At 34.5% G+C, this 144179-nt stretch overlaps 3 protein-coding genes across 7 annotated transcripts; 2 read left to right on the top strand and 1 right to left on the bottom strand.

Annotated features, from left to right (window-relative positions):
* Positions 1-51882: 51882 nt before the first annotated feature.
* Positions 51883-98173, top strand: LOC132565246 (collagen alpha-1(I) chain-like). Of its 5 annotated transcripts, none has more exons than XM_060229881.1 (28): positions 51883-52007; positions 53277-53339; positions 54130-54201; positions 55270-55453; positions 56018-56169; positions 56768-57016; positions 58238-58529; positions 59063-59148; positions 60595-60657; positions 61804-61995; positions 62710-62892; positions 63455-63571; positions 63715-63918; positions 64734-64859; positions 65601-65834; positions 66395-66520; positions 66894-67013; positions 67863-67903; positions 69380-69446; positions 69656-69859; positions 70406-70537; positions 76734-76772; positions 78335-78352; positions 79201-79218; positions 86893-86967; positions 89162-89368; positions 90204-90319; positions 91640-98173. In XM_060229881.1, exons 1-28 carry the CDS (start codon positions 51966-51968, stop codon positions 91848-91850), a joined length of 3633 nt encoding a protein of 1210 aa, XP_060085864.1. In that variant the 5' UTR covers positions 51883-51965; the 3' UTR covers positions 91851-98173. The 5 variants fall into 5 exon arrangements, with proteins under 5 accessions (XP_060085864.1, XP_060085865.1, XP_060085866.1 ...); XM_060229882.1 differs by lacking the exon at positions 78335-78352 and adding an exon at positions 72894-72908; XM_060229883.1 differs by lacking the exon at positions 78335-78352.
* A 6724-nt stretch (positions 98174-104897) lies between these two features.
* On the bottom strand, positions 104898-113208 carry LOC132565242 (tRNA wybutosine-synthesizing protein 5-like). Its single transcript, XM_060229878.1, has 7 exons — positions 113069-113208; positions 111103-111260; positions 109855-109882; positions 107540-107722; positions 107150-107237; positions 105759-105875; positions 104898-105221 (listed from the first exon to the last, which is right to left on the bottom strand). The coding sequence occupies exons 1-7, from the start codon at positions 113135-113137 to the stop codon at positions 104962-104964; spliced, it is 903 nt and encodes a 300-aa protein (XP_060085861.1). The 5' UTR covers positions 113138-113208; the 3' UTR covers positions 104898-104961.
* A 151-nt stretch (positions 113209-113359) lies between these two features.
* LOC132565251 (uncharacterized) lies at positions 113360-140265 on the top strand. Its single transcript, XM_060229890.1, has 12 exons — positions 113360-113487; positions 114598-115071; positions 116766-117001; positions 118907-119116; positions 119577-119891; positions 127686-127868; positions 128126-128206; positions 128639-128806; positions 130512-130610; positions 131709-132008; positions 133390-133603; positions 136396-140265. Exons 2-12 carry the CDS (start codon positions 114695-114697, stop codon positions 136526-136528), a joined length of 2316 nt encoding a protein of 771 aa, XP_060085873.1. The 5' UTR covers positions 113360-113487; positions 114598-114694; the 3' UTR covers positions 136529-140265.
* Positions 140266-144179: the final 3914 nt, after the last annotated feature.

Genomic DNA, 144179 nt, shown 5'->3' with positions numbered 1-144179 from the left:
AACAAGTTGTAAAGTTTGTAGTAAAGGTTTCAAGTCTCAAGATATTTACTGGCAAAAAATTCCAAAATAATTGTTAAAGAACAGAATTTGTCTGAGAACAGATGATAACAACGGGCATAAAATTTCAGCCCTCTTGTTTGGTTTGATGATTCAGACTCAAAAAAACCTTTGCCAATTTTGTTTTAAGTCATTCATTGTTCTTTTACAATAAAGTCTTGAAAATGTATAGACAAATTCCAAAGTCCTTTGTTTGAGAATTTCGTTCTACATTTACATTTGTACATCAAATTGAATTGAAATATAGTCTTCATTTAGGTTGCAGTAAAATTATTTGTAAGTAAGTGAAACACACATGGAGATAAAAAACATTTTTGTCTGCATTTCAATTTTATGTCATGATAGTATGTGTTAGCTGTGAAAATTAGATTTATTTATCAAGGAAGCAAACCCTTTCTGAAAATGTGCTTATCTAATAAACTTTAAACAGTAATAAATTTCATTGATAAATTGGCATCTTTGGGGAAAAAATTGAATTAAAAAAAAAAAATTTAAAAACAGTTGAATTGGCACAGCCATCTAGATCTTCAGGCAGTATAACATGCACTACATATATCTGAAAGTTTAGATTTAACAACTCTATTTGACTTACTGGCTCATTAGTAAAGTGCATTCTTTGCGAAAATTTTCACAAAATGCCAGAAGATTTGGGAAAGAAAATAAACATTTCTATAGAAGGAAGGAAGTTAGAGGTATAATTGCAAATACAGAAGGTAGGCTGTGTAAAGTGCAGAGGCAGTGTTAGTGTTGTGTAAATAGAACTCTCTGACATGCTCATCTCAATAAACCTTATATTCTAACTGGCTATGTTAGCTTAAGTAGCTGAGATTTACAAAAATGTTATCAAAATCTTCTCAAAGTAGGACCAGATGTTGAAATTAATAAATAAATAGAAAAAAAATTAAGGACAGTGATTCTGAATAAATGATCCAAGAAAGATAAATTAAATAAAAATCAATGCAGTATACATTTAATATATGTTATTTTTGAATATAAAAAGCTAAATTTTCAAGCTAACAAAGGTACCACACCTGCATTATCAGTGGATATGGATGTACTGCAGTGTTGATGTGGGGCCTATATATGCAGCATAAACAATAGCTTCATCAAAAGTGATGTGTAGTACTGTAGGCCTGATTTATGACAGTACTGATATATAGTAGCTGTACTAATGGGCTGGTACACTGTAGATAATACAGCGACACTCCCACTTCTAGTGGTAAGTGTATAAACTGTAAAATAATAATCAATACCCAAGTAAAAGATTATAGAGATACAATGTCATAGATCCCTTCTAGTTTGTTGTAATTAAAAGCAAATCTGTTACTGAGGTCTTTTTATATAGTTATCTCCCTTTGATATCTTAAATTAGTTTTAGCTTATATTACATCATTCTTTCTCTGTTTACAGTGTGCACTCCTTTTTGCAAATAGATTGTTTGAAGATACCTTAAGTAATCATTTCAATTTGATTTTTTTATTTATTTTATGTTGTCTTATTTGCTTTTTGCAAGAGACTCTTGAAGTCTTTTTATATAGTTATCTCCCTTTAATTTCTTTAATTAGTTTTATCTAATATTGCAACATTCTTTAACAAGATGTCTTTTTTGCAAGTAATGGTGTCGTGTTTCCATAAGTAGGCTTTTAATTGTGATTGTGTTATTTATATATTTGTGTGTTCAGTCATGGTCATTTTGTTAATTTCTCTATGCTAAACTCATAAATTCTCCTTCAAAAGCAGATCTTGAGAAAGATCTTAAATCAATTGGAGAAAAAAAAGAGAAAGGAAATTGAAAAAGAGACTATTAATAGATACCACAATCTTAAATCATAGCTTGACTTTTTTTAAAAAGAAAATGGATGGACTGGCAGTTCTAAACTATGGGGAAGAGCACTGCCAAGTTGGTGAATGTTTGTATGGTACATGGATCTATATTGTTGTACAATGATCTGTTAGTTGTTGTAAAAACATCTGTACCAGGTAGTGAAGATGCTGCATCAGCAACAAGTCTACAACATACCTAAATGTGTTCAGCATGTAGTGGGATGATTTATGACTATCCGTAGTATATGTCTAGTGGATGTACTAAGGGACTGAAGCAACATAGGTTTTACATAGTATGCATACTGTACATGTATTTACACATGATACTTAACAGCATCAACTGAAAATAAATATCATAGTTATATGATACGTACCATAATTGTTTAGCACAAAGTCGAGGGGGGTCCATACATTACTCAAAGTTAGAGGTGGACTTATTATAGGAGTCCTGGTGTCAACTCATTGATTTGGGACGTGGCAACTTCATAACTACAAAATATATATTGATGGGCTTATACACTAAAAGACACAAAAGTAGAAAACATGATTCAGGTAATATCATTATACATTCTGAAGATGTAAAGACTACATATGCCTACCTTACCTATTATCCTACACCTACCTTACCTATCATCGTACACCTACCTTACCTATTATCCTACACCTACCTTTTCTATCATCCTACACCTACCTTACCTATTATCCTACACCTACCTTACCTATTATCCTACACCTACCTTACCTATTATCCTACACCTACCTTACCTATCATCCTACACCTACCTTTTCTATCATCCTACACCTACCTTACCTATTATCCTATACCTACCTTACCTATCATCCTACACCTACCTTACCTATTATCCTACACCTACCTTACCTATTATCCTACATCTACCTTACCTATTATCCTACACCTACCTTACCTATTATCCTACGCCTACCTTACCTATTATCCTACGCCTACCTTACCTATCATCCTACACCTACCTTACCTATCATCCTACACCTACCTTACCTATTATCCTACACCTACCTTACCTATTATCCTACACCTACCTTACCTATTATCCTACGCCTACCTTACCTATCATCCTACACCTACCTTACCTATCATCCTACACCTACCTTACCTATTATCCTACATCTACCTTACCTATCATCCTACACCTACCTTACCTATTACCCTACACCTACCTTAACTATCATCCTACACCTACCTTACCTATTACCCTACACCTACCTTACCTATCATCCTACACCTACCTTACCTATTATCCTCCACCTACCTTACCTATTATCCTCCACCTATTTTACCTATTATCCTACACCTACCTTACCTATCATCCTACACCTACCTTACCTATCATCCTACACCTACCTTACCTATTATCCTACACCTACGTTAACTGTTATCCTACACCTACCTTATCTATTATCCTATGCCTACCTTACCTATTAACCTACACCTACCTTACCTATTATCCTATGCCTACCTTACCTATTATTCTACAATGAACATAGACATAAACTTTGAAACAGACTCACAACTAGTATATGGCCTTATTGCTGGACAACATATCAATTTCTGTCAGATGTTTCATCACTCAAGAAGGATAACTCTGAAATCCCATATACCAGATCTTGCCAGATGCAATTTTGATGTAGGTGTAGATAGGAATGAGTTGAGGATGCAGGTGGTAGACACACCCTTGTCATGGGCCAGTGGGCAAAGCCGTGGTCGATTCACCCAACCTGGGAAGAAATCAGAATAGTGTAGCTGATAATGCTCCATTTTTGTGACGATATGTATGCAGCTGCTTACTTGTTGCTATGTCCTGGATTTCCAGTTGGCTTTACGTCTATATTACATAGATTTAGGTTAGGGATAGGATTGATAACATTCCATTTCTTTTGGTGAAAAATGACATTGTTGGTAATTGTAAAATCCATGTGCTGGTGATGCAATAATTCAGTTTTTATCTCACGATGACCTTGACCTGGTAAACCTACATTTTATAAGGCATTTTCTTCATTTTAGTTCACATAGAGTTATTAATGTCAGTTATATCCCAGATTTGACCTCAAATGCATCTTAACAATTCTTCTGTAACCTATGCTGTCCCCATGGCATTCTGACACATGGAGGAGTCAGATAAGGTCCATATTATGTGGGTTAAAGATTTTGGTGGAGATTCATGTGTAATCTCCCTTGTTGCACAGAGTGATGTAATACAATTGCTGTCACAGTCAATATATCTCAGAGTACCACATCATAGTGGCTGTACAAATGTTTGGGTGTATCGAGGCAAGGAAATATAGGTTTACATGTACTTCAGAGCCACAGACATTTCCACAGAGTCCCCAAGGTTTATAGACAAATACTAAGTATTAAGAAAGTAACGAAAAATGTTGAGACTTTTGTGGGATCAAAAGGTTTAGAGGGAATCTAGAGGTTTTGGGATAGTCTAAAAGTTTTTTTGAGATTTTCATTTGAGATGGTCACAAATATCTGAAGGGCATCACATAGGTCTTGTCAGGGAGTCCGAGACAAATGAATGGTAGAAAATACAAGAAGACTTTAGTTATTAGCGTTCAGGATACAGTGTATAACATTCATTTAATAACCTTTCAATTCTGCTGTTTATCTCAATATCTTACAAAATTCATAGAGAATATGATCACTGTAATTCTATAAAACCACAAATCATTGAATGAATAGTCGAAGTACGGAACATGTGTTTAGGGAGATATCAAATTGGACAGAAAGGGTGTTACTTCCATTTAATGGGACTTGAGATAAATCTGTCCATGAAAGTTGTTTTATAAGTCAAAAACTTGAGAGAATCTTTAAAACAAACTGATAGAAGGATTACTTTTTTGATAAACTGATTTCTTTAGCATTAAGAAATAATTAGTACCTCATGGATTACTTAAAACAATACACATAGTATTCAAATACTTTCAGAATTATTCTCCAAACCATGCAGTGGCATCCTGTAACTTTGTTCTGAATGTAATAGATTTTAACTTTATTATACGCCTGACCTGGATACGTAGAAAAATCTGCACATTCTGTTTCAATATGTTTTATCTGATTTAAGTTATTTCCTCATTGTTTCACAGAACACTTAGGCATTGATCAAACAGAAACTATCATAAAAAAGAAAAAAAAAGATTCTGTGATCTTTATTTTCTGATGTCAATATTATCGAGATAATGAGTTTTCTGTTGGATTATTCAGAGTGCAGAAATTAAACAAAATTTGTTACACCATTTTAGTTTTGCATGTCAAAAACTGTTAAAGAAACTTTCTCTATTATCCCTTTTTACAGGATGGCAGATACTGGTATCACAAAATGACTTTGCAAAGAGGATATATTCATAATGAAATGTATTGAAACTGTTACTAAATGGTCATTATAAGTGTATTATTTAGTAACATGATACCTATTAGTTTGCAATGTTGTTACCTCCCCTACTGTTACATTATGTCATATTGTTACAAAGCCATTTAAACAACGTCAGAAGATGGCTGGTAGGCCTGAAAACCTTAGCGAACTTACTTATCTAACAATGCACAAACATAAAGATATAAAAGTTCAGGTTTTGTCAGTAAAATGATTACATGATCTGCACATTATATTCAAGAAACAATTTGGAGATGAGTTTATTTCTGAAATTTTGAATACATGTATACAAAACCAGACTTGCACCATGAAACTTATGGTTGCATTTTGTTTGGAAATAGAATTCTAAATATGAATTGATTTTGCACAAGTTGTCACAAAATGGATCACGTGTCGGATTAATTATTGTGCAACAAAGCTTTGTTACTGGAAAGAAAGGTTGCTTTGACACCACTAAGTCATCTAGCCTTAGCCTGACCTCATCAATGCCTATATAAGGAAGTGTGGCAGATTTTACCCCTCCCCATGTACAGGAAACAAGTGGTGTGTTATATTGACCCTGGGAAAGTGAACTGGGGCGTGCTTCAAGGTTGATTAAAACCATGAGTCTATACAGTTATAGCCAATAGTCTTTTGTTCCCATCCTTTTGGCACATACCACACAAGAATGTCTGCTTCGTCATCACAATCAGGGTCAGATGATTATGTCATACTTTAACTCAAACTGTCATAGGAAGCAAACATCTTGAAGACCTAGACTAATGGCAGGCAGATGGCATGGAAACCAAATTAAGCATAAAGTACCATGTGAAAATTGGTGTCCCTGGTGAATTGTTTCTTTGTGACATCACATGTGATGATTCAGTTGTTGTAGAGCAGATGAGGTTACATCATCTTGTTGCCCTGTTGTAAAAAATAATAACTTTTTATTAACTTTATTGATAGAACATTTGATATTTCTTGGTTAGAATAATTAAGATGAAAATTTCAGAAAAAATCAGACTTTTTTTTCACAAATTCAACCTGAAGGTTTTTTGCTTGCTGATGAGTTAGTAGACATATTGGGACAGTGCTTCACTCCTTCAATAGAAACCCTTTAGGGACAAAGGATATCACTAAAACGGATGTAATTATAGAAACTTGCAATTGAAGCACCAAGTGCTGGTACTACTTAGGCTTATAAATTACACTGTTGAGGCAAATTAGTACTACATTGTGTAATTAAGACTCTTTACAGAAGACTCTCACACAGTGAACAGTACCTTACAACTATAGGTTTCTAATAGGTCGAAATAAAGAATGAAGCAAGCATCGTTAATGAATTAACAGCTAAGTAGGTCATAAAAGTAATTTCTGAAGCTTGAAATCTCAAACATTCCAGAACAAGAGCATAATTCTCCCTGACACCTCCCTCTCACTGGATGAACCTTGTGGATATTCAGATTGTGAAGTGTAAAACAGAAGAAGCACTTATAGGATGGTCTATAGTTTACAAATGACCAGTAAGAATTTAAATTTAAACTCTACAGGAAACTTGATGTTATTTTCATGGCTTATTGTACGGGGACATTCTATCGATGAAGTTAACTAGACTAGGTTCCCAGGACGTGATATCACCTGACAGTTCAGTATTAACCTAGGTAGACTTTCACTATTCTTGTCTGGCGTTAATCTCTATAATATAGGTCACCTGAATCTAAACACGAGTACACACCTGTTTTTTTTATTAGTTATTTATTGGTCTTGATTCAACAGCTTTTCTGATGTATACACACTTGGCTGGGTCATCTGTCACCACTGTAAGGTTAGGTGACCCATTTGTTGAACATGAACAAATTATTTAACTATTATAATCACTTATCAATCAAGTCAGCAATTATCAAATATAGACATTTTCATTTCTAAATTATTTTTCACCTTGGGAATTCAAAAGCAACAATTGTAATTGCCTTTTTGTAGCAATGCTATACTGGAGAATTTAGTTTGACTATAGGGACACAGTCGAAACACAATCAGATAATGAGAGAGAGAGAAAGAGAGAGAGAGGGGGGGGAGGGGTTTACAGGTAGATAGGAAAAGCCATGACCTAGATAATGTTCATATAACCACAATGTTTATTAATAAGTTTGTTCACCTGAGGTTGAAGTCAAATTTTTTTACTTCATAAATGAAAATATCTTTTTTTGATCTCAGTATAAGGCATTGTGTTCTCCTTATAGTTAGAAAAATTACCATATTCATGGGCTAGCAGTGTTGAAATTTTTCGTGGCTTAGCGAACATAGAAACTGACAGACACTGGAACAGAAAATCCAGATGTTTCACATGATACTCTTGACTAACTCGTCAATCTGTACAATGGCAGCCTGTCTCCTAAAAAAGTTCAAAACTCATTCATGGTAGGCTGATGACCCTCTTTGTCCTCCATGTCAGAAAGAGAAAGGTCAGGCTACTGTAAAGGGATATCAAGCTGATCTTAGGGGAACATTCTTTGTTGTTAAACATTCTTTTTGTCCACTAAGTATAACCTTCATAAACCAAATTTTGTGCTTTGTCAAACACATTTGATTGTAGATGTTTAGTACAAACCTTATGTGTGTTTGACCGCTGATAGCCAACAACTTAGGTGTGGATTTGCGTGATAATTTATTTCATTCTTCTGCCATGTATTGATCAGTACATTATACTGAAAATATTTTTGTTTGCTACATCATTTTTAAGATCTTTACTTTCCCTTTTTTAAATATAGTTTGATTCAAACATGCAGGTAACATTGTTTGGAATTTCTACGATGTAACCTGATGCACTTCATTAAATTTGCCTTTATCTTTTTGGCATTCATATGCCCGTGAATGCAAGCTAAAAGCAGTTCAGTACTTACATAGAAAGTTTGTATAATGATATTCATATTTATAACATGAATGAACTGCATACCAAGTTAAAGTGACCTTTTTGAACTTTAAAAAAGAACTAGAGATTGCAATCTTACAATGTTGCACATTGATTTAAACCTCTTACTACCTGCAGATCCAATTCTTTAAAGCAACATATTTTGGAAATGCTGTTCTTAGTGAAATAATTAATTTTTAGAAAGTGATTTGTTGTAATTGAAAACTAAAAATCTATGTGTTTTAATGGTTATCTAACTTTAGCACTTTTCATGCTGAAAGGATTTCACTAAAATACGATTCTACTATTTTAGTTTCTATGTAGTAATTATTGGGAATGCGTGAATTTGTCAATTCGCTAATTAGCCAAAAATAGCTTAGATTTGAAAATAAGCATGTTTACAGTATCCTGAAAAAGGCCCTTGCACAATTTTGATAAGCCTATTCACATCTGTCATCTGTCCTGTAATAAGCCCCTCACCCACACCCGATTTAAATAAGCTATAAAGGTTGGCCCTCTGTATTTATTTGAGAATAAAACATTAGTATGTTGTTATAAAGTTTTACTAAATAAAAGTCCCTGATTATAAGGTTTATAAATGTAGTGATACCTTTTATTAAATTGCCATGCTTGCATTCACTAATAGAATGTTAAGATAAAAAGGATTGATTCAAAAAGACTGAACTACACCAGGGTACCTGTATTTTATTATACATAAAGTTACTAAAACTACAGTATGGATTTGAACACTAAGTGCATCAAATTATGTAACTACTGTACCTTGCATGTAAAATGAAAGTAAAAAGAAACAAAATACACAACATTACTGGGTTAAAATGTCTGGAACAATTACCTGTATACTTGATGTATTACATGTTTATAGAGATTACAGGTAATTCCATTGTAGATCAAAGCCAGCCAACAATGTCCTTTTAGCTGCATTGTGGTACTGTTTTAATTAGTTTTATGCACTCTTAAAGTTTGCACTGATTGACTTGTTATGGTAATGTGTAACATTGTGGTGCATGGTGCAATGCTGATACCAGGTAATTTAAACAGACATGAATGTAACCATTTCTCATTGAGTGTAAAGCTTGGAAAAAAATGAAAAAGCAGCCAGTTTTACATATTTTATGGAAATTTGACTTTGAAAATACGAAATATAGATGTTTCTTAGTTATATAGTATAAAAAAAACATGGAATATTTACAGCTTATATGGTAAGTAGAATTTGTTTTGATTAAAATCTTTACGATACAGCTACGTAGTGGTACCATTATTAAGTCCTATCCTTAGGGAACACACAGCCCAAAATTAAATCTATCCTGATCATTTGATACTGGCAGGAAGCACAGACATAGGAAATGACATATAATACAGATATGAATCTCTGATTTCACTTCCTTGATTATCTCCCCTGATTGTATATCTATAAACCATATGAGTACAGAACTGAAATGGGTTTGTTAAGTTTTTGATTATCTCCCCTGATTGTATATATATATATGTATAAACAATATGAGTACAGAACTGAAATGGACTTGTTAAGTTTTCGATTATCTCCCTTGAATATAAAGGTAATTTCATTTCAATAATAATTGCCATTACTTCAGTATGCAAATGCAGTACTTGCACCAATGAAGTAAGATACTTCCCCTGATATAAGTGTTTTTGGCTATTTATTACCTGCTTTTCTAGTAACATACCCAAAATCTAATCCCAGGTGAAAGGTAGGTGAAAAGAGTACAGATACGATTATTGTACTTTACCTACAATCTTCAGTAGTGGTATTGAGATGTAGTATGTGTTAAGTATTTGATTATAAAAAATACCCATCCATTGATAAACAGGTTCATTCCCAATATCTCACAGATTGAACTCAAACTAACAAGATTCATTGAGGATAGCTGTCCCTGGAGGCTTCTACCTGAAGTATTGCATTAACCAGCTATAAATCATTGTGCTTAAGTGTTGAGTTTTATTCTGTAGTATTTTTTTTAAGTCAAATGGATTGCAGTAAGCTTTTCTGGCTTTTAACAAGTTAGTTGAGATGTTTTCAGATTTGTCTTGAATATTACACTTCTAATGTGACATAAAATCTGTACAAAATCATACATGTGCTTACAAAACCTTTTTTCGTACCTGTCAAAATTTGCATAACATTAAACTAAGCATGACACTTTTATTGATGTTCTGCGTGGATCTTATTTGGTGTTATCAGTGTGAGTTTTTGTTGATATTTTAAACCTTTATCATTTGTTTATATAAATCCTGGTAGATTTAAATTTTAGCCAAGTTTATCTTAAATGTTTGTGAATGTAATGCTTTTAATACAAAACAATGAAAATGATACATTTTTAAAATGGTGTTAGATCATGTTTGACTTTTATACTCATACTAGGTGGGTTGGCTCATTGCAGAACAAAGAAATATTTGTTATTTTTCACTGAACAGATATAAATAAGTGTTCTTTCCCATTGAACTATTGCCTCATTGATATGATACTGTCATAATTATTCAATGAAAGAAGCCAGGTCCTGGTCATATGGTCAACATTTTGGCATCACCGGAAAGGTCTTACAAGGAACACACATCCCAAATATGAAAGCTCAACCTGTTATGGTGCAATAGTAATGAGCAAAGATAACAACAGACAAACAGCACAAAGACAATATCACCTAGGTGATCTAATTTGGTCAAAATGGCATTGAAACATAACATAGAACATCATCTAAATACATACAGATGTGATAACTATACAATACCTACAGATGTGATAACTATAAAATACATACAGATGTGATAACTATACAATACATACAGATGTGATAACTATACAATACATACAGATGTGATAACTATACAATACATACAGATGTGATAACTATACAATACATACAGATGTGATAACTATACGATACATACAGATGTGATAACTATAAAATACATACAGATGTGATAACTATACAATACATACAGATGTGATAACTATACAATACATACAGATGTGATAACTATACAATACATACAGATGTGATAACTATACAATACATACAGATGTGATAACTATACAATACCTACAGATGTGATAACTATACAATACATACAGATGTGATAACTATAAAATACATACAGATGTGATAACTATACAATACATACAGATGTGATAGCTATACAATACATACAGATGTGATAACTATACAATACATACAGATGTGATAACTATACAATACCTACAGATGTGATAACTATACAATACATACAGATGTGATAACTATACAATACATCCAGATGTGATAACTATACAATACATACAGATGTGATAACTATAAAATACCTACAGATGTGATAACTATATCATACATACAGATGTGATAATTATACAATACATACAGATGTGATAACTATATAATACAAACATAACATAGAACATCATCTAAATACATACAGATGTGATAATTATATGGCAAATTAATGATAAGGTCTTTTTCCTCGATGACCCTTTGAAATACCATGTCACCCTTGACGTTGAAGAGATATGACTATGGCTAGAGGTTGGGGACACCGTTTTATATTGTAATAATGATTACAAAACACATAGATGATGACATTCATAGGTGATATGAATATTCTTCAGATTTATTAGGCTTTCTTCATAACTGATATTCCAAGCAGTAGCAAATATCAAAATTTAAAGATAGTTAACTGAAATTTTGTATATTTTATTGTTTGAGTGATAAAATCAAAGCTTTTTGTCATAAATGAATATGGTTACACTCAACATCATACAAAACAAATGACACTTGTTTTTTTCACTAACATGCATTATATTTAGGTTTGAACGATGTTTATAAGAGTTTCCTGTTTTGAAATGATGTAAAGAAATCTATGATTAGTTAGACATCCGTTTTTCTCCCGTTTCTGTTTGTTATGAGCTATTTGTAGAAGTAAAATATATATTCGAGGTTACTACAAGGAAGTTTTACAGGAAGTTATTGTGGGTGTCTGCTGTGGACAGGATGTTAGACACCCAATTAACTCAATTTAAAAGCACCCAATTACCTTGATTTTTGAAATACATGGGGGTAATCTTTCAGACATTTATTTCAGTGTTTGATATATCTATCTTATTACAAGTTTATATGATATCAATTTTTTGTAAATATACTCAATTAAGGCTGATAGAGTTACTTTGTCCTGACTGTGACAAAGGATAAAGTCCATGTTGAACAGTAGGATCAAACCAATTTTCTGTTATAACAACCTTTTTCAGTAATATCATTATAAAGGTCAAATATTCAAATCTATAAACAATGAAATACGACAGCATTCCATACACTTTTTGTATATTAGAAAATTTTTGTGCCCTCAATTTCTGTGTAAGGTTAAACAAACTAAATACCAAATCAGAGCCACAACTCTGTTCTCCATGTTCCATTGAGACATTGTGACTAGAAATCCTTCATCCCAACAATCACACTGGATAAACTTAAGGGTCTACGATCTGTTCATCAGTTCTAAACAACAATCAATGACAAGATTTTAAGATACACAAGCATTGATGACAACTTTATCTTCAAAAGGATGCACATAAATTGATGACATGTTTTAAAGATACACAAGCATTGATGACAACTTTATCTTCAAAAGGATGCACATAAATTGATGACATGCTTTAAAGATACACAAGCAATGATGACAACTTTATCTTCAAAAGGATGCACATAAATTGATGACATGCTTTAAAGATACACAAGCATTGATGACAACTTTATCTTCAAAAGGATGCACATAAATTGATGACATGTTTTAAAGATACACAAGCATTGATGACATCATTAAAAGGATGTACAAAAAATGATGACATGTTTTAAAGATACACAATAATTACATACCACATGATAAAGGAAGAATTTCAAGGGATGTAACTCTAATATTGATAATCCATGTTGGATTATATAGAGTAACATAACAACACTTAAAGTAGATTTTTAAAATGTGGTAAACTGATTGTAACCCTGGTAAGAACATTTTTTTTGTTAATGAGTGTTTATAATTAGTGTTTTTGCCTGGATTAATGTAATGATAAAGCCTCTCTGTTGGACCATCTATCATACAACAATTACAAGCTAAAACTCTTGAATCAGTAACATCCTATTATAAAAACTGAAGATTGGTGAAACTTAATTACTTACATGCTCTCGACTCTGGACCTAACACAGCTTTGAAGCTAAAGGAAATGAAATATAAAAATACTTCTTTGGCAAAGACTTGTTGAGGCTCTTCAGAAATTTGTTGTTTTTTGCCGTTCTCTCTAATGGAAAACACTTTAAGACGAAACGAAATGTCGGAAGAGATCGTTTTTATCAATGGATTTATCTGTTATAGAAGTTATGTCAAAACATATCAAAGGGTTTTCGATTTAATGACATTTTTCAACTTTCTCTTCCGTTGTAGGACAGTTAAGACTGAATTAGCAAATATTTTTTACTAATCATAGAATTTCATTTCCATAGAACTCAAATCACAATATTTTAAGGAAACATGAAGACAGCTGCACTAATATGAGATCAAATTGTCCATTGAAATGAACATCAGTTTGAAGATTCTGTAGACCAGAGAAAAGGAAGAGATTTTTGGTCAACCTTCAGATGGGTCAGATTGCTATATCGATAAAGATAACGCAAGATAAAAAAGACCATTGAACATTTCTACTGTAAATGATAATCTCTGTAATTATGTGTTAATCTTGTGTACATGGATACCAGTTTATAGATATTCATGATGTTTAAATTCTGTAAGCTAGTACATAATGGAACAACCAAGAAATATCAGCCCCTCAAAATGAAACAGCTATACATTATAAAGTCTCCCAGTTAAAGGCCAGATAATTGGTGATCTTTTACATCTGTCAGAAACCTCTAATTTGGCCAAATAACACAGAAGCTTCTGATCAAGCGAGGCATTCCAGTTTGCAAATGTTTTAAAACTGGTCAGACTCGGTCATCTCATATGCGGTCCTGTACATAAGATGTGCTTTAAATTTTATAATTGTGTTACACATTTGGTTAAATAATGTAAACAAAAACTAGTTCAGATAGGTTCATTACATCTTTTTCTCAATGGTGTAAGGGTGTTCTTTTCTGCAATGATCTAAGGGACTTATCATATTTCAGTTATGCCCGTCAGTGGTAAAATGGTAGCTGTTGTAACTCCTTAACACAATTAAGAACCATTATTTGTTGTTTGAATGGATTAAGTCACAATAGATATTATTCAGCTGCAATATAAGAGAAATAGCCTTTGGATTTGATTCATAAAAGTACCTTTTGATCAGCAAGGCAAGAAGTGGAGAATATCGCACGATATTAAAGGGCGATTTAATCTTCCCATGTATTTAGGAGAGCAGATTGTCATATCAGATGTCCTTATCGACACTATTTAGATGGTTCAGTTGTATTCTTGAATAATGGAAGGAAATTGTACATCAGAAATAGATTTTATTATTCACAGAATGATAAATTAATCATCATGCAAATTGAAGTCAAAAAAGCATAGTTCTGAAATATAAATCTTTGTCATTTCAGGTTTTCCTAAACTTTTGTTTTAATCTTTTTTTTTTCGAAAAAGTTTCATTCTATTTTTGAAATATCTTTCCAGTAATTAAGAACTGTGGGTTGATAAGACCCTTGCAATGAACATTTCTACTGATCAATCTATTTTTGTAAATTGTAGTTCAAGAGAGCATTTCAAAATTTAAAAGACATTTGAAAAGACAAATTTTCCATATGTTTGAATCTGTTATATAATACTAGAAACTATCCACTGATAGCGTGTTTGTAAAAGGACCTTGCCAATGGTATGGTTTGCACATATTTAAAATGTTTTAGGAGATCAAACAACCTGTTGTTAAAAACTATGGAAGTAATGGCTAACATTATTTGACAGATGGCTCCAACCAAATTTCCCGTAGACAAATGTACAACTGAACAATTGAAGTAGGTCAATAGATTTCTGTGTGATCTTTTGATTGTAGAGCATATCCTATTATTTAGATAATGCACGCAAAAAATGGGAACAAGTTAACATTGCGTATTTAGTTCTCATTCAATACCTTGATAGGGGAAAATTTGTCATTGATAACTGCGTAATATATACTGGATAGAAATAGCATTAAATTGATTTATTATTTATCATGAATATTGAAAGGTAAAATAATTTGTTGTTTACAGTTTTATTTTGTGATTGCAATTTAATTGAAAAAATGCACTTTTATTTAAGTCTATAGTTAAGAAATGTACCTTTTATTAGCTTTGCTATTACATGCATGATAAAAGTTGTAGCTTATAATGTAACTTTAAAACCAGTTCTGGAAGGTGTCTTATATACATGGATGATACCATTATTATTAAAATCAGGAAGTTTTAAACTCAACATAATTTAAGGGACGGCTTCTTCATATTATAAAAATCTCTTATTTCATTGGGTACAAACTTTGTTTTCGGTTTTGAATTTATAACTTTTTTAATGTTTTGTCATATTGATTGATTTTTTTTTGTGACACTGTAAAAACTTGTGTTACTTTTTAACAGTTTATCATTCTATTGGACATGCCCATATTTGGATTTGCAGATTAGATATACACCTGTCATCAACAAAAAGACAATTTCAGTGAAATAATACAAATAATTTGTAGAATATTTTGATTGCATTTGAAATACCAAATTTACTTTATGTTTATTTCATTATCAAAGGCTTGTATATGCAGATTATATTTTGTTATAGAAACATGGCAGAGATCATTTGCACATGATAGATCCTTGCCTGGAATTGATCGTAGAATGTTCATTGAAGATATTCAGTTAGTATACATAATTTTATTAGTAATATTTTTAGATACAGTGCTAACATATGATTGCGTTTTTTCCTATAACAATTATAGTGGATGTGCTAATTTGTTAAAAAGTAAGAATGCTCTGAAATTGATTTGAACCATGTTATGTATGTTTATAGTAAATAAATAAAAACATTTTAGCATGTGATCTTACTTAAGCACATTTCATGCTGAAAATATTCCATTAAAATTTGGGTTTGTTAATTGCAGTTTATATTAGCTGCTTAAAGAGTAATCATTGTGGCTGGGCAAATTTATCATTGTGTTAATTTGTTAAAATGATATGCTTAAATTTGATTTTGTCAGATTATTTTTTTTTATAGTAGTTTTGATTGTCGAAGGCGTTTTCAATGAAAAGACGTTGAAGGTGAATTGATAACACACAATAAAGCTGCGTATGTTAGATCTAAACTTAATCTGAAGAAAAACATGGGAGTGTCCACATTGACATGGAAGTCCCTGTTTCATGTCACCCTCAGTGCTGTATCATACTTTAACTTAAAGCTAAGCCTGACAAAAATATTAATCCTGTCTACATAATCTATAGGCTTTAAAACATTTGACCGCGGTTCATGAATAACATATAGGTCAGGCGATGTTTAAACCGATCTTCAAAAAAAGATTTTGTCTGCTGTTAAAAGAGCTTTAAAAATCAAACCAAATTTCTTATGAATGAGAGAAAAAATATTTGCATTTATATGTTTCTATATTTGTATGAGTACATCCTACAGTTTAGGTAAGTTCTCTTAGTGATCTAAGGTCAGGATATATAATTTTGATTATATATTTTCATTTTAATTAACTTGCAAAATAAAATGTGGCTTTTGGACAATGTGGAATAATTGTTAGGGTCAAGTAGTATCGAGAATGAACTTTGAATATGGATATTTCTTTCAGATACTGGGGTATGTTCTGTGTACAGGACAAAGAATATAGCATTCGATTTGAAATTATAACATTAAATATGAGACTTGACGAGGTCTTATTGCCAGGTATAATCAGTTTTTTAGAGACACAGAAACCTTTTAATGAAATCCTAAGTCTTGTTTGTTCATCTGTCTAGTATAATAATTTCAAAAGAAGCAAAATTTTATGACCTGTGCAGAAACTTCCTTGTTTCTTGACAAGCCAGTGGTGTAAATTTAGGTGAAAGCAGGCTAGAAAAAATATAGGTAACTGTTCTCAAGAAATGAGAAGATTTTGAGTATCAATATATAAAGTCTTTTTTCTGTTAGTAGATATAGTAAAACTCTGCATATCACATTCGATATACATCTGTTACTTAAAGTGATGGTTTTCTGACTCCTGCGTCACCAAGTGATAAACAATTGTTTGTTCTTTAATTGACTTATCCTCTTTGTTTAGGCATAATGTTTGAAATTGTGGAACAAAAGAAAAGTCTTAGAGGATTTAGAATACATATACCTTGGCTAAAGGTGATTGGTCCCTCTTAGTAATTGTATGTATCCTTCCATTTTTGGCCTTATTTGAGGGAGACGAGAATATTCTGTTCATTGAAATTTTGAAGTACTGTTAAAGACATGGTCATTGTGTCAATGCAAATGTACACCTATAAATTCTTTAAATTTAGGAGATCAACAATTTAAAACAGTTACCACATATTCTTCCCAGACTTTTGAGACAGATATAGACAATTTGACTGTCAGTTTGATTTACTGCACAGATGTATTATGCGAGCTAGAATTTAAAGGACAGGAAAATCAAAGAATTCAAATTGATGTCCTCAATATCTGCAGACATAGCCATTTAAATAGCACACAGCAGTGTTACAACAACCTTCGTCTGCGACACAGAAATAATTTAAGGCCAAGAAATAGTTCGCATATCAAAGAATTTAAGGAAAAGGTTAAAACCCTAAGGATGGGAAATCTTTCTCAGTCAAGTCTCTACCTAATCTCAACTTAAACAGTGTAGATATTCTTGTGAAAGTTTTTTTTTTAAATGTTTTTAAAGAAAGTTTAGAATTTTTGGCAAGTTTGATATTCAAGTAAGTATATCTCCTTTACACATAAATAAAGTGTCCACACTAACAAGGTTCTACTGTACACACAAACGAAAGTGTACATAGTAACAAGGTTCTACTGTACACACAAACAAAAGCACACATAGTAACAAGGTTCTACTGTACACACAACCCAAAGTGTCCAGACTAACAAGGTTCTACTGTACACACATACCAAAGTGTCCGGACTAACAAGGTTCTACTGTACACACAACCCAAAGTGTCCGGACTAACAAGGTTCTACTGTACACACCACCCAAAGTGTCCAGACTAACAAGGTTCTACTGTACACACAACCCAAAGTGTCCAGACTAACAAGGTTCTACTGTACACACAACCCAAAGTGTCCAGACTAACAAGGTTCTACTGTACACACAACCCAAAGTGTCTGGACTAACAAGGTTCAACTGTACACACAACCCAAAGTGTCCAGACTAACAAGGTTCTACTGTACACACAACCCAAAGTGTCCGGACTAACAAGGTTCTACTGTACACACATACCAAAGTGTCTGGACTAACAAGGTTCTACTGTACACATAACCCAAAGTGTCCGGACTAACAAGGTTCTACTGTACACACAAACCAAAGTGTCCGGACTAACAAGGTTCTACTGTACACACAACCCAAAGTGTCCGGACTAACAAGGTTCTACTGTACACACAACCCAAAGTGTCCGGACTAACAAGGTTCTACTGTACACACAACCCAAAGTGTCCGGACTAACAAGGTTCTACTGTACACACAACCCAAAGTGTCCGGACTAACAAGGTTCTACTGTACACACAACCCAAAGTGTCCGGACTAACAAGGTTCTACTGTACACACAAACCAAAGTGTCCAGACTAACAAGGTTCTACTGTACACACAATCCAAAGTGTCCGGACTAACAAGGTTCTACTATACACACAACCCTAAGTGTCCGGATTAACAAGGTTCTACTGTACACACAATTAAACTACCCATACTAACAGAGTTCTTCTGTTAACAAAGGACAGTATGCAGCCAAATTTCAACCATCATAACATGTAGACATTTACTACAGGAAAACACTGACGTGTACTGCAGGAGAAAGTTAATGCCAATGTCACCTTGTATGCCTAAGATTTAAACTATCATAACACACTGACATTTACTACAAGAGAAAGGGAATGACAGTGTCACCTTGGGTGCCAAGATTTCAACCATTGTAACATGCAGACATTTTCAACAGGAGAAAGGGAGTGACAGTGTCACCTTGGGTGCTAACATTTAAAATATCATAACACACTGACATTTACTACAGGAGAAAGGGAATGTCAGTGTCACCTTGATTGCTACTGTACCAATAACCAGACAGTTGACAAACACACAGTACATGTCTTAAGTAGCTGTCTGGCTGGATACATGCTTTTTTCCACACTATATGACAGGAATTCATAAGTGTATAAATATATTTACCTTGATTTAAGCTATGACCAGGTTGTAAAGAATGTGGTAAAGATACTGCAATTTTGATGGCTTCTTCGGTGAATTTTGATGTTTGTTTCAATTTGTATCAATTAGTTAATGAAAAAGTGTTTTCATTTTTCAAAAAAATAATGCTGATGATACTAAATATTTATTTGAAAACATTTTAATGGTCTACATTTGCAGATTATGGGATAAAAAGCAAATGATTTTGATGATGCTTTGTTTTATTCGTACGTTATGGAGATGAATTTGTACAGATATATGGACAACATCATACTGATTGTTGACCTTGTGCAAATAGAATAAGCTGAAGTTTGACTTAAAGTAGGGGGTGGGCTAACATAGAAGTGCAAACACTAACTTAGTCAATTTTCTTCTGAACAGTTCTAGACATGATTGGGTTCATTACTTTAGGGATGGTCTTGTAGTGCACACTCATCTTTCACTTACACATAGGTGGTTTGATTCCACCACAAATGTGAAAAAGTATGAGATTACCTGCCTTACCACAACGGTTTTCTGTGGGTATTCTGGATCTTCCCACTCACAGCAGCATTTTTATTTGGGCTAACAAAAATGGTTAACATGAGTTGGTATGAAAAATGCAAGAAACAGAGTCATATCCTTAACCCATATTCAATCAAACTTGGGCTAAATATCTACAAAAGAAAGATATACATGGAGACTCCAGAAAAAAAAGGTAAAAGGCGTACTAATTTGAATCACAATTCTTGTAAAACATATGTTTATTTATTTTTCTTTTGTTTATTACAAGACCTTGGCTTTTGGACAGATAAATATGGTCGCGGTATCCCAAAAAAGTATTGTGGAATAAATTTTGAAAATGAACACTTGGGTACAAGTTTACAGTGAACACCTGGTAATGTTGATTGTGTGGTTACACTGTCTGTCTGGAGGTCTCTCAGTGATCGTTCAGGTAACAAAATTACAATTCATCTGTATATGGATGTTACCTTAAAGGTCGTTAACGCATCACGCTAGTTGGACGTTACCTTAAAGGTCATTTAGGTATCTATCTCACCTGTATGGTTGTTACCTTAATGGTCATTAGAGATAGATACAAATGTTTAAGGTAACTCACCTGTACAGATGACGTTACAATAACGGTCATTAGAGCCAACACACCTGCTCTACCTGGTGTCTGATCAGGTGGTACCACACCACAGAATGACTCTGTAGCTTTAATGTAGAGGGGTGTGGAATTCGCCACATTATCCTGGAGTGGGTGGTGCTATATCAACTATTCTACCTGGACGAGTTGCCTTTTCTATTATACACATCAGACAAACTAATGGGATACACTTGAGATGCTTCTGTAGGTACATAACTGGTACAAGTGTCTGGGAAAAAAACTACAGGTCAAAGGTCAAACAGGTTACTTACTAATGACATTATTTAGCGTAGAAATCAGAAGGCAGAGCAGCACAATCTGAGTTGATTTTGTGTTAAAGGTCAATTATTTTGATAGAACTTAAACAATAAAGGAAAGTTGGAAGGCACTAATGTAACACTTCATCTTTCACCTATATGAAACCAGGGTTTGATAGCCTGATATTGGGTGTGAAAGAGTAGGGGGTCATTTAGCTACCCATCTATGTAGGACTTGTACAGGAATTCTGGCTTTCTCCCAAAGTAAAATCCTTCCAGTGCTTCCAGCCAAAACTTATTCTGTAGCTTTAAAACTTAAAGCTTACCAAACTTTGAAAATTTTGTCTAAGAACCCAGTCTCACCATCAATAGGTATAAATGTGGATTAGTATTTTGTAGCAAGTTAAAATTCTGGACAGGTGTGCTATTATCTATAAGTAGATATTACTTTGTAAATCCACCCCAAATAGTTTCAGAAAGATTTCAGAACAGTAGTGGCACTCAAAGACCATTGAATCGAAAAGATTTTCGACTTCTGATAAGCATGGTAAGCTTTAAGGGAAAACTTATCACAAAAACATTTCTCTCTTCATTGTTTCACAAGAAAATACTTTATCTCTTCAACACTTTGAAGTATATGTACATTTTTTTAAACTGATAAATTTATGATTAAAAAAATATGTATACTTGTTTACAGTATGTATTTCTCTATGTAATATACCTTGATGAATTAAAAACTTAATAATTTTTTAAAGTGATGAAGTGTCTTAAGGCACACAGTATGACACAGACAAGATAGTTGTGATGCAAAAAATAGATTTAAAAATCTAGATTTTGATTGACACCTGGTTAAGGTATAAAGCTCATCATGGTGTAAAGCTGACATGATGTGTGTAGAATAGCTGTTATCAATAAGTTTACAAGACTTGGAACAACTTGTTACTCCCGTATCATCTTCCCTAAAATTATGGCCCCATTGGAGGGCTTGCACACTGATGGTGCTTTGATCTGGGATGGAATTCATGATATTCTAGGTCAGTGTTACACCTGTGTATCCAACCAACCTTAGGTTTTTGTCCACTTCAGGACTAACTGTACTTTAAACATCGCTGGTTTTTAAATAAAAGTCCTAATTTTAAGATTTTTTTTGTGAAGTTTTAAAAGTGCTTGTTGTTTGGCAAAAACTACTTAAATTGTCAGGTTTTATTGCTTTGAGAAACATCTATTCAACTAGATGCATTATCAGCTTAAAAAGACAATAATGAACATTGTTAAAATTATTTTTTGTAATATTTGAAAATTTATGAATTTTGCATTCTCTTGCTTAATGAAAGACCAAATTGAATCCCCATACATGTAATTTTGGCTGAAGTTTTACGTTTTGTTCCATGTATGTACACATAACCTTTGTATATTTCGTGTTTTGTTTTCTTAAATGAATAAACACTTAAAGAATTTTACAGTATAGTATAAAATATATATGTTAATAGCTAACTGAGCTGTTGATCCAGAATCAAGAGAAAACGATTTTTCAGTAGAAGTTGACCTTTAGTTTACCAGTACATGTATATACATTACAGATATATGGCAGCACATGGAGAACTGTAGGTTTTGGGCGCCAATGTTTGGACACACCTTAGGTCTGGTAAATGTCAGATTTAGGGGGTAAAAAACTTACCAACTAGTCCATCACAGCTCAAATCTCTATAGATGGTTTAAAAGCCTGATCAGAGCATGCAATGAGATTCAAAATGTCAATGTGATTTGACTTCATATTTTGTGAAGTAATAAAACGATATTATCTTTATAAGATAGTTATTGTTAATGTAACAGTTTTTTTCCACTTGTTTGGGACAGGGCATTTTTGCCTTAATTTGGGAAGAAAGCTGATGAATTTTGTGAGAAAGAAATTTTCAGTAGCTAATTGTAAATTTCAGTAATTTCACTTAAGTATGAAACAATATCAGTTAGGAATACGATCCATTATCAGACCTTGGAGAATAAACTGTATTTTCCAGAATTTTTTACATGATTACTTAGTGTCTTTCAGTCTGTGGAAATTAATTTGATATTAAAGATGTTATTTTAAAGATATTTTTCTAGACTGGTCGGAGGCTAAGTTTAGTTAAGTGATATCATTAATATTGAATGGAATACAAATGTAGGTATAAGTTTATCAAAGGACTCATTGATATCTCGTGGAAGTCATTTACTCGACATTAACATTCTGACACGATTATAGCTGCCCATAGGTACCAAGATGGCTGCCAGACTCATGTATATCTGGGTGGAACAGTTTACACGATAGAGATTTGAATGTAGCTGTAGACACACAGAACAATGATAATCCTTATTACAGTTGTATCCTTAGTGTTACTCTTGGCCTCCTCACTAGATGTTAATGGGTGATGTTTGTGGTTAAAGAAGATATAAATAATCATGACTAAAGGTCATATGTCTCCAGGTCACATCTACACACTGACCTGCCTACACAGATTGGGAAAAGTCCAAACTGGCATCTGGTATAAAAATACAGATCTACCAAGTGTATATATACTTCAGTCAAGCCTTGTTATTGTGATGGCTGATCTAGCTCATTTTTCAGGCAGTATTTTAGGGAACACTTTGTTGTCACATGATCCAGCCAGCGATGTTTTGGGATAGGTTTGTCTTATATGGACAAATATTGTTTGTTCTAATTGAGACATTTCTGTAAATCAAGTTTCTTTTTTTATTTAGTGTTCTTGTCCAAAGTTCCGTTAAAGATAAAACGGATCTCCTTCTCTGATTGAGATATTTCTGTCCTACCCTCCAGCTTGGGAAAGATCTTATTAATCTGAGCCCCAAACATTATTACTGTACAGTTCAGTAATGATAAAGGGAAATACACAAGATTTTAGGAAATGAGTCTTCAAAGATTTAAGTCTGTGAGCCTTGGCTAGCAAAAATTAAATCTTTGAGGCAATTTCATAAATTTTCATAAGAAATGAATACAAATTTAACCACTTTCAATTACAAAACTCGGGGCAGTTATGTTTTGACAGGTTTTAGAGTCAAAATGTGAGGACAAAATCATATAGAGGCAGCCATTATTTGCAGCATTTTCAATTCCTGACATTAGTGTCATTGTCCATATTAGGACATCATGATTGATATCAGCCAATGAAAACACTACCAAGGGTATATTACACTAGTGATATGTACACGAAAATATTAAAATTAGCAGATTCACAGGATTACAGACTGACCTTCTCATCAAATCAATTATCAGTATAATTATGCCATTGTCCTGGAATTAACCTCCGCTTTTGAAGGTCAGATGGCACATTGGTAATACACTGGTCTGGGGTTCGATTCCTGGTATGGATGTGAAAAGGTGTGGAGTGACTTTCGCAACCGCTTTGGTTTTCCCTGAGTATTCCGCAGTGCACTTACATCTGGCCCAACAAGAGTGATTAGTATAAGTTTGGAAAATTTGTTCCGCTATCATTGTTATAGAAGTTTATTTAATTATCTATTTGATACTCTCTCAGTGATTTTGAGCCAAATTCTATGTTGCTGCCCTGGGCTTATCATGGAATATTCATAGGTGTCTGGCAATGTTTTGCAGGTAAGAGACAAATTACTTTTAATTTATACCTGTTTTGTGTAGACTTCAATAGATTTTGTGCACATCATTAATTTTTTTATTCAAATTGCATTTTCTTCGAAATAATATACCTAATGCAGTAGTCTTTGAAATTCAATAAGTGAAAAATGATACAAAAACTTCAACCTTGAGTATCAAAACGTTGTTTGTGGGGTATATAATAAGCTTATTGTAGCTTGTCTTCTAAACTGAATGGAGTAATAGTTAATGTTACAAAAAAAATGTTAATTCTTTCATGTGATGAATTTTAACATCCATTTCTTTAAAAAATGATTTCATGTTTTTGTTGTTTTATTCACAAGGTTGTTGTATGGTCACCCTGTCTGTATGATCTTTTTTGGTGCAATTTGGATGTTTGTAAAAGTTGACAGGTGTGCAACTATGGCAGAATGTTATTTGGCCTTCATCAGTCAAGGTGATCTGCAGCTTCTAGTGAATGCTAAAGATGTCCTGTCACTCGTTTTGTGATAAACAAACAGCAGGCCATGTTTTTTGGGCTGTATGTTTAGAATCCTGTCAATATCGTGTCTCTTTAAGCACTGAAATACAAGATGGAATAATGTTAAGGATATCAAGTGTTGTTACAAAGTTCTAGACTGGGTTCACAATTTTGTGTGTCTGTCTTAATTGTCACACACTCTTATGTCGAAGCTTTGTTACCCTAAACTTTGTTACAATCAAACTTTTAAACTGCTTCTAAAGCTACTTGTGCACAATATTTTATTCAGAGTAAAGTAATATTCAGAACTTTCTATTTTGGTTTAAAAGTCTGCTCAAATGCAATAGAAATGTTGCATATTTTTCTATCATTTGTCTCTGAATAAATTACATATATAAGCTACTGAAAATTTGAACTGGTTCTTTTACACACAATCCATGATATGTCCTCTGACATTTGTCTTTTTACAAGACAAATCACCTGAGTTTTTCACCTGCCATTCATACTGGTTAGAGTGGTCTCATATTCCTTAGGTCTCACACTTAGTATGAGTTATGGTCACTGCACCTGTGTGTTGACAAAAATAAAGCAAAATTAATTAACTGCTTTCTTCACAAATATATTATATCTTGGCATTTTGTCAAACTGTTGCTTCAGTTGTGTTTCTCAATGTACAATGAATAAACGCAATGTTTTTAAGACAGCTAGCTCAGGTAAGCTCTTCACAGAGTTTTTAGTTTCTAATATTTCAAAAGAAAAACAAATTCTAAGCTAAAAACATTTAACTGATGCTTAATTATTTAGTATCTGCTGTTGAAGTTGCAAAAGAAGTGAGAAAATGCTTAAAATATCTATTCCTGGAGATAACTTGTATTTTTTCGTAAATTCATAAAGCTCACCAAACGTTCTAACTGTATGGCATGTATCCTATTTGTATGCAAACCTAGTTTTCTGTATTTTATACAAGTGATGTATCTTTATGAAGTTTGTTAAGAGTTTGTGACATTTGAAATGATTTCAGCAAACATTTCTCTAAGTATACTGTATATTCATTACATATATCATTTAAATTTAAGTAGGAGAAAGACATGCTACTTACAGGGGTAAAATTTCATGAAATTATGAAAAGTAATGCTGTATATTTTTTCAAATAAGCCCTTGTCTAGTAGTAAGCCCACCCACTTTTATTGGTATTGTGAAAGACATGCAGTTTAAAAAGGCAATCAGTTTGTTAAAATTATGAAAATAAATGCTGTATATTTTTCCATCGATAAGCCCATGTCTAGTAATTAGCCCACCCACATGTATTTGTGTTGACAAAGGCCTGCGTCTAACAAAGGCATCCAGTTTGGTAAAATTATGAAATTAAGACTGTATGTTTTTCTAGCAGTAAGCCCATGTTTGGTGATAAGTCTACTCATGTTTATTGTGTTGACAAAGGCCTGCGTCTCACAAAGGCAACCAGTTTGCTAAAATGATGATGCAAGAAAATGTGATATTAAGTGAAAACTGACATTAACAGACCTGACATTAAAGTGGTTTCCACCATACTTGCTGCACATGAAGGTTATTGATTTATGCTGTCAGTTATGCACACTTGCAGTTTTTTTTTCATTAAAATTTTTTTCCTGGGAATAAGGTCCCTTCAATGATAACTTTATGAAAATATCAACTGTACTTATCAGAATTACAAATAGTGATATTGTATCCTAAGATCTCGTATCATTTTATCATAGCAATACAGCATGTCTCAGAGATTAAAATCATATTTCAATAATAATGGGGAAAAAACATGTCAAACCAACACAGGGATTTTGTCATGATTGTAAAGTGGAGTGTATTGACTGTCTCATAACTGCCTGAAAAGCAATTAGCTGGACTTAAATGTGTAAATCTGACACAGTTTGCTCTTATGACAGAGTTTCTTTCCTGTTCTGACTGACAAGTGGTAGGTATAGAAATTCAAAGTTACACAAAAGATGAAATCAAGCGGACAAACCAAATGGGTCCAGACAGGGATTGGGTACACTACTGTTGGTTATTAGAGAACTCCATAATCCATTTGAACTGGAAAAAAAATTGTTTTGAAATCTGTGCTGATACAATGATTAATGTGGAGATTGAGTCTAGATCCTCACCAGGTTTGAGGTATTACTGTTGCACATTTGCCATTATGATTTATGTTGAGATGCCCTAGTAAATAACCTTTTTCAAATCTTTAGATGTTTTCTTTTTCAAAGTTACGATATATTTCTATTTTGTATCAAATTTAGATTTTGAGGGATTTGTAAAACTGATTGTCTTTTGTTTGAAAATAAAAACATCAATTAAACAAGGGGTTTTATTTGATTAGATATCCATGGAAATTAGAAATGTTCTTAAAGGTTCTTTTTCTTTTGAAGTTGTTTATACATTCTGTCTGTGCTATTTGTTTGAAAGACCCCAGGATATAGGAGGGTTTATATGTTTAACTATGAAAGCTATCGTTAGTTATCACAAGAATCTGAGATCAAATACAAATACACAAAAAGAAATGTCAACTGTGTTTCTGTTATCTTCCAATGGTCTGTTTTTTGTTTAAACCTTGAGATTTCACTGTGTTTATATTGTGCACAGATCATGCATGCCCTTTGCATGTTGCATTATCTTTGATGTTTAAAAATCACCACTGCAGGGTAGTCGTTACAGTCACAAAATCCACAATGATGATTATTTAAGATTTGTTTTTTTGTGTTTTCTGCTGTACTTCATTCTTCCCATACCAATCATCGAATCATAATTATTGAGAAAAAATGATTTATTGTGAAATCAAATCGTTAAGAACCATCAGAAAACTTTCTAAATACAGTAAGCTGGTGTGTACACTTATCATACAGACTCTGTCTTTCACTTGTAAGTGCAAATATAAACTTTACACTTAGTGCATTGCACCTGTGTATATTGAAAATACCCCATGAAAATCATTGGTAGGGCTGTCATGGGTACAGAATTTTGGCCTCTGGTACCGTCATTTTAGAACCTGATCCATATTTGACACAAAGTTGGGTAACAGGTACTTGACTCAATATGAAACATATCTCTGTGTTGACTGGAGCTCATATAACTTAGACTTGGAGAGAGAAGGAAATCAACAGTGTATGAAATATGCTTCATTGACGATATTATCATATTCATTTCTTTACATAAATCAGCTGTTCTGTAACTAAAACAATAAACACATGTATTGGGTCACATGTTAGCATGTGTTTGACAAGCTTTTCATAAACATTTAAAAAAAAGTTATAACAATAACGCACATGAACATATTACAAACAGATAGTTAATTGTCATCCCTGGATAGTGAAAACAGAAGAAACAAGGAAGATCTTGTACAACTACAATTATGTTTTACTGTTGACACAGACAAAAGATGGAATGTCTTCTGTTTTGGCAGATACCTGGTATGCATTTGTGAACGCTCCTACTCATCCAACCTGGCGAGTGGCTTATCGATCAAGTACTTTCTAGAATTCTAGGTTTTGGGAGGCATTTGTTTAATATGTAGATGGTTCTTAGCTTGCAATTTCCACTTAAATGAAGCGGTATAACCTAAACAAATAAATTGTTATCAATTGTTGTGTGATCAATCTTTATTTAATCAAATTCACTATAATGAATTGGTCACTATACAAACATTGTACATGATTTCATAACCTTGATGAAAACAATTGTGGAAAAAATCTTTTGTGGGCGGCAAATTGTGAAAACATGTGGGAGTTAATGTCATATACATGCCAAAATGTCAGACCAGCAGATTCCAATGCAATTTCCTCTTAAAATTTGAATTGTTGTCAGGACGCTTGGAATAAATTGTACCTATTGTCGTCCAGGTATTGAGAGCCTCCTGCAATGCACATGAAATAGAGGTACATGGTGTGCTCCCTATGATAATAACTGTGTATATGTATGTGAGTGAACACAGCACTATGATATAACACCTAACCATCTGTGATAATAACATTAAAAGCCAACTATCAAAGTATGCAGATGTCTTTTGGAGTTCCCAGTGCTCGACTGGAAGTTCCAGGAGTTCATTTTGACCACTCTGTACCATTCAGTATCGTAATGCCACAATTATGTTGACTTAATTAACATGTCTGTAAACACATTTCTGAGTTTAAAATCTGATTCTTTGTCTTTAATTTCCTTTGTCAAATAATATTCCAGGTTTGTCGTGTCATACAGCCTTATCGTCAATAGCATCGAATACATGTACAATAACACTATTGTAACTTCATAAATAAGTCACATCTTAATGAAGTCACATGCTGGAGAAACATACTGTCTGTGTCGAAATAAATCTGTCTTAAGGACACTTTCAGTGTTTTTGCTTATTTTCTAGAAATATAATTTATACGAAACGTATTGTGTGTGTCGAAGTAAGTCTGTCTTAAGGACACTTTGTGTTTTTCCTTATTTTCTAGAAATATAATTTATACAAAACATATTGTCTGTGTCGAAATAAGTCTGTCTCAAGGACACTTTGAGAGGTTTTGCCTGTTTTTTAGAAATATGGATTTTATATCAAATAGAATTTTACACTTGTGTCCTTGTAATATAGAATTTATTAAATTAAATTGCTAAATAAACTGACATGACACCTGCCTAAAGGCTTGTGACATATCAAATTATTTAACAAATTTAATAGATATCCTATTTCATTGACACTTATGTCGTATTCTCTATTTTGAGGTAATGTCCCCAACAATTATTGTATATATTTACTTTGTTAATGATTTACTGCCTTATTATGTTTCTTACTGTATTGGAATTTCATTTTTAAAAAGACTTCTAAATTTTAGCTAGCAGTGATTTCCTATTAAAAAGTTAAGTGGTAGACATATATACCCTGAAATTAAGCTGGGGGGCCAGCAGTGACTTTCTGTTAAAAAGTCGAGTGGTAGACGTATATACCCTGAAATTAAGCTGGGGGGCCAGCAGTGACTTTCTGTTAAAAAGTCGAGTGGTAGACGTATATACCCTGAAATTAAGCTGAGGGGCCAGCAGTTACTTCCTGTTAAAAAGTCAAGTGGTAGACGTATATAACTTGAAATTAAGCTGGGGGCCCAGCAGTGACTTCCTGTTAAAAAGTCAAGTGGTAGACGTATATACCCTGAAATTAAGCTGGGGGGCCAGCAGTGACTTTCTGTTAAAAAGTCGAGTGGTAGACGTATATACCCTGAAATTAAGCTGGGGGGCCAGCAGTGACTTCCTGTTAAAAAGTCAAGTGGTAGACGTATATAACTTGAAATTAAGCTGGGGGGCCAGCAGTGACTTCCTGTTAAAAAGTTAAGTGGTAGACGTATATACCCTGAAATTAAGCTGGGGGGCCAGCAGTGACTTTCTGTTAAAAATTTAAGTGGTAGACATATATACCCTGAAATTAAGCTGGGGGGCCAGCAGTGACTTCCTGTTAAAAAGTTAAGTGGTAGACGTATATACCCTGAAATTAAGCTGAGGGGCCAGCAGTGACTTCCTGTTAAAAAGTTGAGTGGTAGACGTATATACCCTGAAATTAAGCTGAGGGGCCAGCAGTGACTTCCTGTTAAAAAGTTGAGTGGTAGACATATATACCCTGAAATTAAGCTGGGGGGCCAGCAGTGACTTCCTGTTAAAAAGTTAAGTGGTAGACGTATATACCCTGAAATTAAGCTGAGGGGCCAGCAGTGACTTCCTGTTAAAAAGTTGAGTGGTAGACGTATATACCCTGAAATTAAGCTGAGGGGCCAGCAGTGACTTCCTGTTAAAAAGTTGAGTGGTAGACTGACAATAAAAAAGAATTGATTTATGGTTTTACTAGGCTTACTGCTTGATAAAACAGTATGTGGAGGTAACAGTTTTCTTTAAATCATTTTCTTTCCCTACAGAGCCTAATAAACCATCTCGTGACCCGTCATCTACTTCCTTACCATATCTTACCCCTTCTATATTCAAATTCCACTGTCCCTAAACGTATAAGGTTGAACTCGCATAAAATGCTCTAGTTGTTCATTTTGGATGCTACATGACTTGAAAACATTGATTTAAACTGGAAATTATTCTATGTGGATGTTCATATTTATAACTTCACTTAAACAAATAGAACTTCATTACATTATCTAGCTGGTGGGAAGTGATTTAAGCTGCAGTGTGGTCATGCACAAAGACATTAAATTCAAAATTTTTCTCTTCCAAAAATGTTTTGGTTTTCATCAGATTTATCTTTGTTTGTTCAAGGCACCTGTACACAGATTAAGTGGTAATTTCAGTAAACATTGTCATCGTTAAGCTTGACTGTGATAAGTGTTATAAGATAAGGACAGAACATAGCAAGTGCCCATGGCTGCAAGGCCACGTTTGAAATACTGAATCATGTTTAAACCTATATACAATATTGTTGTATGTGGTGTGGCTGGGAAGAATTTTTTCACTGTTGATATCCCTATCTGTTGTTTGAAATCCGCCTCTGCTTGTCACATAAATGTCAAACGTTGGACGCCTGACAAATACTACATTTCAGTGTCTGGCAGAGATAAACCGATGAAAATCCCCAGACAAAATTCAACTCGATACATTCACTTTTAAATCGTAGCAAGACCTGTCCTGAAGGACCACCCCATGTGGTATCTACTGGTGCTGAAATGTCCAACCTGACTGAGTGATATAGATTGTGAACAAGTCTTGTCAAGTAACTCATGTACAATGTTCAACAACTGTGTGACAGAATACATAGAACAGATCTGTCATGTGACATTGTTCAACAGAACTGTGACAAAATGTATTGATGAGACATTGTTCAACAGAACTGTGACAAAATGTATTAACGAGACATTGTTCAACAGAACTGTGACAAAATGTATTGACGAGACATTGTTCAACAGAACTGTGACAAAATGTATTGATGAGACATTGTTCAACAGAACTGTGACAAAATGTATTGATGTGACATTGTTCAACAGAACTGTGACAAAATGTATTGATGAGACATTGTTCAACAGAACTGTGACAAAATGTATTGATGTGACATTGTTCAACAGAACTGTGACAAAATGTATTGATGTGACATTGTTCAACAGAACTGTGACAAAATGTATTGATGAGACATTGTTCAACAGAACTGTGACAAAATGTATTGATGTGACATTGTTCAACAGAACTGTGACAAAATGTATTGATGTGACATTGTTCAACAGAACTGTGACAAAATGTATTGATGTGACATTGTTCAACAGAACTGTGACAAAATGTATTGATGAGACATTGTTCAACAGAACTGTGACAAAATGTATTGATGAGACATTGTTCAACAGAACTGTGACAAAATGTATTGATGAGACATTGTTCAACAGAACTGTGACAAAATGTATTGATGAGACATTGTTCAACAGAACTGTGACAAAATGTATTGACGAGACATTGTTCAACAGAACTGTGACAAAATGTGAAAAATGAATGCTACATGTTCACATAGGACATTGTTCCACAGTTGTGTGACTAAATACATACATCAAATCTGACATGTTGCAATGTTCAACATGTGTGGCAAATAAATAGAACAAATATCAAATGTGTCACAATGACCAATACCTTTGTGACAAATAAATCTGACATGCGTGACAATTCTTCATCACAGGTATGAAAAAATAAATAGTATAAATCCAACATGTGTTGCAATATTCAGTTACTGAATACATTGCTTTCTAAGTACCAGTACCTTCTTTACAGGAAATGTTAAACTCTGTAAAATTTTTACTTAATTACAAATCATGATATTTGTCTAAAATTGAAGTGATTTCAAGGTCAAATATTAAAGTTTCTATTTTGGTCATAGAACTTAGAGTATAGATCTTGCCATGTGAAAAGAAAGATGGCTAAAGACATCACCTCAGGAAAACTTGTGTTCAGTCTGATTTCTCAAAATACAGACAAAATATATAGCCGAGTAAATAATTTCATCGAAATTACAGAAAAAAATTCAAATAGTGTATTAAAATTTCTTAAAAATCATGCTGAAATATTGCCAAAAAAAAAACAAGATAAGGATGTGTTAAATTAAAATTTGAATTTGAATTCCTCGAGTTTGTACATTCAGTGATAAGAAATTTTGATACCTTGATTCACAATATAATTCCTCTTATAATAGTATTGCTTTTGGAAAATTTGTTAAATAAATGTGTTGTATAATGTAATGATGACAGAGGTGATAAGAGAAATGAAAGGGTTTTGATGTTTTAATAAAAACTAGTATAAGTAATTAATATTCCATATTCTTCAATCCACGGATATATCAGATGGGACTACAAAACCAAACTATTACAGCAATTGACTCATTCCCTCCAACTTAAAACTTAGTTTGTTTTTTTTTCGTCGTTTATTTCATTTTTTTTTGGAGGTTGGATGGGTAATAAAGTAAAACTTCACTGTGAGAATATACAAGTCAAAATGGAGTGATTAAAATTAAAGTTTGGCATTTTTCCTTAAGAGTCATTGTCAGCAAATTTTGTAAGATATATTACATATTCATAGCAGGTTTTGGTAAACCTCTACAAGTATTTCTCTTTTTTTTGTCAAATTTCGTTTTAAAAAAGTAAAATTGTAATGCTACATAGAAGGGAAAGAATGTTTATAGACAAATTATGAAAATATATACGAATACCTAATAGGGAAATTCAAGACTAGTTTGTTTCTTATTGGTAATATGTATGTAAATCTAGTGCTGCATTGATGGGTTATAATAGATATGAACACACAAATATGATTTATAAACATATGTCTCATAAATGCATGACTGGACCCAGTAGTTCCGGCCTCTTCAAATCTGCACCTAGGTTGCATATTTACATAAATTTACATAAATTTTCATTTAAAATTGTCATTGTATGGTCGAAAATGATGGATGTAGTTTGGATAAGAAAGTTTAATGATAAAATGTGGCAAGACCTGAAGAATATCTTCGGACTTTCTAAATATGGATATGCTTGTGTAAAATTCTTTATTCAAGACGATGTCGTGGTGTGACGTATCAACTCTTAATATGTCATCAAAAATTATCAAGCATCACAACTGACATTTCTGAATGCTAGCCAGCGGAAATACATACTGGGCGCTTAAAGTATGCAGACAAATATTTATGTAAATTTACCAGAAAAAAAATATTTGCATGTCTGCGCATCATTTATATTGCTATCAACGAGATGAAAAATATATGTCTTATGTCCATGGTAAACTGGTTTGATGTCTACCAGAGGTCTAGATTACATAATGGTGACTTTAAAAATTTGAGATGTACAGTGTTAGACCCATGGAGTGTATTTAGGACTCCAGAGAATGCATTAATTCACCTGTGTGTTCCCTAGTGGTGTATTGTTGCATAAGATGTAAATATAATGAGATTTTGAGTGAAAGGTTTTGAAAATGGCACAAATAAAAATCAGAACACCATAATGTAGCTTTCATATTCTTTGTGGATTACTTCATAATAATCCTGAACAGAACCATATTATTACATGATTCAGATCTACTTCGTGGAGTCAGATAGCATTTTCATGATTTTGAAAGCAATTATTATGTAACCAACTTTTGCTTAGTCAGGAGCTTGTTTTGGTGTCTCTCAACTACCGTGCTTGACTGCAGGTGGGCATCATGATCATCAAATCAAATTTTCAATCATTTCATATATTCTGCTGTTATATGAATTGACTGCATGGATTTAAATGTTGACAGTGGAATTTTTATCCAGCATTTAATTTATTGTGCCCTAAGTTTTTTCCAGAAATATCAATAGCATTAATACATTTACATTCATGTGGAGAGAATTACAAAGATTCTCTCATTAAGACAATCTTGCAGTCTCTATGGATCTAACTTTTAATGAAATTTCCATTTTTACATTCTCCAGTATTACTGAGAAACTGAACTAGATTTAAAAGTCTTAAAGTTATTGGTGGGATGGGCCATTTGTCTAATATTATAATGATTTGATTTCATAGTGGATAAAGTCTGAGCTAGTTATGGACTGTTCTGTATCAAGTGTTGCAAAATCTGTTGGTAATATTATATCTATACTGAGGTCACTTAGTAGTATTGTATCAAAGGTTAAAATAGAAATCAATTCAGAATCTAAGTAAACAATATGTTTTAAATGTTATAATTGGGATATATATAGATCCAGTTAATTGTAATTGGGATATATATCGTTCTTTCAAATTTGCTTATCGTTTGACTATAACCCTAAGTTGGTTATCATTTGACTGACCAAAATTCAGTTATCGTTCGACTGTGACCAAAATTCAGTTATCGTTCGACTATGACCCTTACTTGGTTAGTGTTCGACTATGACCAAAATTCAGTTATCGTTCGACTACGACCCTTATTTGGTTATCGTTTGACTGACCAAAATTCAGTTATCATTCGACTATGACCAAAATTCAGTTATCGTTCGACTACGACCCTTATTTGGTTATCGTTTGACTGACCAAAATTCAGTTATCGTTTGACTGTGACTCTAATTTGGTTATCGTTCGACTATGACCCTAAATAAGGTTATCGTTTAACTGACCATTCTGAGGAAGATTGCTTTAGCTTGTATATATCATATTTCATTTATATCAGATGGTTTATATAATAATAAAATTTTAATTTATAAACCTCTGGTTTATTCTTACCTGTTGGATATGTGTGTCAGTCCCTTACAAAGCTAGTTCTGATGGTAAAGATACGACCACAGTCTCGGTTTTTCAAAGCTTTTTCATCTGAACAAAAGATCATCAGAACTCTTGTCTGTATGATATATTTGATATGTCTATTGATCTACAATACTATGATATGGAATGAATGTAGAACTTAAACTTAACATGGCAAAATACCAAAAGACATTATATATATCTTTTAACATTTTAAAAAGTAAAACCGCCTTGATATTTCAAGTTTTGAAAAATTAAGCTAACACATCATTGAACAGACATGGCTAACTTTTCTCATGACGTAGTGTTTATGAGGACTATACTGGCGGAATGCTAATGTCTTTCTTGTCTGGTGGATAGTTGGGTGCTTATCAACCCGTAGACAGCCCACTAGTGAATATTTTAATGTTTCATAGTCTATAAAATACAAAAAGCAGCTGTGACTATTGAACTCAAACAAGAAAACAAAAAAACAAAACCTATTCTAATCATGATTCATTTGTTTTACACAAGTAAACTCTTGGACTTCCCAGTTCAGATTCATTTGTTAATAGAGGCTGGTTACCTAGAGTAGGGGCTTGGTAGTCTACAATGCACTTTTTATAGTAATTATGGATAGGTGGTCTCTAAGACAGGTTCGACAGAATATAAGGACAGGTGGTCTCTTAGACAGGTTTGACAGCAGTTAAAGACAGGTGGTCTCTAAGACAGGTTCGACAGAATATAAAGACAGGTGGGCTCTAAGACAGGTTTGACAGCAGTTAAAGACAGGTGGTCTCTAAGACAGGTTCGACAGGTGGGCTCTAAGACAGGTTCGACAGAATATAAAGACAGGTGGTCTCTAAGACAGGTTCAACAGCATATAAAGACAGGTGGTCTCTAAGACAGGTTCGACAGAATATAAAGACAGGTGGTATTTAAGACAGGTTCGACAGAATATAAAGACAGGTGGTCATAAGACAGGTTCGACAGCAGTTAAAGACAAGTGGTCTCTAAGACAGGTTTGACTGTAATTATACACAGGTTGTCTCTAAGGCAGAAGTGACTGTAGTCATAGACAGGTGGTCTCTTAGACAGGTTCGACATCATATAAAGACAGGTGGTTTCTAAGACAGGTTTGTCTAGTTATAGGCAGATGGTCTCTTAGGCAGGTGTGACTGTATCTAGGTGGTCTCTAAGGCAGGTATGACTGTATTTGTTAGACAGGTGGTCTCTTAGGCAGGTGTGACTGTATCTAGGTGGTCTCTAAGGCAGGTATGACTGTATTTGTTAGACAGGTGGTCTCTAAGGTAGGTTTACTTATAAACAAGTGGTACAGGTCTGTGAGTTCTACATTTAGAAAAGATTGTATCACACCTGACATTTGAAATTAGATTTATTACACTTATGTATACTTGTGTACAATTAGATAATGAATTTTGACTTGAGAAGGCTGTTCTGTACCCTGGTAGCTGGTCAGTAAGGATACCAAGACTTGAGTTTGTGTCTGGAGTAGGTGGTAAATGGACATGAAGTGTTTCCTTCTCCAAACAAATATTGGTCACTGTTAGTGTTTACCTACTTAAGGTATCAAGATAATCTAATGTGTAATATAGGAGTCTTTCTTACTATATGGTTAGCTATACACAGAAAAATACCTAATTTATCAGTTGATCTATGATAGAAAAATTGTTACAAAAATACTTAATTACTTTTAATTCATGGAAAACTTATCACAAAAATGCTTAATTACTTTTAATTCATGGAAAAAATTATTACAACAATGCTTAATTACTTTTAATTTGTGGAAAAGTTGTTACAAAAATACTTAATTACTATGAATTTATCATGGAAAAATTGTTAAAATAACACTTAATTACTAACAAAAATAATTAATTTCTGTAAATGTATGATGTATATATATTAGAGAGATAGATTTCTGTTGATTTAATTATCTGCCTTTATCTGAAAATAAACTTATGCCAAGAAATCAGCTCACCTCAGGATATTGCTGTTATTGAAAAAATCCTAAAGCAATGGTATTATAATGGTTCCTTAATAAGCCCACCTCCCTGACTTTGAGTAAGAATAATGTGTTTAGCCCTTGGGTTTATTGATGGATAAATAAGGTATTTTGATTAATATGATGATGTTTCATGAGCTTTCAATACCAATCAAATGAATCATGATCCTTATGTCAAAGGCATAGTGATTTGATAAAAAAAATTATGGATCTGTCTGTCCGTTATTCAGTTAATCAAGAGATAACTAAGAACTTTAATTGTTTTCGGGATTGGCCATGCAAGATAACCAGACTTGGCCAGACTACTAACTTAGTATAAGTTTGTTTGCAGCTGAGATTCTCACCAGGCACTGTGGTATGGCCACCAACTCATAGTTAAAAGTTCGGGATTGGGTGTGAAGCTTTGTTTGTTTTCATTGACTGAAGAGTTCTTCACCATGTTGTAGGCTATAGCAGGTGCAAATATTGTTGTATTAGTAAACTATTGGATGGCAATCTATCGCTGATTCACAGACATTTAGAACTGTTACAGTAAATATTGATATAGAGAGAGGAAAGCTGGATTTCTCCATTGTGGGACACTGTGTATCATAAGTGTGCATAGAAGTCTACACATTCTCAAGCTTTCTGTCACTGATTGAACACAAAGCAGCTGTTATAATTATAATAAAAGAAAGTGAAGATGGTTTTTAACTATCAAATCTTCTCAAGTCATGATATTTTTCATAATTATAGACCCTTAGAATGGTTGATAGGCTCAGTTAGGAGTGTTTTGGTGGGTGTAGAGAAGGTTTGGAGGTACAGAGGTGCTATGTGTGATCTAGAGTTCTCAAACTACATTGTCAGGTATGAGAAACAACATATTCGATGTTGGAGGCAGAGATAGAGTGGGCTGTAGATCTTACATTCAACACTGTTTAGTTGGTTTTCTTTGTGTTAAATGTTCCTTGATGTTGACGAAATTAATCTTCTCTCAACATTCTAAATCTTGGATTAAAATTTGACTGTTGCTACGTGGTTTCAATTGAACTTACTGCATTAAAATTGTCTGACCACTGTAATTATTACAAAATTGGTCTTGGCTGAAAAAAATGTCTATGAAACTTAAACTGAATTCAGGACTAAGCTGTTTAGTTACAGAAGCTTTCCATGTGAAGCACTGTACCACTATAATTGGTGAAGAATTTCAGTCAGTGTGGAAAAGGTCAATTGCCTGGGTTGTGTTGTTCAGCCCTGGAGATAAGGTGTAACTGAATGTAATTGGTTAATTGAAAGCATGATTAATAGTGGAATCAGTACCCCTTGCTCACATCTTGACAGCTGGTGTGTGTTTTGTACAAGGCAGAACAACTTGCATCAATTTTCCCCAAGTTAAAAAGACGTTGTACTTTCAGTTGAATACTTGAATAATAGGCTTTGTGTTCTAGTATATTCTTCTTCATAGGCCTTATGAAAAAAGACTTCTGTGTTTTGATATTTAACTGTCACATCAGGTTTTTTAAAAAAAAATTGGGGGGGCTTTTTGAAACTGATGATAGGCCCTAATCCCAATTTCCAAAATTGATTTGCAATTTATTCCTGAATTTGTCTTTTCGATGTATTTTTTTCTACCTAATGCGAGGCACCATACCAAACCAAGGATAAAAAACATGCACATATTTACATTTGCTGTATAATGTATATTATGTCATAGACTTACTGTAGTTTATACTTCCTTGGTATTCAGTATGAAACAAGAATTATCAAGAGAGAGAAAGAGAGAGATTTTACATAGATGTATGTAAATCATTAATCGCCAGAAATAAAAAACATCAAATCTGAGAAATTCTGTCAGAAAATTATCTACGAAGCAGATTATCTTTATCATACCAATTTTCACGGGAGTAAAGATTCTCATAAATCTGTCTCAGTGTTATTACTTATAGACATAAGTTCAAAATGGGTGTAAGAAACTCATATTTTTGTACAGACAAAATACTGGTTTGAATGTATGAGTTATGATGGTCATGACTAACCTATTCCTTGTTTACAGTGCGATCTACTAATGATTTTAGATACTGTACTCAGGTCTTTACATCAAATTTATTGTGTTTATATTTCCATGTTGAAATACTTTGTCAGAAATGAATATATATTCTGTCAGATTTGGTATCTTTTTCACTGTTAAAAAGGGGGTACTTGTCAAAATCTACGTTGTAGGAGTTACAATTTGTATGTCTGGTAAAGATAAACGTTTATAAATCTGAATGTATACATCTATCAGTAGCATCAAGATAAACAGATATGTGGCAAGGGATGATACAGCAGATGTGGGGATTTACTAAATAAGAGACGTCTGACAGTTTCCAGAAGAATTTCAGAAAGCATTGAGATATTGTATAAAAAAGGATTTACAGCTCACAAAAGCGTTTTTGTGAAGCTTCTGGAATTTGCGACGGCATTGTATAAAAATTATCAAAAGCATTAAAGTATTGTATAAAATGTTTTGGCACTCAAACAGAAAATTGGTCTGCTTGATTTTTGCACTTGATGAATGTACAAAAAGTAGTGAATAGATATCAGGATTTTCGGTAAAATGACGTAACTGGTAAAGTGAAATTTTCTAGAATATTTTGTGGCAGTGCACTAGAATAAAACATTATTGATGCCAGAAGCAAGTAATTGTCTATAAGCTTACAAACTGGTCATATCTACAGTCAAAATATTAGTCAATTCCAGTGAATTTTGATCTGTGGTGAATTTTAAAGATGCTAGAAATAGATCATTTGCTGTGGGTAATTGTTTTCTGTAGCTTAGCCATTCTTTGTTTTCTGTAGCTAGCCATCCTTTGTTTTCTGTAGCTAGCCATCCTTTGTTTTTCTGTAGCTAGCCATCCTTTGTTTTCTGTAGCTAGCCATCCTTTGTTTTCTGTAGCTTAGCCATCCTTTGTTTTCTGTAGCTAGCCATCCTTTGTTTTCTGTAGCTAGCCATCCTTTGTTTTTCTGTAGCTAGCCATCGTTTTCTGTAGCTAGCCATCCATCCTTTGTTTTCTGTAGCTAGCCATTTTTCTGTAACTAGCCATCCTTTGTTTTCTGTCGCTAGCCATCCTTTGTTTTCTGTAGCTAGCCATCCATTGTTTTCTGTAGCTAGCCATTTTTCTGTAACTAGCCATCCTTTGTTTTCTGTTACTAGCCATCCTTTGTTTTCTGTAGCTAGCCAGGTTTTTGTTATTTTGTAGGTTGATATTGGAAGGGGGTATTTTGTCGTATCAGCTTCAGCAACTCAAGACTTAGGTTGTGGAATTTAAAATAATAAGGAAGTGGGTATTCATAGTAACAATACTGTGTCTGGTGAATAACAGGTGATGCCAACAATTAATTCTAACGAGGATTTAGTGTGTGTTTGACTTTTATCAATTATGCCTTAAGCCAAGTCTTTTCTACACCAATCATTTTGGTGTCTGTGATTAAGATCTAAAGTAGTGAAATAGAGCCTAAAGTTTGATCTTCATATTCATGAACCAAGAAAAATTCATATATTGTTTCTTCGGAGTTTGTAACTGGAGCGTTTTAATGTTAAATGAAAATGCAGGTTAATCATTTTTTTCTTTCTTTTGTTGGAGTGTATAGTTGATATCTGTCTAATGTTGGTCAGACTTTGATGTTGAAGTGAATGGAACAAAGCAGGAAAAATTAGAAAAAAAATTGATATCCTAACATAAAACAGATTAAAATTTTTAATTCTCTATCTATGTAAAGTTATCAATAATACTTTGATACCTAGGTGTCATTATGTTACTAAAAAAGAAGTATGATTCTGAACACATACATAGCTCCAGAACAATGGATGAAATATGAATATTTGTTGGAAGTTTCAGGGCAAAAACAGTTTTATATAAACTTATACTAGGCGGTGCGTTAAATTGTCAAATTACATGCCTTACCCTCTGCTTCTGACCCTTAGTATCACTGACATTCCATTTCGTTTGATGTCTCTTGTGTAGCTACTGGGCAATTTATGATTTTTCTACCTGAAAATTTATTCTAGTTATATCAATTTAAATATGATTTTCTTGAGCACTTATGATGAAATGAGTCAGAAATTTATTGTTATTTCCATCAAACTATTATATAAAAAGATTGATTAAATCTGTTTAGTTAGGAATACTTGTAAGTGTATGATTATACATTGTCATTTTTTAAAAAAATCTGTAACATTCATTTTGATAAAAAAATGTTTTCTTTGATGGGTTACATTGTAATGTACTTATATGAATGTGTCTTTGTGAAATGAAATACACCAGTATGATGATATGAACCTTGGGACAATCAATCCTGATATTTTAATTCTAGAATTCAAATTCTGCGGGTGTCTACATAATATTTTTAAATATTATTTTCAAACTTACAGTTTGTAATGTTTTATGATTTAAATCTTTAAAAATAAAAAAAAAACCTGAAATAAACAGGTTAAAAAATTCAGTCCTGGTCCAAACTAGTCAGGAAAGGTATGTGAGTTGACAGATGACCTTGATTATATGACCTTGAGACTTGTCCCAGGTTGTGGGGATATGGAGGTGATTGATGTAGACCAGACAACCCCAAGACCCCAGTATGGTGTTAGGGCTCTGTCTGTTTATACACAGGCTGAAACACCTTCATTGTAGATACACCTGCTTAAGTCAGGTAACACACTTTGTCTATCTGGACACTCTTCACTTTTCCTTTTTGCACTTAATGTAATGAGGGCAGATTCATCGGGATCGTTTTACACACATATATTCAGTATGATAGCAAGCAAAACTAACTGTAAGCAAGTATTGATTTTAACAATCTCTCATGCCAAATTTACTTATTGAAGATTGCCAGACATACTGGTATATGTCATCCACCTGTACTTGATTCCTACAGACAGCAGTTGTTACACTCACTTCTAGGTCTATCTTCAGCTCTTGTCTCCAGATAGAAAATGTTCATCTCTTGGATAAGTCTGTTTCTAGAGTTTTAAATGAAGGGGAAAATATTTAAACATGTACATGAATAAAACTGGATAATTCTTTTGGTTTAGAGAATGGTTGATTATCTAATTTAGCTTATGATATTCAATACCAATCATCATCAATTCCCTCAAGACTTTACATGTTAAAATCATGAAAATAGGCTGTCTTACTGTGATATATCAATACCTCCTATATAGAAGAGTTCTACTCAATAGTAAATCTGTGATTTTTCCATGAATGATATTGTAGTTATAATTATTTTATTTTTGAATATTTGAAATCTGTTAATTAGTCCATATTACATTTGAAAGTATTTAATAATAAGTACACAACTGATCAGCCAATATACTCTATTATTAGGTATTATTAATGAGAATATATTTAAGGGAGACAACTCTTTAAAGGCATTAGAGGTTTAAATACATATAGTACCATATAGCTTTAAGTTTTGTGTGGAAGTTTAAGATAGAATGATCACACAAGCTTCTCAAAGAATTCACCTGATGTACTTAGAAGTTAGTGTAAAAGGCAAATGTGAGAAAAGGCAAGTGTGAGAATAAACAAATATGTGCTGAGAACTCATAAGATGAAAACGGATCTCCTATAGGCCTACTGTAAAGTTTAAAAAAATAAACTTATAATGCAAAGGAAAACAGCTTAGAATTTATAGGTAGAAGAACTTCTATGAAGTTATGAGATAAACTTTTCAGGGACCAGAGACAATTAAATCTGCTGAATGTAACCAGAAAGTGACAAATCTACATTTCTTTCATTACCCAAACTCAGAGGTGGCGAATCGCAAGACCTATCTCAAGTTACTGTCACCCTAGAAATGCTAGTGTTAGGAGGTGACCAGCTGGTGGGCTGGATAGACGGGGAAGGATGATCTGCTTCCTTAGTGTACAAAATAACAGGGTAGATCATGTAGCCAGTTTCAATACAACTCCCTTACAATAGTAGCTAGTTTTTGTTCTAATTCCGTTGACTTATACGGTGGATTGGGTGTAAGCATTCCTAGGTCTGTAATATTACTGGTATAAGTTACATCACCAAATTTCACGATTGATGACACACGATGAATAGAGGATTCCGACTGAGAGAATTGGACTACCTATATACTTCAGCAACAGTAAAAATCCATTTATCACATGTTAACTCTCGCCCACACAGCTTCATGTTAGCTTGAACTTGGGTTGTAGAAACAAGAATCTTTCACTGAAATTTTGAATGTTTACTGACATAATCGCAATAACAATTGACAAATACTATTTAACTACTTAAATTAAACTTTGAATATGTTTGTCAACCTATGTTTAACAGATTTGAGAGAAAACATTAATTTGTGTACAACATCTGGGGTTCTGAATGGACATGGCTCTGTACGCACAAGGCTTAATACACCTGCATCAGTAAATTGAAAGATGTGTGATTGTGGTTATAAGAGGCTAAGCCTTTAGTGTCCTGGGAGATGGGTACAACACCTGTTTTGATGAGAAAAAAAATCTGAAATCTTACATATGAAAATTATTCAAACTTTCCAACATTTTGTAACTTATCTTCACTAGTGAGATAACATTGTTATAAGAATTTCTTTTTAATGTAAGTTTTTGTTTTAAATAGAGTACAAATTTATATCTAATTTGGATATTTATTAGATGTTGATAAATTGATAAATGCATTGGATTTTTTTTGTATATACATATATATTTATATAATGCATGTTCATGATGTAACAATGTGTTCTGGTGCTCTTAACATTAATCTGGGGTGAAATATTAAATGTAGCATATAGCCTTAACTCTATCTCAAATCACAGGAATAGTTTTGTACAAGGAAGAGTAGTATTATGTCTTTACTATTTTTACTATTATTTAGCATTTTGATAACAAATTCAAAGATTTTGTAAAATCTTGAGGGAGATGAACATGTGTTATAGGTGCACAATTGTATAAATTAATAGTGATAATTGATTATTAAAATGCTAATTAGTAATGTTATATTTCACTTACAGACATCAGAGCTGTCAGTTATACAACCTTATGTCGTAATAACAATCAACTTGAATGCATTAAAATTTTAACTCTATGATGTTACAACTCAAAGTTAAGTGATTTAATGTTGTAAAATATATGTATTTGATTTTGACACAGCAAATTAAATTTTCATTAGTCATTAAAAAAAAGTTAGCACTTCTTTGGACATTTGTATCTAATGACTGGTTTACAGATGTAAGACTTACATATATGACAAGCTTTCTTTTGACTTGAAACAGTTTGTGCTGTTGACCTTAAATGAATTACATGTGATCATTTATGTGGAATGAATTGCAACTCTCATAAAAGTGTCATCAATCATGAATCATTTATTCTCTGATTGAGATAAGTTTAAACTTCACTTCACAAACCTGAAGGACTTTTTGCAATTTTTGAAATTTTGAAATTTCCAGTTCTTAAAGATACTAAGCATTTTCAAATATTATTTCATTCTGATATTCAATATTTTGATAAATGAAAAACAAATCTTCACTTTCACCTGGATTTCATTAATGACCAGAAATACAACATCTCTTTTATAGATCGTTTTTAAGATTGAGTGTGCATTTCAATTTTTTATTAAAAATATCAGATACATCATATTATCATGTAGAATTTTGTGGATGAAGGGAGACAACCCCACATATCTGCACGGTGGTTATACTTGTTGCAAATCTAGATAACCTACTTGTCAGCAAGAAACTCGATACTTTGGAGGTCAGACATGGGAAGCATGATGTTGCATTCCTGCATCCAGACAAAAAATCTGCCATAGAAGAACAAACCTTCTTAGTCAGGTGTAATGCATCGCTTACCTGTAGAAGGTCACCCAGTGGGGGTTACCTATCAGAGGTTATCTATGGCAGGCTGCACCTCTCAACACTTCTATCACACAATGTCTCTTGCTATATGTCATTACAGCATCAGAGTGAATAGATTCCACCCCACTCTGGTTATACCATCAGAACTATTCAGATACTTTTTTGTACCAGTAGCCTGTTTTCACAATATATTGTTTATCCATCATATTTCTATAACAATCCTGGTCACACTTATTACCGAGATGTGGTTTTAACAAATGTACAGGAAAAGAATCTATTTATTATGTATTTACCAGTGAAATACAGGAATTTATCACTGTGATAAATGACTCCAGTGATGATATAAGAAACCTTAAGACATCACTAGTAATGATAGAATGTTTCCAATGATGATATAAGAGACCTTAAGACATCACTAGTAATGATAGAATGTTTCCAATGATGATATAAGAGACCTTAAGACATCACTAGTAATGATAGAATGTTTACAGATGATATAAGAGACCTTAAGACATCACTAGTAATGATAGAATGTTTCCAATGATAAGAGACCTTAAGACATCACTAGTAATGATAGAATGTTTACAATGATGATATAAGAGACCTTAAGACATCACTAGTAATGATAGAATGTTTCCAATGATGATATAAGAAACCTTAAGACATCACTAGTAATGGTAGAATGTTTGCAATGATGATATAAGAAACCTTAAGACATCACTATTAATGGTAGAATGTTTCCAATGATAAGAGACCTTAAGACATCACTATTAATGATAGAATGTTTCCAATGATGATATAAGAAACCTTAAGACATCACTAGTAATGATAGAATGTTTCCAGTGATGATGTAAGAGACCTTAAGACATCACTATTAATGATAGAATGTTTCCAATGATGATGTAAGAGACCTTAAGACATCACTAGTAATGATAGAATGTTTCCAATGATAAGAGACCTTAAGACATCACTAGTAATGATAGAATGTTTACAATGATGATATAAGAGACCTTAAGACATCACTAGTAATGGTAGAATGTTTACAGTGATAAGAAACCTTAAGACATCACTATTAATGATAGAATGTTTACAATGATGATATAAGAGACCTTAAGACATCACTAGTAATGATAGAATGTTTACAGTGATAAGAGACCTTAAGACATCACTAGTAATGGTAGAATGTTTACAATGATGATATAACTTTTGTAGTTATGACCAGACAGAGCAGTGCTTTCTAGTCACTGTAATCAAATTCACTGATTTTTTTGTTTAAATGAAAAGAAACTGAAAGTTGAATACACCCGTTTTTCATTCAATTATTGCCATGTATGAATCAGGTTTTGTCTGATCTGGTATATTCTGGTATAATAACAGCATAGAAGTGAATCCAACATAAATCAGTCTTTTCAACATATTTACCTGTCAATAAGCCCATGTCTTGTAATAAGCCCATCTATATATATATTGCTGTCAATGACTTATTTCTATGGTGTAGACAACATATTTTCCTGTCAATAAGTCCATGACTGGTAATAAGCCCATCTATATATATTGCTGTCAATGACTTATTTCTATGGTGTGGACAACATATTTACCTGTCATTAAGCCCATGTCTGGTAATAAGCCCATCTATATATATTGCTGTCAATGACTTATTTCTATGGTGTAGACAACATATTTTCCTGTCAATAAGCCCATGCCTTGTAATAAGCCCATCTATATATATATTGCTGTCAATGACTTATTTCTATGATGTAGACAACATATTTACCTGTCAATAAGCCCATGTCTGGTAATAAGCCCATCTATATATATTGCTGTCAATGACTTATTTCTATGGTGTAGACAGCATATTTTCCTGCAATCCTTGTATAAATAAGACTTTTGGATAAGATTTTTTTTTAAATATCCAGATTGCAAAATTTTCATTTGTAGGAATACAATTTGATTGTTTTAAAAGTTATTTTGAAAATATTTGACCCATCAAAATGATTTCAGCTATGCTGTATCTATAAAAATAATCAGTCAACATTTGTTGCTGAAAAACTGATTTGGAGGTATTTCAAATTTCAGACGTAGTAGTGTCACATTGTGTTTTTGTTCAAGCCAGGATTGATGTTACTGTGATCACCGTTACTACTGTCTAGTGGGGTCTTATTTCTCTATGATAACAGATAATTGTTGGTCCTGCAGGGTCAGTGATAGGACAATCTGTATATCTCAGGGTCATAAATATATCCCTTACTCATAGAGTAGAGGGCTTGATAGACCAAATAAAATTTAAAGTTACTATATATATATTTATAAACTGTATTAAAAATTTGATCAAGGTTTTTCATGAAATTGTTTAAACCAAAGAAATTGCGATATGTAAGTCATGTGAATATATTGTCCTTCAGTTTCATCTCTACAGAGTTTATTTCGGGAGAGGGTTGTTTATTTCGGGAGAGGGTTGTTTATTTCGGGAGAGGGTAATTGAAAACATTATGCTCTCTTCTCTACCTGTAATATAAAACTTCATTAGACAGCTAGTTATTTTCTTTGTTGAAACTTTATTAAGTATATATATAATATATAATTATACAAGTACTGTATGAAATACTCGGTAATTTTATAATGAAAGCTGCAATCAACAGAGAGATTTTGAAAATTCAATTGAAGACTGTGAAAACACTAAACTGTAGTCTTTAGTTTTTTAATCTGGAATTTAAGGTTAAATTGCTTTGTTAGGTATATTTCCTTTAAATGAAACTTAAAAAATGCCTTTCAATCAGATAAAATATTGAATTTCATTTGTTAATTTTCTCTCCGATTTCGTTTGGGACTTATGCTTAATGCAAACATGACTCAAATCCTTATAATTTAATAAATGGTGGTTTTTGTCTCTCTGGGTGGTCATATTGAAATATGACACACTTTCCAATTGAAGGTGAGTCACCAATGAAGGTCATGTACCAGGCTGATTAGATCAAAGGTCAAAGGTCAAATAAGGTGTGGGAACTTTCTGGGTTTGTGTATAAAGAGATGACTGTTGTAAATTAATTCAGTTATCAAAAATCATGTAATATTGAAAAATTAATGCTGAATATTACTGTAATTGATAAAATATTTCATAAATCAAACATGTTTATCAAGTACCATCATATTAAATTCTATTAATACTTTTGGCATCAAGATATCAAACACATCTTGTGATGTCAATTTACCAAATTTTAGTTGATTTGATTATTTGATATACCAAGAAACATAAAGAAACAAAGAAGAAAAAACCAAAAAGGAAGAAGAGAGAACAAACATACTCACACTTATACACTCCACACTGTCTTAGAAATTCCAGGATTCAAACTGGTGAATGTGTTAATTGTGATACTGTCAGTTTTGAGGTCAGATTGTCAAGGAAGTTAAATTTTACTCGAGAACAGTTCCATAATGATGTTGAATTTTCTGTGTATAAAGGGAGGGAACTTAACCAATATCTGTTTGTCTTCTCTAAGTCTGTCCAAAATCATCTCTCAACAGATGTGATTCATGTTTATTTCTTAGTAACATCAGGTTCTACATCAGATGCTTGTTTACATATAAGAATAGGGGCATCCATATCTTTTGGACATTTTGTAGATATTTCAAACGACAACCTGTGTAATTTAAAAAGTAATGTATGCAAGAAAAAACGAATTCATTTCAACTGGCTTAATAATTATTTCCAAGCTTTTAAAAAAATTTTTTATATTTCTTGCATGCTTTTGAAAATTTTTGTTTTGTTTTTGCATAATTGGAATTTTTAATTTATCTGCATACTTTTGAAACTTTAGATGGGGAAAGGGGGAACCCAGTGAAACAATGTGTTTGAGAACAATTCAGGTCCTCAGCAACAGGGTTGATCCATTGCCACTACACATTAATTCTAGAAAGAACTTTTCTCCTTTTATTTTTTTAGCAAATCTTGAATTTTGATTCTATCTATGACTTCGTTTACATGAAGAAGGGTTCAAAGCATAAATTCATATTTCTTAAAAGAAAAAAAATTCTAGCACCATGCATTTCACATGCATTTTGTTGGTGGTCGCAGGTGCTCTGCCTAATTGTTTTAATGTTATTACTTTAAATGTTACATTAATTATGTCGACGTGCTTGGGAGGTTTATCACAACTTCATGTCTGAAGCTTGTCATTGCCAGCAGTTTTGCATAAATTTTTGTCCTTTTTTATGTAGTAAGTCACAGCTGGTAGGGCAAAGCAAATGTCATAAGAACAATTTATTGTGCAAGAAGTATATGTCAACATACAGTGATTTCTATTATTTTAAGCGTCCACAATTTCCAGTGTTATTACAGGTCAGAATATGGAATGTTCAAAATATGTGTGATGTTAATTGATAACGGAGAAATAGTGTCTGTTATGTATTAGTCTGATAGCAGTGATAAGTCCTCTTAATTAGGGGTTTAATGTCTCTAGAAGCATGGGATATTAATAGGAAATATATACCAACTCTGATTGATAGTCAACAGGTGGGCTTATTGTAGAACAATGATGTAACATTTGTTTATAATTCTTATGAACAGCAATATTGCCAGATGAATATGAGAACAGAATCTTGTTTTTCTCCTTCATGAAAAAAGAGTTCCAGCCAGAGAGAAAAACATGGCAACTTAAGAAGCTTGCCGTAAAGGGTTCCAATTACTGACAGTGGATTCCCATTATCTATACCTCACCTATAAAGAGTAGAACAGCTTTTGAAAGGCATAAAAATGGGATGTATATTAAGACAAATTTGTGATTCTTTCCTCTCCCGAAAGAAGTTGTAGTAAAAATTGAAGAGCGTATCATTTTCTGCTTCTCACTTGTACAAGAGCTCTTTAGAGGTTTTATTGCAGATGAAATATATTATCTTGCATTTCATATGATTATATAACTTTCGACTTTTTTGACCTTATAAGGATATGGGAATATGAAGTAGATGTTTCTTTAATGAAGTGTATGCGTTGTATAAGACAGGAAGATGAATTTTGATAGATGTTATATGTAACAAAAGCCTGTCGCTTATTATTTACGCCTGTATAAATTGTGGTATAATTTGACACTAATTTTACGACATTGACTTTTATATACACACGTCATGATAAGAGAATTAAGCCTATGTATATATATGTTTACCTGACTCTTTACTCATAAAACCTTCACTGGCACATTTTATTTTTAAATCTGGAATTTAAAAATAACATTCTTTAAATTGTCAACTGTGTTTAGCACATACTCTGATACAGAAACAAGGTATTCTACTGATTAGATTTCAGGTTATTTACTTTTTAGTGAAAACAGCTCAAAATATAACTAAGATCAATAAAATTGAAGTTTAGGAAAAATACCATAACAGTACTTGTTCTACACATCATGAAATATATTTTAATGGAAGAGTATCACAGACTGAGACCTTGATTATAAATGTTTAAAAAGCAGGAAAAAAAATCTTTTTATTTTTATTTCTGCCCTTAAACATTAAAGACTACAAAGAAAAAATATTTTTTCTCTGTATACATTGTTATGAACTCTCGTTGAGGAATTGTATTCCCCCTATCCCACACTCCAGGGAGTGAAAAATGGTGTTATCAGGTATGGCCATGTCTATTGCATCCTGTAACCCATCTTGAATAAATGTTATCACTTTACATTTTTGTGGATTTTGGATTTTATGCAAAAGGCAACTATTGAAATTCTTCAGATGCATTTTTCAGGGCCCAAAGGTCAAGGTCATCATTACTATTTATAGAAATTTGTGAAACATTAATACTTTCATACATGGGAGTCACAGTGTATATGTATTAACTAGGTATTGAAAATTTGGAGTATATTTATTTATATGCTTTTGTTTACTTCCTATTTTTCAGAGAAATACATAGACTTACTGACAACTGTTGGAGTTCCATCTGTAACAAATGGGGTAGGATACGACACAGGATTGAATGGATTTCCAGCATTTTCTTTTCATGAAAGAGCATTTATACGCAAAAGTGCTGAAGAAATATTTGGTGCAGCCTTAAAGTATCAGAATTTCGCATTAACTTTTAGTGTGAAACCAACCCGAAGGGATGGTGGTTTTATATTTTCAGTGAAAAACCCATATAACACTGTAGTCATTTTTGGTTTATTTTTAGAACCATCATCATTACCAAGAAAGGATAATATAATTTTATATTACACTGAAAATGCCCAATTTATAAGCAAGCAGCCGTCAAACGTTTTAGCTAATTTTACGGTGGATTCACTTTATAACAAGTGGACGGAATTGGGAATTAAAGTCGAAGAAAATACAGCAACACTTTATGTAAATTGTGAAAGAGTAGAAAGTAGGAGAATTGACAGAAATACAGCCCGCCTTTTAGCTATTGAGCCAGGCTCGTCATTATTCATGGCACAAGGAGGACCTAACTTTGAAGGAAATCAATTTGTTGTAAGTAGAAATATTCATCTTATTTATCTCTCTATTTTTTCATAATTGTTTGGCACTGTTTAGGTGTTGTCATGTGACCTTTTTAAGTGTCATATGACCTGTCATGTGACTTTTTAATGTGTCTTGTGATGCTGGTAAATCCTTTGTTACTGATCAAGGAACATACATGTGCACCACAACACTTTGACTACAGCAAACACCATTCATAAATAAGGAAAAATTCAGCTTTCCTGCATTTTGGAAATATCTGTATATTTGTCCATTGCTTTTGTAGCATTACATATTATAGTGTTGGTTACAAAAGACTCATAAACATTTTAAAAAAATCTGATTTAATTTGTATTTATTGATGATTAAGATAAAATCCTTAAATTAAAAACCAAGACCATCATTTTGCCTCATCCTAACATCTTTTAAATGTTTGCATTTGATGAAATTCTTGGTTTATGATGATGTAGTTACATGGATGAATGTAATTCATCATATCAACTTAACTTACGTAGGGTCACGTTATCAGAGTTCTTGTCATTATAAGTCATTATATACATGGATGATGAGTTATCAGGTTTGTTCAAATCAATGACCTTGACCCATTTGACAAACCAATGAAGCGTGGCTGACTTCTGGCCATTTAGCTTTTGTTTCCGTTTGTTTTGGTGTTTTTCTGTTACCACCATTTTACTGCTGGGGGCATGACCATCTTGTTATTGTAGTCTTGTTTCCATTCCTATATAAAACTTCTGTGTAGTTATATCACTGTTATTTGGTGTGTAGTTGTATGATGATAATATACAGGTCAAATTCAAATATAGTTATGGTTGACATTGAAAATATTTATCAAAGGTTTCTCAAAAATATTAAGACCAATATTGAATAGCCTAGTCTAACTCCAGTTGAAATTTTAAAAGACCATAGCACATGCAGCATATCTACTTAGTATTTATTTGGTCAAATATTGCTAAAAAAATATAGGTCATAATTTATGTTATTGTTTTTTTACCTGCTTTTGCAAACAAATTAAATGACACAGATATCAATCGGTAGAATCGTAACATGTTAAAGTGTCACAAGTGAGTTTCATGTTAGACTTGGATATTGTTTTGTTTTGCGTCTTTGAACAAACCTGCCGACCTTTGAACTAATGTTGCTAAATTTTCCTGTCAAATCAAATGATACATGATACACTTTGACACTTATCTCAGTTACATAACAATTTCTTGTTTAAAACATCATCTTCACAACAAATTTACTTATTCCATTTTTGTTTAGGGGAGTATAAATGAATTAAAAATACATGAAGATGTAGGAGAAGCAGAAAGAGATTGTTCAGAGGTAAGTAAAACAGAATTATCCCATCACGTCACCTGATAATGAAGGGGTGTTTTCATATTTTACATCTATTCTGCCTTGTCATGATTACTCTTATGACATCAATATTACTAGGTCAGCGTCTTAATATATATGCTGTTTTTTGGTAGTGGTGAAGGAAGACAAAAGTAGTAAGGCTAATTTGGTGAGCCACTTTTGTCTTTCTCTTCCTAGCCAAAATGTAGCTGGTGTTTTAAGACAATGACAATATATTCTAATTATCCTGCAACATTGATTGAAAATTCAAATGTTTGTTAGAGATATTCAATCTTTCTTTTCTTTCTTTTTGTGACAAACCACTTAATTACTCTGCATGGTTATATAGTTCTATATTTCAATAATTATATACAGCAATTTTATGAATTTTCATAAATAACATTGTTTGATGAAACATATAAAATCATTATTTAAAAGGTTGTTTATATTCTTAAGTGAGATATATAAGTATATTAGAAAGTAATTCTGTAGAACTAATACACATGTTAAAATACATTTTTCTGTAACTGCTGAATACAGCTGGTAGGTGTATTTTGAAAATGGCAGTGCCAAAGTTGCAGGATGAAAATAATACTAATCCTCCAGATCCTTCAGATACTGGGTACCTACAATTTGAATGAGGTAAATGTCATGTTGAAGTTAATAACAGCTAAATCTGTATAATCTCAGTCCACTTTCGGAAAATAATTGAACTTATGTAAAATGTAGCTGAATTTCAGACATCAGGTTTTATTGAAATCATTTAACAATGTTTTAGTCCATATCTGGATCTGGACAGACCTCAGGAGATGACGAGGACGATCTCAACACACCTTCACCATTACCACCTGTAAGTTTTCACATAGGTCTCCCATACTGTATAGTTTGCTCGTCAACTAATTGGGCAAAGGTTGAATGTGCACGGAAGTTTGATGGAAAAACCGATATATTTCATTTATCTTATGATGAGTTTAATTCTTGGTGAAAATCAACTGATCTACGGTGAAAAATGTCCTGGAAAAATATATCAGTATTTGTGTGTGATCATTGAAGTAATAACGACAGTACGGACAAATTAATTCTATTTTTAAATAGATAATACCACAATATTAATTTGAAAATATCTTCTGGCATGAACACTATATATATATATATATACACTGTAAGGAAACTAATTATCATCTCATTGCTATCAACAGAAAGCGTAGGAAATTTGAATTGTGATTAAAAGTGAGAATGAGCAGTCAGATAATCTAAGAAAATAAGTAAAACATTGAACTGCATTCAGTTGGCATTCATATGCTTGTGAATGACAACTAGAAAAAGGCAAATTTCTCATGAAGCAGTAACAAATTGTAAAATTCAAGTGAATGTTAGACAATTCATGAAGTATTATGATATAAATATTTATCAGTGATTTAAACAGTTCATTGGATGATAAATACTGCTCATTGGATGATAAATACTGCTCACTGGATAATAAATACTGCTCATTGGATGATAAATACTGCTCATTGGATGATAAATACTGTTCATTGGATAAAAAATACTGCTCATTGTATAAAAAATACTGCTCATTGGATGATAAATACTGCTCATTGGATGATAATTACTGCTCATTGGATGATAAATACTGCTCATTGGATGATAAATACTATTCATTCAGTGACTGAAACTGTTCATTGAGTGAGTGGAGCTGTTCATCGGATGATGCCATTCATTTTAAGAATGAATACAGTTCATTGGATAATTCATTCAATCGATTGAATGATTGATGATGTTTCTTAAAAGATCATAGATTTATTCAATGTTATTGTTCATTTGTGGAAATGCATTTTAGATTAATTAATAACTTCAAAAGATAAAGTTGGCTTTTTAAACATTTTCTCTTCACAAGATCTGTCTTTTTTCTGAACAGATTACAGATATTGATGAAATTCTACCCGGAAATGGAGAGAAGGGAGAAAAAGGTGACATAGGGCAAACTGGGCCACAGGGAATGAAAGGTCAAAAGGGAGAACAAGGAGCCCGAGGTCTACCTGGACCGATGCCAACTCTACCACCACCTCCTCCTCAACCACCATCTCTGAAGGGAGCTAAGGGTATGTTCTAAGGAATCGTTGTATTCCACAATCTTCTTCAGTTCTTGAAAAAGTTATATTTTCTGCTTTGTTTTCTTAGTCTTTATTGAAGTATATTCCTTGTATTTTAAGATATTCTTAAAAATTGCAAGGATGTTGAAGAAGTCAGGGTACAATGATGAATTAAGATCACATTTATGATGGAAAATATGTAATTTGTTTCTGAAGATATTTTTTTGGTTTCTCTGGTTACCAATTAAGGTAACCAGAGGAACATTTTGTTTCTTTTTTATACCTGTCCTTTTGGACGGTGGGGTAGTGCAGTGGTATAGCTCGTATTTCACCTTGATGTCTGCAGTTCCCCAAGTGGAAGTAAAAAGATGTGGGGTCAGCTGCCGGACCACGTGTGTTTGCCCACAGTACTCCAGTTTTCCCTACATTAAGACTCCTCATGTGCTTCTATCCAAGCTTACAAGACTGATTAATATTATCTGATATCTTGTTTCATATCCGTTTTTTAACAAATTAAATTTATATATCAAATTCCAATCATGTGGTAAAACTTTGGATATTGACGTGTTACAGGCGATATGGGAGAGAAAGGAGACAGTGGAGCAGTTGGTGTCCCTGGATTTCCAGGACAAAAAGGAGAGATGGGCAGTGAAGGACCCGCAGGTTTACCAGGCATGCCGGGTACACCTGGTGAAAAAGGAGAGATGGGAATGCAAGGCATGCCAGTAAGCTTAAACAATTTATAATATAACATTTTATTCTGTTCTCTTCAGATGAAAAATATATTATTTCCTATATTTCAAATTTGGAGAGGGAGTTATTGGTTTTTTAAACAACATAATTTGATAACACCTTTTATGGGGTCCTTCATTTGATAACCTTCAATTTCCAGGTTTGTATCTGTGTAGCACTTGGGAAGGTAGAATGTTACATACCTACACATATATACAGAGTAATGGACCTTGATTTATGTTTAGACACAAGTGATTTCTTAAGGAATTTTGTTTAATATTGAAACAGGATTAAGATAGGAGAAAACCACAGATGAGTATGTATGTTAATGTTATATGCTTCCAAGGTCAAGGTTAGTGTTATTTATAGAATACTAGCCGATATGCCTTAAAACCTTTTCTTTTATAGTCTAACTTAAATTGGGCTGTTGGCATGTGTAACAGACATTTTGTTCCATGATAAGGAGAGTAATGAGGATTGCGGTCAATGAATCTACTTTTCCATTGTTATTCAACCCTAAATGTCTTATAGATGATTTCTTAATGGACGTTTATCCATACAAAACTCAAATTCTGTGACTGTATACAACAGGGCAATCCAGGCATTGGGACAGCAGGACAGAAGGGAGAGCGAGGCGATGCAGCAATTGTGGACCACGACGAGATTGCAACCATCTTACTTGGCATGTCTGAATTCAACATCAAGGGTGAGGCTGGAGAGAAAGGAGCCATGGGAATGGATGGTCCTGCTGGTCCTGAGGGACTTGCTGGAAGAGATGGGCTCCCTGGTGCCCAAGGAGAGCCAGGAATGATTGGACAACCTGGGCAAATGGGACCAAAGGTGACAATCAAGTTTTACAGTTTTTATGGCAATTAAAACAAAATTGATACTTTTTTGACAAGTATAAGGTTTTACTATATGTTATTGAGATTTATCTTCTGTATGAAATAAAGTACAACATATAAATTGTTTACAAGTTTCATATCTTCTTGTTTCCTTGATATTGGAAGACTTCAGTATTACAAAAAAGTAAGAAGCATTCCATAGCTTTAATCAAAGTTGTTGTGAATCAAGATTTCAATGCCCCATTCCCCTTTGGCTTAATACTATTTCATTATCTAGGTCTCCTTACCTGAGGCATATTACTATTTCATTATCTAGGTCTCCTTACCCGAGGCATATTACTATTTCATTATCTAGGTCTCCTTACCCGAGGCATATTACTATTTCATTATCTAGGTCTCCTTACCCGAGGGCATATTACTATTTCATTATCTAGGTCTCCTTACCCGAGGCATATTACTATTTCATTATCTAGGTCTCCTTACCCGAGGCATATTACTATTTCATTATCTAGGTCTCCTTACCCGAGGCATATTACTATTTCATTATCTAGGTCTCCTTACCCGAGGCATATTACTATTTCATTATCTAGGTCTCCTTACCCGAGGCATATTACTATTTCATTATCTAGGTCTCCTTACCCGAGGCATATTACTATTTCATTATCTAGGTCTCCTTACCCGAGGCATATTACTATTTCATTATCTAGGTCTCCTTACCCGAGGCATATTACTATTTCATTATCTAGGTCTCCTTACCCGAGGCATATTACTATTTCATTATGTTGCATGACCTTCCCCTTCAGATTGTAGCTATTTCATTATCTTCAACTCCCTTTTTTTAGGCTAATTCCTATTTTATTATAATGCCCCCCCTCCTCTCTCTTCCTCTTTGACTTATTGCTAGTTCATTATTTTTCCTCTCCCTCCCTCTATCCCCAACATTTATTACAGGTTAATGCAGTTTCTGTCTTCATATTTATCCAAAAAAATTTACAATTGATTCCATATTATACAAACGATTGTGTTGCATAAGTGCCCAATTACAATGCCAATTCAGCTTGTTTTTATTCTTCTTCCTTTTTCTTCTACAAAAAAACAAGGCTCTCAAACCATTCACTCACACGCTTTACTGTCATCACACAACAATTGGAAAAAGAAAAAGTTTACTTTGTATATCAAAGTCAGTTAAGTAATTTAGACCTATTTGTTCCTACAGGGAGACAAGGGTGAAATGGGAATGGGAATTCCAGGATCTGATGGTTTACCTGGTCCTATTGGACCCCCTGGACCTACTGGTCTTACAGGTCCCCAGGGTAGGCCAGGACCACCAGGGCCCCCAGGACCAGCTATGGTAGTTGAGGGGTCAGGAGAAGATTCTGTCGGAGAGATGGGTCCTCAAGGACCCCAGGGAGAAGCCGGTGAACCTGGTCTTCCTGGACCAATGGGAATCCAAGGCCCTGTGGGACCTATGGGTTCCCCTGGAATCCCAGGATTACCTGGAATGAAAGGTAGGTCAAAGGTCAAGTATTACAGGTTTCCATGACTACTGGATTTTGTGGATTGGTTTGTTAGTGTTTTCCTGCTTGTATGTTGATGGCTTTAATTCCTGTAATTTAAACATGTAGTCATGGTAACCTGAATAAGAAGGGAAGTTGTGTAAGTGAAGTATGTGTTTGATTAACGTGATGAGCCATTCACAGTTAAACATTTTTTATTGGACTGCATTGACCTTCTGTCTACTTGAGAAAATATTTACTGCAATGTTGCAAGTCTAAAGACCCTTTTTTGAAACTGTTGAGATTTATAAAATTCTAGGTTATCTGAAAGATGTTTGTCTATATAATAGAACATGACTTACCATTTTAATCTTTTGTGATAATATTACCATTTAAGATTTTTAGCATTTGTCTTTCACCTTTTAGTTTTTTTGATGTTGCTTCCTTTTTGGGTCGCTGTGTGTTTCACCGATTGATAACCCTAATGACCTTTTATGTGTTGATGGGCTGTTGAGAATGTCATAATAATAATGATTGTTTTACAGGAGAGCCTGGAGTATTTGCCTACAACATGTCTGACTTAATGGGACCACCAGGAAAACCAGGTGTTCCTGGAACACCAGGCTTACCGGTAAGTATCTGTAAAACAAAGATTTGTTGTTGTTTACAGCTTTGAAATATCTTTCACTTCTGTATATTCTCTTTCTCTTGAATTGAAATTCATTTGTTAATGAAAATTTTTTTTTTTATTGACAGTTTTCTATTTGAAATAAATATAGAATATGAGTAAATGTACCTTAAAGTAATTGTCAGAGTTTTCTTAGAAATATTTTGATGAAAAAAAAACAAATATGAAATAAATGACGATGGACTGCATCAGTCCGTACTTTCTGTTGCATGCTGACGGAAGTATTGTGAAGGTAATGTATATTGGGTGCTGGCCTTTATTTTCTGTTTTTCTAAAGCCATTTGATGTTTGTCATTAAACTCCTGTATACTCTGCTCCTGTAAATTTAGTTTTTTGAAATTGAAATATTAATTCAATTTTCTTTTTAAGTCAGAAAGTGAAAGTGAAAAAGTAAAATACATAGAAAAATGTTCCAAATTTTCAAAAGTATATTTGTTATGAGCTTTTGATGTAACGTAGTATCTTTAAGTTTTTAGTTTGTACATGTAACTATAACTTTACGTACATGGTTTAATTATTTCAATGTCTAAAGCTAAGAAATTTTATTTAAATGATCGCAGATGATAAGGCTGAATAGATGAATTTGAAAATGTTGGTTGAATATATCAAAAATATAATTGGTGTTGTTTTGAGTTTACAAAACACATGCTATTTCCATTTTAAGTTTTGATTAATTTTTTATCCTTTTTTCTCGTTTTATTAAATCTAATTTTTTTCAATATTATCTGTTGTTGTCTAAGTTTTGTGTTGATGGAGATTTTTTGTAGACATTCCTCAAGTTTAAGACAAAGTTTTGACAAAGGATGGTTACTGATTGCAAGTGATATTTCTAGGAGACTTCTTGTTGATTATTATAAAATTGATACAAGTAGGATCTTACGTGATTGTCCGTTTGATACGTGAATTGATGAAACAAATTGAATTTTTCATGTAAGCAAGTCTTTCGCCAGCTAAAAAGAAAAATTTGTGATGAGTTTCTTAGATTAAAGAAATGGTGTGAAAATGGACAAATTTTCCAACAAAGCTTGGATGAAATCTTTCACAGAAAGTTCTAAAATTGGATATGTTTGTAAGCTGCTTTATAAAAAGGTTACAGGAAGTTTGAGTGTATGACAAAAATGTAATATGAAAATTGTTGATGCAAATTTAAAAAAAAAAATAAAAACTAGTGTGGTTCTGGTTTACCTGTGCACATTTTTATGTTGATTGTAGACAGTTATATTAGTGTCAAGATCTATATGCTGAAATAAAGTTTGTGAAATAATTTCTGTTAGGATAGAAAATCATCTTTACTTGCCAGTAATTTTCAGCTTTATTCTAATCCTGAATAATCTCTAAAAATTCTCTAAAATTAATTTAAGTGTTCATACAAATATTATGTATATTCAGGGCATGACTGGAGCATCTGGAAATGATGGACAAAGAGGCCCCTTGGGACCCAAGGGAGATAAGGTAGGTGGTTCACATCAATGAGTTAGTCAGATGTCAACTTTTTTGTTGTTCTTCTGCAAAAAGCATTTGCTGAAATGTCTAGCAATATTTCGGCACTATCTGAAATGAAATGCAGTGTTATCACACTGAAATAACACAGCTGCAATTATATGAAAATACAGCGACATTAATGTGGTGTGAATTCTTAGTTAATAATTTGTTATTGTAAGATGAACAGGTTTACTCAATATTCAACAGATGTGCCTTCATGTTGTGATATAGTAAACAAATGGTAATATATCACAATGGTACAATTGCTGTTATCATGCTTTAAATATACATCTGTAACAAAGGCAGTACATTAGAAAAAAATGTAGTACTGAATCCTGTATTGTATCTCAATCACCGAGAAATTGCGTGAAAAGTTTCAATAACAGGGCACCTGCTATGGGATCCTTTTTTATCAAGTATGTGATTGTGATAAACATATACATTTAAATATACTATGTAGAGGATTCATGTATGATAACACAACACACAAAGTGTAGGATGAAAAGGAACTCCACAAAAACCTAAAAAAAATTAAAGGATTTATTTTTATTAAAAAAAAAACAAAGTGATGAACATTCCCAAGACAATCTAAGTGCTTTATTTCAAAGACATACTGTTACAATATTTATTTTCCTGAAGGGAGAGAGGGGACTTCAAGGAATGGCTGGGATACCAGGTGCTGATGGTGCAAATGGAATTTTTTTTGTATTTTTAAAAAACAAAGTGATGAGTATTCCCCAGACAACCCAAGTGCTTTATTTCAAAGACATGCTATTATAATATTAATTTTCCTGTAGAGATGAGAGAGGGGACTTCAAGGAATAGCTGGTTGCCAGGTGTTGATGATGCAAATGATTTTTTTTTTTGTATTTTTAAAAAACAAAGTGATGAGTATTCCCCTGACAACACAAGTGCTTTATTTCAAAGACATGCTATTATAATATTAATTTTCCTGTAGAGACGAGAGAGGGGACTTCAAGGAATGGCTGGGATACCAGGTGTTGACAGTGAAGATGGATTTATTTTTTTTGTATTTTTAAAAGTGATGAACATCCCCAAGGCCTTCTGAGTGCTGTATTTCAAAGACAGAATATTATGATTATCGTTTTCCTGTAGGGAGAGAGGGGACTTCAAGGAATGGCTGGAATACCAGGTGTTGATGGTTCAGATGGACGTGACGGAAAGGCAGGTCCTATAGGTCTTCCAGGTCGTGATGGTACCAATGGAGTGATGGGCCCTATGGGACCCCCTGGCCCACCCGGTCCTCCGGGAACTGGCATAGGAGGGGATGATGATGATTTGGTTGTGGTAAGTAGAAAATATATAATCATTGGAAAGATTTAACAAATATTTGGTTTTTCAATGCTATTTTAACTACACTCTAATGCTTTCATATTTTATTCACTGCATATATTGATCAAACACACATCGAGTCAATGTGTTACTGTCAGGGTCTGGACTAATTACAGGGCTGTGATACTGTATATATTGATCAAACACACATTGAATCAATGTGTTACTGTCAGGGTCTGGACTTATTACAGGGCTGTGTTACTGTATATATTGATCAAACACACATCGAGTCAATGTGTTACTCTTAGGGACTCGACTTATTACAGGGCTGTGATACTGTAAACATATTTAAGTGATAATCATATTTTAGCTCTTTTCACCCTGTGAGTATTGTACTTAAATCTGATTGAGCTAATAAAGATTTTGTATGTTGTTTAAATAACAAATATTATGGATGTGCAAATTTTTATCCTTATCTTTTCCCTAATCGCCAAAAAGTAATAGTAAGCTAGACTTTGATAACACCAAGTTAGTATGTTAAACAGTATCATACAACTTGCTAATTCTGCTGAGCTGAACTAGACTTTGATTTATGATGTGTTAATTGGATATTTTTCTGAGCTTGGTGACAAAATAAAAAATGTTAAAATTTCATAATGGAGAATAATACATTGCAAGGAGATCTTAAAAATTACAATATACAATGTATTTCATTCTTTTCTCCTGAAGGGATCTGGAGGTGGCAGTTGTGATTGTGAAGGCGTTGTTGGCCCTATGGGACCTGCTGGACCAACTGGTCCTCGTGGAGTTCCAGGACTGCCCGGTGTTGATGGCCTTGAAGGACAAACTGGGCCGAGAGGAGTGGCTGGAATACCAGGAAGAGATGGAGAAAGTGGACCAAAAGGCGATCAGGTATGTGCCATTCTGTTGTGTATAAAATGTGACCGTTTCCATGACAATGTAGTCTTATGAGTGTATTACTTATTAAGTTGGCTAAAAAGATAAAATTAAGATCCAGGCTGTTACTATTATTTGATATAATGTATCAAGGGAGATAAATCTTATTCTTCTTCCCCCACGTCAGTTTTTGTTACTGGAAAAAATCAATGACATTCATAATTAAGAGTTATATATAGAAACTATATGGGTAATCTTACTTACAAGAACTCCTCATTCCAGAGGAAGAATACTGAATGATCATCTGAATTGTGTATAGATTCAAAACTCCAATTAATGTAGCTGCTTAAGATACCTTAGTGTAAGGTGTAAGGTATTCATTTGATTTTGAACATGCAAAAATATTCTTGTTGGAGTTTACAAAATGATTTGATTACATTCAAATCCTTTACAATGCTATTGCAAGGATTTATCTTAAAGAAAAAAAGGTATTTGTTCCTAGAAAAAAAATGGTAAAAATTGGTTTTGTCTGATAAAAATGTCCTTCAAAACAGTGTATTGAATACATTGATTACAGGGTGCTGCTGGTATGGATGGGGAGCCAGGTAATCCTGGACCCCAGGGTCGAGCAGGTGCTCCAGGGGTGCCTGGCACTCCTGGTACAGATGGAGCAGATGGAATGCCAGGAATGAAGGTAACCATTATTCAAACTCCATTTTAAATTTTAAAATTTAAATTCTCTATTAAATCGGAATGAAGATTCTATTCTGGTAATTGTCATTTGGTTGATACTGAACATTCTTTTTACATTCTTCATTATTTTATCATACTCTTCAGGGTGAGACTGGTGCTGATGGTGTTGGTATAGTTGGACCAGTTGGGCCTGCTGGAGATGATGGTAGAGACGGCGCCACAGGACCTCCTGGTCTCCCTGGACCCCCAGGTCCTCCAGGTCCCCCTGGATCTTCAGTTATGGTAGAAGGTGTTGGATCTGGAGAGGAGGGTGCCATTGAGTTCGAAAGCGGAGTATCTGGTGCAAAGGTAGATCTTCCTTACAGTACCTCTTTCCTGAAGTGTTATTTGTGAATACCCCATCTGCCAGTTTTGACATTTTCCCCCCTTTTTTAAAAGATTTAAAATATCTCTGAGTTAATAAATTCTTGATGATATTTAATTCAGCTTTTAAGAAGCTGATAATGATTCTGATATGAGGATTTGATGGATTAGAGTTTTTATTATTAGGTACAATGATAGGAGTTAATTGAATTTTATAAACTTGGTTCCTGTTTAAGATGACATTACATGTACTTCGTTGGATAAGGCAATATTTACACTGCTGGTATTGTCTATAAAGCAGATAAAACTTACTATTCTGAAACACCTGGTCTCATTCACCTTGTTCTGTTTCAATGGTCACAATGCAAATCTTTCTTTTGTTCATATTTTACCCTAGTTCCATTGGTTTTAAGTTTGAATCAAGATTTTGTTAATGTGTCAATAGATTTATTTTCCATTTTTTTTATATTTAATTTGACTGTACTGATATAAAATGTCAATCAATATTGACTAGAATTTTACCAGCAGAAAAAAAATCGCCTATCAATGATGACAATGCCTGTATTATGACTGTATAAAAACAACAGGAAAATACCAACATATCAACATAATCATAACTGAAAGTCAAAAGGGCAAAATATGCACAAAAGAAAGATTTACTGACAGACTCCTGGAAAACGACAAGAAGAATAAGACCAGGTGTTCTGGAAGAGTAAGTGTCTTCTGCTTAGAATGAATTTATCTGACCTACAGATGTTTACTGCTGTGTTGATTTCTCATTGATGTATTCTTTTTATCAGGGAGAGAAGGGAGATGCTGGTGTGGCTGGTCCAAGAGGTATTGATGGTTTCCAAGGCAAGAGGGGGCCTGCTGGACTCCCTGGACCTGCTGGTCAGGATGGGAAAATGGGACATCCTGGAGAGCCTGTGAGTGATCAAATAGTTGTGTTTGAATAACACAATTTCTTAACTTTTTTTTGTTTGTTAGAAGACTTCAGGACAGAGAGTTAACTTGACAACAAGATCAAAGTACTTGAAAATACCTCCTCAAGGCCTTCAGTTCTATCACTTCAAGCATGTGTTAAATGGACAACATTGCCATCAAGAAGTCTTTCTGAAATTGCCAAGGGCCACAACTTCTTGAAAATGTTGGTGGTATTAATGGCTTAAGGTCTAGCTATCGTTACCAAAGAAAATCTAAGCCCTCTTAAATAGTAACAACTCGTTGAAATTAAACAAGATACTGTTATCTTAAAGATGTTTCATACTAAAACAATGTGCAATGTATCAATGTTATGGCCCACAACCATTAATTACAAAGTTATTGCCCTTTGTTAAAATTTTGTGTCTGGAGCATAACTTAGCTTGCATTTAAACAAGAATAATGAAAGTTAGTGTATACATTGGTCATACTACGAGGATGTAACAGTGTACAAAATTCAGGACCACAACCCCTTAAGTACAGAACTATTGCCCATTGCTAAAATTTTTGTGTTCAAATTGAGTCTTAAAGGACTCGTTTACATAGAAATTCACCGTAATTTTTAAAACTTGAGGATGAAGTGATGGTTACTGTATATGTGCTTATGATGTAGATCATCTAATATAGGTCATCATGCATGCATTTTTTTTCCGTCAAATCTTTACCTTGAAATGTTGTTGATAAAGGGTCGCAAGGGAAATGCAGGAACACCAGGACGTGATGGAATGGATGGTGCACCAGGACCACAAGGGCTTCAAGGAATCCAAGGAGCCCCTGGAGAAGCTGGTCTGCCTGGACTTCCAGGTGACGAGGGACCTGCTGGTCCCGCAGGACCTGCTGGTGCCCCTGGTCTACCTGGACCACCAGGGCCACGGGGAGTAGGTGGAGATGGAGAAACAGTGATTGGCGATGGTGAAAAGGTGAGTGTGATAGATATGATTATTTCTGTATGTGCATTAACCATATTTATACTTAAAGTAGCCAAAAGGGCTAGCGCTTTACCACAATCACAAAGTGAGGAGCTTATTAGTGGGCACTGAAATTGTTCTTGTTGAAAATGATTTCATTGAACATCAGCAGATTTGATTGAACCTCTAGCTGAATTGTAAAATACAATGTACAAATTGCTGACATTCATATAACAATATTGTCTTTGTAGGGAAAAATTTCCAATTCAAAATTCTCTTTTTCATAAATACTACTTAAATTATGAAATGGATCTTTTTAATTGATGCCCATGAGCAGATTTATAATTTACTCAATGGGTTAGATAATTTGCCTTCTCACATGCATTGCTTTTCTGTGAATGACACTTCTCTACAACAGGAGCCCACTTCAACACGTTCTTCTAATCAGATTGTTATGTCATAGCGAAGGTATTTAAATTCAATAGAGGTATGAATTCCCTGTTGAGACATTTGTCTCAATGTTAAGGAAACAATTAAAAGCCATTTCAGTTCACGTTTGACTTTTGTTTCAGGGAGAGAGGGGAGAAGTTGGAACACCAGGACGTGACGGGCTTCCAGGAGAACCAGGACAGCCAGGACCCATTGGACCACGTGGATTCCGAGGATCTAAGGGTGCAATTGGCATGCCAGGCTTGATGGCAAGTGACTTTAATATCTCTAATAAATACTATTAGGTCATTTAAAATAACAGTATTTATTCAGGGTATAAGCCGCAGTGGTATATTAGCCTCAGAACCTGATTTTAGTGATTTTTGTTGATCTAATCCACATTTAAGCCACACTGGATTATATGTCACGCCCTTTCCTGTGATATGGTGACCACTATTAATTGTTGAAGTTTGATATACAGGTAACAGATAACGGCTTATAATCCAGAAAATACACTACAATATACTTAATGATAAACCGGTATACACTGGTTGAAAAAAACGTATAAGAAAATATAAGGAGCTAATTAATTAATCGTTGTAGGCATAAAATCTGTCATTGATGTATTTTATACCATTGCAGGGTCGTCGAGGATGGAGAGGAAGGAAAGGAGAACGTGGATATGGACAAAGAGGACCCAAAGGTGAACCAGGTGTACCAGGTGTAGTAGGAGCTGGTGGAGTAGTAGGGTCAGGATCAAAGGTAATGTCAACTGAGTCAGAGGTCAGATAGGACATTATTAGAGGTCATGAGGTCAAAGGCCATCAATGCCATCTTTTGAAAATATTTTGAATTAGTTTTGAATGAGATCAGTGAGTCCTTATTGTAGTTTTGAATATATTGTTGATTTCCAATTTTTTAGAGTCATATTAGGATGAGTCAGTATAATTTGGAGTCACCGATACAACTTTTAATGCCTGTTTGTAAATTAAAGCCTTAATATTATTGGGAATCAAATTTTGGAAGAAATGTATAGTCATTATGATAATTTTATAAAATGTGGGATGGTTGTGATGAATGATTGAACTTAGATTCATTTAGCTATTGAAAACATTTTTCAGTGCATGGGGCCAGATAATATAACAACTCTATATAACTATATAACTATATAACTAAATATACAATTCTATATTTAGACTCTTATATATAATACCAGGTGATACTTCAACTGTGGGAAGATTTCTGTTATTCACAAATTTGCAGTTCTGAAGAAAATTCAGTGGTTGAATGTTTTTAGCAGCCTTTCTTCCTCACTGAGTCCAAGATTATCCTCTGTTGATCCAACCAATTGCCCCGGTATGGTTCAAATATCAGTACTAATCCTCCAAGTAATGGGATTTGTATTGGAATGGGTGTGTATTACTTCAATTTCAAGGGTATGGCTTCTGTTTTTAGGATGAGTCAAGTACTAAATCATGTGACTTTTATTCTTAGGGTGAGTCAAGCATTAAATCATGTGACTTTTATTCTTAGGGTGAGTCAAGTACTAAATCATGTGACTTCTATTTTTAGGGTGAACAAAGTACTAAATCATGTGACTTCTATTTTTAGGGTGAGCCAGGTGAAATTGGTCTACCAGGGCTTCCAGGTAGGTGAATTTGGTTATAAAGAAGTGTATAACACATTTCTAGATCCAAATATTTATTGTCTAAAAATGATTCAGTTACAATAGGTGTCTTGATAGATTCTTTATTCCATGGTTCAGTCCTGTTAATACTTCCTACTGTCTTTTTATTATTAGTTCATCATATCTTGTCTTTAGTGATACTAAAAACTTATCCAGAATCGTGACTGTTGTGATATAACTTACACAGAATCGTGACTGTTGTTATATCACTTATTCAGAATCGTGACTGTTGTGATATAACTTATTCAGAATCGTGACTGTTGTTATATCACTTATTCAGAATCGTGACTGTTGTGATATAACTTACACAGAATCGTGACTGTTGTGATATAACTTACACAGAATCGTGACTGTTGTCATATAACTTATTCAGAATCGTGACTGTTGTGATATAACTTACACAGAATCGTGACTGTTGTGATATAACTTACACAGAATCGTGACTGTTGTGATATAACTTACACAGAATCGTGACTGTTGTGATATAACTTATTCAGAATCGTGACTGTTGTGATATAACTTACACAGAATCGTGACTGTTGTGATATCACTTATTCAGAATCGTGACTGTTGTGATATAACTTACACAGAATCGTGACTGTTGTGATATAACTTATTCAGAATCGTGACTGTTGTGATATAACTTACACAGAATCGTGACTGTTGTGATATAACTTATTCAGAATCGTGACTGTTGTGATATAACTTATTCAGAATCGTGACTGTTGTGATATAACTTATTCAGAATCATGACTGTTGTGATATAACTTACACAGAATCGTGACTGTTGTCATATAACTTATTCAGAATCGTGACTGTTGTGATATAACTTATTCAGAATCGTGACTGTTGTGATATAACTTATTCAGAATCGTGACTGTTGTGATATAACTTATTCAGAATCGTGACTGTTGTGATATAACTTATTCAGAATCGTGACTGTTGTGATATAACTTATTCAGAATCGTGACTGTTGTGATATAACTTATTCAGAATCGTGACTGTTGTCATATAACTTATTCAGAATCGTGACTGTTGTGATATAACTTATTCAGAATCGTGACTGTTGTCATATAACTTATTCAGAATCGTGACTGTTGTGATATAACTTATTCAGAATCGTGACTGTTGTGATATAACTTATTCAGAATCGTGACTGTTGTGATATAACTTATTCAGAATCGTGACTGTTGTCATATAACTTATTCAGAATCGTGACTGTTGTGATGTAACTTATTCAGAATCGTGACTGTTGTGATATAACTTATTCAGAATCATGACTACTCTGAAAAATGCAAATTTTTAATCTAATAATTGAAAAGAACACAGAATATAAACCATTGTAAAAATTAAGCTATACAAAATGGTAACACATATATGAACCAACAGAATTTTGATTGAGTGGAATAATGTTTGATTTGTATGTGATGGCTATAGGTAGTCCCGGACAAGATGGTACTAATGGCAGACCAGGAGTCACTGGCAGGTCTGGTGAAGCAGGAGAAAAAGTAATACATTAATTTATTTCATTTTTGTTCTTTATTAAAGAGAAAACCCGAAAACGAACCCAATGCTTTGTCCTGTTATTCATTATCATTTATATCTAGATCCCACGTAAGTTGTAGAAAGACAAGGTTTGCTCTCACTGATGCTTTTCATCGTTATGGAAACCAACAAAGAAAAGATAACTCTAACATTTTGATACTTTTGTTTGCAGGGATCAAAAGGAGATGTTGGAAGAGAAGGACCTAGGGGACCACCTGGACTCCCAGGTTCTAGTAATATATTTGGAGAATCAACATTGGAGGGACCAAGGGGACCTGCAGGGCCACCAGGACCACCTGGCCGGCCAGGACAGCCAGGTACCCCAGGAACCCCTGGAACCAATGGTGGACCAGTCAACCTGTCAGGAGCATCATCTGTATGTTTCAGTGAAACGTTTTCTTTTGTGCATACAGTTTGGTAAACAGTATCATGACCAGATGTGAAACAAAAAATTCTGAAACTCTTGGTTACATATATGACAATTTGTTGTTTTGACCAGAGAAAACTTGGATTAAAGATAATGTCAAGTATTGGAAATGTTAACAAGTAGATGTCTTTATTATATTTTTACCTGTAAAATATAGAGAAATATCACCTGTGAAAATTGCTTTAACATTAGATTCCCTTGTGAAATATACCAGTTATCACTTATGACACTGTTGAATATACTCTATCATTTCTTGTTACTTTGGTGAAAATTGTTTTGGTCAGTTGGTGAAAATCATTTTGGTCAGATTTTCATGATATCTGTTGTACTGGATTTTGCAATGGTATCTAGTTTTGTAATTATAATTTGATTACACATTGAAAGTTAATAATTTACCTGTCAGTGTCCCTTTATGATAGAATGTGGTATCAGTAGAATCATTACAATATATCTACATAATCAAAATAGGATGAAAATAATTAAATCTATTTACAGGGAGCTGTTGTGTTCAACACAGCCAATGAACTGATGTCTGTGGCCAACAACTTACCCCCAGGAACATTTGTCTACATTAACAACGAAGAGAAGGTTTACCTGCGTGTAAACAATGGTTTCAGATTGATACAGGTATGTTATTTCATCTGATCAGGTGTTATTTTGTATCACATGATACAAGTGTTGTTTCACCTGTTACAGGTGTGTTGTTTCACCTGTAACAAGTGTTTTCTCATCCGATACAGGTGTGTTTTCTTACCTGATGACGGTGTTTTGTTTTATCTTACCTGATACAGATGTGTTGTCTCACCTGATGTGTGTTGATGGTGAACAGCTTTGTGAAATAATTGACATTAAAGGGGATTAAAATCAGTAGCTCACCACACAATTATGCTAGAGACACACACTTTTGATAAGGAAACATGAAATTCTGTGTTGTTTCCATAATAGTATTTTTTTATTAAACTCTCATAAAGCATTCTTTACGGGAAACTCTACTAGAATAGGATGATATGAAATTAAGACCTTAGGATTTTAATCAATCAGTCCTTTTTTTCAAGCAACTCTGATTAATTTTTGTCTGACATTGTATACCAAGAGCAACTACTTGAGCCATTATAGCAAATACACTAAGCTTGAGTACTAGGCATGAAATGAGTGTGTACTGACACCTGTGTATATTTAATTGGAATTATGTATATTATATATACTGGCTTAATGATCACTGTATCTCGTACGCAAATGTAAATCTGTTGTGTTCAGAGTGGTGTCCAGATTTTCTGTATTTCCTCAATTTTTTTTTTTTTTTGAAAAATGGAAAATGAAGAGGAAAACAATAATGAAATATATTGCTGTTTTAATTAAAATAGTAAGACAGGCACTGTCCTGTTTAGACAGCATTATACTATCTATAGACATGTTCTTCTGTAGACAGATAAAGTGTAATCTAGTTCAGCTCAGACAATACTGGTGGTATTACTGTATTATCATCAAATGAATAAGTCTACCTCAGAAAATCCTGTGGTGTTGATGTGAAAACTGCTGTGTTTATGCTACTTTATCTTCTTCTTATAACACAACCAGTAGAAGATTGGAGTGTGACGTTTTGATGACTTAAATGTTGCCTTCATCAGACATAGCACTGATGTATGTAGTGTACAAGATGGTAAGGAATCGACCAACAATTTGGTTGTACTATAATTCTATGTTTGATAGGGTTGAAATTACTAGTAGTGCAACGAGATGGTAAACAGACTATAGTTTGAAATAAGCAGATTCAGCTATGCTTCATTTAACACTTGGTCATATATGTGTGATAGTCTGTGGGCCCCCTCATCTCTGTTGAGCTAAGGGAATATTTTCGACCTTAGTGTACATAGGATTATAGTACAGCCAAGAGAGATGGTAAATTCCTTACCATCTTGTACACTAAGTATGTCAGTGCTAGTATGCTCTACACTGGTCATTTGTCTGATGAAGGTGACTGTGTTGTCATTATAACATCAAACTCAAATCTAATGGTTGTGTTATACGAAGTTTTATTGTGTTGAAATTACCAACCTGAAGAAATGTTCCAAAATGATTCCATCTGGTTTCTATCAGTACACTTTGAATATTATCTTTATACTTGTATACCAGATATATCACATAATTTTCCACAATTTTTTTTTTTTAGTTCAAAATATATTAGTTCATCTATGTTTATCATAAGCGTTTAATGCTTCTTGAACTTTGAAGTCAAGTTTTTGTTTTTGAATTATTTATGTTGAAATATACCACCTTTATACCAAGATATGACATTTCAGTATTTAAACTGTTTCTGATTAATTTTTTTTCTTTGAAACTGATGGTTCTATTTTGTTGAGTGGAATTTTGAATTAAATCAATAAGGACAACATTTCCTTTTAAAAAATGTCTGATTATAACTAGTGGTTGAATTCTGTTGTCTGTAGTTACCTCCCTTTAGCCTTGCTTCCAGTTATGATGTTTATTTATTTTGAGACTTGGTAGAATTGCTGAATAATTCATTATTGTAAGATGTCTGATTATAGCTAGAAGTTGTATACTGTTATCAAGAGTTACCTCCCTTTAGCCATGCTACCAGTTAAAATGTTGGTTTATTTTGAAATTTGGCAGAATTTCTGAATAATTTATAATTCTAAAATGTCTTACTACAGCTAGAGGTTAAATAATATTGTCTAGAGTTATCTCCCTTCAGCCTTGCTGCCAGTTCCTAAATTGATTTGTTTTGGAAGTTAACAAATGATTACAATACATCTGATCATCTGCTTTATGTTTCAGTACTGTCACCATTGAACTAAATTTATCATTTTTCAGGACAGAATTAACAGAAAAAGTGATAGTAGTGAAACACTGTTTCCTTTTCACAAAAATTACTTATTGATATTCTGGTCTTTCTTTCTTTATTTTTTTTTTTTTTTTTTATTTTTTACTTATATCTGAAAATTTCTTTCTCTGGTTCTGATAGACCAAGGTGGTGGAGGTGAGTGGAGCAGTTCATTATAGACCCTGTTTCCCCCTAATTTGTCATCCATGGTCTAGACCATCCTTTGTTGAGGGTCATGCCATTGTGGCCAAGGGTTGAAAGGGTCATTTCTTTTTTTTTCATTATTCAAATTATCTGTTGGCAGGATGCTGCATACTTCTCACACCTTTTAGATCTGCTTGTATCGAATGCTTTCACCTGTATACATATTAATCCTTTACAAAATGAGTTCAGGGAAGTATATGCTAATGTTTCAATGGCATATCTATTTGGTTGTATTATTATTCAAATGTATTGACTTCCAAAAATCAGACACATTATTAAAAATTAAGAGAAAAATGACATCAAATGAGTGATCTGAAATACCATCAATGAGAAATAGAAAAGTCAACTGTCATTGAAATACTAGTATGTTAGCTGTGGTGGATTCAGAGAGTTTCTTGATTTCCTAAAACAATATAGTGTTGTACTTTTTCCCCTCATAATATTTACACATTTTTCTTTTCTAAGGGAAAAAAACTGATGCGATGAAAACTTTGTGAATCATATTTAGATATTAATTTCATTTAATTTTCTATTAAAGCCCTTAAAAACCTACAACCTTCAGCACTTTTGAAAAACCAAGCACTCCCTCGACCCCATCTATTTTGTTGGTTGGTTGACAGGTTTTCTGTTTCCCTGTTTCTCCCTGTCTCCACAGGTGTGCAGGTATCGTCTCACCGACGATCGTCAGTGTTCTGGGGATGTGCCCCATCCATTTCTCACCCTTCAGATTTTACCTCTGAATCTACCATTAGATATCATTGTGAATATGTAAATTACGTACATTTTTACAGAGAAATCTCATTATCTCATCTCTTTATCATACATCAGATCACAAAGTTTGTGAAAAGAATAAAGAATTGTAGTACCAAGATTGTGTGTGTATTGTATAGTGATGAGGGGGATATGGGTTTCCTTACCCCAAGATTGTGTATGTGTTGTATAGTGATGAGGGGGATATGGGTTTCCATACCAGTTCATTGGTAACACCTGGATTGCACTTGTTGTTGATATAACTGCACCAATGGTGAGGGAATATCCATACATATCATTAAACAAATAACATATTAACTAATTTTAACCAGTTACATTTCTGAAAAAAAAAATTATATGAAAGAAAGATTATAAAATTCAATCAGCATTCAGCTGCTCATTGATTGTGTGAGATAAGAGAATCAACGAAAAATGTTGTGTGTCATTGTGCAGTTACAGTCAACTTTTATAGCTATGAACAAATATAAAATTACTTTTCACATTTTGATTGATTAGAAGTTAAAAACAACCTTTTTTCATACGTTTCTGATACAGTTTTGATATATAATATTCCAAGTACTGAAGACTAAGTATCTATACTATGTACAACTGTATATAGATGTTATAATGTTGAGTTGACGGAAAAAACAAACAAAATGGAAAAGATAAAAGATATATGTTCCATTTATGTATATTTCAGTCAAACACTATAACCATTTAGCCTTTCAGCTAGTGGGATTTCAGGTCTTGTGTCTATATTTGGTATCAAGATAATTTGTTGATATTCCTACATTAACGGATATTTTCGAATATTTATTATTGATGGGAACTTCAACAATTATACAAATTATCTTGATACCAAATATGGACAAAGAGGATTGGAAAGCTATTAAAAATTGTTTTCAGAGCAATATTTACAAATGAATAACTTTCTTTTTCTTTTATTTATCTATACATGGAAGTTGACAATGTCTGTTAATTTTGCTGGCTGTCTTATAGATTAATTTAAGGCTTTGTTTCTTTATTTTTTTGAGCACATTTTGTTTTTCTCTGTTATCTTTACTGCTTTGCTATACAGATAGATCACACTGAGGTCATGTTGCACTTAGATGTTCAATGATGCTTGAGAGTTGTGCTTCTTCTTAATCTTTGTCGGAGTGAGAATATTTTAGGAGTCAACTGAATGTTTTATTTTGTTTTCAGATCAATAGAATAAATTCAGCATTTAAATGATTCAGAAGATTAAGTCATCTCAATATTTTCAAAAATATAATGTTTAAGGAACGAGGAAATTGGTGTCAGTAGGAGAAATAAATAGTGTTTGGAAAGATTAAGCAATGAGAATATTTGCTTAGTGTCAGAATGCTCTAGTTGCTGTGTTGCAAATCCGCTTAATCAATCAGGTCAGCCCTATATTGGCTATATCATAACCTGTGCTTTAAAAAAAAATTGTTCAATTGTTTGCTTTTGATCAGTGTTTACAAAAATATCCGACACAAAACTAAACGTATCATCCAATAATTGTTTGCTTTTGATCAGTGTTTACAAAAATATCCGACAAAAACTAAACGTATCATCCAATAATTGTTTGCTTTTGATCAGTGTTTCACAATTGACAATCAATTTTTGGACTCTCTATAGTCAAATTAGTATTCATAAATAATCTAGAACATCATACATACAGGTGTGATAATTGATTACAAGGTCTTTTTCCTTGATGAGCCGTTAAAACATCCTGTCACCCTTGATTTTGAAGTCCTGTTGCCAAATATTAGATGACTAGAGGTTGATGAAATGGAGTTGTGTTTAGCAGAATATGTTCAGAATTACAAAATAACAGTTTGTGTAGAATTTGCTCAACATTAAAATGGTTTTAGTCTGTATATGTTAAAAGAAATAGAACTAGGGGATTGAGTTAGTTGAATATGCTCAACATCATTACCAGGTATTTATGAGATTAATTCAATAGAATTTGCACAAGATTATAATTTTTAATAAAATTTAGATTTTTTATTTGAATAATGACTAAAGTTATATATGTGTAATAATTATAAGGTACATCTTCATTCTACACTAACATCGCCGACATACTGCATGACATGGTCATCTGACATGTAAGGGAGACAACCCACTTATACAATATTCACAAAGGATGATGCCATCCTTGGGGAAATTTTATCTACTTGCATGTTTGCACAACTACAAGGTTTTGATATCAAGCTGGTGTTACTTGGTGGATAATATGTTTGTTTAAATAGAATGTAGAGTGGGTGTTTCATAGATTCATGAAATACAGAGATTTATCATTTTGGCAGATAATTATAAAATTTGAAAATAAAATAAACAATTTATTTGATATGCTTAAGCCAATATGAAAAGAAAAGAGGCAACTGGATAGGTCATTTGGTAAACTGTAAAATATGTATGTGTACTGCTAAGTAAACAAACATAAAGATAAAATACCAGTGTTGACTGTATAACAATTAGTAGATATTTCATCAGTGAAATTATATTGACATCAGCACAATTGTGACAAGTCTCTGATTAATATACCTAGTGAGTTTTTGAAAAGCTTGGTACATGCAGTCTCACCAGAATGACCTGTTGTTTTGTACTCAAACTTTAACTTGAAACATTTAAGTGGGTTTTTCATTGTACTCCATTGTTCTTAATAAACAGGTTATTGTAGATGTACTTAATTTGGCACATTCAAATTTAAGTGCTTAATCTTTTAGGACAAGGATGAACTGGTGAATCCACAGAAATTTCTGTGTAATGAACATACCAAAACTGATATTATAGCAGACATTATTTAGCACAACACATTTAGCACAGAACATTTCAAGTTGACTGAATTGTGGTACACTACAGTCAACTTGATAAAATGATTGGTAAATGTGATACCTTTATTTACTTCCTATTGATCCAGCAGTTATTGATACAAAATTTGAAAGTGACAGGTTTTTCTGGTCCGACTATAGAAATCATTTGTTGATATGTTAATGATGGATATGTTTTCTGCCACAGTTGGGACATTTCCTGCCTTTGCCAACACCAACCACTGCTGTAAGTATACTATCATATCATGTCTATTCAGAAAAGGCTCAGATGATAATGCCTCTGAATCGCCAATTAATCTCTGATTAGTGTATTACCTATATATGTACATAGTTGAACCTCATTATCTCAAACTCTGCAGGACCATTGGAAAAAATTTGAGATATCAAATATGCAATTAAAGTATGTTAATATGTTTGGCGTAAAGTTTGTCTTGATCAACAAAATTTTTCATGTGATGTGAGTTTGAGATAACGAGGTTCAGTTGTATATATCTTGACAAGAAGATATCTTATAAATTACATTTATTTATAAATCATTAAAAATGATCGCTCTAAACATTGGACATTTTTTTTTTGTTATTTTTTAGAGTACCTTGTCAAAATCTTTGAAACCTTGCTCCTTCATAGTGAAATATTGTTAGTGATAGAGGTAGAACATATACGTGTCTTTAGTCAGCTATATGGATTGGGTATGCTTTTAACAGGAATGCTCTGTGTTAGAAAACTCTTTGACTGAGGCTGATCTTCATAGACACAAGTTGATTATGTCAATTAAAAAATTCATTTCTTCTGTTCAATAACATGTTAGTGATATTTTGAAATAACGAAAGTATGTCATAATTTTTTAAAACATTTTTTAAAAGTTTTTTTTAACAAAATAATATGCATTCTAAGAACTGACCTCTGCAAGGTATGTTCCGAGCAGATAACAATGCACTTTATTGTCATCAAATTCAGATTAAAAAAATCATCTAACACAAACCATGTGTCTGGCTACGAAATCCTCACTCTGAATTAACTTTATGTTTCACTGATTTCATCTAATTTTTCATGGTGTTGATATACTATACCTTAACTAAAAACAGTCTTTTTCATCAACATTTTTAAGATAATTTTTATCATTTTCCAAAGGATAGAATTAAAGATGTTTCAGATACTGCTTTTCTCTGCAATTTTTCAAAGGAATTTTTCAAAGGTTTTAATTAAGGATTTCTTGTATGTGTAATAGTTGTAACTAAAGATAAAACAGATTTATACAATTTTTAAAAGGTACAATAAATGTATTATTTTCTTAAAATATGGAAAAGAATAGTAAATACATTCATGTTAATTAAATTGTGGTATAATCAACTTGATCAAATGATCACTTTCATAGGACATATAGATAGTTTTATAGAAAATTTGAGTATGTTTTGAAAATCTTTATTCAAAATTGTATACATCTGGTTTTATCAGTAATTTTCAAATATAAGATGCACCATCTGAATTTTTTTTTACTTTTCTTTTTGATGTTAGAACCAATCACATAACCTTTAGGGGTCCTTAACATTGTCAAAATGTACACAAAGTTACATTTGTATGTGTTCAGAAATGGTGAACAGGGCCCGGAGCAACTCAGTTTATTGTTATTTAAGTCATGATGTCAGGATTAGCAGTGATAAGTTTTGAAGTTGTTAATGAGGATTGTTTGGCTAGTAAAGTCTTCTTTTTTCACTTAATATTGATAATATTTGAACGTCACCTGGTTGCACATATTCTACAAATTTTCTCTCTTACCCATCCATGTAGGCACCCACCAACGCTCCGGTAATTCATCTTTTCTTACCCTCATCAGCACAATCTTATCTGTTTTCACCTGTCTTTTCTGTTGGGAAATCAGCACAATGCCTGCTGTGCGATATTTCCCTGAATTTCATTACAGATCATCAGTTTTGATGTTGTCCTTCATTGTTGTAGTTTTAATCATATCACACAGTTATTTTATAGTTCATGATATATTCATTTGTTACATTTTAAACACTGTGATTTTCTAAAATTGATTTTAATTTATTCCATGTAATTACTTGTCATTAAAAGTAAAAATTATTTACCAAATTACCACTTGAATCAATTAGCATTGTTTTTCTCATATTATCATAAAAAAGGACGAAAAATTGCCCTGCTGAATTGTCAAGGCACAAATTAGTGTTGTTTATTCAATTTATGAATCATGTATTTTCATTAAATGTCAGAAAAGTTTTGTTAGTGTGAAAGTTTAGAAAAATAAGGAAATGAAAAAATGTTACATTAATTTACAAAATGAATTGCTAAAGTGTTGAATTAAAGCACACTGATACATAAATATGATACTTAAGTTTTGAAATATTAATGTTACCAGAAAGTAATATGTGCATACATATGATATTACTTACCCTGTGTCTTTCTAAAATTATCAAATATAAAATGTTATTCATTCACAGTCACTTATATATTTGCAAACATCTTTAAATTTCTATAAAATTTATTTTCTGACATTTATTGAAACCAATCAGCTTACTGTTCATGTTGAAATTTTGTCTGTCTATACTGTCAATAAGGATTGAGAAATAGAATCTTAAACCTGATATTTTGAGGTAGTGAATTGAAATGTTCCATTTCTCAACCTGTTCCTTCAGGCACCAATCAGAATTCGGGTAACACCTCTTTGTTCTACTATCTCTTCACAAAACTTGTAATTTGTGGCACCTGTCTATTATGTTATTGTTGCCTTGGATACTGGAGCTTAGACACGCAAATTTATTCTCCTGTGCATATGCAAATACATTTCAAACATTCATATTCTTGTTGCCTACACTATGTTGTTTTTCTACAGCAACTTGTGATGTCTTGTTTTCCTTAATAAGAAATATGAAAGTTCCAAACTGCCCTTTGAAGCATATTGCCTTATAAAAAGAACCATTCAGTTTACAGTAATTTGACTTCAATTTTCATATTTCAGTGTAACATTGACAATTTATCCATTGTTAATTTGCATCAAAAGCTTATTTCTGAAAATTAATGTCCACTAAACCAAGATTTCAACAATATATCGTGTTAACATTTTCAAATATAATTGCAGACATTCAGAGATTCAGTTAATTTTACTCTAAATACAAAGTACACAGTGCAAGAAAACGTAGAACTTGTAGTGAAAGTCATGCTGGAAATCTCTTACAAGTTAAATCTCAAATCTTCTTCTCTAGATAGAATGAACTAAACATTAACAAAATTGTCTTTTAGATTGGATATCTGAATCATGAATGTAATCTAAAGACAATAAAGATCAGTTTTGATGACAGGTCTGATTTAAAAATGAATGAAAGTTATAACTCTTGAATCCATTCTTAAAATATTCTCTATTTATAAAGTATTGTCTAATTCATCTTTGTAGTATTTTCATTGTGTATGTAGGTAAAGTACTTTGGAGGGGTGGGTGGGGGAAACAGTGTGAAATTTGGTTAATTCTCATTCTGTGTGGCCCAGGTCAAATATAATAGTCATTCCAATGTTTTATTGTTTGGAGGCAACACGCTGATATGCAGAATAAGATCACGAGACTCTAAATTCTGGAAAGAAAACCATAATTTTGAAAATAGGATTCATCATAGAATAATTTTAGTTGGAGATATACTTTAAGTGCAAATAGGTCAATGCCAAACAAATGAAAGAAATGATTTCGACCTGAAGCAGGTTGATCATTCAGTTGTACTTGTTTTGTTGTTTTGTTTTGTCGTCCTGCTGTTTTATGCCTTAAGTCAAGTGTATGCTCTGTTAGATGAGTAGTTGATATTGTCAATGTAACTTTCATTCTATTAATAAACATTTCTGTTTCAGAAATGATTGTATACTTTGCATTTTTTAATGATAACCATCCTTTAAATGTGGTGGATATTTTACCTCTATTTACTGTTTCATTTTTGTAATAAACCCAGAGAGCTTTTGACTTAGATTAGGGGGTAGTCTTTTTAAGGACAATAAGTCCAGGGAGCTAACTTATTATTTCTTGTACAAAGTAAAGGAATGACTTATTTAGGGACCTCAGGGATTCAACATATCTCTTCTTACTTAAAGTCTGGGGTGGGCTTATTACAGGGTAATAACAAATGTTTTGTGCCTTATTAGTCAACAGTCTAAAATGTTTAACTTACATTAACATAAAAATCATTTGTTTGTAATTTGTAATTCTTTCTGCCACTGATAGACACTGGTGGGTTTAGTACTTCTGAACACTGATAGACGTCAGTGGGTTTAGTACTTCTGAACACTGATAGACATCAGTGGGTTTAGTACTTCTGAACACTGATAGACGTCAGTGGGTTTAGTACTTCTGAACACTGATAGACATCAGTGGGTTTAGTACTTCTGAACACTGATAGACACTGGTGGGTTTAGTACTTCTGAACACTGATAGAGTACTTCTGAACACTGATAGACATCAGTGGGTTTAGTACTTCTGAACACTGATAGACATCAGTGGGTTTAGTACTTCTGAACACTGATAGACACTGGTGGGTTTAGTACTTCTGAACACTGATAGACACTGGTGGGTTTAGTACTTCTGAACACTGATAGACACTGGTGGGTTTAGTACTTCTGAACACTGATAGACACTGGTGGGTTTAGTACTTCTGTACACTGATAGACATCAGTGGGTTTAGTACTTCTGAACACGTATATACACTGGTGGGTTTAGTACTTCTGAACACTGATAGACACTGGTGGGTTTAGTACTTCTGAACACTGATAGACACTGGTGGGTTTAGTACTTCTGTACACTGATAGACACTGGTGGGTTTAGTACTTCTGTACACTGATAGACATCAGTGGGTTTAGTACTTCTGAACACGTATATACACTGGTGGGTTTAGTACTTCTGAACACTGATAGACACTGGTGGGTTTAGTACTTCTGAACACTGATAGACATCAGTGGGTTTAGTACTTCTGAACACTGATAGACATCAGTGGGTTTAGTACTTCTGAACACTGATAGACACTGGTGGGTTTAGTACTTCTGAACACTGATAGACGTCAGTGGGTTTAGTACTTCTGAACACTGATAGATGTCAGTGGGTTTAGTACTTCTGAACACTGATAGACATCAGTGGGTTTAATACTTCTGAACACTGATAGACATCGGTGGGTTTAGTACTTCTGAACACTGATAGACACTGGTGGGTTTAGTACTTCTGAACACTGATAGACATCAGTGGGTTTAGTACTTCTGAACACTGATAGACATCGGTGGGTTTAGTACTTCTGAACACTGATAGACATCGGTGGGTTTAGTACTTCTGAACACTGATAGACATCGGTGGGTTTAGTACTTCTGAACACTGATAGACATCAGTGGGTTTAGTACTTCTGAACACTGATAGACATCAGTGGGTTTAGTACTTCTGAACACTGATAGACACTGGTGGGTTTAGTACTTCTGAACACTGATAGACATCAGTGGGTTTAGTACTTCTGAACACTGATAGACATCAGTGGGTTTAGTACTTCTGAACACTGATAGACATCAGTGGGTTTAGTACTTCTGAACACGTATATACACTGGTGGGTTTAGTACTTCTGAACACTGATAGACATCAGTGGGTTTAGTACTTCTGAACACTGATAGACACTGGTGGGTTTAGTACTTCTGAACACTGATAGACATCAGTGGGTTTAGTACTTCTGAACACTGATAGACATCAGTGGGTTTAGTACTTCTGAACACTGATAGACATCAGTGGGTTTAGTACTTCTGAACACTGATAGACATCAGTGGGTTTAGTACTTCTGAACACTGATAGACATCAGTGGGTTTAGTACTTCTGAACACTGATAGACACTGGTGGGTTTAGTACTTCTGAACACTGATAGACATCAGTGGGTTTAGTACTTCTGAACACTGATAGACATCAGTGGGTTTAGTACTTCTGAACACGTATATACACTGGTGGGTTTAGTACTTCTGAACACTGATAGACATCAGTGGGTTTAATACTTCTGAACACTGATAGACGTCAGTGGGTTTAGTACTTCTGAACACTGATAGTGGTGGGTTTAGTACTTCTGAACACTTGATATTGACAATATGTTTTGACTCATGAGCTTTCTTTCTGAATAGATATAGAACAATGTTTGAAAGCCGAATAGGTTTAAGGGCCACAAATAAACATACATCTGCTCTCTACATCAATGCCTTGAGCTGCAAAGTATCAAATTCTATAAATAGCTTTGTAAGAATTAACCTATTTGTATAGAAGCACCAATATATACATAATAAAGCAAAATTGTTAAACCTGTCTTAAAGGTCACCTGTGTGTAAAGGCCACTTTTTCGGTTCCCTTTATAATGCAAAGTAATTGAACCTCTGTATAAAGGTCATTTTATCTGCTCTCTTAATTGACCTCCACAGACAGGTTTGACTACTATACAAGATTAATTAATGTCAGTATAAGGCAAACACATCTATATTCTATGATGATTTAGTTACAGGTAATCAGAAATTCCAAATTTGCTTATGGAATTTAAAGGGTTGCACCATACATAATATATCTTAATGTATCAGAAAGCACAGCTTTGTTTGTTCACACAAATATATACTTATAGTCATAGCTTGGTTACTTATTGACTGTGTTTATAAGGGTTTATATTTAAGAAACCTTGAATATCTCTACCCACCAGGTCCAGCTATTTTTGTCAACAATAGACAGGATTCAGCGTACATGTAGTAAAACAGTCAGTTTCAAATTAGTTAGCTTAGGATCTTTTTAAACTCAATTTGAAAATTGCCCCCCAGTCCTCTATGTGAAAAGTAAGTGTGGTACCATTGCCCTTCTTACTACTGAAGGTTTTGGAGTTTTTGACTACATAGCACAAAAGTGATTGATTATTTTCGAACAGCGGTTTGAATCATTAAATATGGTGAAGTGTTGTGCTTTACATAATACAAAACGCTTTCATTAATGCACATCAAAAAGATGGCAAAATTGTTAGTGATATTCTTCAATAGTGCGATTTGGCTACCCTTCTTCAAGTCATGGCACGACCTTATTGTGAGGAGTGATGTGTGTGGTGGGGGGACTGTAAAGTGTGGGAGAACACAGTGATCTTTGGTAGGGAGAGGATGGGAGGGGCTGTAAAGTGTGGGAGGATATAGTGATCTTTGGTAGGGTAGAGGGTGGGAGGGGCTGTAAAGTGTGGGAGAATATAATGATCTTTGGTAGGGAGAGGATGGGAGGGGCTGTAAAGTGTGGGAGGATATAGTGATCTTTGGTAGGGAGAGGATGGGAGGGGCTGTAAAGTGTGGGAGGATATAGTGATCTTTGGTAGGGTAGAGGGTGGGAGGGGCTGTAAAGTGTGGGAGAATATAATGATCTTTGGTAGGTAGAGGGTGGGAGGGGCTGTAAAGTGTGGGAGGATATAGTGATCTTTGGTAGGGAGAGGGTGGGAGGGGCTGTAAAGTGTGGGAGAATATAGTGATCTTTGGTAGGGAGAGGGTGGGAGGGGCTGTAAAGTGTGGGAGAATATAGTGATCTTTGGTAGGGAAAGGGTGGGAGGGGCTGTAAAGTGTGGGAGGATATAGTGATCTTTGGTAGGGAGAGGATGGGAGGGGCTGTAAAGTGTGGGAGGATATAGTGATCTTTGGTAGGTAGAGGGTGGGAGGGGCTGTAAAGTGTGGGAGGATATAGTGATCTTTGGTAGGGAGAGGGTGGGAGGGGCTGTAAAGTGTGGGAGGATATAGTGATCTTTGGTAGGGAGAGGATGGGGGGGGCTGTAAAGTGTGGGAGAATATAGTGATCTTTGGTAGGGTAGAGGGTGGAAGGGCTGTAAAGTGTGGGAGGATATAGATATCTTTGGTAGGGAGAGGGTGGGTGGGGCTGTAAAGTGTGGGAGTATATAATGATCTTTGGTAGGTAGAGGGTGGGAGGGGCTGTAAAGTGTGGGAGAATATAATGATCTTTGGTAGGTAGAGGGTGGGAGGGGCTGTAAAGTGTGGGAGGATATAGTGATCTTTGGTAGGGAGAGGATGGGAGGGGCTGTAAAGTGTGGGAGTATATAGTGATCTTTGGTAGGGAGAGGATGGGAGGGGCTGTAAAGTGTGGGAGGATATAGATATCTTTGGTAGGGAGAGGATGGGAGGGGCTGTAAAGTGTGGGAGTATATAATGATCTTTGGTAGGGAGAGGATGGGAGGGGCTGTAAAGTGTGGGAGGATATAGTGATCTTTGGTAGGGAGAGGATGGGAGGGGCTGTAAAGTGTGGGAGGATATAGATATCTTTGGTAGGGAGAGGGTGGGTGGGGCTGTAAAGTGTGAGAGGATATAGTGATCTTTGGTAGGGAGAGGATGGGAGGGGCTGTAAAGTGTGGGAGGATATAGATATCTTTGGTAGGGAGAGGGTGGGTGGGGCTGTAAAGTGTGAGAGGATATAGATATCTTTGGTAGGGAGAGGGTGGGAGAGCTGTAAAGTGTTGAACATTGGTTAGGCGATGCATATGAGACTGATGATGGTCATACTGAAACACTTTAAGAGTCTGATATTAACATTCCTCCCTGTCACATCTCTATATGTAATATTACACTACTACCTCTGACCCATTTAACTTTCTTAATTTTCGCTTTAACCACACAATTAAATCTATAATTGTACATGGTTTAGAGGGAATAGTACAACGCATGAACAATATTAATTCACTTGTATGTTCACTGTAATAAACTGCACATAAGTCAGTAGTTTGATTATTACTTGTATAATAGCACAGAGATTTACTTATGACTGTTCAGCACCGAGAGGTGGAGGTTAAAATGAAAACTCATCTCCCTGTTCTTATATCTCTTCTTCTTTACCAGAAAAAATAGTTCCATATACGAATCCTTCCTTCAGTTACAGAAAAGGGAAGGAAGTCATCTGATAATAGTTTTAACATGCAAAAACATCATTAAATATGTAAGATTATTAAATAATTTTTTTCTGAGCACCTGTAACAATATCCTATGAACAAGATGTGAATTAAAAATTTGTCTCTGGTTAAGGATTATTCCTATATCAGAATAAGATTAATGAATGTTTGTCTTACTGGGGCAAAAAGTATATTTAAAACAGAACAATGTAATTATAGATCAACTCTTGAAATTTCAAAACTAAAAAACAGGTACAGGGCAGTCACATATAGCTTTCACTTTGTGTTTAAAAAATTTTATCTTAAACATTGAAAATCATCATATAAATTATATCCACGTCTTTTATGAATATGAGGTAAGACTTTTGTGTCTATCGATGTTAACAAAATTAACGCATCAGGAGGAGTCAGTATCAGAGTTTCCATGGATGGGGAGCAAGTATTTTCATTTCTTTGCATTTTGACGCATTTGCCGACTTAAAAATACTGAAATTTCAAAAACATATCGCAAAAATCTGGGGGCCAAATTACTTAGTGTAGCTGTGTAGTGATCTAACTAGATGGGTCTCTCAGGTCAGTGAAGTATGTAAGGAAAAGAACAATCTGTAAACTTCTACAAATATTCACCCACTTAATAATTACCAGATTGAAGCCAACACTTGATCAAATATTCCTCGCGTTGTTGTTATGTATTATTCTTTGTTAATGAAAGAATTTCTCCATTTATAGAACATTTTTCTGCTTAATATGGATACAGACAATACTGCCATAACCTTGAGATTATTGAACAGCAACAACCAGTTAAAAAACAGTTACCCCTTTGACATGTCTAAAATTACCTTCATTTCAAAAGAGTTCTTGATTGCAATGACTATATTATTGATGAATGGAAATAGCGTTAAATGCCCATTAGAAATATAGAAGATAATTTACCCTTATCTTTATAGTGTAGAATGTGCTCTGTTTGAAAATTTTCAGATTCTTCAAGAACTGAATTAGAGTAGACAGGATGTTTTAGGAACATCATAGTAATTTATATAAAATTTATTACATAGGATTGTCAGTGAAAGTCTCCAACTTCTGTAGAATTTTTAGATGTAGTATTTAATATGTGTGAAATTGTCCTAGTTGTTGAATTCACCCTAGTTATTACTACACAAATTGCATGTTGTTTGTAATTTAAAAGTGATATCTTTACAACATTGTTCACATTTTAATCCTGATTTCTAGAATTAATAGCGAATTCTGTCATATTTTGTGTTTAGCATAATTTGTTTATATTATTTGTTAAAATCTAGATTTTGTTTTTTTAATTAACCTATTTCATTTGTTCTGTACTGACACTGTGAAGATATATATAAATGAAACCTACTTCTTTTGTTTTGAATCTTTTATTGAGTACGACAGTGTCTTGATTTCTAAATAAACTGTTTTCAGCCAAAGACCACTGCAGAACCCTACTTCCCACCTTCTGACTCTGGCAGACTAAGCAACGACCGGAGCACCAGGAGGGTAAACATATTACTTTGGATCTTCTAGACCCTCTGTGTTACTGGAAACAAGTTGCATTCCTAGAATTTTGACAAACTTTCTGCTATGAATTCCTTTAAAATTTTTTCCTTTTCATGTGAAGTTGATTTGAAATAATTGCTTGAGTTTTTATGTGGGAAAAAAAACATGTACCTTATTTATTCTAATAAACACCCTGGGTGCGTGCAATTTTCCAAGGAGGGGGCATTTAATAGAACATAGAATTTCAGACTCGGAAGGTTGTTGGGTATAATTATAGAGTTATATATAGAGTCTATAACCATCATTTCTGTGTAATGCTTCAAACATTGTTAAACAAATTAACAAATGTTTTGGCATTGATGTAAGAAATTGTACTAGTGTAAATATTGTTGTCATTTGTAATCAAGGTGACCTGTACTTGTGTATGGAATGACAATTAGACAGAGCGTGTCAACTTCTGTCAGGAGATGTAGTTATTCGGTCATGAACTTGTGTTCTCTCACCACTTGTATGTCATTATATAACATTAAAATAATATCAATCTAGAGCCATTCTGATCCCAACTCATCATTACACCATCACCGTGTCGGAAACCAAAAAAAAAAACGACATTTCCCTTAAACTAAAAGTTATCACATAGGTACAAGAAAAGAGAAAACATGCTGTGGCTAGTGTGTTCTGTGTAGACAGAAAACATGCTGTGGCTAATGTGTTCTGTGTAGACAGAAAACATGCTGTGGCTAATGTGTTCTGTGTAGACAGAAAACATGCTGTGGCTAGTGTGTTCTGTGTAGACAGAAAACATGCTGTGGCTAGTGTGTTCTGTGTAGACAGAAAACATGCTGTGGCTAATGTGTTCTGTGTAGACAGAAAACATGCTGTGGCTAATGTGTTCTGTGTAGACAGAAAACATGCTGTGGCTAATGTGTTCTGTGTAGACAGAAAACATGCTGTGGCTAGTGTGTTCTGTGTAGACAGAAAACATGCTGTGGCTAGTGTGTTCTGTGTAGACAGAAAACATGCTGTGGCTAGTGTGTTCTGTGTAGACAGAAAACATGCTGTGGCTAGTGTGTTCTGTGTAGACAGAAAACATGCTGTGGCTAATGTGTTCTGTGTAGACAGAAAACATGCTGTGGCTAATGTGTTCTGTGTAGACAGAAAACATGCTGTGGCTAGTGTGTTCTGTGTAGACAGAAAACATGCTGTGGCTAGTGTGTTCTGTGTAGACAGAAAACATGCTGTGGCTAATGTGTTCTGTGTAGACAGAAAACATGCTGTGGCTAATGTGTTCCGTGTAGACAGAAAACATGCTGTGGCTAATGTGTTCTGTGTAGACAGAAAACATGCTGTGGCTAGTGTGTTCTGTGTAGACAGAAAACATGCTGTGGCTAATGTGTTCTGTGTAGACAGAAAACATGCTGTGGCTAGTGTGTTCTGTGTAGACAGAAAACATGCTGTGGCTAATGTGTTCTGTGTAGACAGAAAACATGCTGTGGCTAATGTGTTCTGTGTAGACAGAAAACATGCTGTGGCTAATGTGTTCTGTGTAGACAGAAAACATGCTGTGGCTAATGTGTTCTGTGTAGGCAGAAAACGAGTGCGGAACTGGTGACAAAACAAAAATACATTCTTAAATCTTGCTAAAACATCTAAGCATTTTAAAGGAGGTGGAAGGCCTGTTTGATACGAAGATATCAATAAAAACTTGTTGAAATTGTTGACTGGCAGATGTCGAGCCGGTAGAGACTGGGAAAGGTTAACACTTTGAGGTCCTTGATGTGATTTACCCAGAAACATTAATAATGTAACACAAAAACCAATAGCCTGACACTAGGTATGGGTAAAACAAATGGAAGTCAGTCATTCAAAGCTTCCTTTGGGTGATTTACAAAGTTAAATGTTTTTCATGTTTGGGATTTATTTGTTCTTTGGGTTTTTTAATTTCCCTGTTTCATATTCATATGTATATGTGTGGATATTTGGCACAAGGTAAGTTTTGTGATCTTAGATCTTAGGGAAAATCACTGAGAAAAGGGAAGGGGTGTGTGTTTATTAGAATAAATATGGTATCTTGATTTGAAAAGAAAATTTAATATTTTGAAATTGCGTAACAAATATACAGAGATCGCATGTGACATCAGACTTTTTATTGAAAAAAAAAATATTCTAATTTTTTTGTCTTTTGGGGTTGTAGCTGTACATGTTTGCTCTGAACAAACCATATAGTGGAAACATTCGCGGAATCCGTGGGGCAGACTACGAGTGTTACAAAGAGTCTAGACGAGCAAATGTGGCCATAAGAAAGAAGACATTCCGAGCACTGCTTTCCAGCTCCACACAAGATCTTAGGTCTATTGTCCCATTAGGGAAGGACCAGACTATACCTATCGTCAATAAAAACGTAAGTGAAACAACTAAAGACAAATTCTACCTTACTTTTTTATGAAGTATTAAGGTTGTATAGTGCCTTACTGCAACTTATTTCCTGAGAAAAAAAGTTTCGCAATAGGACAGATGGAAAATATACAGAAGGAATGTTACTTAAGAAGGCAGAAAGTTATGTTATAGAACTGACATTTCACTGAAAAGAAATTCTGAAAAAAATACAGACATGAAATAAAACAATTATCAATATTACAGACAATAAAGGGGAGTAACTCTAAATAGATAAGCTGTATAAGGCAGATAATTATCAAACTCTCTAAGGATTAATGTTAGTTTTAATTTATTTCACCTTAAAATAACAAAAAATATTCAAATAAAGGTCGTTTTTTATCAAATTCAATTCTAAACTGTAAAATGTATGCCCCTTTCATTTTGATTTTTTTTTTTTTTGGCTATATTCTCCTTGGTACTTTTGGAGAATATACACATGACACATTTCTTTATTGTTTCTGATGTTTTTGTATAGGCTGTCAAATTTATCCAGCGATAGGCTTGTGACTGGTAATAAACTCACCCATAGCATTAGCACTGAAGTAGACTTTTCAACAAATGCAATTTAACAGCCCATACTGTGATCTGAGTCAAAGAATATATCTGGGATCCTTATTGTCTTGTAATAAGCTGATCCCTGGGCATAAGTTTGAAAAAATGTTGATTAGCCATGGGCTTATTATCCTGCAAGCAGAATTTGGTAAATTGTATATAGATGTTTATATCTATGATAATGTTCAATGATGTAAGCAAACAGATTGATTTTAAAGCTGTTTTACTTATTTTGTATTTTTCTTCAGAATGAAATTCTGTTCGATTCATGGAGAAAAATATTTGATGGCAATGGCGGAACCTTCAACACTTCCACCCCGATCTACTCATTTGATGAACAAAATGTTATGACAAGTCAACGATGGTATGATCTTAGAATACTCTTCTCATAAAATTTTGGAGTTGTTGCAGAAAAATCAAAACAAATTATTTTGTAATAAAGCCGTAACTAGGTTTTTTTTTTATTAATTGTTGATTTTTGATAAAAAATAATAGTTTTGTGCTACAATACTGTGATCCTGATCAGTTCATACAAAGGTAACTTTTTTGAAAATAATTTCCTTCTCAACATATTTTAACCAATAAAAAATTAATCATAGATAAAAGTAATTGAGATCTTCTAGTAAAGAAAATGTAATAGAAATAAACATTTTAAATGACATGATTTTAGTCTGTTATAACGTTGTTATTTGTTCAGTTTTAACTCAACTGGGCCAAAGGGCCAAGTGAATTTATGCTGTAGTTGCATCTGTCATCCATCTATTTAAACATCTTCTTAATAACCAGCAGCCCAAATGTCTTTGTATTTGGCTAGTGGGTTGCTTGAAAGAAGCCTGACAAAGTTCATAAAAAGAAATGACCATTACACATGTTCAAAGTCACAGGGGTCAAATTTGTTTAAGTGACTTCATCTTGAGTGACAAAGAGGCATAGAAGTGGTTCCTAGGTGAAGCCCAACAAAGTTTGCAAAAAGAATTGACCTTGACCCTTATTCAAGGTCACAGGGGTCAGGTTTGTTAAAACATTTAAATAACTTCTTCTGACTAACCATAAGGCGTTTAAAGTATGGCATTTGTCTGATAGGTTCCTTGAATGAAACCTGACAATGTTTGCAAAAAGAAATGACCTTAACCCTTATTCAAGGTCATAGTTGTCAAACTAGTTAAAATCTTAAAATAACTTCTTCTGTCTAACCAAAAGGCACAGATGCATGGTATTTGGCTGATTGATTCCTAGGATGATGCCTTTTGCAGAAAAGAAATGACCTTCGCCCATATTGAAGGTCAAAGAGATCAATTTTTTTGAAACCTGTAAAAGATTTCTTCTGGTAAACCAAATAATCTGAGAAGCATGATATATGGTGGAAAGGTGTTTCTAGGTCCATGCCTAACAAACTTTGAGAAAAAATGAAATGACATTCCCTTAAAACTCAGGTCATAACTGTCACTGTTTAGAGTTGAGTATTAGAAGCTCTTTGTTGTGGAAATGGGTTAAAATTGGTCTGATGTACCTACTTTAAATGCCAATTGTGTGTATATATCAATATATTTGTTATATTACACCAAATCTATCATTGATGAACATTGAATATCAGATGAGAGAAAAAAATCTGTCTTGTGCCTATTCATTATTGGTTTCAGAACTGCTTGTGTAATCATTTTTTATGTTATTTTTTTTTAAATAGGCCACAGAAATATGTATGGCATGGATCTGATCCTGAAGGTGCTATGAGGAAAGACTTTTCATGCCACGGCTGGCATTCAGGATTCAGGAGGTCGAAGGGATTAGCATCTAACTTGTATGATGGCAAGCTTGTTGATACCAACAAATTCACTTGTAACAACAAGTTTGTGGTACTGTGTATCCAGAACACAAGCGAAAGAATGAGGAAGTAAGAATGTTTCACAAATCGTCTGTTCTGCTTTTTATTCCTATCACACAAGAGGAAATAAGGAAACATGGCCTTTATATTGGACCAGAGTGATGGAGTTTTCTCACGGTTCAATTAAAGGTTTTCTTCATGTTCCTCTGTTGTTATTTCCAACTCATGAATTTGCAGAATTTTAACTCTGCATCAAAATGCAAATCTCTAATACCAATTATGTAAATATGCAAATTAGACAAAATGTTTGCAAAAGTTTTGCCAAAAATTTTGCATACATCTGTGAGAGATTGGCCTCGGAATAAATGAACACATGTATTTGGGAACAAGCAGGATGAAGTTTGGATGGTGGATCCTAACCATTAACATTGCTAATCGTGACATATTAAGCCTGTGACTGTGATATTTTTAAAGATGAATATATTTATTGTGCCTTGTTCTAGAATCCTTCTGCAATAACATCTTGTCAGATTGACAGTGGAGATGTTGTTGCTGAAGAGCATTTTGGTGATGCTTCCCCAATCCCTCATTTTAAGAGATGAATGTGGTCTACTGAGGTAATTTCCAAATCCCTATCAGTGTAGAGGGGAGTTACAATTTCTTTGTGGCCAATCTATGGGGTGATATCACATGGGAAAGTCAGATTAGTTGACGCAGCGCAGAAGGGTGAAATCCTAGTAACGACTTGTAAAAGAAACATCAACAATTTGTTTTCAGGATAGACTGTTAAATGAATATATCCTAAAGCAAATTATAATTAAACCATATATGGAAATACCAATTATTTAGACATTGTAGTAATTTTTTTATTTGTTTACAATGGTCGGTGACAAAAGTGGAAGCATTTTGTATTTATATAGCTTATTATTCGCTGAAGAGGAAAACTTATGCAACCAAAATTTGCCTTTTTTATTTAAAAAGAAAAAAAAAGCATTTTTGTTTGTTTACGCATTTTAAATTTTGCTCATTCAGATGAATATTTTTTTTCGATGTAAGCTGCATGCACTGTTAGTACCTATCAAAAAAAAAAACAAAAATATGTGTACATGATTTCAGATGTATTGTTAACTTGTATTTGTATTGTCTTTTCTCCAATTGCCATATATGTATCGCAAGTTAAATGACCTTATGCCATAGTCATCTACCTGTTGATCATTAATTTCGTAATTCTACATCAAAACTTTTAACTGTAAAAAATGCTTTTGTTTAACCTATATCCAACTAATCCTCGTCAATTCTGCTTACATGATACACCAGTAGATGTCTCTGATAAGTTGACAGATGGACTCCTGGGTGTAAAAACATGTCACTCAAACCATATATTTCCATGAAGGAAGGTTCTGCATAATGAATTTTTGTGTTTTTTTGTTGCTTAAAGAATATCAAGGTGTTGGTTGGAATGGTTCAAGAGATTTCATTGAAGATGGGGGTTATATAATTCTGTCCTTTAAAAGAACAAAAATTGATTTCATGGAAAGTTAATCAAAATTTGTTTCTAGTCATTGTGACAGCCTAAAGCTAGATAATTTGTCTTATCCATGAAAGTTTGTAAACAGATAGAAACTAATAATGTTATTTATGATGTTGTTTCTTTACAAAATATCTTATTGATAAACAATTTCAATTTCACTGAATAGAAATAAATGTAAATATTCTTCAATAATTATAACAAAATGCAAACTCTATTAGGTAACATGTCACTTATCTAAGTAACACAAATCAATTTAGAAAAGCAGATTTCTAAAGGGTGTAATATCAGTACTTACTGGGGTTTTTACACCATAAAAGTAAATGGTATATACGGTATCACGCCCACATGAATCATTTTATTAATATGATGTCTCTGTCTGTGACTTTCATTTTCTCATTTTCTATTGTAATATCACATTCTGCTTAATATCACATTCTGCTTAATATCATATTTTCTCTGACACATGGCAATGTGATATAAAGCAGAATGCTCTGTAGCACTATATGGTAAACTGTATCAGATTTTTATTCTTAATGTTTTGAGTATTTGCCTTTATATATATATATAATTCCATTAACAAATGAATGTATGAAACAGGCGATTGAAAATTTGATATCTGTGTTTGCTAATGGAAGACCTGGTTTATAGCAATGTGTTACTCTTTCATTCCTTTAGTAATTTTGCTTATGAAATTTATTTTGAATGAAATATTTTTGAAACAAATAAAATTGATGTGCACTGTTCTAGTCAGATGGACATCATTTAAATCAGGTGTTACAAATGTGTAAACTTAAAATCAATATAATTGGAATTTTGATCTGTTAGTTTTACTATAAACTTCAGTAACAAATAGAAAACATGAAAATTTGTAAGAATACATATATATTCAGAAAGTTTAAGTATAATTAAAATTAAAAATTTTTATGCAGACATTTTATATCTTGTTTTGGAGCTTTAAATTATGGGAAGAGTTTTCCTTCTGTAAAAACTGCCTTACAGTCACAATGTTACGTAGGGTACTGCAATGCACTCTGGGACAGATTGAAATCCTATGTGTATTGATACCAATCTGTATGTAAAATTCATGTGACACTTAACAAATCTATTATAACTAACCTGACCTTCAAGATCAGTAATTATTCTTTTAGATAAATAATATCTAGTTTTATTTACCAAGATACAGATAATGATGAGTATGATTCTGTCATTAAATCTTTGAATAAATCATTTTTATTGATCTCTTTTTTTTTTATTGATACAATGCCTTATAATACTTTTCAGATGTTTTTGGTTTTATTTTTATTGCTTTGTATGTGTTGGTGTAGCTTATGGATTTATCAATGGATATGGCCAGTTATGTGTCAAGTATTTACTAATATAGCGTGTAGTGAGAAAACTGCCTGAACTGACCACCAGCGATTCCAGCCCAATATAAAACGTCACAAAAAGTTCGGGACTTTAGAGGTTTCCAGTCCGATCTTAGTTCATCAATATTCTCAAATGTCAGATGATTGTAGTCTGTGCTACACAACAATGGTAATCAATTCAAAATCTGAACACTTACTCAGACACCTGGCCCATGATCATAAAACAGATTTTTGTCAAAACTTTAATTTTCTTTTTTCAAGTTAATATCTTTTCCTGAGAGAAAATTAAAAAAATATTGTGCAATAGTATATTTATAATAAATGTTGATGTACAGTATTTTGGTACATTTTGTATATTGTGGCTTGGCCGATGATGATTTTCAGTAGTGAATGATATACACTGGTTATAGAGATATGGATGAATGCTCTAAGTCCATTGGACAAGTCAATTTTACAACAGGAGCTATAACCAAAGGTCCTGCTGGGGACATTTTTGATATTTTTACCAAAAATTGATGACATTCGTGTTAACTGATCCTGGGCCAGGAATTAGGACTACAATCTGTAGTGCCAATATTTTATGTATACACTGGAGTAAAATTTACCATATTTATCCACTGATAAGTTTGTACCTAGTTATAACTCATGTGTAGGAATGGTTGTTACTGGATATCGTCAAACACTGCTACTACAAGGCCTTGTAATTAACTCCATAGAGGAAGAGCTATGTGTTAGGCCCCTTATTGTAGAATAAATATGGTACATTCTTTAATCACATGGTGTATTTCCTTTAACACTTTTCTAGAACCTTATGTCAGATTAGGCAGGTTTAATAGTATAAGTCACTTCCTTATAATAATTACATATTAAATGTTGTATGTTACTTAGAATTCATCATACTGTGCATGTTATACTTCATAATTCTGTCACTGTTCACTATCTCATTCTGTCCATAAAATGGAATAATCATGAAGTTGGGTTCTTTACAGCATTTAAATGTCAACATTTACTTTGAGACGCAAAAATTGTGATTAATGAAATAATTCATCAAGCGTATTGTACACATGAATTTTAATGAAAAATGTCCATATTGGTTTATTAGACAAAAAAATCAGAAGAAAAATGTATCATCGGGAAAAGTTGTCTTTATATACAGGTAAACTTTAACGTAATTACTACATCATGTTACATCTTAAAACAAAAGAGTGGCCCTTATAGACAGGTATTTGTTATATTATGTTGACATTTATAGACAGGTACTTGCTATATATGTTGACATTTATAGACAGGTATTTGCTATATAATGTTGACCTTAATAGGCAGTACTTGCTGTATAAGGTTGACCTTTATAGACAGGTACTTGTTATATATGTTGACATTTATAGACAGGTACTTGCTATATAAGGTTGACCTTAATAGGCAGGTACTTGCTGTGTAAGGCTGACCTTTATTGACAGGTATTTGTTATATGTCGACCTTTATAGACAAGTACTTGTTATATATGTTGACATTTATAGACAGATATTTGCGAGAAAAAAAATAATAATAAAAATGGCTTTTATGGCAGGATTTGAGTATATTTTTGTAAATTTCAGTAGAGGCTAATGTTTACAAAACATTGTTGATGAATTCATCTGTTATCATTTTTAAACACCTTGATGTAAAGGTTGGTTTATCTAATACACAGAAGAAAACTAAAACAAAAACATCATGTTTGGTCAATAAAGAAAATCATAGGTTTTCATATCCTCTTTTATTTGACAGTATTTTTTAAGAAGTAATAATCAACAGTCAGAACCCAGCTTTAAAATCATGTTACATATATATTATTAATAAGATCATTATTGATTACCCTGTAATTAAATTACTCACATTTTTAGTGGATTTTTTTTTTTTTTTTTTGAAGAGAAATGCTTTCTGAATATTGCATGTTATTACTATAAAACTATAATATGATTGTGTATTTCAATTTTCATCTTTAAAGATACCGGTCAGAGTTTTGTTACTACTGTATAAATACATGTATGTTTATCTGTATCGTGGATGGTTCGAAGTCTTAAACACATTTACTTACTATAAATTCAATACAAAAATTTATTTCATTCATACTGGTACTGCTTAAGCCTGCTTATAGCAAATTGTGTCCATTACCCAAAATATATTTTTTGTGGATTTGAAGTTTCAAAAAATTCAAATTGTGAATTTATTAGAATTGTGCTTTTCAAATTTTGAAAAAATATTTAACATAATGTATTCATCAAAAACATATACCGAAATTTATCAAGATTTTCAGAAATTATAATAAATGATTTTATTGTTATCTTTTTACTATATATGCTTACAAGCATATCAACAGATTGGTGACAGCTATAAATAGAGTTGGGGTCAGGTGTTACCTATATATTTAGATAACCAAGCTTCTAGTATACTTTGGGTATAATAGATTAGTATGAATGTATATGAACATCTAGAAGTACAAGTGTTGTTTTTGTTGATACAGCTTAAAAATGATTGAGCTCATGCCTCATCACAAGTATGTATATGTATGTGTAACATGTTACATAAAGATAATTATACCAACATCAAAATTATTGTATTGGTAAAGTTTTTTTTTAACTTTCCAAAATGATTCATCAGTTGTGTATAACAAATTTATCTCTGGCTTACTGATTAACAATAAGTATACAAAATTAATCTGATCTTGTTCGCCTCTTACTGAAACACATGTAATGGTTATTTTGGACAGTTCATGTGCCTTGTAGAAGACATTTTCAGAACAAGGTTAATATTTTGAAACAAGAATAGAGGACTGACATCTGCACCTATATGGTTTGCTTTAAAAAGAATACTTTTTTTTCAAATTTGGAGATTTTACATTCGTGCATTATTTATAAAAGAACATTTAACTTTGTGTTTTATAATTGACAAATTCAGTATCGTGAATTATGGATTTTAATGACTATACGTTTCAGTGCCACAAATGAATATTCATGACTATATGTTATTATAGCATGAATATGCGAGATACTAATATATAATGCTTTAATTTAGACACTTCAAATCCCTCTAATAGGAATGGAGTTGATCAGAGGTTTGAAAAGTCGACTGTTTGTGTGTTTGTGTTATAGTTGTATATTACTTTGATTATTTTTCTTAAAATCAGAATTCAGTATTGCTATAGTTTGTAATCAAGCATAATGCTATTTCATCCTCATTGTTTATCAGTATAAAACAAAACAGTTGTATCTTGTTTATCCAGTCTCCTTTTTGTGTACCTTAACTGAATAAGGTATAAACAGTATGACTAATAGTTAATACATGTCAAATCTGTCACATATACAAACTGGTGGCTGCATTTTCAAAATCTAACTGCCTTGTTTGATATTGTCTAATACATTACCTATATACATGTACTCATCTGCTCTGTAATGAATCACAGACACAAAATTGATTTGGGGATCTATTGTAAAGTTGGATATTAAATTGCTACAAATAGAATGCCTCGTTGATGTGCCTTGAACATGATAAGAATTGAGATGAAATCATCTGATATTTTTGCCCCAACTTTGGGCTGGTTCGACCACACCTGCACACAGTATTAGGTGACACTGGTGTGTACCTGTTGTAGTCGAGAAACTTGTGTTTCTGCACAAAATAAATCATCATCCTTCATAACTTTGTACATAAATTAAAGTTATTACAAAAAAAATATGGTCTTGTTTTGTATTTAAAAGGGAAAATTTAACAAGTTTTATAAAATCCTACTCCTGTAGGAATGAATGGATATTGTTGGAAGCATAACCAGGTGGTCTCAGACCTCTGAGGTAGGAGGGACAGGGCCTGATAGGGGAAAAAGAGTAAATTATCTAAAATCCTACTCCTCCTGTAAGAATGATTTGATTAAGTCCAAATTTGGTCTGATGAAGTTTTGGTGAGTAGGAAATAATTTGTACACACAATGGGTCTCAGTCCCCTTGGGCAGGGCCCAATACTAAACACATCTGGGATTTATTAATGAGAAGCAATATAGCAAATCTGGTTCAAATCTGAAAGTCAAAACTGAAGTAATTTGATAAAATAAAATCTATAAATAACTGGTAAATGACAAAATATGGCCAATATCACAGCCACGATATCTTAATGCTCTAAAGAAGCAATGGAAATTTGGTTCAAATCTGATGAAATCTCAAGTAGTTATTCAAATTAACACTACAATAAACAAATAAAAAAATATTTTCTCTATATTTTCAGCAAAAACTACCTTTGTAAACAAGAGATCCCAGAAGGATCTTTGTGCTGACCTTTTTTTGATTTTTATATGCTCTTTGAAAGTTGGATCTTTTCCCTTCTTTTTCTCTTCTCAATATTGCTTTTAATGATAAGAATTTTAAATTTTTTTTTTTGGAGAAGTAGCGATGATATTCTTTACCTGCCAAAACCAAGATGGTTGCCTGGAAGCCATTTTGTTTTTTTTTTCTGGTCATAAAACAGGCACAACTAGAGATCAAGAGGAATATACATAAAAAAATTTGAAAGAATTCCATTCAGTGCTTTCTTAAGAAACAGGATAACAATCTTTAATAGGTGAAATTCAAGATTGCTTTCTGTTGGCCATTTTGATTTTCTAATCAGTCCCCAACTCACACAGGCACAACTAGGAACAAAGAGGAACCTGTACATGCAATGTGAGAAAAATTGATGTTGTAGTTCTCAAGAAATAGCAATAACAAACATTCTATGTCAGAATCCAAGATGGCCACCTGTCAGCTATTTTGTTTCTCTGATCATACCCAAAATCAAACGGAAGCAACCAGGGATTAAGGGGCCCCTACACGTGAAATTTAAGAAAGATCTATGCAAAAATTCCTTCGAAATAGTGATAACAAACTTTCAAATTGAAAACAAAGATGGCGGCCTGTCAGCCATTTTGTTCCAGTGATCAGTCCCAAAATCAAATGGACACAACTAGGGACAAACGGAAACCTACATATGGAATCTGAGAGCGATCCATTGAGTACTTCTCAAGAAATAGCAATAACAAGCTTTACTTGGCAAAATCCAAGATGGCCGCCTGTTGGCCATTTTGTCTTTTCTGATTAGGCCCAAAATCAAATGGGCACAACTAGGGACATAGGGAAAACCTACGTATGAAATTTAAGAGAGATCCATTCAATACTTCTTCAGAAATAGGGATAACAAACTTTTCTTTGTGAAATCCAAGATGGCTACCTGTCGGCCTTTTTTTCAATCAGTCCCAAATCAAAGAGTCACAAGAGGGACTGAGATGAACCTATACATGAAATCTGAGATTAATAGAATCTTTCACCCCCTTTGGGGTGAGACAGGGGGATCTCAACCCGAGGGGGGATTATTAAGCTGTAAAACACTCGGTAAGCCTCGTGTTTTACAACTTAATAATCCCCCCCTCGGATTACACGAGGCTTACCAAGTGTTTGACAGCTTAATAATCCCCCCCCCCCCTGGGTTGAGATCCCCCTGCCGCATCCCAAAGGGTGTGAATGATTATTTTTCTCTTACCCTGTTTCCCCGCTGATTGTAAAATACGAAATAGAATGTTTGTAAACAAAAACTTGTAGACAACGTATGAATATAGTGATGAGGCTGTCTCAACCGCGTAACGCTTAATTGTGATATCCCGCACAAAATATAATTTCCATTAACGGTACAGTAAAACATAAAAAAAGCATAATATTAATGATAAAAAAACAATTTTGATGTGAAAGTATGGATGAGATGACCTCAATATACTTCAATAGACTTCAACACTTATTATTAAATCATTATTTTACAATGACGTCATTTACATGTCAAGTTCCACTTCCGGGTCAAGATAGTGACGTCGCATTATTGTTGAGAACGCGCAAGGAGCGGTGAAGCTTGTCTCAACCCTTGGGTGAGATAGAAAAATCTCACACCGGTAAAAACTGTGGATATCGCTGTCCGGGGTAAGAGAGAAATCTATGTGATATTTCTCAAGAAAAAGTGATAAACTTTCGAAGTCAAAATCTAAAATGGCTGCTTGAAGGCCATTTTCTTTTTCTGATAAGTCCCAAAATTAAAAGAGCACAACTAGGGATAAAGAGGGAACTCTATAGAGAGATTCATATAGTCCTCAAGAAATAGCGATAACCAAAATTGTTTACAGACAGACGGACCATGGACATAGGGCGATTTGAATAGCCCACCATCTAATAGAAATATCTACGTCCTTGAACACATATTCAAATTGTGCTAAAATATTCCATGCAGAAAACTCTAAACAGAGAAAAAGTTTCAGTCTAAAATCAAGTCACAAGGTGATCCTTCTCCCCCTGGGATCCTGTGATCAGCCCATCCCAGGACTTCGAGTTAAAGTTGAGTTGGCCCCCGAGATCCTGTGATCAGCCCATCCCAGGACTTCGAGTTAAAGTTGAGTTGGCCCCCGAGATCCTGTGATCAGCCCATCCCAGGACTTCGAGTTAAAGTTGAGTTGGCCCCCGAGATCCTGTGATCAGCCCATCCCAGGACTTTGAGTTAAAGTTGAGTACCCCCGAGGACTCCCAGGACTTGAGTTAAAGTTGAGTTGGCCCCCGAGATCCTGTGATAAGCCCATCCCAGGACTTCGAGTTAAAGTTGAGTTGGCCCCCGAGATCCTGTGATAAGCCTACCCCAGGACTTCGAGTTAAAGTTGAGTTGGCCCCCGAGATCCTGTGATAAGCCTACCCCAGGACTTTGAGTTAAAGTTGAGTTGGCCCCCGAGATCCTGTGATAAGCCTACCCCAGGACTTCGAGTTAAAGTTGAGTTGGCCCCCGAGATCCTGTGATAAGCCTACCCCAGGACTTCGAGTTAAAGTTGAGTTGGCCCCCGAGATCCTGTGATAAGCCTACCCCAGGACTTCGAGTTAAAGTTGAGTTGGCCCCCGAGATCCTGTGATAAGCCTACCCCAGGACTTCGAGTTAAAGTTGAGTTGGCCCCCGAGATCCTGTGATAAGCCTACCCCAGGACTTCGAGTTAAAGTTGAGTTGGCCCCCGAGATCCTGTGATAAGCCTACCCCAGGACTTCGAGTTAAAGTTGAGTTGGCCCCCCGAGATCCTGTGATAAGCCTACCCCAGGACTTCGAGTTAAGGTTGTGTTGGCCCCCCGAGATCCTTTGATAAGCCTACCCCAGGACTTTGAGTTAAGGTTGTGTTGGCCCCCCGAGATCCTTTGATAAGCCTACCCCAGGACTTTGAGTTAAGGTTGTGTTGGCCCCCCAAGATCCTTTGATAAGCCTACCCCAGGACTTTGAGTTAAGGTTGTGTTGGCTCCCAAGATCCTGTGATAAGCCTACCCCAGGACTTTGAGTTAAGGTTGTGTTGGCTCCCAAGATCCTGTGATAAGCCCATCCCATGACTTTTAGTTCAGGTTGTGTTGGCCCCCCGAGATCCTTTGATCAGCCCATCCCAGGACTTCGAGTTAAAGTTGAGTTGGCCCCCGAGATCCTGTGATAAGCCTACCCCAGGACTTTGAGTTAAGGTTGTGTTGGCCCCCCAAGATCCTTTGATAAGCCTACCCCAGGACTTTGAGTTAAGGTTGTGTTGGCTCCCAAGATCCTGTGATAAGCCTACCCCAGGACTTTGAGTTAAGGTTGTGTTGGCCCCCCAAGATCCTTTGATAAGCCTACCCCAGGACTTTGAGTTAAGGTTGTGTTGGCCCCCCGAGATCCTTTGATAAGCCTACCCCAGGACTTTGAGTTAAGGTTGTGTTGGCCCCCCAAGATCCTTTGATAAGCCTACCCCAGGACTTTGAGTTAAGGTTGTGTTGGCCCCCCGAGATCCTTTGATAAGCCTACCCCAGGACTTTGAGTTAAGGTTGTGTTGGCCCCCCAAGATCCTTTGATAAGCCTACCCCAGGACTTTGAGTTAAGGTTGTGTTGGCTCCCAAGATCCTGTGATAAGCCTACCCCAGGACTTTGAGTTAAGGTTGTGTTGGCTCCCAAGATCCTGTGATAAGCCCATCCCATGACTTTTAGTTCAGGTTGTGTTGGCCCCCCGAGATCCTTTGATCAGCCCATCCCAGGACTTCGAGTTAAAGTTGAGTTGGCCCCCGAGATCCTTTGATAAGCCTACCCCAGGACTTTGAGTTAAGGTTGTGTTGGCCCCCCAAGATCCTTTGATAAGCCTACCCCAGGACTTTGAGTTAAGGTTGTGTTGGCTCCCAAGATCCTGTGATAAGCCTACCCCAGGACTTTGAGTTAAGGTTGTGTTGGCTCCCAAGATCCTGTGATAAGCCCATCCCATGACTTTTAGTTCAGGTTGTGTTGGCCCCCCGAGATCCTTTGATCAGCCCATCCCAGGACTTCGAGTTAAAGTTGAGTTGGCCCCCGAGATCCTGTGATAAGCCTACCCCAGGACTTCGAGTTAAAGTTGAGTTGGCCCCCGAGATCCTGTGATAAGCCTACCCCAGGACTTCGAGTTAAAGTTGTGTTGGCCCCCCAAGATCCTTTGATAAGCCTACCCCAGGACTTTGAGTTAAGGTTGTGTTGGCCCCCCGAGATCCTTTGATAAGCCTACCCCAGGACTTTGAGTTAAGGTTGTGTTGGTCCCCCGAGATCCTTTGATCAGCCCATCCCAGGACTTCGAGTTAAAGTTGAGTTGGCCCCCGAGATCCTGTGATAAGCCTACCCCAGGACTTTGAGTTAAAGTTGAGTTGGCCCCCTGAGATCCTGTGATAAGCCCATCCCAGGACTTCGAGTTAAAGTTGAGTTGGCCCCCGAGATCCTGTGATAAGCCTACCCCAGGACTTCGAGTTAAAGTTGAGTTGGCCCCCTGAGATCCTGTGATAAGCCCATCCCAGGACTTCGAGTTAAGGTTGTGTTGGCCCCCTGAGATCCTGTGATAAGCCTACCCCAGGACTTTGAGTTAAGGTTGTGTTGGCCCCCAAGATCCTTTGATAAGCCTACCCCAGGACTTCGAGTTAAGGTTGTGTTGGCCCCCTGAGATCCTGTGATAAGCCTACCCAAGGACTTTGAGTTAAGGTTGTGTTGGCCCCCCAAGATCCTTTGATAAGCCTACCCCAGGACTTTGAGTTAAGGTTGTGTTGGCCCCCCGAGATCCTTTGATAAGCCTACCCCAGGACTTTGAGTTAAGGTTGTGTTGGCCCCCCAAGATCCTTTGATAAGCCTACCCCAGGACTTTGAGTTAAGGTTGTGTTGGCCCCCCGAGATCCTTTGATAAGCCTACCCCAGGACTTTGAGTTAAGGTTGTGTTGGCCCCCCAAGATCCTTTGATAAGCCTACCCCAGGACTTTGAGTTAAGGTTGTGTTGGCTCCCAAGATCCTGTGATAAGCCTACCCCAGGACTTTGAGTTAAGGTTGTGTTGGCTCCCAAGATCCTGTGATAAGCCCATCCCATGACTTTTAGTTCAGGTTGTGTTGGCCCCCTGAGATCCTGTGATAAGCCTACCCCAGGACTTTGAGTTAAGGTTGTGTTGGCTCCCAAGATCCTGTGATAAGCCCATCCCATGACTTTTAGTTCAGGTTGAGTTGGCCCCCGAGATCCTGTGATAAGTCTACCCCAGGACTTTGAGTTAAGGTTGTGTTGGCCCCCCAAGATCCTTTGATAAGCCTACCCCAGGACTTTGAGTTAAGGTTGTGTTGGCCCCCCGAGATCCTTTGATAAGCCTACCCCAGGACTTTGAGTTAAGGTTGTGTTGGCTCCCAAGATCCTGTGATAAGCCTACCCCAGGACTTTGAGTTAAGGTTGTGTTGGCTCCCAAGATCCTGTGATAAGCCCATCCCATGACTTTTAGTTCAGGTTGTGTTGGCCCCCTGAGATCCTGTGATAAGCCCATCCCATGACTTTGAGTTAAGGTTGTGTTGACCCCTGAGATCTTGTGATAAGCCCACCCCAGGACATAGAGTTAAGGTTGTGTTTGCTACCTTGGGTTATTGAAAAATGGATAGTACATGTATACCAAACTATGAAGTTTTTGATGGAAATTTTAATAACAGTATTGTTTTAAATTACTTAACATGTAATCAAGAGATTTGGTCATTCTAGGACTGCTTCCCTATGTATGTGAGAAGAGTTTGTTTTCTAGGGGTGTAATATCACACAAAAGTCTACTGACGAAGGTACCTAGTAGGGTACCTCACACATTTTACTGATGGAAAATATTGGTGGGTTTATTACCAGACATGGGCTTATTTTCAGATAGATATGGTGACCTATCATCCAATAAAAGATGCTAAGGAACTTTAATGACAGAAAATCAGGATTTTACTTCACAAAATTTTTATTTTCATCATGGTGGTTTGTCTTTTAGCAGTACTTTCCTCTCAATTCTTGAGATGAGACGATGTCCATAGAATCTTCTATAATCTTCTGGTAATTCTTCTAGAGTCTTTAATGCTCTGTCCAAAATCTGTTGAGCTCTTGAGAAAGGAACATGATCCTTATTACCGTAGATATCACGCTGATCATAAAATGAATCACCCAAATGTTTCCAGAATACGTTAACAGCCACACCATACTCTTTATAGATAACATTGTGAAACCACAGAGCTGAAAGGAAAGTGCAGAAGTCACAAATTGGTTAATATTTCTCATCAAAGTATACAAGTGGTGTAGACTGGAACACAAAGAATACAGTTAAACCACTGGTTTTTTACCCCTTTCCACCATCTAAATTTGGATATTCTCAGTTGTCATCTAGGATTAAAAATTTAGATCCTAATAACGTTTGAGTCCTAGAAGGACGAAACAGATGTATGATGCATTTTAATTCATACCTTATATGCTGAAACATGTAAATCATTAACACCTGCTAAGACTTTCTGAGAATGTTGTCCAGTTCTCTATTTGTCTACACTGTTAGTCTCTGGGCTGGACCCTGTATTCCCCAAGGAATCCATTCTACAGAAGAATTGCTTTCTATACTGATCTGCCTGTATTGGGATGTTGGATCATTTTACTGTTGTATTTGAAATAATAACTGAGAACCTACAAGTTATTTCTAATAATCTAACCATTCAAGTTTCTATTGATCTGTGTGTTAGTATGGATAATTTTCATTTATCAGAAACAGTTGGTTACTCTCACCGGGTATGAAGAGGATATCTCCGGGTTCAAGAATTCCTTCATGTCTATGTGCCTCCAGAAACTTTGGAAACTTGGCTGGATCTGGATTATCTATATCTAAAACTTCAGACTTATCCCCTGCAATAGATAAAAGACAAAAATGTAATTATGAAAGGACTTCAAGACAGCTTTGTTTGATACAGTGACATGTCTGTAGTAGCATCTGACTAACTTTATCACTAGCTCTCTATCTCTAGGTTGCGGATTCAAGGCCCACATGTGGCAGTTTCTGGGTACTGGCCACAGATCGGTGTTTTCTCTCCAGTCACGTCACCCAAACCTCACATGTCCTTAAATGACCCTGGCTTCTAATAGGACGTAGAGCAATAATTCACAAAATCTAAACTGTAGTGTTCATATCTAATGTAGGAGCCACTGATGATAATCTCGGAGATCTCCAAAGATCTTGGTGGTCGGGTGGTGCAGTGGTAACGCACTAGCCTTTCACCTAGTCGTACGGGGTTCGATTCCCACAATGGACGTGAAAAGGTTTGGGATCACTTGCCCGACCTCAAAATGATGCAGCCTCCAAAGGGCAGTATATACAGAAAACAAGCAAACAAACAAAGATGTCTGCTGCAAACTTTCATCTCCCAGACTTCATAACTTATATTTAGATAAAATCTTTATCATACAACAATATTAACAAATAATCTTTGGATGGTGGAGCTGGCTTAATTCACTACAATATTTTGATACATTCAGAAAAAAAAATACCAGAAATAAATTAACAATGGATTTAATTAATACTACTTCATATAAGACAAGATATGGAAATACCCACATAAAATAAATCTCATGTAGAGTATGGGTTTTTTTTACTTACAAAAGTTGAAAATGAACCTTCATATGAAACATCTGCAGTGTAAAAAAACTCTTCTAATTTTGTCAGGTAATCCTGTTATTGGCCCTATCAGAAATGTATAATCTGCTCAAATTTTGAAAAGTGCTAAAACCACCTGATATTTCTTTACATTTGAACACTATTAAAAATTTTTTGAGAATGTTTTGGACTTAATAGAGTGAAAATAATGTTCAAACATAACATAAATCATCATCTAACTTGATACAGATATGGTTACTACACAACATAATTAATTATATGGTCTTTTTCCTTAATGGCTATTTAAAAGATCCCTGATTTTGAAAGGCTATTACCTAACTGATTACTAGAGGATACAGACACTGCTTTTGTGACTTGTAATTGAGAATCTGGTTACCTTTTAAAAAACAATTCCATTTCGCCTTATTTCTGGATCTCAATTACCATTCACAAAGGCAATGTCGCCGTCCTCTAGCAATCAAATATTCGTAACCACACAAATAAGCGGGACCTTCTTGAAATTTATTACCATTTAGATACATTTTGTCAACATCTGCTGGACTGTAAAGTATCACACGCTTCCGACCTACAATCTGTATCAGCAAATTGTCCATCACCTATAACAAACAAATCAGCCAATCAAATCATTCTTTATATATTGGATCAGCCAATGAAATCATAACAAAACTTTTCATTAATCTATTCATTACTTCTCAAATTAAAGAACCGACCCAATAACAATAGCAAATACAAAGGATACATTTGTAAACCGTACGGTTCAGTAGCCGATCAAACATTTCCAACTGACAAATCCGAAATCAAATGGTTTATTGCATCCATCAAAATAAAATCTTGTCCTCCAGTACTTAGAAGACAAAAACATGCCTTTTTTTAAATAATAAAGGAGATCTATAGTTACATCATAATGGGTCCATAGCTGAGTGCCTTTGGATGCTATCCGAAACACACTGGAAAAGAACTTCTCTTGAGGGAAAAAGTTTGGGAATTTGATATCGTCTGCAAGGAGAGGGAATTGTTGATGTATGTCAGCTTTGTCCTTCCTTGGATCATCTCCTAGGGCTCGTAAGTAATAGCTCTCAGTCTATAACAGAATGCAACTTTACAAGATGTTCAATAGGCCTAAATCGCTCACCTGCTCTGCAACTTACAATAGAGACAACATTGGTTTGTAAAGTAAATTTCTGAAAAAACTTGGAAAGCCCAAACACCAATACCATGATCCAGGTGCTATGTGTTATTGAAAAGGAAAAGTTCTCATCACATTTGACCCTTGTGACATTGAAACAAGTTGAACTTGAAAACACTTTGTGGTATTTACCCTTGCATGTTACACATATCACAGGAAATATTTCAAATATCTTAACATATTTGACCCTGTGACCTTGAAAGTAGGCTGAAGTCATTCATTTTAAAAACAATCTTGATAGTTGTCATCTAAGCATGCTACAGACCCAATATCAGTACCCTGAGCTTTTTGGCTATTAAGAAGAAGTTGTTTAATGGAAAGAATATGATAATGATAGACTATTGATATAGGATGATGGACACTCCTGCCACGGCGTAAACTTTCTTCCTTTGGGTAGGTGAGCCAACATGGAAAATTGCATTTCTTTCATATATATAAAAATCCATTTCTTTCTTGTTCAAAAGCATAATCACGTAATTGACATCATAATTCTGGAAAAAATTCCAGTGTACACGAATTCTGTAAAAGAAGCACTTTTTTACCATATTTTTTTCTTATTTGGGAAAATCCAACGATGATCATTTAAGTAAATAGACAAGTAAAATGATAATTTAATATTGTTATTAAATTATAGTTTATATACAATAAGTTCTCCTTGCTAGCTGACATAGCAATTTTCAATTAAGATTTTCATTATGTATTAGTGTTAGTGATTTTCCTTGCCCTGCAGGCATTATAATTTTGTTTATTTATGTATGCTGATGAGTTCTGGTTGATGCTAATTAATTGACCAATCAAGGATGCCCTGTTAGGGATCTGAAGGCCCCGCAGCATATAGTTTGAGTTTTTGGTGGAGGCATTTTTTGTGAAATTTGAAATCACACCATTGGTTTTAAATTATACTCATGTATTTTTTGTTTTTGTTTCATGTGCAACAGTTATAAGATAACCATATTTTTATGTATAATGGGCTACTCACAAATTTGTAACTTAAGGATCTTCTGCAATTGAAAAATTTGTTTTTAAATAAACAATTCCTTTTGGCACTAAATTTGTAAAGTTATAGAATGTATCATCCATTGGGTGTTATCTCTGTTATGCGTTCATGCTTAAGTCAAATTGTAATCAAATTTCCACATCCATTCATCCATCCCTCGCCCGCTACATGCCAGCATAGATGTAAAGATTTTGTCAAGAGTGCTTAAACTTTCACAGCTCTCCAAAAGCTTGATCCAAAATATTTTACGGAGGTTACAAAACGGAATATTTTCAATATCATTGTTATTTTCAAGGCAATTTTTTCGAGGTCTTATTCCATCCTTAAAAATAGCGCAAAATAGAGCCCCTCTGCCAGCACAACCATTATACTAATACAGGAATCAATTTACAAAACGGTGTAACAAAATAGGGTTTAGATATATTGTTACATAATGAAATTTCGATATAGGTGTATATCAGATACACAAGTCAGTAACCTTTGACTGACTCGCAGGATTAATTTTATCTATACGTAACATCTGGTAGACTGGATGTGAATTATGAATGCACACAGATATTTCTTATATTTTGTAACTGTATTTACAGTGGACAGCACTGACATCTACTGGTCCTATTAGTCCATTTTATTGACAAATACAGCTATCTTTCGGATGGCAGTCTGCCATTGAAAATGCCCACTGTGTCAAAGATTATACAACAAGGTGATCTCCAGACAAAATTAAGATTATGAACAAAAATGAAAAGCTGTAACAAAAAATAGTCACATTCTATTCCTTCTGAAAATAGTTAAATCAAATTCTGTTCCTAAATAATCAAATCAAGCTTTGTTCATAAATACGAAAAATGTACTGGGTAGTCAAATCAAATTCTGTTCCTAATTAGTCAAATCAAATACTGTTCCTGTTAACAACAGCTCCCAGAGGGATCCTGGTGCCATCGTTTGGTCTTTATTCAAATGTTGGATCTCTTTTCTAGAATCTAGGATCTAAACTAGGGAAAGTCATGTCTGAAATTTTAGACTGATTTACCCAGCATTTCTTCAAAAACAATTGATGACTGTAGAAAACAAAGATCAATCTGATATTATCCATTTTTTCTCCAGAAATAGCAACAAAAACGTTCACTATCACTGTTGAAAACCAAGATGGCTGCATGTTGGCTATCTTTCCAATCAATCCCAAAAAGGAATATGCAAAACTAGGTACCAAAGAAAATCTACATGTAAAATTTGATCTATCACACACTTCCCCAGAAATAATGATAACAAATTATGACTGTCGAAATCCAAGATTGCCACCTGTTGACCATCATGCCTTTCCAATGTGTCAAATCAAAACTGTTCCTGTTACAACAGCTCCCAGAGGGAAACCTACATATGTGAGAATCGTTTGGTCTTTATTCAAATGTTTCTTTCAGAAGTAGCGATAACAAGGAAAGTTTTGTCTGAAATTTTAGCGATTTACAAGCAATTTTTTTCAATTGATGACTGTAGAAAACAAAGATCAATCTGTTTTTTTTCTCCAGAAATAGCAACAAAAACGTTCAATCACTGTTTTTTCAGAAGAAGATGGCTGCAAGATGTTTTTCCAAGTAGCGATAACAAGGAAATGTTTTTTCTAGAAGTAGCGATAACAAGAAATGTTTTTTCAGAAGTAGCGATAACAAGAAATGTTTTTTCAGAAGTAGCGATAACAAGAAATGTTTTTTCAGAAGTAGCGATAACAAGAAATGTTTTTTCAGAAGAAGCGATAACAAGAAATGTTTTTTCAGAAGTAGCGATAACAAGAAATGTTTTTTCAGAAGTAGCGATAACAAGAAATGTTTTTTCAGAAGAAGCGATAACAAGAAATGTTTACGGACGGACAGAAAGATAGACGGATGGCAGAGGAAGACCGATGATTTCCAAATTTGAATATAGCTACTATCTGATGACGGTAGTAGTTAAATCCAGTTTTATTTTAGATAACAACAATTAAAAAGCCACTTGACAATTCACAGAGAGTGGTTAAAATTGTGGGAGGTTTCATGACAGGCGGGCAATGCCATCTAGTAATATTGTACTGTCAAACATTTTGATAAACTTTTAAAAACTGAAATATTTCACTTCTACTGAAAGTTCATGATAACTTTATCTAATTGACAATAATAATGATAAAATAAATAATAATGATAAAGACATTACTGAAAGTACACAACAGACTCAGACACTGCAAACGGAATTTCTTCATCTTTTCAACTTGTCAGAATATTATTTCTGAATGTTTTCTTGTCATTACTTGTAAGAAAAGTTTTTATTGATGAAATCCATCTGTGGTGTAGCAGACACGTGGATCTTCACTGGCATCTCACCTCCCTGAGTGGTTAGATAATTTACTGACCGCCATTTGTCCACACACTGACCAATATTCACACCTCGTAAAATCACTGGTTGTCTCTAGATAAAAAAATAAAAAAATAAAATCAAAAACAGAGGCCAATACCTAGTTAAGAGGTCTCTTAATGTTTTATCTGTCTAATGAGAGTTTTATGAACAAGATTAGCCAAGTATTGATCAAGTTATGAGCTCAGGAAATTCAGAAATATATGTAGAAATGGCTAGGTGGACCTGTCTGGTTGAAACAAACTCTCGTCTGTAATTGGTATCTAAATAACTATGCTGAAATCACAAAATCTACACTTGTGGAAGTAAACAGTACCAATGACCGTGTCCACACATAATGTCCTTTGATGTTGCAATTGTCGTAACTCGTACATTTTCCCCATTGGGTTTTCCTCCAACCAGCAAAACAACATTGTTCCCTTTGCAGTCTCATAGTAAAAGCTCTTCCGAGGTTATGTTGATTGTGAATTTTTTATGTGATGTAATTTAAAAAGATAAAGGTTTGGTTTCACCCACATCAAAACTGGATCAATTTACTGGACAACAATATACAATCTTTGTGTAGAATACTTGATATTACATATAATTCAAAAGCATGCATGTAACCCTGATAAAATACTAGCTGCAATATACCACTTGGCTAGAGACAACATCTCTTTAGCTCAACTGATTGAGCATCAGCCTTGTAAGCTAGGGGTCTGGGTTCAATTCCTAGCAGGGGCACTGAAATAAATAATGACCTCTGTTACATTGGCGCCCATGTAGGGACCTTGGAATAGGACTTAGTCATGTCCTACCAGCATCACTCTAACCCCTGCAAACTCGAGGACAAGTTATATCCTGGAGGGGGAGTATATAACTAATAATACTAGCCCCAATATACAACTCAGTTAGAGAGAACTTCTCTTTAGCTTGATTGGTTGAGCGTCAGACTAGTAAGCCAGGGATCCCAGGTTCGATTCCTAGCGGAGTCATTGAAATAAATAATGTCCTCTGTTACATGTGGGAAAATAAACTCAAATTAGAATGTCATTAGGTAATACCATATTAATAAACAGGTATTTATTTACATCATTTTAAAAATGATTCTTGCAAAATGCTTCAGGTTCACAGGCTAGAGCTCTCTAATGTTGTAAATAAATAACTGTTTCAGAAGATCCCATTTTTGTTACATATAATCTTGTCTGTAAGAGTGTGCTTCTTTTTCATTTTTTCCTCTTTCAAATAAAAGCAGACAGTAGATCTAAGATCTAGACTAAAGTATCAGTGTTAAATTTACACATGAATGATATGTTATAAATGATTCGTGTGTAATTAATGACACAGTACATACAATGTTCAATGATGTACATTAATAGTAATATTAGATACAATTGGTTAAACAGCGAGTCATATGAGTGTAGAAGTTGAGAGAAAAGGTTGCCTCACTAGCCTCGGCTAATGGAAATTTCCCTTTGGACGAGCGGTTGAGTGTCTGGCTAGAGACAGAAGAATCTCTAGTTCGAATCCCGTAGTGGCAGGATGCTTTTCATTACTCCGCCCTCTTACACGTGTATGATACTGCTGAAATATGTTCATTCTGTCATGTATCTCAATGGTTCCGTTACTGAATTTTTTGTGTCTCTGTACACAACACATTCTTCTGTCGATACATAATTATCTTGCAATGACATTTTTCAAACAAAATTAAGCAATCACATATTCACATATTGTAACTTCGAAATTTTAAGGAGTCTGTCAAAATGAAGAGGTGGTGTTGTGTACTAAAACGTGCACCACGTGTGTATTCGCACTCAAACACACATTTAGAATCAGGTTCTTGAATGTCTATTTGGTCAAAACACAGTACAATAGCATCATACCTTTGGATATATCTGTTCGGCGAACGTAGAGGAATTTACATCACCTACAACATTCAGCAAAGAAATCATGTTGTCATTTTGTCCTTAACACAAGCAAAATTTACGGCTTTGACGACTCATGGCTCAGGCAGTACATTAGCTATTTAGAATGTGGGGATTCCCCGTAATTTCTAATTCGTCTAAGTCAACTTGACGCTTCACTTACTCCCTCGCGATGCGACTTGCGACGAAGAGTTGGTCAGACTTGGCGTTTGGGAATTTTCATTGGGACGAATGATGACGGAGAAGATAAATCCATGAAGCAGAATTTACAAGAGCTAAAATTAGAAATATTTTCAAAAGTGCAATATTTAACAGCGTTTCGTTGAAGAAAATCTTAATCTCGAGAGAAGAACTAGACAGAAACACTGAAATTACAGGTAATCTTGATACTCGTGTCATCACGTTCTTCCCCAAATGTTTATTCTTGTGGAGTCTCATGTTTTTCATATCAGTAGTCTGATAAATAATCACTTCACCGTATCGTGTACACACAATTTATAACATGTATCTTGTTGGTCGATAACCAGAAATACTCATGAATCATTTACCCTCACTATTGAGGTGTGTATGCAAAAGAGATTTTTTTTATTTATGTCTGATCAAAGAATTGTCAATTTATTAATGTTATGGTCCGGTTTAAAGAATAATTTGAACCATATAAGTGACCAGTGTATGTATGTTTTCTATGTATTTCAACTTTCATTTGAATGGAGTTTGTGTGGTCTGTACATACATGAATGGTCCAAACTATTTTGACAGTTCCCACAGTCACAATAGCTTGTGGGGATTTCCCTTTAGTTTCTAATACGTCCAACTTAAACAGACGCTTCACTTCCAAAGTTCAGCGAGTTCATTGACTCCAGCCAGACAACTGATATAATTAACTCCAGACCATAATAAAAAAAAGTCAATAGAATGTCGCAGTAATTTGGACTAATACATGAAGTGTTAAATATGGTTTCTGTCAGATAATAGGTAGGTGTCTCATACACTGTATCATCTCGAAATCGGTTCTGGACGGTTATGTATTTCAGAATGGCCATTTTGTCAAGTGGTATCACATGTCAGCTTCCAGAAAGGCCACACCTTCTTACAATTTTTTTGCTACTAAAGTCTGAACATGTACGTCTTAGATTAGAAAAGTGGGGTTTTTTTTAATTATCGGTTATTATTATGACTCATCAAAAATGATCACTTCAACGTTCCTTTTAATAATGCTAATCATTAATCGACATGCCAGATCAAACTAGCATTTTATGTTTAAATTAAGTCCCATTATAAACATATATCAAAGTCACATGTAGTATCAGGTAACACCAGAACTACCCACCCACATACCTCACAGATCAGACAACTTTTTATATAGGGATGAAGTGATTCCAGCCATGCTATATTGTTTGTCTTCTCTGACATTCAACTTATTATACTCTGTCTGTATGTAAATATCTAACTATAGTATATAACACATGCCTGCCTCTCCTCATCAGTCTTTCAGATAACAACATGAAGATCGAAAGGTGGTGATTTAAGAAGTTAAACCTGGATGAATATGACTTAGTTTTTGAAAAAAGTACAGCTTTTATTATGAAAATGGCTGACATGGAAACCGATGCGTCAGAGGACCCAGCAGGGGACGTTAGACAGTTTTCTCAACACAAACTTCTCCTTGAAGTCGACAGTGAGCTGGACTCCGAAGATATAGAGAATATGAAATTTTTGTGCCAGGATGTTATCCCATTAAGTAAACTTCAGAAGATTGATAGAGGAATTGATTTATTTGTGCAGCTTGAAAATGCAAACAAGATTTCACCAAAGAAAGGAGATTTGGAATTGCTATTTGAAATTTTGTTCAGAGTTCGAAGACTTGATTTGGTAAAAAAATTAGGAAAAAATTCAAAAGAAGTGAAGAGAAAGTATGGTAGTGCTGACAGAGCTTTGTCCACAAACTTATCACCATTCAGGTAATTACATATTTACTGCAAACTAGTGAAGGGGGTTTGATCAGATAAAAAGAATTATAACTAATCTGTTAAAATGATCGCAAAGAACACATTAAATTTCTGTGAATTTTAATACAGAGTCAGCAGATTATGTAATTGTGTTAACAACATTGGAAAGCCTTTTTGATTTTAACTGAAAAGTGATAATGAATTTTAACTGATTTCTCACCTATTTCATTTCAGTAATAATTACCATAACTTCAGTATGCATATCTTCCACTAATTTCCACACTCATACTTCAACTTGCTCACACAAGTGGAAACAAGGGACATAACTCTTACTAGTCTTACATTGCCAATTTCATGTTGTTATACAAGATGGTCACAAATTACATTAAACTTACATATAACGCTACTAATAAATAATGTTATATTACTATTAGATACACTTGTAGCACATTTCAACAATATCATACCTGTGTGTGGTGCAGAGCTGATCGTAAGAACAGCTTGTTAAAAAGTTAGGCTCATACACATAAACGGCTCACTTCTAGGAATAAACAATACACTCTTACACTCAAGTTTAACATCAGACATATGGACAACAAAATATTACTTTAAAACAAAGATATGATTCTAAAATCGTTGGCATTCACAATGGTTTTTCTCACATAAAAAGAAGTGATTTGGTAAACATTTAGTGATAAGTACATATAAGATACAAACAATTATCAAAAATACTGCTTTTATAATAGAAAAGAAGAAATAGTGAATTTAGTAAATAGAATGTTAAAGCAACTTACATTTATGTCCAGTCTTTCGAAATTTCTCGTACCAACTATTTATTTCATTTCACAAACACAATGATGACAACATCCAAACCAATCAGAACACAGGACAACTACAGTGACAAATATGACGTCATGAGACACTAATGCCATAAAGCAACTACACTAAGGAATACACAGGCGCATAAACACGAGTGCAACAGCAACACAAACATGGGACGGAATATAAAAATAAATCAAATTTAAAATAAAACAGAAAATCCATCCCATCTACATTTGAATGGATTGCAACCAAATTGAGACTAAACATCACTGGGAGTGAGAAATCATTTCTTAAGTTGATTCTACCCCTAGTGAATAGGAATGACCTTGATCTGCTTGAAAGGTCACAGGGATCAAGTATGTTAAAATCTTTAAATGACTTCTTCTCAATAACCAATAAACAAAAGGCTAAGGATGATGATATTAGACCTGTAGCATGCTAGGATGAAGGGTTACCAACGTTGGTAATATTAATGACATTTACCCATTTTCAAGGTCACGGGTATCCGATGTGTTATGATGTCTGGATTAATGGTAATTAGGTAGTGCATGTATAATGAGTATGATTTCAAGTTCGCAGAAAATGTCTTGATGAACCAACAGTGTCTTCTTATGTAGCTGTAGAGTACTTGAGCAATTTATCTTAGGCCTATTTTGCATCTTTCATAAAAAGTTCTTTATAGTCAGACGACTGTCAAGGCCCATGGGTCTCTTATATGTTGTGGGTATTTAGTGTCCAATGAGAAAGTAAAAACAAACCCATTAATTTGCATGTAAATCTGGTTCAAATATACATATATATATATATATATATATATAATATATATATATATACATGTAGGTTTTTGTATTATAATTGTGATATATTTCTCTAATTCATTTCAGAAATATGCTTTATGAGCTTGTTGAAGAATTAACTCAAGAGGATTTTGCAACAACAAAGTTTGTGTTACAAAGTGAGTTTGGAAAAGGAACTATGGCAAAGATTAAGACAATGATGGACTTTTTTACTTTTCTTCAACGAGAGCAAGAACTGGAACTGGATGATGTTGATATTCTGTACAGGATAATGGACATTTTGAAAAGGTCTGACCTGAAACAGAAAATCCAAGAATATGAAAGTAAGTATGTTATTAAGAGATTTTATATTTAGGAAGTCATGAATGTTCATTTAAGTAAGTATGTTATTAAGAGATTTTATATTTAGGAAGTCATGAATGTTCATTTAAGTATGTTATTAAGAGATTTTATATTTAGGAAGTCATGAATGTTCATTTAAGTATGTTATTAAGAGATTTTATATTTAGGAAGTCATGAATGTTCATTTAAGTAAGTATGTTATTAAGAGATTTTATATTTAGGAAGTCATGAATGTTCATTTAAGTAAGTATGTTATTAAGAGATTTTATATTTAGGAAGTCATGAATGTTCATTTAAGTAAGTATGTTATTAAGAGATTTTATATTTAGAAAGTAATGAATGTTCATTTAAGTAAGTATGTTATTAAGAGATTTTATATTTAGAAAGTAATGAATGTTCATTTAAGTAAGTATGTTATTAAGAGATTTTATATTTAGAAAGTAATGAATGTTCATTTAAGTAAGTATGTTATTAAGAGATTTTATATTTAGGAAGTCATGAATGTTCATTTAAGTATGTTATTAAGAGATTTTATATTTAGGAAGTCATGAATGTTCATTTAAGTAAGTATGTTATTAAGAGATTTTATATTTAGGAAGTCATGAATGTTCATTTAAGTAAGTATGTTATTAAGAGATTTTATATTTAGGAAGTCATGAATGTTCATTTAAGTATGTTATTAAGAGATTTTATATTTAGGAAGTCATGAATGTTCATTTAAGTATGTTATTAAGAGATTTTATATTTAGGAAGTCATGAATGTTCATTTAAGTAAGTATGTTATTAAGAGATTTTATATTTAGAAAGTCATGAATGTTCATTTAAGTAAGTATGTTATTAAGAGATTTTATATTTAGGAAGTCATGAATGTTCATTTAAGTATGTTATTAAGAGATTTTATATTTAGAAAGTAATGAATGTTCATTTAAGAATGGACATTCCTTGTTCATTATTTTTATCTTTTTCTGTTGTCCTGATTCTTTGATAACCTATCTGACCTATCTGAAGCCTTTTTATTGCCACTGTTGTCAAACAGCCAAGCCTGAAATAGATTGTGTAAACATATGGTATTCAGTAGGCCTGGGATTTGTGTCTCTGACTTGCTTTTAATAGAAGTTTCTTTCATCCAAATTTTTCTTTAAAAAAGTTTTAAAAATGAAGTACCAGTTAATGTTTCCCAGTGGATCTTCAAGCTGGCACTAAATGCTAATTAATTAGTGTCGTTACACCTTTTAAATATTAATAACATTATTATCTCCCCTTATATATTATTGATTGTATTGCATCATAATGTTATTACCAAGACAGTTAAGTATTCGCCTGAAGATAGCTGAGACATGGCTTGAAAACGTTAGCGATAATCAAGTTTATTTGCCTTGTTGGCCTTTTATGTTTACATATTTAAACAATACACAATGTTCTCATCTAATTGAACTATATACATATAGCCTATATATAAACCATGTAAATCAGTATTATGTTCCAACATTAAATATTGAGACAAGGGTAATACTAACAAATATAGCCTTCCAGACTTGCAGAATATTTGTAAACAGTTCTCCAATGAAATTGTATGCAACACATGTATACATACTCTTTATTGAATTTTTTTGGACATATTTTGAACTGAACTGTCATCAAGCGGTATTTCCTGAGTGTAAGAAATTTTGACCTTATGATTTGATTTAAATGTTTTGAATTATATGTTATGCCCTTATGGATATGGGACTTTATATTTTTAATATTTTGAGGTTTTTTATATTCATTGTGATTGGCAATGTAATCAAACTTCAGTAAATAAAAGATTTTCTTTCTGTTGTGTTATATGTTAATTTGTAAGATAATGAAAAAAATATCTATAATCATACTCTTTTGAAATTTTACAGATTATCCGTACAAAAAGGGTAGACCAGGTCCACCCCTGCCTCCAGTGGCTGGACTTGGACCCAAACCAACAACACAGACACCTAACATCATAGATCTTATGCAAGTACAAACTGCATCAAATCCAGCCAGTGGGGTCATGGTTTCTGCAAGTGATCACGAAATGATGGATACTAGTCAAAATGTACTGCCACCAGCTCCTGCAGGAAGTAGTAGGTTCATTTGCATAGCATGATTATATTTACAGGTCATGCTTTTGCTAAAGGCAGATCATCAGAACGTTTTTGATTACTTACTAAAGGAAAGAAAAGAGAAAAAATCTTGCTGCATCTGTGCCCTAAATATAGGAATTAATAGGGTATAGCATACCAACTCAGTTTCAGCAGGAAACACTCATGTAGGGATTTAGGGGTTTTTACCCATGTTTTAACCATGGCTGAAAAATTTCACTCAGGATGAGCTATGTTATATAGGAAAATCTCATCAAACCCTTACATTTTTTCCATAACGTTTATAATCAACGATTATCTCTGTTTCAGATATGATGTTTTCAGAAAAATGAGACCCACAAAATTCTTAAAGAAAATAAGGAGAAAAAAAAAGAAAGAAATGAAAAACATGTTTTTTCTTAAAAATATTTTGTCAGGATTAGATTTCTTTTGTTAATTACAGAGATCCCAGACAATTATTTAATGAGTATCAGCATAGAACTGGCAAAGGAACTAAGATGGAGGATGTTATGTGCAGAACTTGATATAAGTATTGATGATTTGGACGAAATAACAGCAACAGGAAGGTCTACAGCAGGAAAAATCTACCTTATGTTATCGTACTGGAGGGATACGATGGTGAATGACAATCCGAATGCTGGTCAAATGCTGTACCTTGCTATGTATAAGGCAAACTTTCAGGTTCTGGCTTTAAATCTGGCCCTGAAAAACTTATTTCCAGGAGTGGTTATGGAACCTATTCCAAGTACTACTGAAGGTAAAGATTTTCATAAAAATCTTCACATCTAGAATTATTTGTCTTTAGAAATGGATCATTCCTCTTTATAAACTAGTGTTTTATCTTTTGAAATTAATATTTCTCTTTAAGAATTAATATTCTTATTTTTAGAAATTATTTGTATTTTGAAATTAGTAATAACAGTTGAAAACGAGGCTGAGCAAGTGAACACCTTCAAGGTATGCTCTAATTAATTTTGTGTAACATCGTCAAATTATTGACTTATTTAACTCGCAATTTTGTCAGTAGTTACAGAGATCAATCGTCATTACAGCTTGAGCATGCCATTTATCTTAATATGATGTGTTTATCCTCCAAATCGAGAACAGTCTATGAGTACATCTTACATGTATGTTTACATGTCCGTCGTACGCGTACATAGTATTTAAACTGACCACTCATGAACATCATACAGTGCATGTACTCTATCTTCTAGTCGTACATTGAAAGTAAAAGCAATCAGCACATGAATTTGATGCTACAATGTGTATGACACTGTGAAATTAACTTTTATATAATCACAAATTACCTTTGAAGTGACCAATCCAAATTACAATCACTCTAGAGGATACGATACGTACGGTTTATCATCATGGAGAGTGACTCTATAAGCATTGATGATCACACTATGACATCGACGCAGATAGACAAGAGTATGTTCAATCATAAAAGAGAAACTGTTGGATCGTGTGACAAAGTCAAATTCAAGAAAAGATTGCGATCGATTTACAAAAGCAGTGTTGATGAACTAGCGAACGTCCGGCAATCACTCTATGATCTGGCAATAGAGACAAGGTCGGATACGCCCCGTGGGTCACTTATTAAGCGTACTAACGGTGGACATACGTCTGCGATTGAGAAATACCTGGATGATATATTTTCATTATACCACTATATCGACGGTGGCAATGGAAGCAATGACATTAAATATATGGTGACGAAAACGAAAGACAAACTCGATATGGAAAACAACTCGCAGTGTGAAAATCCCGACGTATCAGTACTATCCTGTGACACTTCACCAAAACAAGTGTATAGAACGGAATCAATCGTGCGTGAAGACAACGGTACTGGTCAGCCACATACTACTCATGGGCCCATTTCTGATAGTAACAACAAGTTTAACGACCAAACAGTTGCTGATTTGTTTATATTAATTGTCAACATGAGAAATGAAATGATTTCGGGGATAGAATATATCACTAAGGATCTTCGTGAAGATATTCGGGATCTGAAATCTGAAATACGTGATGTCCGCGCTATAAATGAGCGAAAAGACAAAGAAATAAAATCATTAGAAAATATCATACAGGATTTGCGAGTACAAATAGAACACAAGGGGTTGTCCATGGATTCGACGAAACAAAGTACGCTACAATGCCCAGATCAGTCTGAATCTAGAATCAAAGTACCGCAAGTACTGAATGAGAAATCATCAAATATTATGTCACAAGGACCTGCTGTTCTCCAGTCTGTTACATCGCATCACGCTAGCTACGCAGAGATTGCGCAAGGTGCTAGCGATTCTAGCGTGCTCTCTGTCACAGTAGGTGACGACGTGAAACCTGGTACAAATCAACGAGGACGGAACGTAACTTTCCACGGTTACAATACTAAACAGCAACTCGGCGAGCGCGAGAACAGTGATGACTCACGGACGTCCTCATATCAGTTTCGTGGCGTAAAACGCAAACAGCGCAACAGGCAACTCGTTATGTCTAGAATCACAGCCAATGCTGAAGAGGAGGAGGTGATCAGCTCCATAGTTAGCTTTGCCGCTGAAAGAGGTGTCAAGGTGACCTACATGAAAATAATTAAATACTGGGGAGGTGATGAGCCCACATATACAGCCAGACTTAATGTTCGTGAATGTGACTTCGGGAAAGCTACAGATCCAACATTCTGGCCGGAAAATATTCTGGTACGCGAATGGGAGTACCGGAAACGATTCGATGGTGTACCGCGCTCTAATACGACATCATGGAGTTAAAGCATTCCACAAAGATATACTCGTTCTCTATATGTATAATTTTCACAGTTCTCTGTTGGAACATTCGCGGTGTAATGTATGGTACACCGTTATTAACCGAACTTCTGGCAGATACCGACATTGCCGTTATAACAGAACATTGGCTATTGCCAGAGCAGATGAACTTCTTAAATAGCATCGATGCAAATTTTAAAGCTTACGGGGTTAGCGACAAAAGAATTCCAGTTGAACCTGAGAATAGAATATGCAATCGTGGATATGGTGGTTTAGCTATATTATGGCGCAACCAATTAAATGTATGTCCAGTTCTGTCTGACGGAAGTGACAGAGTACTTTGCTGTTCTGTACAGCTTCACAACAAGTCTTGTGTCTTTGTCATCGGTGTCTTACTTCCATCTACGAACGTTCCATTGCGTGAGTATAGAGAAACATTGGAATATATCTCCGACCTCTACGATAAATTTTCAGACCAAGGACATGTAATTGTTGTAGGCGATTTCAATGCTCAAATCGGAAAACGTTTCGGAGAAAAGAATCGCGTGAATCCAAATGAAAGAGGTCGCTTATTGGAAAGCTTTATAGACGAGAAAAGTCTAATATCGGTCAATTCTCAAGCTTGGGCTAAAGGTGGTCTATCAACATTTGTTTCGAAGGATGGACATGAATCTCTCATCGATCACGCTATGGTCAAATCTACAAAAGTAGACTGCGTAAGTGAATGTATTATACTTGATGACAATTATCTTAACGCTTCTGATCATCTTCCCATAATCCTACGTTACAAGGTACCAGCTCTCTTGAATAATAGACGGAAACGCAGTGCACATGCCGTAAACTGGAATAAATGTACCGCTCAACAAAAAGCAAACTATGCTTTGCAGGTCTCTGAAATTCTATCTACATATACAGACAATGTAGCTAGGATAAGTAATGTCGACTTGTTACAACGTACAGTAAATGACGTTGTTTTTGCTGTACATGAAGCGGCAAGGAAAACTTTGCCCTTCAAAAGATATCGACCATACCTTAAGCCTTATTGGAAAAATGGACAAGTTAAACAACTCCACAAGGTCATGCGTGAAAAGCGGTTAATATGGCTGGGGGAAGGTAAACCACGAGGATCTCAGTCTCAATCGTATTGCGAATATAAGCGCTGTAAGCGTAATTTTCGGAACGAGCTTAGCAGAGCGCGGGAAGAGTATGAGCAAAGGCAATTTCAAGAACTGCAAGCCGCAGCGGAGATGGATTCCGGAACATTCTACAGGACCATTCGCGCAAGGAAGTTGAATAGGCATGAATCGTCCGAGATCAGAATTAATGGCGAAATATCTCGTGATCCTGATATAAATCGTAATGCATGGACGTCACACTACAGCAAACTAGCTCAGGTTACATCCAAGCCTCATTTTGACAATGAGCATAAACGTCTAATCGACAATGACATCAATCGGCTGCGCGAGGAATCCTTTTTCAATGACGATATAATCTGTCGCAACGAAATTACAGCGACAGAAGTTTCTATTGCATTAAAGGATATGAATAACGGTAAAGCAGGCGGTCACGATTACGTAGTTGTGGAACACATTCGATTTGCTGGTAACTGTTTGTTAGATCTCGTTACCATAATATTCAATTCTATTCTTGAAATCGAAGACTATCCACCTTCATTTAAGCATGGAATAGTGATATCCTTATTCAAAGGAGGGAAAAAGGATAGACTCGATATGAATAATTATAGAGATATAACTCTGACTCCCGTTCTTCAGAAGCTTTTTGAAAAGGTCATGTACAAGAGAATTGCGAAGGTTTCCGAACACAATAACTTCCCACACGGACTGCAACAAGGATTCCGACCACTTTGTGGTAGCATCACAGCAGCATTTATAGTGAGAGAAGCGGCACTTCATTATTTAGAAATGCACACGAATGTGTACGCCGCGTTCTTGGACAATGCGAAGGCCTTCAATAGTGTATGGGTAAATGGACTACTGTATAAATTGTACCATAATGGATTCAATGGTAAAATTTGGCGTATTCTACAAAATTCCTTTAAAGATGTGACATCTTGTGTATTGTACGAAGGAATAAAGGGGAATGCGTACGAGGTCAAGCAAGGTGTCGGTCAAGGTCGGACTTTGTCATCCTGGATGTTTCTTGTAATGATCAACGACCTGATTTCAAAACTTGACTCTACTAGTCTTGGTCTACAAATTCATGGGCTCCACATACCAGCGGTGTTCCTGGCGGATGATACGTTGCTTCTCTCGTCTTCTGTCGGCAATATTCAAAACCTCCTTGACACGGTATATGAATTTTCCTGCAAGTGGAGATTGGCCTATAATCCAGCGAAAAGCTCGCTGCTACGATTCCATCAAGGTAGGAAAAAGAGTGTTCCACAAATTGAATGTAAGTTGGGTGAACAAGCTATACAGTGGACCACAGAGAAGGAATATGCCGGGATTATACTCACTCAGTCCCTACAATGTAACGAGGACATTAAACGATCATGCGCAAAAGGGCGCCAGTCGCTAAATGCCCTAATAAGCGCAGGAATTCATGACGGGGGTATGAACCCTCTCATCAGTTGCAAGTTGGTTGAATCAATTGTCCAGCCAGGAATTCTCTATGGCTCGGAGTTATGGGGAGCTCCTACCAATCGCTCACAAGAAGATCTTCGACTGACGCAAAGGTATTTGGCTCGTAGGTGTCAGGGTTTCGAGAAAAGATCTCCAACTCTGGTGACCATACAGGCAATTGGCCTGCTCGATATTTGTGGCGAGGTTGAAAAAAGAAAGCTTATGTTTTGGAACAAACTGTGTCTTGCTAGTAATACATTTGTCTGGAAAATGCTGTTCATCATTAGATTATGTACCTTTTTATTCGGTAGAAACAACATTAGTCCAAAAAGTTTCATATACGATATATTCATAACTGCTTCAAAACTAGGTATATCGTCTAGCATATTCGATTATGTCTTTGAGGGCTTCTGTCCCTTACGTTCATCATGGAGACAGTTCTGTAACCGAGTAGTCCATGACTTTTACTATTCAAAGTGGAGTCAGCGAATCGTGATGGAACCTTCCCTTAAGACGTTTTGCTCAATTCAGGATAGTTGTGGGCCCCATCCTTTGTGGATCCTCGGCAAAGAATATCCAAGTTTCACGTGGAAACTTGGAGAACTGATTAAATTGTCGTATCGTTATATGACAGAACCCGTTAATTGTAAATTGTGTAAAAGACATGTCGACGACATAGCAGTACATTTCCTTATTCAATGTCCATGTTTGTTCACAAGCCGAGACAGATTACTTGAGTATTATGTCAATTTCCTAGACGTCCACGAATACGTGGCTTTCGATAACTTGGAAGACCAGCAAAAGACTAGCTTCATTCTCGGAAGTAAGCAGGATTTAGCACTTGATTACGAAAGATGGTCGGTTTTGATGCTGAACACTGCGAAATTTGTATATATTATGCTCTGCGAAATGAACACTTTAATTGAAATTTAACTCTGCAAAATGAACATTTTTTTTTCTGTAGAATTAACTCTAATATGTAATTATATCGACAAACATATGTACTGATGAAATCTCTGCAAAGAGGAAATAAAGAAAGTCAGTCAGTCAGTCAGTCAGTCACTAGAAATTCATTATTTCTTTTGAGAATGTATTATTTATCTTTAGAAGTCAGTGGTTTATCTTTAGAAAGGACCTCTTTCATGAACAATGGAAATTTGCCCATGACCCAATTTAATCCAAACCATGTGGCATTTATGCACGGATGCATGTAACTGCCCACAACTCCTTATTGGCACTTACTTGCATCCGGACACCGAGGTAACTTTGAGTAATCGAGAACCTCTACAAGCCAAACTAGGAGATATTACTGGCCAGGTCATTAATGATTTGTTTGAAATAATACACAAGATAGGCAAAGATGGAATTGCACCAAAGCTACAGTTCGCAAATCTATCAGATACCGACTGTATTGCATGGACTGGCTGGACCTTAGAACAGTTGAAGAACTGTGCCGATCTGATCTTTCAGTTTTGACTTTGTCTGCCAGTTCACTGGATGTTCTTCTGTTTTTTCTGGGTTAAATTAAAAACTAACCCTTCATGGAAGCAGATGACAGCATTGACAAAACTGTCAGAATCTACACTGTCCAGATATTTTCACAACATAGTTGATGTTTTGAACACAACACTTGTGCCAAAATATCTTGGAACAGGACATCTTTCTCGTGAGGAAGCCATATCCCACAATACAGTTTTTACAAAGACATTCTATGGTGACAACGTAAATCTCATCTTGGATGGAACATATATCTATCTAAACAAAAGCAGCCATCATGAGTTTCGAAGGGCATCTTATGGGGGGCAAAAGAAAACCAATTATCTAAAATTCATGTCATTTGTGTTACCTGATGGATACGTGTTAGACACAATAGGACCATACTATGGCAGCATCAATGATGCAAGCATTACAAAAAAGATCATAGGTAATTTTGATCTTCTACACCATCACTTACATCTGACAAATGTACGAGATCTACACCATCACTTACATCAGACAAATGACCAGTGTAGAGCATACTAGCACTGACGTACGTAGTGTACGAGATCTACACCATCACTTACATCAGACAAATGACCAGTGTAGAGCATACTAGCACTGACGTACGTAGTGTACGAGATCTACACCATCACTTACATCAGACAAATGACCAGTGTAGAGCATACTAGCACTGACGTACGCAGTGTACGAGATCTACACGGTCACCTTCATCAGACAAATGACCAGTGGGGAGCGTACTAGCACTGACGTACGTAGTGTACGAGATCTACAAGGTCACCTTCATCAGACAAATGACCAGTGTGGAGCGTACTAGCACTGACGTACTTAGTGTACGAGATCTACAAGGTCACCTTCATCAGACAAATGACCAGTGTGGAGCGTACTAGCACTGACGTACTTAGTGTACGAGATCTACACGGTCACCTTCATCAGACAAATGACCAGTGTGGAGCGTACTAGCACTGATGTACTTAGTGTACGAGATCTACACAGTCACCTTCATCAGACAAATGGCCAGTGTGGAGCGTACTAGCACTGATGTACTTAGTATACGAGATGGTAGGGAATTAACCAGCTTTCCCTGCCGTACTATAAACCAATGTACACTTAGGTCGAAATAGTGTGACAAACTGTTAAACAGATTATATACCAAAAAAGTACACCAGATGGTCACAATGTACCGAAGTCAATTTGTCATAGAAACATCACACTCTAATATTCTATTGGTTGTGTTTTAAGATGAAGGTTACCGTGTAGTCATCGTCACACTCTAATATTCTACTAGTTGTGTTATAAGATGAAGGTGACCGTGTAGTCATAGAAACATCACACTCTAATATTCTACTAGTTGTGTTATAAGATGAAGGTGACCATGTAGTCATTGAAACATCACACTCTAGTATTCTACTGGTTGTGTTATTAGATGAAGGTGACTGTGTAGTCATTGAAACGTCACACTCTAATATTCTAATGGTTGTATTATAAAACTTCTGTTCTGTTGACATTACCAACCTGAAGAATATCTTTCAAAAATATGAAATCATTTAAGTTTGGCTGTTAAAACATTTGATTACCTATAATATATTGATTTCAAAACACTCCTATGAATTATTCAGTTAAGGTTTTAGTGATTTTGGAATGACCTGTGTTCTATTATATTGAAATGTGATATGTTTTGTAATGTAATCCTGTTGTCCTTTTCAATAGAAAACAAGGAGACTGGCATGGAAGAACAGGTAAATCCTCCGACACAGCCCATTCCCACACCAACTCCACCCAATGACTCCAGCCATGAAATATCACCTGCTGTGGCTCGTGTATCACCATGCCCTCAGGACCCATCATCAAGCAGACAGGAGAACATGACAGAAAATATTGCCATTCACGGAGGTTGTTTTCATGCAGTGTTTCTTGTATAGATATTTCAAATTGCTTGATTGCCATAACATCTGTTTGAATTACCTTCCTTCATTCTACTTGTTTTATTTGTTCAAGATCATTTTCAAGAACTTTGATTTGTTTTTCTTCAGAATATATAAACAAGGTCAAATAACTATCAATTATAGTTGTTTTTTTATAACATGGAACTCTTTTATGAAGAAGGGGTATATATACCCATAATAAAACATTTTTTTTTTCAATTTCAGAAGAAGCGCAGTTGTCCATCTTAAATCCCAGTCAATCAACTGCCAATCAACCTGAAGGTGTCCAGCACAATCTTCAGCCAGGTAGGTATTAACAGTCTATGGTCAGTCAGTGTTAAAGTCCAGATAAACACTGACCAGACTGAGGCAGTGCGGTGGTCAAACAAAGAAGATAAGTTACTATTCTCACATCTTTATCAGATTGTAAAACTATGTCAGTTTATATAATTTCCATAACTAGTTCGGTATACCTAACAATCAGTAAATGATATATGTTTCTCCAGTTATAAGCATATCCACTGAATTTTAAGTCAGAATAATATTTTGTCCCAGGGGAGTCAACTATTCATATTTCTTATACTTTTTTTAAAGAGAAGGTAAAAAAAAAATCATAAAGGCTGCACCATTGGTAAGTTCAAGTTAAAGCTGTACTTAATGTCATGGTTTAATATGTTACATGTTGTTTTTATGATACCATCACCTTTCAAACAACTACATATTTATCTGCTTTTGTAGGTCTTCCAGCTGATGGCAGAATGTCAGGTGGCCAGGAGTTGCCCAGAGAGCCGATAAATGAGACTGAGCAACAAAGACAAGATAATGAACTTATTCGCCAAATGCAGCGGGCTCATGTTGACAACGAAATAGATCTACCTAGCTACAAAATGGATGCCAAACCAAGAGGTACACATACATATGAGATAAAGTAAAATTTTGTGTTTCAAAAAACAATATGGTGAAAGAATTGTAAATTAAATGTCAGTTAAACTACGATACAGTGTTTGAAGACATTTTAGAGACTTTTGGACTGACGTCATGCCTGATGAAGCTAACAAACAGATCTGTTCTTGCTGAAATGGTTATGTCCTTAGACAAGAAACTTCACCCTGACTGCTTAAGATAGAATATGATGGGCCTCCTGTATGTTGTTCAGTGAAGTAGCCAACAGCTACTACAAGAGCCCGCCTCTAAATGACCCTGCCTGTTCTCAGGGCACTAAACCAAGCAAACAAAAACCATGCCTGTAACTTGTAATGTGTTTGACTCGTGGATAGGAAGACAAGTATGTGTTGTCTGTCTGGGTTAAGTGTTACATCAAAGAACACAACATTGGGTAACAGGACGTTTCTTGACATGACATTATTTCTGGTATATGTAGGTTATATATCTAGTAACATGACATGGCTTGTGGTATATAAAAGTTACATTTCTAGTAACATGACATTACTTGTGGTATATGTAGGTTATATTTCTAGTAACATGACATTACTTGTGGTATATAAAGGTTATATATTTCTAGTAACATGACATTACTTGTGGTATATGTATGTTATATTTCTAGTAACATGACATTACCTGTGGTATATAAAGGTTACATGTCTAGTAACATGACATTATGTGTAGTATATGTAGGTTATATTTCTAGTAACATGACATTACTTGTGGTATATGCATGTTATATATTTCTAGTAACATGACATTACTTGTGGTATATGCATGTTATATTTCTAGTAACATGACATTACTTGTGGTATATAAAGGTTACATTTCTAGTAACATGACATTACTTGTGGTATAAGTAGGTTATATATTTCTAGTAACATGACATTACTTGTTGTATATAAAGGTTATATTTCTAGTAACATGACATTACTTGTGGTATATGTAGGTTATATTTCTAGTAACATGACATTACTTGTGGTATATAAAAATTATATTTAGTAACATGACATTACTTGTTGTATTTAAAGGTTACATTTCTAGTAACATGACATTACTTGTGGTATAAGTAGGTTATATATTTCTAGTAACATGACATTACTTGTGGTATAAGTAGGTTATATATTTCTAGTAACATGACATTACTTGTGGTAAATAAAGGTTACATTTCTAGTAACATGACATTACTTGTGGTATATGTAGGTTGTATTTTTAGTAACATGACATTACTTGTGGTAAATAAAGGTTACATTTCTAGTAACATGACATTACTTGTGGTATAAGTAGGTTATATATTTCTAGTAACATGACATTACTTGTGGTATATAAAGGTTATATTTCTAGTAACATGACATTACTTGTGGTATATAAAGGTAATGATTCTAGTCACATGACATTACTTGTGGTATATGTAGGTTATATTTCTAGTAACATGACATTACTTGTGGCATATGCATATGATATATTTCTAGTAACATGACATTACTTGTGGTAAATAAAGGTTACATTTCTAGTAACATGACATTACTTGTGGTATATGTAGGTTATATTTCTAGTAACATGACATTACTTGTGATATATGCATGTTATATATTTCTAGTAACATCACATTACTTGTGGTATATAAAAATTATATTTAGTAACATGACATTACTTGTTGTATTTAAAGGTGTTTGTGTAATCATCAACAATGAGAAATTCTATAAAGTGCCAGGAGATGATAACAGTAAAGAAATGCCGAACCGTGTTGGGACACAAAAAGATGCAGGTGAGATTGATAGCATGATATGGTTACACCTAGAAAAATATTCATCCGTTTGTTATTTTTAAAAAGGTAAAGGAATTTTTTTCTGTTTTAGTTAGAAACTTTCAAAATGAAATTTTGCCGGAAAGACTCACAAGTGAATATCACCTTTCAATACAAATTTAGAATAATATATGATAGGGTCAAACATTTGAATAGCTACATCATACAGTTGTTTCGTCCTTCTAGGGCCCATCAGTAATACTACATCATACAGTTGTTTCATTCTTCTAGGGCCCATCAGTGATACTACATCATACAGTTGTTTTGTCCTTCTAGGGCCCATCAGTGATACTACATCATACAGTTGTTTCGTCCTTCTAGGGCCCATCAGTGATACTACATCATACAGTTGTTTCATCCTTCTAGTGCCCATCAGTGATACTAAAGGCTTATAGTGTTGACATTTAAGAGATGACTGGATGATCAAAATTGATATTAATGAATTGTAAACTGTGCTCATTGTTACAGAAGTGATGTGTATGATTAGATAACACAAACTAGGAAAAGGATTGTCTTGTCCTAAGTTGCCAAATTTTCATTAAATCATTTATATAGTTTATAAAGGAATCAATTTTAAAAATGGAAAAGATGAAAAACTGAACCAATTGCTGACATTTCTTTGAACTATGAGCAATAAGATATATATTATCAGATAAGTACTATTGGTGTTGAGAGTAGCTACAAATTTCATCCGCCATTTGATTCATTGGAAAGTTGGAGTTTGATATTTAAATACAGGTATAATGATTTTGGACCAATTCAGTATTTGTAACATGATTGGTATTTCAATTCAACAAGTTTTGTACTAATAATAAAAGGATAAGAAAATGTACAGTTCATAAAATATCTTTGACAGCAATTTCACAAAAAATTGCAAAAAAACTTCAATAAAGAGAATATCTAATTTTCTTGTAAAACAAAACAAAGAGTAAATCTCTGATACCACTGTCTTATTGTTCTGATGTCAATGAAACATCTACTGTAACAGATTCCTCAGAGTGGAGGATTCTTCATATATCATACTGAATGTACAAGAAGATATGTTTTTTTCCTTTACAGAGAGATTGAGATATATATTTCAGAAGCTTGACTTCATAGTAGAAACATTCAATGACCAGACTGATTTCGAGATTGCTCAGGTGCTGAGCAGCATTGGCTATCGCAACCATGAACGTTTTGATTGTTTTGTGTGCTGCATTTTGACCCATGGAGCCGCTGGTCACATATTTGGTAGTAATGGAAAGATGCTGAGAATTGACATCCTCACAGGATTTTTCCGGGCACAGTTGTGCCCCACTCTTGCTGGCAAACCAAAGCTGTTTTTTATCCAGGCCTGCCAGGGAAGAGAAAAACAGGGAGGTGAGATACATGTCTTATTTAGCTTTCTTTTAATAATTTTTACATGTGGGATTTAACAGTAAAATATCTACTCAACCCAGAGGCGTGAAATACACGAACAGGAAACGGCCCAATGGTCTCTTCTCTGGTCTTAGCTTTTGTGTTTGATCACTGAGTCTTGAAACCATAGTTTTAGTTTAAACATATCTTTTTGTTATCAAATTGGAACGTCAGATTAATTTGTCAGTAAGTTTCACCCTTTCCTACCACCAGGTTTACAATATTTAAATAACAATAGTCACATGAATAAACATTAAATTGTGAAATATGAAGATTAGACAGTTTATCATGTTTAGTACTACATATAAGTTAATTAAGTACAGATTATAAATTTACAAGAGAGACAGAGAGCCAGAGGGAGAGAGAGAGGAGGAGAGAGAAAAAGAGACCGAGGGAGAGATGGAGAGAGAGAGAGAGAGAGAGGGAGGGATGGAGTGAGAGAGAGAGAGAGAGATGGATGGAGAGAGAAGAGGGAAAGATAGTGATCATTCAAGTTTAAAGACGTCCTCTTCCCTCACTGTTGTTATACAATTTTATCTACCTATGCCCCATTTATTTCTATGCTGTAGTTAGTTTGGACTTTGGACTGGACTGTCTTGAGCCATTTTTAAAATATCAAAAGTTAACAGAAATTATTCAGCACAAAAGTTAGCACATTTAATTTGAAAATTATTACACTTTCTACTACTTTTCATTTTGAAAATATAGTAATGTACTTTTGGAGAAGAATTAACACAGCAAATTAACATGACTTCCTTTACTGTAGACTGAGATGTAAAAGTAGACAGTCTCCTATCCATGTGAAACTGAGAACTACATGTTTGGTTTGTCAAGTAAACAGTGAAACAATTAAGTTCAAACAGCATCTTTGATAAGCCATACATTTTCTTTAGTAATCATCAGGCAATCCTCTCACAGCTCCAAAAATAGTTTTGGATGAAAGTTGTAATATTTAATTTCCAAACATGACACACCAGTTCTTATCTATAGCTGTGACTTTTTTTGGGGGGGATGGGGGTGAGGCATTAATGGTTAATCATGTCTGCATTATCTCTGAGCATCTTGTCCTGTTTCTAATCTATATCACAATATCAATATCAATGCCTTGACAACCTCTCAGCATATTAAGTTCCTATATACCCCATAGTATCACAACATCAAGTTCTGTACACCTGATCAGCTTCTGGTTTTTACAGGAGCAGGGACATTATATACAATTTTTAGTTTCAATGGAGAGTTGATAATGATTTAAAGGGCACTGTTACTTGCAACAATCGCTGAATCAGTAAAAATGGACGAGATGCTTGACCAACTGATAAAAGATAAACCTTTATTTTACAAGGCTATGACATTGAAGCAGACGCTGCAGTAATGCGACAACACCCAAGTAGACAGGACATTATGGTTGACATTAACGGTCGGGAGATGATTCCAGATGAAGCCGATTACATTTTGGGGTATGCCACTGTGCCAGGTTATGTGTCTTACCGAAGTCGAAGCCAGGGAAGTTGGTTCATCAACAAACTTGTGGATATGCTGGACAAATATGCCTACAGGTTGGTAACTGTATATAGAATGTGTTTGGATATGCTTGACAAATATGCCTACAGGTTGGTAACTGTATATAAAGTAGAATGTGTTTGGATATGCTGGACAAATATGCCTACAGGTTGGTAATTGTATATAGAATGTGTTTGGATATGCTGGACAAATATGCCTACAGGTTGGTAACTGTATATAGAGTAGTTTGTAGAATGTGTTTGGATATGCTGGACAAATATGCCTACAGGTTGGTAATTGTATATAGAATGTGTTTGGATATGCTGGACAAATATGCCTACAGGTTGGTAACTGTATATAGAATGTGTTTGGATATGCTTGACAAATATGCCTACAGGTTGGCAACTGTATATAAAGTAAAATGTGTTTGGATATGCTAGACAAATATGCCTACAGGTTGGTAATTGTATATAGAATGTATTTGGATATGTTGTACAAATATGCCAACAGGTTGGTAACTGTATATAAAGTAGACTGTGTTTGGATATGCTGGACAAATATGCCTACAGGTTGGTAATTGTATATAGAATGTGTTTGGATATGCTGGACAAATATGCCTACAGGTTGGTAACTGTATATAAAGTAGAATGTGTTTGGATATGCTGGACAAATATGCCTACAGGTTGGTAATTGTATATAGAATGTGTTTGGATATGCTAGACAAATATGCCTACAGGTTGGAAACTGTATATAAAGTAGAATGTGTGTGGATGTGCTGGACAAATATGCCTACAGGTTGGTAATTGTATATAAAGTAGAATGTGTTTGGATATGCTGGACATATATGCCTACGGGTTGGTAATTGTACATAGAATGTGTTTGGATATGCTGGACAAATATGCCTACAGGTTGTTAATTGTATATAAAGTAGAATGTGTTTGGATATGCTGGACAAATATGCCTACAGGTTGGTAACTATATATAAAGTAGAATGTGTTTGGATATGCTGGACAAATATGCCTACAGGTTGGTAACTGTATATAAAGTAGAATGTGTTTGGATATGCTGGACAAATATGCCTACAGGTTGGTAACTGTATATAAAGTAGAATGTGTTTGGATATGCTGGACAAATATGCCTACAGGTTGGTAATTGTATATAAAGTAGAATGTGTTTGGATATGCTGGACAAATATGCCAACAGGTTTGTAACTGTATATAAAGTAGAATGTGTTTGGATATGCTGGACAAATATGCCTACAGGTTGGTAATTGTATATAGAATGTGTTTGGATATGCTGGACAAATATGCCTACAGGTTGGTAATTGTATATAAAGTAGAATGTGTTTGGTATATGCTGGACAAGTATGCCTACAGGTTGGTAACTGTATATAAAGTAGAATGTGTTTGGATATGCTAGACAAATATGCCTACAGGTTGGTAACTGTATATAAAGTAGAATGTTTGGATATGCTGAACGAATATGCCTACAGGTTGGTAACTGTATATAGAATGTGTTTGGATATGCTGGACAAATATGCCTACAGGTTGGTAACTGTATATAAAGTAGAATGTGTTTGGATATGCTGGACAAATATGCCTACAGGTTGGTAACTGTATATAAAGTAGAATGTGTTTGGATATGCTGGACAAATATGCCTACAGGTTGGTAACTGTATATAAAGTAGAATGTGTTTGGATATGCTGGACAAATATGCCTACAGGTTGGTAACTATATATAAAGTAGAATGTGTTTGGATATGCTGGACAAATATGCCTACAGGTTGGTAACTGTATATAAAGTAGAATGTGTTTGGATATGCTGGACAAATATGCCTACAGGTTGGTAACTGTATATAAAGTAGAATGTGTTTGGATATGCTGGACAAATATGCCTACAGGTTGGTAACTGTATATAAAGTAGAATGTGTTTGGATATGCTGGACAAATATGCCTACAGGTTGGTAACTGTATATAAAGTAGAATGTGTTTCTTGTTTTTAAATTAACACCATCAGAGGGTTGGCTGTTTTGATTACATGCTGTCAATAGTTTGACAGTCCTTATTAATATCATTCTTGTAATTTCTTCAAAGTATTAACTTCTTGTGTATTTTCCTAGTTGGTTCTCATTTACCCCTTTTTTTGTCCTCAAAGTGGTATGGTGTTGTCTGTCTGTTTATCTGTAGATCTCTCTCAGTCTTCAACAGATTTCCTTGAAGCTTTGTAGCTAAATGTGACATGAGTTTGTGTTTTTCTGAAGGACAGTTACTTTCTCCTGTATTGTGAAGAGTTACATCCCCTTGTTGTTTTCCTGATGTTAGATTTGTGCGAAGATCCTCTCTGTCAATTGAGCTTAAATCACCATGACAGGATCCATGGGCTTAAATCACCATGACAGGAAGTGATGTTTTCCTAAAAGCAGTTTGATTTTTAACCTTTTCATTCTCTTATGGGGGTCTTCCTCATTATTTCATCAGTTTCTCTGAAACTTTGTAGACTTTATAACCATTACATGAAATGATGTTTTATTTACTGGCATTGTGATCTAACAATTTTTGAAAAAGTGTTATTGCCCTTTGTGTATCTTTATCATTTTTGTCATATCCAAATATATACTTCCTCACTTCTTGACCAATTTCTCAAAGACTTTGTAGGCTTGGGAACCATAGCATGAGATTGTGTTCTTGGGAATAACCTTTTGTTTCCACAACATTTCAAAAAGTCATTGTCCTTTGTTCTCTACTGCATTTCAGAAATGGGAAACCCTATTGGCCAAAGGGCAAAATGTGCAATGTAAAAATGTAGAGAAAATTTGACTGTTAATGTGATTTTTTTCCCTTTGGTGTAGATACGACTTACTCAGTGTGCTTGTAAAGGTGAATGAGGAAGTAGGAAATGCTATCGCCAACATTGATGGAGGACGATACAAACAGATCCCAGCTCCTCTAGTTACGCTGAGGAAGAGACTCTGCTTCCGCTGACCCTACCAATGATTCACAGCTTAAATGATTGAAACTGGAATCTATAATTCTTGCTTGAATGTGTGATCACTGTGATAATGTTTGAGTGTACAATATATCAGAACTCACCATGTGTATGCTGGGCAGACTGATCTGTCTGATCATAAACCACACCTGCTGTTTACATGTTTAAGCTATATACCATATATTCTCATCATGAATGATCAAAATAGTATGATTACCCGTTATAATCTGCACTGGTAAAATAAGCTGCAGAGCCAATTTTTACCAATTCTTTTTATTTGATCCCCACATAAGCCTCACTGGAATATAAGCCTCACCCTTTCTTATGATATGGTGACCACTAATGTTGACATTTGATATACCAGATAATAGAAGACAGTTCTTACAAAGTGGTAAACGTTACATAGACCAAAGTTTGTGTATATAACAGACAATCGAGGGCAATTAAGCAAGGTCGTCAGTGAAACATTTAATAAAAGTTTGCAAATGAATTATGCACAGATAATCTTTTATATAATTGATGTAGTTCAAATAACATAAAATAGCAAATATCAGACTTGTTTGGCTTGGGTGCCTTCACAGATTGTCTACGCACAGATATAGGGCCTGACGTTATATACGGTTTACGAAACAATCTCTCCATCAGTGTCTGTACTGTTGAATATTAATGAAGGCTCTTGCATGCTGACCAAATTCTTTTGGCTCCATATTATTTCTTCTTGTCAGTTTCATGAAGCCATTCATATTATAAATAAGCATGGTGGTTGTTGACCTATAACCAATGACCTATTGATCCCAGGATGCAAAAGATGATTGTAAACTTCTACCATGGCTTCAAAGTAACAGTGAAAGTCCAGAAGATATCATTGTAATTCATATCAAAAGGCATGCCTTATTAAATCCACAAGAATCGTCTTCTTACCTCAATCTTTAAATCATCCTGTATACAGTTGTAAATGATGATTCCAGAGGATCTGTTTCAGTCACAAACACAAGACGGGCAGGTACTCATAAAAAAAACTTGGTACGGTCTCTACTCCAACAATGTGAGAGGTTTTACACAACAAGAAATTCATGAAATACAACCAAGCTTACTCTCTTATAACAAATATTCTACATACTTAACGAATGAAACAATGTTAACTGTCTTATAAATACCATATAACAGTGCACTCATCCCCATTTTTTTGAAAAATAAATTCAATCATATTCTATTGAAATTGTATGCAAAGCAAACATGTTGTAATGATTGTAAATAGTGTAAATTCCTACCAATGAATTGTTTACATGCTTCTATATGTAGACTTTGTGTTGAGATGGCGTGTAGACTTTGTGTTGAGATGGCGTGTAGACTTTGTGTTGAGATGGCGTGAAGACTTTGTGTTGAGATGGGGTGTAGACTTTGTGTTGAGATGATCTGAGACTTTGTGTTGAGATGGCGTGTAGACTTTGTGTTGAGATGGCGTGTAGACTTTGTGTTGAGATGGCGTGAAGACTTTGTGTTGAGATGGGGTGTAGACTTTGTGTTGAGATGATCTGAGACTTTGTGTTGAGATGGCGTGTAGACTTTGTGTTGAGATGGCGTGTAGACTTTGTGTTGAGATGGCGTGAAGACTTTGTGTTGAGATGGGGTGTAGACTTTGTGTTGAGATGATCTGAGACTTTGTGTTGAGATGGCGTGAAGACTTTGTGTTGAGATGGTGTGTTTATACTTTGTGTTGAGGTGGCGTGTAGACTTTGTGTTGAGATGGTGTGTGTAGACTTTGTGTTGAGATGGTGTGTGTAGACTTTGTGTTAAGATGGCCTGAAGACTTTGTGTTGAGATGGCGTGTGTAGACTTTGTATTGAGATGGTGTGTGTATACTTTGTGTTGAGATGGTATGTGTAGACTTTGTGTTGAGATGGTGTGTGTATACTTTGAGTTGAGATGGTCTGAGACTTTGTGTTGAGATGGTCTGAGACATTGTGTTGAGATGGCGTGTAGACTTTGTGTTGAGATGGTCTGAGACTTTGTGTTGAGATGGCGTGTGTAGACTTTGTGTTGAGACGGTGTGTGTAGACTTTGTGTTGAGATGGCATGAAGACTTTGTGTTGAGACGTGGTGTGTGTAGACTTTGTGTTGAGATGGTGTGTGTAGACTTTGTGTTAAGATGGTCTGAGACTTTGTGTTGAGATGGTGTGTGTAGACTTTGTGTTGGGATGGCGTGAAGACTTTGTGTTGAGACGTGGTGTGTGTAGACTTTGTGTTGAGACATGGTGTGTGTAGACTTTGTGTTGAGATGGTGTGTGTAGACTTTGTGTTGAGATGGCGTGTGTAAACTTGTGTTGAGATGGCGTGTAGACTTTGTGTTGAGATGGTCTGAGACTTTGTGTTGAGATGGCATGTAGACTTTGTGTTGAGATGGTGTGTGAAGACTTTGTGTTGAGATGTTGTGTGTAGACTTTGTGTTGAGATGGCGTGAAGACTTTGTGTTGAGATGGTGTGTGTAGACTTTGTGTTGAGATGGTGTGTGTAGACTTGTGTTGAGATGGTGTGTGTATACTTTGTGTTGAGATGTGGTGTGTAAACTTTGTGTTGAGGTGGCGTGTAGACTTTGTGTTGAGATGGTGTGTGTAGACTTTGTGTTGAGATGGGGTGTGTAGACTTTGTGTTGAGATGGCGTGTAGACTTTGTGTTGAGATGGTGTGTAGACTTTGTGTTGAGATGGTGTGTGTATACTTTGTGTTGAGGTGGCGTGTAGTCTTTGTGTTGAGATGGTGTATGTATACTTTGTGTTGAGATGGCATGTAGACTTTGTGTTGAGATGATGTGTATGTGACTAGTAGTGATACAGAATATCAATACTAGATGTTTTATTTCTTGTTCTCTTGCTGGGATGAGAGAAGATTCTTACTGCTATGATCTTACGTTGAGTGCATTCATATCGACAATAATCACCATTTGATAAATATATTCACATTTCAGATATTATCTTCGGATATCAAACGATTAAGGTGTTATCTGTACATTTATTAATGAAAAGTCATAATCATCACAATGCTTTACATAAAGCAATAATGCATGTTACGTGAAGCGATGCACGTTAGGCGCTGGCTTAACCTACAATACAGGTCAACATGATACCAAAATGATGTGGTGTTTTTGTCATGTGAACTAAAATTTATTTTCACTCCTGTAAAGAAAACCCAAATAGATGCTGAGATGATGGGAAATCGTACTAAATAATAATAATGTATTTATCAAATGATTTATGAAATTCAATAATACAATAATTTGAAGAAGATGCAGGAACATTAGTATCATTTACCAAAAGAAAAAATTAAATGAATGATCAACAGAGAATGCCTGACATTAAAGTAAATGTACTTTTGTGTCTATTGTAGCTCATAGTGTTTTGCTTTCATAAGATAAACGTTGTAATTAAGCATTTTTTCCTCCATCATTTAACATTCAATCTTTATATAACAAAATTTATATGTAGATTTACTTATCGGTACTTTATTTGATATAAAGATGATAAAGAAATGATTACAAGTAGAAGATACCAACAGGAAATTCCATACCTTGGTATAGGAATTTATACCAGAAAATTCAACTACAATTACCAGTAAACAGTAATTCAGAAATAGAAGATTTACTGTATACATAGTCAGAGAGTTTGAATATTTAACATTTTTGTTACACTCTTTGTTTTTTTGTTATGTAGCGTAATGATAGTGAGAAATATTTAATAAAGTGGTTTCTTGAAATACAGAATTTGTGCTTAGTGCTTTTGCATGTTTACTATATGTGTTTGCTCAGTTACTTTGCCCTTACCAGTTAATGTATTCCAGCTAGCAACCATGATATGTATAGAACTTTATGTTCTTGACTATTAAAAAGACACTGACAAAAAGAGGTGTTCTCTCAAAACTGTCGTGCAAAGAAAAACAATAAGAAAATACCAGCATGTCGATGCAATCATAATCCAAACTCAAATTCATTAAAACTAGGACTAAGATTAAGACCAAGTGTTCCAGAAAGTAAGCGTCTTATGCTTTATCGACTACATCCACCATGTAAACTCTGGTCAATCCACGTAAGTTATATCGCTCTCCCCTAATATGAACAAGGTATACAACAACGGAACAAGCAGGCAAACTACCAAGTATCAAACACGTCCAGCTTTATATCGTACAACGGAAACAGCAGGCAAACTACCAAGTATCAAACACGTCCAGCTTTATATCGTACAACGGAACAAGCAGGCAAACTACCAAGTATCAAACACGTCCAGCTTTATATCGTACAACGGAAACAGCAGGCAAACTACCAAGTATCAAACACGTCCAGCTTTATATCTTACAACGGAACCAGGAGGCAAACTAACAAGTATCAAACACGTCCAGCTTTATATCTTACAACGGAACCAGCGGGCAAACTAACAAGCATCAAACACGTCCAGCTTTATATCTTACAACGGAACCAGCGGGCAAACTAACAAGCATCAAACACGTCCAGCTTCATATCTTACAACGGAACCAACAGGCAAACTACCAAGTATCAAACACGTCCAGCTTTATATCGTACAACAGAACCAACAGGCAAACTACCAAGTATCAAACACGTCCAGCTTTATATCTTACAACGGAACCAGCAGACAAACTACCAAGTATCAAACACGTCCAGCTTTATATCTTACAACGGAACCAGCAGACAAATTAACAAGCATCAAACACGTCCTGCTTTATATCTTACAACGGAACCAACAGGCAAACTACCAAGTATCAAACACGTCCAGCTTTATATCTTACAACGGAACCAGGAGGCAAACTACCAAGTATCAAACACGTCCAGTTTTATATCTTACAATGGAACCAGCGGGCAAACTAACAAGCATCAAACACGTCCAGCTTTATATCTTACAACGGAACCAGGAGGCAAACTAACAAGTATCAAACACGTCCAGCTTTATATCTTACAAGGCAAACTACCAAGGAACCAGCAGGCAAACTATATCTTACAACGGAACCAACAGGCAAATTAAAAAGAATCAAACTATTCCAGCTTTATATCTTACAACGGAACCAGCAGGCAAACTACCAAGTATCAAACACGTCCAGCTTTATATCTTACAACGGAACCAGCAGGCAAACTACCAAGTATCAAACACGTCCAGCTTTATATCTTACAACGGAACCAGCAAACTACCAAGCATCAACTACAAGTATCAAACACGTCCAGCTTTATATCTTACAACGGAACCAGCAGGCAAACTACCAAGTATCAAACACGTCCAGCTTTATATCTTACAACGGAACCAGCAGGCAAACTACCAAGTATCAAACACGTCCAGCTTTATATCTTACAACGGAACCAACAGGCAAATTAACAAGCATCAAACACATCCAGCTTAATATCTTACAACGGAACCAACAGGCAAACTACCAAGTATCAAACACGTCCTGCTTAATATCTTACAACGGAACCAGCAGGCAAACTACCAAGTATCAAACACGTCCAGCTTTATATCTTACAACGGAACCAGCAGGCAAACTACCAAGTATCAAACACGTCCAGCTTTATATCTTACAACGGAACCAACAGGCAAATTAACAAGCATCAAACACATCCAGCTTTATATCTTACAACGGAACCAGCAGGCAAACTACCAAGTATCAAACACGTCCTGCTTAATATCTTACAACGGAACCAGCAGGCAAACTACCAAGTATCAAACACGTCCAGCTTTATATCTTACAACGGAACCAGCAGACAAACTACCAAGTATCAAACATGTCCAGCTTTATATCTTACAACGGAACCAGCAGGCAAACTACCAAGTATCAAACACGTCCAGCTTTATATCTTACAACGGAACCAGCAGACAAACTACCAAGTATCAAACATGTCCAGCTTTATATCTTACAACGGAACCAGCAGGCAAACTACCAAGTATCAAACACGTCCAGCTTAATATTGCAACAAACAATGTAGTATTTCTCTATGAGATGAGTATTAATGGGACTGTTCTCATGATCATATGTATGTGAGGCAAATCAGAGTTGGTTTCTTGCTAAAACAGTTAATAAGTCAATGTAATAATGCTACTTTGTATCTTGCAATTGCAAGACATATACTGGACATTTGATAGGTGAATTGTATAGGGTAGTTTGAGTCGAACCCTCCATCGTCAGTTAATCTATGGGTCCGTGTTGAAGATGATATTAAAATTGTGTGGTATATACATGGTATACTATAGGTTGTCCAAAGTCCAAAGATACATTAGAATGACCATAAACAATCAAAGTTCAAGGGCAATAACTATGGAAAAAAACTTTAAACTGGCATAACGTTGTACAAAACAGGTGTACAAAAATGGAGCGATTTATTTGTGTCATTTTGTTTACTATTTCCACAAAGCCAAAGTGTTGCTGATGACCTAAATATGTAAGATTTCCATAAAAGGGAAGAATCTGATAGGATATGTTAAAATTCAAATGTTTTTTTTCCTTGAATGGAGTTCTGTCTGAAGAATGTTGGCAAGGATCTGAAACAGAACTGGAGTTCTGTCTGAAGATTGTTTGGCAAGGATCTTAAACAGAAATGGAGCTCTGTCTGAAGAATCTTTGGCAAGGATCTGAAACAGAAATGGAGTTCTGTCTGAAGAATGTTTGGCAAGGATCTGAAACAGAAATGGAGTTCTGTCGGAAGAATGTTTGGCAAGGACCTGAAACAGAAATGGAGATCTGTCTGGAGATTGTTTGGTAAGTATCTGAAACAGAACTGGAGCCCTGTCTGGAGATTGTTTGGTAAGTATCTGAAACAGAACTGGAGCCCTGTCTGGAGATTGTTTGGTAAGTATCTGAAACAGAACTGGAGCCCTGTCTGGAGATTGTTTGGCAAGGATCTGAAACAGAAATGGAGCTCTGTCTGAAGAATGTTTGGCAAGGATCTGAAACAGAACTGGAGCCCTGTCTGGAGATTGTTTGGCAAGGATCTGAAACAGAAATGGAGCTCTGTCTGAAGAATGTTTGGCAAGGATCTGAAACAGAAATGGAGTTCTGTCTGAAGAATGTTTGGCAAGGATCTGAAACAGAACTGGAGCCCTGTCTGGAGATTGTTTGGCAAGGATCTGAAACAGAAATGGAGTTCTGTCTGAAGAATGTTTGGCAAGGATCTGAAACAGAACTGGAAGTCTGTGTGGAGAATGTTTGGCAAGGATCTGAAACAGAAATGGAGTTCTGTCTGAAGAATGTTTGGCAAGGATCTGAAACAGAAATGGAGTTCTGTCTGAAGAATGTTTGGCAAGGATCTGAAACAGAACTGGAAGTCTGTGTGGAGAATGTTTGGCAAGGATCTGAAACAGAAATGGAGTTCTGTCTGAAGAATGTTTGGCAAGGATCTGAAACAGAAATGGAGTTCTGTCTGAAGAATGTTTGGCAAGGATCTGAAACAGAACTGGAAGTCTGTGTGGAGAATGTTTGGCAAGGATCTGAAACAGAAATGGAGTTCTGTCTGAAGAATGTTTGGCAAGGATCTGAAACAGAAATGGAGTTCTGTCGGAAGAATGTTTGGCAAGGATCTGAAACAGAAATGGAGTTCTGTCGGAAGAATGTTTGGCAAGGATCTGAAACAGAAATGGAGCCCTGTCTGAAGAATGTTTGG

The sequence above is a fragment of the Ylistrum balloti genome, unplaced genomic scaffold (genome assembly GCF_031769215.1).
Source record: "Ylistrum balloti isolate Yb309-2 unplaced genomic scaffold, AGI_CSIRO_Ybal_v1 Utg369706, whole genome shotgun sequence".
Taxonomy (NCBI): domain Eukaryota; kingdom Metazoa; phylum Mollusca; class Bivalvia; order Pectinida; family Pectinidae; genus Ylistrum; species Ylistrum balloti.
This window is presented reverse-complemented; position numbering and strand designations above follow the sequence as displayed.

What these genes read in the sequence shown, in the direction of transcription:
- LOC132565246 (XM_060229881.1), top strand. Translation starts at nt 51,966, where the DNA reads ATGGCACAAGGAGGACCTAACTTTGAAGGAAATCAATTTGTT. An exon ending in TGGGACCCAAGGGAGATAAG is followed by an intron (nt 60,658 to 61,803) that starts GTAGGTGGTTCA and finishes GTTTTCCTGTAG; the next exon opens with GGAGAGAGGGGACTTCAAGG. An exon ending in ATGGAATGCCAGGAATGAAG is followed by an intron (nt 63,572 to 63,714) that starts GTAACCATTATT and finishes CATACTCTTCAG; the next exon opens with GGTGAGACTGGTGCTGATGG.
- LOC132565242 (XM_060229878.1), bottom strand. Translation starts at nt 113,137, where the DNA reads ATGATTTCTTTGCTGAATGTTGTAGGTGATGTAAATTCCTCTACGTTC. An exon ending in AATAAAAACTTTTCTTACAA is followed by an intron (nt 109,883 to 111,102) that starts GTAATGACAAGA and finishes TGTTTTCTACAG; the next exon opens with TCATCAATTGTTTTTGAAGA. An exon ending in AGCTATGGACCCATTATGAT is followed by an intron (nt 107,238 to 107,539) that starts GTAACTATAGAT and finishes TGTTTGTTATAG; the next exon opens with GTGATGGACAATTTGCTGAT.
- LOC132565251 (XM_060229890.1), top strand. Translation starts at nt 114,695, where the DNA reads ATGAAAATGGCTGACATGGAAACCGATGCGTCAGAGGACCCAGCAGGG. An exon ending in ACCAGCTCCTGCAGGAAGTA is followed by an intron (nt 119,117 to 119,576) that starts GTAGGTTCATTT and finishes TGTTAATTACAG; the next exon opens with AGATCCCAGACAATTATTTA. An exon ending in AATGGATGCCAAACCAAGAG is followed by an intron (nt 128,807 to 130,511) that starts GTACACATACAT and finishes TTGTATTTAAAG; the next exon opens with GTGTTTGTGTAATCATCAAC.